This window comes from Mytilus edulis, chromosome 14 (genome assembly GCF_963676685.1).
Source record: "Mytilus edulis chromosome 14, xbMytEdul2.2, whole genome shotgun sequence".
NCBI lineage: Eukaryota > Metazoa > Mollusca > Bivalvia > Mytilida > Mytilidae > Mytilus > Mytilus edulis.
In genome coordinates, this window is record NC_092357.1 from 1,191,804 (window position 1) to 1,319,201 (window position 127,398).

Here is a 127,398-nt window from a genome sequence, read left to right on the forward strand (position 1 = left end):
AGTTATACATTTATTTCTCTCGCTAGAGTCTAATACGTTGTTACATACACGAGCGAATCGTACAAGTTGAGATATATAAACACCATAAGATAGTGACAAGGGAACGTCACCATCTTAAATTGGATAATTAACGATAGGAAATGAAAAATCATCTCTTTTATCATAAATTTTTGTATTAGGCTTCCCGTTAATGATATAGACATCAAGATCGAGGAAAGGGCAGTGGTCATTGTTAGTATAAGCTTTATTTAAAGTAAGTTCAACAGGATAAATTTCTTTAGTATACATACTGAAGTCGTTATTATTGAGAGCCAATATATCATCCAAATATCTAAAAGTATTGTTAAATTTTGTATCAAATGTTGTTTAGAAGGGTCTTTGCTAATTATAGTCATAAATTGTAACTCATTACAATACAAATAACAGGTCCGCAATAAGTGGTGCACAGTTAGTCCCCATTGGAATTCCAATAACTTGAAGATATACGGAATCTCCAAAGCGAACAAAGATGTTATCAAGTAAAAATTCAAGCGCTTATATAGTATCAAAGCATGTCCAATTGACATAGTTCTTTTGTTTATTGCTACTAAAAAATGACCTAAAAGAGTTTGAATATATGTACTCGCATTCTGACTTTTTAAATGCCTAGTTGATTATGGATGTGATTTTTTTCTTAATAAGAATATGAGGAAAAGTGGTATATTAGATAGAAAATTCAAGCGCATATAAACATGTAGTATTAAAGCATGTCCAATTGACATAGTTCTTTTGTTTATTGCTACTCGCATTCTGACTTTTTAAATGCCCAGTTAATAAGGGATGTGATTTTTTTCTAAATAAGAATATGAGGCAAAGTAGTAGAAAGGGTAGAAAAATCAAAACTTTGAAAAAATTCAAAATCACCAATATATGCATGCAAATTATCAAGTACTTCCAACGAGTTTTTGAAACTCCAAAAGTAATCAATTCCACTATTTTCAAAGGCCTTATTTGAACAATTTATTATCAGGTTTTTTTATTGTACCAAGTGTACTAGTAAGTAGAATAGACAATTTAGTAGTGGAACAATGGCTTGAAGATGAAATAAATCTATATTTGTAAGGTTTTTTTGTGTAGCTTTGGAAGCCAGTACATAGTTGGGACTTTCATTGTATTAGGTTCTGCTTGTAAAGAAGTAGCTAAAAGTTTGTATGTTACAGGTGTCGTTTTCTGAAAATGATGTCAGTTGGAATGTTGGTGAATCCGTGATTTCCTTTTGCAGAATCTCAATATAAAATTTCCATCATACAATAATGATATTATTAACAGCTTTATCAGCCGGGACAAAAACAAAGTCCTTGGCTAGTTTTTTAAGTTTATGTTTGATACGCGAAATAGGGTTTTTATGGATGTTGTTAAGAGTAAAATGTTCTTTAAAATGTTGTATTCGAATATCAACTAACTTCATTACTGCATTAAAAAAAAAGTTTAAAGATTTTTTGTCAGCTTTTTCCCGTTTTACCCATTTTAAACAGTAGGTACTGAGTGAGTCGTGGATTATATTACGACACTCATTCCAATTAATAATTGACGGGGGACTATATTTAGGTCCTTTACTGAGGAATGATTTTAACTCTCGGTCGCGAGCGATGTTAAGGTCTCCTGTTATGACATGGGAAATGGTGCCATACGTGTATTCGGAATTACTGCAATTACATGACATAGGTGTATTATCAATGGTATTTACATCTTTACATAATTGTCTATAATTAAACACATATTTCCGTGTAGATTTCTTGTAAATATAAAAATGTTTAATAAAAGTGAAAACAAACATTTGCATTCAGATATCGCAGATCAAATATATTCGTTCATAGTGTGTTAATTTGCGTTTTTTGATTGAGTTAAGCCTGCCAATTAATATTTTATCGTGTGTTTTTCTATGTTGTGATTTTATGCTATTGTTTCAGAAAAAGGGAGAAGGTTTGGTACCATTAAAACGTTCAATCCCGCTGCAAATGTTTGCACCTGTCCTAAGTCAGGAATCTGATGTACAGTAGTTGTCGTTTGTTTATGTAAAAGAGGGACGAAAGATACCAAAGGGACAGTCAAACTCATAAATCTAAAACAAACTGACAACGCCATGGCTAAAAATAAAAAGACAAACAGAAAAACAATAGTACACACGACACAACATAGAAAACTGAAGAATAAACAACACGAACCCCACCAAAAACTAGGGGTGATCTCAGGTGCTCCGGAAGGGTAAGCAGATCCTGCTCCACATGTGGCACCCGTCGTGTTGCTTAAGTGATTACAAATCCGGTAAATAGTCTAATTCGGTAGGTCATATTCATGAAAGGGAAGGGGATTGTAGTTACGACGTAAGGAACATATCCGATATCATTTGTGAAACGGTTATTCCATAACGGTCAACCAACTCGTGATGGCGTCCGTAAAATTTACGAAGGGATGATTTCAACTTCACCATTTGGAACTCTTGGTTTAATAGCTTCCTTGTGAGCAGCAAACCTCTATCAAGAAAATCATGATAGGAAATGCAAGCACGGGAATATCGTATCAATTGGGAGATATATACCCCGTATGCAGGTGCTGCTGGAATGTTGCTACTTAGAAATGGAAAGTTCACAATTGGAAAGCTGAAATCATCTCTTTTGTCGTAAAGTTTTGTTTTCAACCGACCCTCATTGTCAATTTCTAGATGTAAGTCAAGATATGAAGCCGACTTAACTGTATCTGTAGTATCCTTTATCTCTAGTTCGATTGGATAGATGCGTTCCACATAGTCACCAAATTTTGAATTGTTTAGTGAAAGAACATCATCTATATAGCGGAAAGTAGAGTTAAAGGATATTGCTAACTTCTTATCTTTCTTCCTAAGAAGTTCCTGCATGAAGTCAGCCTCATAATAATAAAGAAACAAGTCGGCGAGTAGAGGGGCACAGTTTGTTCCCATTGGAATGCCGACAGTCTGTTGAAAAACACGTCCTCCGAACGTAACAAATATGTTGTCAATCAAGAAATCAAGCATCTTGATAATATCAGTTTCAGAGAATTTTTTGTTTGAATCAGAGTGATTCTTTACAAAGTAGGATTTATCCCTCCCTAAGACAAGATACTTGTATCTACGTTGGCCATTCTTTTTTATTTATACGTGTTTCTCGTTTCTCGTTTTTTTTTATATAGTTTAGACCGTTGGTTTTCCCGTTTGAATGGTTTTACACTAGTGATTTTGGGGCCCTTCATAGCTTGTTGTTCGCTGTGAGCCAATGTTCCGTGTTGAAGGCCGTACATTGACCTATAATGCTTTACTTTTACTTTAATTGTTATTTGGATGGAGAGTTGTCTCATTGGCACTCACACCACATCTTCCTATATCTATTCATAAATATGGCACGAACTTTATCATGTTTATTTGCTTTCTTAAATATAATAGAACTTGTTTGTAACTTTATAACATGCATGTTATTATTCACTGATGCTATATATTTATATAATTCTTATATCATTTGCATATCTATAAATACTTGAATTGGATTGGTCAATAATAATTTTTCTCTTGGTTTACACTTCGTTAAACCATGTTTCCGAAACTATTTTCGTAATCTTTTCATGGGGATTTTCAGCAAATTGAGATTATACAACAATTGCATACCAGTTGTTTCTATTCTAATGTATATATAACAAAAAAAGAAATAAAATAAATGCACAAAGCTTCGAAAATATATAAAAATAAAATTTAGATAAAATTCCGCGAAATTTCATGAAGGATTTGGCGACTTTACGTCATGGCAAAATACGACGTCATACGAATGAAAATGTGCAAGGGAAAGACTATTTCGTTACGTGTACGCTTCAAATTCGGATAATATTTAATTAAAATGAAGTATTTTTTAGGTAGGTGCTATTTCATGTTAGTATCTGTTACATTTGTCGGACATTTATTGTTTTTAGAAAGTCAAGATGGCGGCGTACTCCTTAGTTATGACATGCCATTGTGCTTTTGATGGTAAATATAGCAGCCATCAAACCTGAGCATCAACCAAATAATGTAAATTAATAATCGCGTATGTTTGGCTGAAGAATTATAAGGATAAAACACATTTTTTCTAGAGGTTATTGATGTGTAAACCGGGTCTCCTACTCACAAACTTAACATAAAAGTTCTTCGGACTTTTATTCAGTTTGTGAGTTAATCGCCCCGGTTTACACATCAATAACCTCTAGAAAAAATGTGTTTAATCCTAATATAATAAAAGTTCTATAAGCTGTATTATTATTAGTCATAAATATTCTTATCATGTTGCGTCGACTACATGTTGCGGAATCATGTAATTAAACATGACAGTATATTGTTCAATAAAAAGAGAGCGTAGATATATAGCACATTCAAGAACATTATCTTTCTCGATTTACCTTCATCAGCAATATGGAACTCAACATATAAAAGCCTATTATAGATTTATATTACCAATGTTATTTCAACTGATCGGGCGGAGCTTACGATTTATTTTTTGGCATAAGGACAGTCTCTTTAATGATGTGTGTTTTAAGGATGATTACCGTTATGATTATTATTGATTTGTAATTACCTATCAATGTAATCAAAGGAATTTATAATGATGAGTTTATCCTAAAACACCGATCCATAAATGGACTGGTTTATTATAAGAGAACCGGTTCAACCCCGCCCAGTCAAGTGATATAAATCTAGTAATACACGAATACATGAGGACATGTAGCCAATATAAACATAAAGATACGACATCTCCTCTTAGTGTGAATTCAAGTTTAATATGCATGATACAATTTGTTAATTGTGTACAGCCCCAGTTCAGTACCTTCGAAAACCATATCTAGAGTACGTTAAGGAAAATCGAAATCACGAAATCAACGTAAGATAAAAATCGAAACCTTCAAATTGAAAAGTTTGTTTAACCCTTTGCACTCTATGTACATTAGTCAATCATCGCAGCTTTTTAACTATAAGGATGAACAAGACAGAATTAACATTATATGTTTAATCAACTGCATATACCATTTTACTATTACAGAGTCGTAATTCAATGAAATATTACATGCAATGAAATACAAGACTGACTGAATGACATTTCGATTAGTTTAGATTATATACAAGTAGCATTATCTTCTAAAAGACTGTCTTTGTATATTTACATTGATTGACAGAATAAGGAATCTCTCCAATCAATTCTTGAAAAGAAGTCAAACGAAATAAAGTCCTTGTAATATATTTTTCCGTATCTGACGGTCCGTGACTAACATTTATAGTCAAGTTCGTTAACAATCCCCGGGGTAGTTATTATTTTCAATACACACAGACTTCGATAGAGATTTGATTGTTTCACGAAAGGTTACTTGTATTTGATTGTTAATTCTGGGATTAATTAGATATACATAAAAAAAAAAGATGTGGTATGCTTGTTAATGAGACAACTATCCACGTGAGACCTACTGATACAGAAATTAACAACTAAAGGTCACCGTACGGCCTTCAACAACGAACAAAGCATGTTATATAAATCTTCAAATTAAAAATCCAACCACGTGATAAAAATCTGTACTCCTTGTTCTTGTTCGAGACATTATGACATAAAAGATTTCATGATTTCGTTATTCATAATGAAGTCATTCATCCTGTTCCACGGTTATTGGTGACATTCAAATACACTTTAATCTTGAAACTACCTCACAACACCAACGTAATTGAAAACATTCAGATACACTTTAAACTACCTTACGATGCCAATGTAGTCTTGGGGGAAACCATTGCTATCGGCCTAATGTTAAAAAGAAATTGTGAATAATGGACCAAAGTCCGTTTTCGGAGATAAAGAAGCCGTGAAATGTCTATCATCTCTTCGTGATAAATATGTTGTAGTTCCGGCAGACAAAGCTTCAAATATTATTGTAAATCGTACTACTACGAGTGTCTTGTAAAAGAATAAGCAATGAATGAGAACTCCGGTAATCCCTCATACAAACAAATTTTCATTTGACAGGGATGAAATGTTGGCGAATCATAAGTCCTTAATGACTTCAATGAATATTACATTGAACGACATATCGGAGGACTTACCTAGGTTGCGTTGGATATCTAAGCTGCACAAAATGCCGTATAAACAACGGTACATTGTCGGCTTATCTGCGTGGTCTACTAACGAATTGTCCAATAGATTGACAAAAATTATGTTTGCAGTAAAAGAGGGTCTACATCAATACTATGAAACAGTTTACTGGCGTAGTGGCATTAAACATGTGTGGATTCTAAAGAACTTCTAAATAATTTAAAATCTCGATCTTTTTCTGAAATTAGTTCTGTCAAAACTCTTGACTTTAATTTTCAACCTGTATAAAATATTCCCCGTGTGAAATTGAAAAATCGTCTAAAAGAAATAATCAATAACACATTTCAACATTAAAAAAAATGCATACGCTATGAATATCTTACTTTGGGATACCATAAGGCATCAGTATGCTGGGGTTTATTTTGACAAAATATTTGTTGAATTTGAAGGCAGACTTTTTCAATAAATAATTGGCATTCCTATAAGATGATATATGCGCTTCTCCATACCGACCTCTTCCTTTTTCTTATGAATCGGATTTACTTCAGACACAAATCAAAGAAGCCAAACTAATCTAAATTCACATTCAGATTTATTGATAATGTTCTTTCCATTATTGTATCATTTTTATGGTTACTTTCTGTGAATGTACTGTTTATAAGATATTGTAATCTTCAAATCACTAAAGATTTTCTTCCCCTTGTATACAATTTCCATAGCCGTGTTCGACAAGTCGTTCGGGTTTTGGGTTTATAAATTCTCTTCAATTCTTTGTTTGAATTAGAGTTGAATTATTTTTGTTTTAATTTACCGTTACTGAAGAGTCTAATATAGACGAAACGGGCGTCTTGTGTTAATCCTGTGTTTTCTTTTGAAGTTTGTTGTTATAACCCACATATAACTGTTTTTTTAAAGTTCCTCACACCAATCTTTAATTTCATTTCTGCCAATATCATTTGTTCAAGAATGATGTATTGGACGAAAATTTAATTATCTATAATAAGATCTGATTTACTTATAACAATGTTCATTCATAAGGTGTAAAGGAACTATGAATCGGTCAATCATTGTCTAAGGAAGAACTGTCTAACATACAATAGGAATTTATTGGTGCATCAATAAAATGTTTTTCATTTGTAATATAGTGTTATTGGTTAGCTGTTTGATCTTTTTGTATGACAAATAAATTATGGGCAATGTTGTATGATTGCCAATATGCCACATTTATCCACCAGTGTTTAAATGTAATACAATGACAAAAGCTAATGTTGTATAGTCGGTTTTTAAAGGCCACGACATCAAAAACATATGCAAAATATAAATTAAGAGACTATAATCAGCCTAGTTTATAACAAAACAATTCACGAAACACACATATAACGGACATGAGCAAAGAACAATTACAAAAACACAGGTGGTGTTAAACATATTTTGACCCATAACCTTGAAAAGTGGTGCATTTTAGACTCAACATGAATATGGTCTTGGCAATCTCTTACAACATACCTACAAAGAGATGGAAGCAAATGGAAATGTGCACCGCTTCTACTGTTTAAATAGAGGGAGTATTTCGATCTGTTGCAGATACGCGTTATAGAAGGTCTTGCCATGAAGGCTGGATTTAACCGAAGTAAAATATCTTACATTGCTAAAAACTTGATGTTTTGACGGAAAGAGTATGCTTTAAAAAACGTAGATTATAAGAAAAACAAAGTCAATGATGCCTTTATAGCTTTTGGGTTGTTTTTTATGCGAGGAAATAACTCAGAATTTGACTTGTTTTGAGATTTCTTTTTATTCTGGCACTCGTATTAATTTTTCAGTATACCATAACAGAAATTAAGTAATTCAAAAGCTGGATGAACCAAACGTTGACACTGAATCTGACTTGATAAAAAATATTCGTCCTTATGTTCAGAAACGCAATAAAAGCAAATACAAATACCGCTACATCATCCACGAAATATGAGATTAATGAGATTAATGTGGCAGAAGTCGACACTTTATATATAACATTGAGAGTCAACATCATAAATTTGTTGATTGTTGTTTCTATCGCGTGCACCATAATATAGTTTCAAGGTTAAGTGGGTTCCGGAGAAATATACTTTAAAGGTATCATTTGTTATGTGTTATTTATATAAAATGACATAACTGATGAATCTGTTTGTTTCAACTTTTTTTAACTAAAGTTTAAGTTTCCCAAATTCCTTATTATTCTATTTGCATATGAGGAATTACATCAGTTTTTGCGAAAATTTGTGGATACTGTGTGTATGGTGGTTGAAAGTAAAGAAACGAGTTAAATGCATAAATGTGGGGGGGTCAGTTTTGTTCAGTTTTGTTTTATATTTTTTTCATTCTTTCTTTTTTAGGGGGAGGGATTTTATTTGTTTTGCAGATTTTGGTACAAGAATTGGACTTTATTATGTATTACACATCAGTTTATTTCCATATAAGGATTAAAGCATCGATTCCCGGCCGGCTAATGTCTTTAACACTGCCAATTTAATTTCGTGTTTTTTTTTTATATAGATTAAACCGTTGGTTTTCCCGTTTGAATGGTTTTACACTAGTGATTTTGGGGCCCTTCATAGGTTGTTGTTCGCTATGAGCCAATGTTCCGTGTTGAAGGCCGTACGTTGACCTATAATGGTTGACTTTTATAAATTGTTAGTTGGATGGAGAGTTGTCTCATTGGCACTCTCACCACATCTTCCTATATCTATTCATAAATATGGCACGAACTTTATCATGTTTATTTGCTTTCTTAAATATGATATAACTTGTTTGTAACTTTATAACATGTATGTTATTATTCACTGATGCTATATATTTATATAATTCTTATATCATTTGCATATCTATAAATACTTGAATTGGATTGGTCAATAAGAATTTTTCTCTTGGTTTACACTTCGATAAACCATGTTTCCGAAACTACTTTTGTAATCTATTCATGCCCGATACACATTCAGGCTTGCAGGGATACTGGGATTTTCAGCAAATTAAGACTATACAACAATTGCATAACAGTTGTTTCTATTCTAATGTATATATAACAAAAAAAGAAATAAAATAAATGCACAAAAGCTTGAAAATATATAAAAATAAAATTTAAATAAAATTCCGCGAGATTTCATGAAAGATTTTGCGAATTTACGTCATGGCAAAACACGACGTCATACGAATGAAAATGTGCAAGGGAAAGACTATTTCGTTACGTGTACGCTTCAAATTCGGATAATATTTAATTAAAATGAAGTATTTTTTAGGTAGGTGCTATTTCATGTTAGATTCTGTTACATTTGTCGGATATTTATTGTTTTTAGAAAGTCAAGATGGCGGCGTGCTCCTTAGTTATGACATGCCATTGTGCTTTTGATGGTAAATATAGCAGCCATCAAACTTGAACATCAAACAAATAATGTAAATTAATAATCGCGTATGTTTGGCTGAAGAATTATAAGGATTAAACACATTTTTTTCTAGAGGTTATTGATGTGTAAACCGGGTCTCTTACTCACAAACTTAACATAAAAGTTCTTCGGACTTTTATTCTGTTTGTGAGTTAATCGCCCCGGTTTACACATCAATAACCTCTGGAAAAATGTGTTTAATCCTAATATAATAAAAGTTCTATAAGCTGTATTATTATTAGTCATAAATATTCTTATCATGTTGCGTCGACTACATGTTGCGGAATCATGTAATTAAACATGACAGTATATTGTTCAATAAAAAAAGAGCTTAGATATATAGCACATTCAGAACATTATCTTTCTCGATTTACCTTCATCAGTAATATGGAACTCATATAAAAGCCTATTATAGATTTATATTACCAATGTTATTTCAACTGATCGGGCGGAGCTTACGATTTATTCTTTGGCATAAGGACAGTCTCTTTAAGGATGTGTGTGATAAGGATGATTGCCGTTATGATTATTATTGATTTGTAATTACCTATCAATGTCATCAAAGGAATTTATAATGGACACTTCATGAGTTTATCCTAAAACACCGATCCATAAATGGACTGGTTTATTATAAGAGAACCGGTTAAACCCCGCCCAGTCAAGTGATATAAATCTAGTAATACACGAATACATGAGGACATGTAGCCAATATAAACATAAAGATACGACATCTCCTCTTAGAGTGAATTCAAGTTTAATATGCATGATACAATCTGTTAATTGTGTACAGCCCCAGTTCAGTACCTTCGAAAACCATATCTAGAGTACGTTAAGGAAAATCGAAATCACGAAATCAACGTAAGATAAAAATCGAAACCTTCAAATTGAAACGTTTGTTTAACCCTTTGCACTCTATGTACATTAGTCAATCACCTCAATCTTTTCAACTATAGGGATGAACAAGACAGAATTAACAATAAATGTTTAATCAACTGCATATACCATTTTACTATTACAGAGTCTTACTTTAATGAAACATTGCATGCAATAAAATACAAGACTGACTGAATGACATTTCGATTAGTTTAGATTATATACAAGTAGCATTATCTTCTAAAAGACTGTCTTTGTATATTTACATTGATTGACAGAATAAGGAATCTCTCCAATCAATTCTTGACATGAAGTCAAACGAAATAAAGTCCTTGTAATATATTTTTCCGTATCTGACGGTCTGTGACTAACATTTATAGTAAAGTTCGTTAACAATACCCGAGGTAGTAATTATTTTCCACACACACAGACTTCGATAGAGATTTAATTGTTTCACGAAAGGTTACTAGTATTTGATTGTTAATTCTGGGATTAATTAGATATATATATAAAAAAAAGATGTGGTATGCTTGCTATTGAGACAACTATCCACGTGAGACCTACTGATACAGAAATTAACAACTAAAGGTCAACGTACGGCCTTCAACAATGAACAAAGCATGTTATATAAATCTTTCAATTAAAAATCTAACCACGTGATAAACATAGGTACTCCTCCTTGTTCTTGTTCGAGACATTATGACATACAAAATTTCATAATTTCGTTATTCATAATGAAGTCATTCATCCTGTTCTACGTCATTGGTGACATTCAGATACACTTTAATCTTGAAACTACCTGACTTGTATTTGGCAAAACTTTTAGGAATTTTGGTCCTCAATGCTCTTCACGGTTCGTACTTTATTTGGCCTTTTTAACTTTTTTGGATTCGAGCGTCACTGATGAGTCTTTTGTAGACGAAACGCGCGTCTGGCGTATATACTAAATTTAGTCCTGGTATCTACGATGAGTTTATTTACAACACCAACGTAATTGAAAACATTAAGATACACTTTAAACTACCTTACGACGCCAATGTAGTCTTGGGGGAAAACATTGCTATCGGCCTAATGTTAAAAAGAAATTGTGAATAATGGACCAAATATAAAAAAAGAAGATGTGGTATGATTGCCAATGAGACAACTATCCACAAAAGACCAAAATGACACAGATATTAACAACTATAGGTCACCGTACGGCCTTCAATAATGAGCAACGCCCATACCGCATAGTCAGCTATAATAGGCCCCGATAAGACAATGTAAAACAATTCAAACGGCCTTATTTATGTAAAAAAAACGAACGAATAACAAATATGTATCACATAAACAAACGACAACCACTGAATTACAAAGTCCGTTTTCGGAGACAAAGAAGCCGTGATATGTCTATCATCTCTTCATGATAAATATGTTGTAGTTCCGGCAGACAAAGCTTCAAATACTATTGTAAATCGTACTATTACGAGTGTCTTGTGAAAGAGTAAGCAATGAATGAGAACTCCGGTAATCTCTCATACAAAAAAACATTTCATTTGACAGGGATGAAATTTTGGCGAATCATAAGTCCTTCATGACTTCAATGAATATTACATTGAACGACATATCGGAGGACTTACCTGGGTTGCGTTGGATATCTAAGCTGCACAAAATGCCGTATAAACAACGGTACATTGTCGGCTTATCTGCGTGGTCTACTAACGAATTGTCCAATAGATTGACAAAAATTATGTCTGCAGTAAAAGAGGGTCTACAACAATACTATGAAACAGTTTACTGGCGTAGTGGCATTAAACATGTGTGGATTCTAAAGAACTTCTAAATAATTTTAAATCTCGATCTTTTTCTGAAATTAGTTCTGTCTAAACTCTTGACTTTTCAACCTGTATAAAACATTCCCCGTGTGAAATTGAAAAATCGTCTAAAATTTTTTATCAATAACACATTTCAACATTAAAAAAAATGCATACGCTATGAATATCTTACTTTGGGGTACCATAAGGCATCAGTATGCTGGGGTTTATTATTGACAACATATGTGTTGAATTTGAAGGCAGACTTTTTCAATAAATAATTGGCAATCCTATAAGACGATCTGTGCGCCTCTCCATACCGACCCCTTCCATTTTCTTATGAATCGGATTTACTTCAGACACAAATCAAAGAAGCCAAACTCATCTAAATTCACATTCAGATTTATTGATGATGTTCTTTCCATAAACAATTTTTTTTTTCTAATTGGTTTTCTAAATTAAGAAAACAGCACACAAGCTTTCCCTTGCCCCATTTTAAGACTTATACCTTGAATTTGAAACAAAAACAGTCATCTCAATAATTTTGAACAATTTCTCCCACCTTAGTAGCAATATAACAACTTCACCTGCATATGGGATATACATGTCGCAACTTATTCGGTATTCAAGAGCTTGCAGCTCATATTCAGACTTTATAAAACGTCGAGAGTGTCTGAGCAGAGATTTGATGAAACAGGGGTATGTCAAAGAATGTCTCGTCATTTTCCAAAAAGAAAGTTCATGGGAAGGTACCACCACCTTGTTGCTAAATATTCCGTATCAACTTCACAAATGATATACGATGGTCATGACGTATAGATTCCGGGTCCTGAATTTATCATTTTATCATTTTAATAACCTTATATAGTATTCTTTTATTTTTCGTGGAAAGTGACCTACCCAAAAAGACTTATCACTGATTTTGAACTTCCATGGGCAATTCTTCCATGAAAAGGAGGACAAGGTTGTGGCTAACTTGGTTGGGACATATTCGTTGTCATCTGTAGAACAGATATTATAAAACGGTCAACAAACTCGTAATTTCGAGGTACGATTTCAACTTCACATTTGCAATTCTTGATTCAATAACTTCCGTGTCAGAAGCAACACTCTATCAAGCAAATCATGACAGGAAAAAAGTCAAAATATTAAACTCCATAGAAAATTCAGTGCAGAAAATCCCTTATCAAATGGATATGCATTAAAAATTTGTATTGATTTTTTTTTAGCTATTTGATTATTAGTATTTGTATATGTGTATACATATTTGTTTTTCGTTTATTTTTTTCCATTAATAAGTCCGTTATTTTTCTTCTTTGAATTATTTTACATTTATCATTTCGGGACCTTTTATAGCTGACTATGCGGTATGGGTTTTGCTCATTGTTGAAGCCCATACGGTGAACTATAGTTGTTAATTTCTGTGTCATTTGGTCTCTTGTTGAGAGTTGTCTCATTGGCATTCATACCACATATTCTTTTAAGGTAGAACTATTATATAATATCATGTATTTATTGAAGGAAGGACTGTAATATTTTTTCTATCTATGACGAAATAACATAAAAAAATGTGGAGCACGGGTTATTTCAATGTGTGCACCACATTTTTTATGTTATTTTGAATAGACAGAAAAAAGTATTACAGTTATTACTTATTATTTAATTATAAATTTCATTTTAAACCGTATTAAACCATGACGTTTATGACGTCACGGTCACATGACTAAATACAAATGTATGTATATGAGCTAATAAACAAAATAACGTCAGCCAATGAGAAGATGTGTTACATCCAAAATTAAATTATCAATATATCAATAGAAAATTGGTTTCATTCAAATGTATGTTGGTTGTTTTTAGAAATAAATGATTTCATTATCACATGCGTATCATATTATTCCAATTTTGCATGATCAATATAACATCAACAACCATATAACCAAGTATAAACAAAACACATGTCAAATTCTTTTCAATATCTCATCAGATTTATTTGGTGACATTCCTTTAATTTGTTATATTGAAAGTGTGTAACTTATTGATTAGTTTTTTCTTTGATCAAATCAATGACTTATTTGTAAAGTTTATTCAAGTAAACGTAGCGTGAGGTAAACGTCCGAACAAAAATGTGCTGAATAAATTATAGAACAATGTGTTGTTTTATAGAAGGACGAAAGACACCAGATGGACAGTCAAACTCATTAATTGAAAATAAACTGGCAACGCCATTGCCAAAAATGAAATAGACAGAAGGTGTTTTGCAAAAAATAAAATAAGATCAATTAAACAGTATGTTAATGCACGCTTTATATAGATATAAGAAGATGGTGTGAGTGCCAAAAAGACAATTCTCTCATTCAAGTCACAATTTGTAAAATGGTAAAGGATTGTAGGTCACAGTACAGACTTCATGTTTTCCATGGTCAGAACATTGTGACTGTAGACATATTTGCCTGATATTTTAGGTCAATGGGTGCCAGCATTTCTATTAACAGCTACCTGCTTCTGTCATAATTGCGCCGAATAGTTAACAAAAGCATTATGATTTGGTTTATTGTTCTAAAACCCATTGGTAGCCTTCGGCTGTTTTCTGCTCTTTGGTCGAGTTTGTGTCTCTTTGACACATTCCCAAATTCAATTCTCAATTTCATTCAACATATGTGTTCATAGATGAAAATAGATATGTTCAAATTTTGTAACCATAATCTCAGCCTCTGTCCTTGGATTGTTACACTACCGAATGAGACATATTACTATAACTGTACTTTTGTAGAGTATCACGAAAGGTGACACTAGTTGTGCAGCAAATGCTAAATTTGTAACACAGCTGCAAACGACAACCACTGAATAACAGACACATTTTCCACATTCTAAGAAAATTGGAAAAGTAATCCATAGTAATGTTGTATGCATAAGAAAGAGATATTGTTCAGATTTTAAATGCTTAAATAACAACATAAGATAAGTATGCATTGTCAATGTTGGGCTTCAAAACACTCAATCAACAGAGACAAGGGGAAAAAGGAATACTAAATGACTCAATCATCAGGGACAAGGGGGTAAGGGTATATTAAATGACTCAATCAACCGGGACAAGGGGGAAGGGTATATTAAATGACTCAATCAACAGGGACAAGGGGAAGGGAATACTAAAAGACTCAATCAACAGGGACAAGGGGGTAAGGGAATATTAAATGACTCAATCAACAGGGACAAGGGGGGAAGGGAATAATTAATGACTTAATCAACAGGGACAAGGGGGAAAGGAATACTAAATGACACAATCAACAGGGACAAGGGGGAAAGGGAATACTAAATGACTCAATCAACAAGGACAAGGGGGAAAGGGAATACTAAATGACTCAATCATCAGGGACATGGGGAAAAGGGTATACTAAATGACTCAATCATCAGGGACAAGGGGGTAAGGGTATATTAAATGACTCAATCAACAGGGACAAGGGGGAAGGGTATATTAAATGACTCAATCAACAGGGACAAGGGGAAGGGAATACTAAAAGACTCAATCAACAGGGACAAGGGGGTAAGGGAATATTAAATGACTCAATCAACAGGGACAAGGGGGAAGGGTATATTAAATGACTCAATCAACAGGGGCAAGGGGAAGGGAATACTAAAAGACTCAATCAACAGGGACAAGGGGGTAAGGGAATATTAAATAAATCAATCAACAGGGACAAGGGGGGAAGGGAATACTTAATGACTTAATCAACAGGGACAAGAGGGAAAGGAATACTAAATGACACAATCAACAGGGACAAGAGGGAAAGGAATACTAAATGACTCAATCAACAAGGACAAGGGGGAAAGGGAATACTAAATGACTCAATCGTCAGGGACAAGGGGGAAAGGGTATACTAAATGACTCAATAAACAGGGACAAGGGGGAAAGGGAATACTTAATGACTCAATCAACAGGGACACGGGGGAAAGGGAATAGTAAATGACTCAATCAACAGGGACAAGGCGGAGAGGAAATACTAAATGACTCAATCAACAGGGACAAGGGGGAAAGGGAATACTAAATGACTCAATCAACAGGAACAAGGGGGAAGGGAATACTAAATGACTCAATCAACAGGGACAAGGGGAAAAGGGTATACTAAATGACTCAATCAACAGGGACAAGGGGGAAGGGAATACTAAATGACTCAATCAACAGGGAAAATGGGGAAAGGAAATACTAAATGACTCAATCAACAGGGACAAGGGCGAAAGGGTATACTAAATGACTCAATCAACAGGGACAAGGGGGAAGGAAGACCTAAATGACTCAATCAACAGGGACAGGGGGGAAAGGGAATACTAAATGACAAGTTTACATTTCTAAATGAATTACCTGGAGCAAGTTTTATTTCTTTATTTTTTTCATTCTAATCGTGTTTGACATCATTTACCTCCATAACTTTAAAACTTATTCCTAATTCTATAATCTGATTATAGTTTATGTTCAGCGGTTCACTTATTTTTTCGAAACGATTACTAAACAATTTCTGCTTATGCAGGTGCACGTAGCAGCATGATAATGCATACATTATATTTATATAAGCAGATCAAATCCATGATGCAATCTGGTTATACCTATTCATCAATAAAAAGACGGCTTATTTATAAGTAAACGTGAATAGAACTTTTCAGTGACTTAGTGTACATGGCATAGTATGGAGCCACTATTATTAATTATTAATATTCTTTCTTATTACTAAGTTCCTGAATTCCTGAGTATAACCGGATTTTAAAGTTATTTATATCTGAAATAATTATTTTGTTTCAATAAGCACCTGCTGAAAACATTATCCCTTTGACGGATATTGTATAAAATTAGAGACTTAAGCTTCTGTTTTTATACGATTAAATGTTCTATTGTAGAACGAAGACATAAACACCTTCTATTGATTTCATTAAGTTGCACAATTCTGCACAACTGAGTTATTCTTTAACATCAAAACATGAGGGACTGGAAAGGAGGTCTTTTGGGTTTGTTTTTTTTTTTTTGTTTTTTTTTACTTTTCAGATATTTTTTTTGTTAAAGTTTTTCCCTCTTCTATATAATCTATAGTTGAGATATTTTGTCCAGTCTGTATTATTCTTGTTATGTTTTTGTTATTATTCTGTAAATCCCAATTAAGGCTCTCATACGTTCCAAAGTAATATTGACCGCTGAAAGGATAAACTGGATTGGAATCTAATTATCTGAACATCTGTTATTTGTGAAGTTATACTCTTTCATCAAGCTTTATTAGTTTAGAAGGAATGACAAACAAACATCTTAGTATCTTACTTTGTATAAATTGATATTGAAATGAATTAGTGTAGACATAGTTCGCCATCGTTAATACTCAATTCAATTGTATCCGTTATAAACTTGTCTTACCAGCGTCAGATGATTATTTCAGCTGTGTCTCGAGTGTTACACATTTGACCGGACATATAAATTTACGGTAAAGCTATAAAAAAAAATCAAGATGATAATATAACAGAGATAGAAAAGATTAAATATGTTTTTGACCAAAATCTAATAATAATAAGTTTAATATTTTGATGGTTTATATTGTTGATTGTATTACATTTTCAAATATTGAAACAAGAGGAGTCATCATAGACACAGTAACTGTTATAATTTTTTATAACTTACTTGAAAAAAGCCAAAACAAGGATGCGTTATTTTAAAAAATAACAGGAAAAAGTATTCAAATATAAGAATTAAGCATTTAGTAATTTACTTTCATTGGATCATTTTATTTTAGTTTTAATAGACTGTTTAACGATCATTTGTTACATTTAGCATAGAACGCTTTTTTTCATATAACAACTCTCATTCTTATATGATTTGCATATTAGGGAAAACGTTGATATGATTGGTTGAGAGAACTTCTGGTACCAATGTAACACAATGGCGGCCATAATGACACAGTCCGGATTAACGTTTTGGAGAAGACGTTACTAAGTTGAAAAACTTGTGTCTAATCCATTTGTCTCTTTTTGGAACAATAAAATATGTTTAAACTAACGTTAACTAAATTATTCATTTCCAATTTATAAGAATTATAAAAATTAAACACGGGTTATTCAGTGTGCACCACATTTTTTATGTAAGTTCGAATAGACAGGGAAAAAATACAGTTATTTCTTATAATCTAATTCTAAATTCAATTTTAAACGTGAGTAAACCATGAAAAAATTCTTAACGTTTTGCCAAATACAGCTAAGGTAATCTATTTCTGAGGTAGACAAGCCTTAGACAAAATTTAAAAGTTTTGTAAACAGTCAATTTATAAATATGACCATATCAATAATACTTCATGTCAGTACAGAAGTGACATAAAACCACAGTTGCAAATCTTGCGTCAATTAATATCTTATATTTAAATTCTTTTAGTGTAAGTTACAGTTATAATGTTGTATGGGTTTATTAAAGTATATCGGAATAGGGGTAAAATGCAGTTTACCCAATGGTATATTAAATATTTCCTGAATGTCGTGTGTCCCTAGGCTCTCGTTACCCTAAATGAAATGTAACTGTTTTGAATGTTTTTCGTCCTCTTGAGTATAATTCCCTCACTTTAACTGCTAACGTTTACATATTTGGAGTCGATCCATTTGTGTTTTATGTGTCGTATAAAACATTCAATTTACACAATTATAGACGCAGGTGCTTAAAGGCCATGTTATTGTAAAAATGCATCAATTTACAACTACGAAGCCAATAACTGAATAACCAAACATCAATCTAATCCCTCGTCTTAATGGATCAGTTAGGCTAACGGAATAATTGCTTTATTGTCTCATATAAAAACAAAAAGACATGTTTTACATGGGGAGCCCCAGAGAGGTTTTGCAATTAAAATCTTTAAGTAAAATGTAATAGCCAAATATCAAAATAACACTGTATTGTTCATATTTTTCTTCGCTTTTTGTGTGAAGTGAACAGATAGTATGTCGCAGGCAACATATACAACAGTGGTTTTTAAAATCAAAAAACGTGTTCTTAGTTTTAGGAATTACATTGATGCTATTCATTCAACGCGACGATATATGTTGTAGCTTCAGTTTTTATCAATATTCAAAGTGTTTCGCCAGAATTCCTAAACAATTTTCTCTACCGATCAGATGCATATATTAAATTTGTAAACATTTGTAAACGACACTACCAATGGTAAACATTATTTGTTATCATTGGTTTTATACCTGACAATAATAAAATGAATTATGACAGTTTTTAATAACAATACATAAAATTGATTCAACACTTTGTCAATCAGTAATCGGCGATTGTAAAAAGTCTTTAAGGTGATTATCACTAAACAGCCTGAGATCAATGAGTTTTCTGATTGTTCTTTCAAACAGACAAGATGAGTATTCTTTATGTAGAGACACCATGTTACATTTTAATGCAACACAAATGATTTCCTCCAGTTTGACGAGATGGTTGACGTGGTCCTGTGGTACTCCTTGTCTATCTGTCAAAACAACAATGAATTACATGTAATAGGTTAAATAATGAAGAACAAAGGATATGGGGTATCCTTAAGGATGTTTACTCCTCCATTTTTTGACTTTTAGCCAGTTTTTCGGAATCATCTGGTTTTATCCATGTTTTTTCATTAAAATATTTTGCCCACTAACCCCTACTTTTCTTTTTATAATTTATTACATAAAGTTTAAAAAGCCATATTTCAAAATTTTATAAAAATCTTGTTACTTTTACTAAGGTGCCAATGATAAATATATGAAAAATCTAGAGAGAATAATTTGCCGCCAAATTTTCAATGGCTTATATCTCTAAAACGAGCGCACGGACCCTCCATTTTTTTCTACATTTTTAGTTTCATTATTTATATACTATCAATTCATAATAGTCTTTTAAAAAGCTTGTTATTTTTTAACAGAGTAGCGAACATCCTTAACTGAAACAATAGTTGAACATCACATCATAGAAAGACAAACAGCAAAGAAATACGCCAAATTCAAAGAAAACGAGCATGTAATGCTGTACTTCATCTCAAAGTAACAGAGATGCCTTTAACACGGTGGGAAAAAATCTAAACCAACCTAACATTGCTGCACGTTGAATGCATGGAAGCAGTAGCCTGATATCATACCTTTACAACATTTAAATAGGGATGTCAACAACTCTTCTTTTAATTAAAAAACTTTAAAAACCTGTTTTAATTTTGGGACAACGATTTCGTGCAATGCTTTTACGTGAATGTATTAGTAGCTTTTGCTATATATTTCATTTATCTTATATTGTAATATTTGAAAAAAATATATTTCCATTTGTACGGATGTGGAACTTACCCTACCGGAGCACTATGAAATTATCCCCGTTTTGTTGAGGAATTTTGTTGCTCAGTCTATAGTTTTTATGCTGTGTCTCATTTAAGAATTGAATGCTGCTTTTTGTAAATTTTTTTGGGGTGTAAAAGCGTTGACCGAAGAACATTTTGTATGAAGCGCGGTCAACGCTTTTACACCCCAATAAATTTACAAAAAGCAGCATTCAATACTTATAATTACATTTTTGTAGCTAGAATCATGAAAACACGATTTTTATCAAGTTTTCATTTAATTCACCTGTGCACTTTATTGTGGGACCTCGTGTCATCATGAATGATAAATTCTATTGTCTAATGCAATTGTTTCAGGAATAGCACGTGATGAGCAGTTAGCCAATCAGAATAACGTATTATAATGAAACATACATCTAATGTAATTATATATTGTTGGTATTTTTTTGTATTTTTTAGTATTTTTCATTCGTTGTCAGTTAGTTTCTGACTTATGAGTTTAGATGTCGAATAAGAGTATTTGTTTAGATCTGTACATTTATGATATTTCTATAGTAACAAAAGATGATAATGATTTAAACATACCTGGGGATAACAAGACCATTGCTGCTAGAAGGCATATTTCTTGGTCAGTTAAATTCAGCAGTTTGAACGAAAGAGCAGACCTGAAAATACTAGAAATTAGATGTCCTATTTCTCCTCCATGTATAGAAAAATTCTTCATGGATGTATCAAGATTGTATATTTCAAAGAATATGTCGGATTTACGTACAGAGTACCAATATGTATAGTAAATAACGGCCATTTCTAACAAGCATTGTTTGATTTGAATTTTCCTAAAATCATCTGGCAGTAATGCAAAAGTACGTATGCAATTAGAAAAGTCTACAATGAAGACAACAAGATTGGTTGTGAATTCGGAGTATAAGTTCCGTAAGCTACCATCGGTTATTTGCTCTGGATTCTGTAATCATAAACATAAAATTGTTAGTTTCTTAAAAAACAGGACAGATCATAAAACAAAACATGTCGAATTCATCTATAAGTACGACCAATATCATCATTAAAACATATTTGTAATACTGTTATTATAACCATTACCTCATTACAGATATCGTGATTATAAGTTTGTACGCGAGACGTGTGATTTGTCAACAGAATTATCAGTGACGCTCGTTTGGATTCGAAAAAGCAGGAACGGCCAAATACAGAAAGACGCTGAAGAGCAGTGAAGATCGACCCAACATTCTGATAGAGTTCTACCAAATACGGCTAAATAATTAATTCCTGCTTCAGTAAATCGTTATTATTTTAAAAAAACAAAAACAAATCTTAGAATTTAGTTAAGTTATTACTATGGCCATATCGATAATAATTCATGCTAAAACAGAAGTGTTAACTAATATGTGTTTTATTGCTTCTGTCCCAAGTCAGGAGCCTTTGGCCTTTGTTAGTCTTGTATTATTTTTAATTTTAGTTTCTTGTGTACAATTTGGAGTTTAGTATTACATTCATTATCACTGAACTAGTATATATATATTTGTTTAAGGGCCAGCTGAAGGACGCCTCCGGGTGCTGGGATTTCTCGTTGCATTGAAGACATGTTGCTGACCTTTTGCTGTTGTCTGTTCTATGGTCGGGTTGTTGTCTCTTCGACACATTCCCCATTTCCATTCTCAATTTTATTTGTACAGAACAATTTATAAAATTGAAAATGAACTGGACTAACAGTACTCTCCAGTTATCAATTATATTGAGAGACGAATGCAGTAAGTGGTTTAAATCATATGAATGTGTACGCTGTTCGTATATTAGTCAATACATCATTTACACTGCAGAGTTCGTTATATCCTTTAAAGTTAAATTTTTACTACACCCTGCGGGTGGTCTTCTTTGTTAGAATAATTTGTATTTTTATTTAAATATTTGTTCAATTGTTCTGAATGTCTGTGATGTATGTTTACACATTTCTGAATGTTGGGTCCTAATTCATGTCGCAATATTTGACTGTATTGGTTGCTTATCAAACTGTGTCAATATAACGGAACTATATACAAATCTCAAACAAGTTTACTATCTTTAAAACCAGAACAAACCATTCTTTTCTGAAAAAGGCTGTACCAAGTCAGGAAATTGGCTGCTGCTACTACTATTTCTGTTGATAAATGTCGGTTGTTATATTTTAGGAAATTTTCGAGTGTAATTTCAAATCAAGCTAATCTTATCGCATTTTATGAACAATTGTTTGATATGTGTTGTAAGGGAGACAATTTAAACAAAACTTGCCATCATTTAATCTGTTATTTTCTACTTAATAAAATGGAGGTTCCCAGTCGGATATTAACAGTTGTTATCCAGTCGTTAAATGTTTTTAAGCTTTTGATTTTTGCCATTTGATAAATGACTTTCTCATTTGATTTTTTCTCAGATTTTTTTATTTTTATTTTACTTTTTATCAATATTAGTTTCTTACAATGACGAGTAATGGCAATTGTTATTTCAGCTAACATGATGAATTGTACAAATCCATTTTGCCTGGAAGACTTTAAATCTTCATTTATTGAATAATTTATATTTTAATCAAAAGGCTTTTCTATTCCATCAGTCAAACATGATTTATATGGATTTGGCTTTTATTTGACATTAGTAAATGCCTGTACCAAGTCAGGAATGTGACAGTTGTTATCCATTCGTTTGATGTGTTTGGACTTTGAATTTTGCCTTTTGAAATTTGGACTTTCCTTTTTGATTTTTCCTCGGAGTTCAGTATTTTTGTGTTTTTACTTTTCGATGTTTTTTACATGAAGCTCTTCATTTTTTTTCGGTTTTCTGAATCCATGGTACTCAAAATGCAGTTTTGAGCGTTCTAATGAAGAATAATCCATGAAAGTGCTTTTGGCGCATGAACTTTATAAAGTGTTGTTTGCAGTTTTAAGATAAACGTTATATAAAGTTTAATCATCTTTGTATTGCAATATAAATAAAAAAAATACCTCAATTTTGGTAATTGTTTCTGACCGCTCGACAAATTTCTTGTGAGCCTTCTGAAATCCCGCCAAAATAATGTGTGATATAATCTTTAACTCTTTGCTCACTGACTTTTGTTTACATGTAAATTTTCCACAAGTCAGTATTTTCATCGATAAGTCATATTTCCAAATCTTTACAAAGTAAATATCTGGAAAGATTCCGAAAATAGCAATTATGTAATAAGTATCCTAATACAAGCACATGAGTGATAATAATTATGAGTGAATTGTAAACTGCTTTAATTTATTATAAACTGGCATGCCATGTAATAAGCATCATAATACAATCACTTGAATGATAATCCATTATTTAGTGAATTGTAAACTGTTCTAAAATAGTTATAAATTACCATGACAGATGATGCATGCATAGCACAAAGTAGAAAGAAAATTACCTAACTTCGCGGACAATATTAAGTTCTTGACAGAAATACTCTAAGCAAATGGCAAAATCAACAGCTCAAACACATATAACGAATGTATGACAACTATCGTATTCCTGATTTGGTTTTTCCTTAAATAGTGGTTTGAACCTGGTTTTGTGCTAGCTAAACCTCTCACTTGTATGACAGTCGAATTCAATTTCATTATATTGACAATGATTTGTGAAAAAAAACAAACAGACATAATAAGTCACCATTTTCGCTAATGTTCATGCGATTAGTTTTTGTGTGTAACCCTAGTTTGTCTCTTCCTTATGATCAATATACGAAATTTCAACGTCGGTTGAATATTGTCGCTTTAATCTCATCGAGTAACATGTTTAACGAATAGCTAACATCACACCTCATGATTTAACAGTCAACATTATCAATTAGTTAACTGATATGGAAGTGTGTCAAATTATTTGCAACATTGTTGCGACCTTGGCTCGTTAGATACCAGTCGTCTGGTATAGCGATTGTGTTCTTATCCCGATTTTGACAAATAGACAAAATGTATACTCACATTAGCTACGATGGGAATTCACCCTCAGTCAAAATGACACAATCGGTAGAGGACACGAAAAAAAAGTTGTTTGAATCGAAAACTAAATGTAGAAAGTGATATTTTTTTGTAAATCCAGAATGCATCATTCCTAATTTACATAACTTTTACATCAATTATTGATCGAAAAATGTTCTTGATAGCACCGGATTGATTTTGTTTTTTATTTCTATTTTACACGACAGACGGATGACAGAGGATAAAATAAAAGTAGTAAAACGAATGCTTCTTTAGAATAGGATTTTAGACAACTTACCACAGTTTTCAAAGTAAACGCCCTCTTCTTTATTGATAGTTTTTCTTTTTTGCTTTTCTAGACTGCATGAATCTTTATTTGCTTTTTTAGGATTGACTCGATTTTCAAATGTTGTTGCCGATACATTGTCTGTATATTTTCGCTTTGTTGCATTGACCAGGCTTTGAGAGTTATAAATTTGATTTAACTTCACTCTGCTAACATTAGTGCCATTCTTTTCGTTAACCAAGTAATCTAACTTCAGCACATGTTTTGATTTAGCAGCACTTTCTGCTAAATGTTTTCCATCCTTTACATTATCAAGTTTAATAATAATAGAATTTCTTTTATGTTCACTTGTTTTAACTTGATCATTATCGGGATCATCGGCTACGAAACTATCGATAACACAACATGTCTCGACACAATCGTGACAACAACAGTTCTTGGCGCTATTCCTAACACAGACGTGTTCGATACTACAGTTTATACAATCTTTCTGAGAAGCATCCTTTACTCTATCGTGCAAACCACCCTTTTCTACATGACCATCGGAACAATTTTCATCGATAACAATGATACCGTCTCTCTTCGTAGCATTTTTTGTATCATCGAGTTTTCTCTTTGTATCGTTTATGGTAACATCACGTGAAGATTTCCGCTTAGTATCTTGATGTAACTTCTCTTCAGTTATGTTATTTAAACATCCGTCTTGGTATAAATCCAGGTCAATAACGGTTTCTGTTATATTCCGCAATTTCTGAATATCGTTTTGACGATGGCCGCTATTCTCATTTGCCCCGTCTGTAATTTGAACTTTGTCGATAGTTATTTTAGATGTCTCATTCTGGTGATCTCCCAATGACTCTCTAAATATTGCAATTGAATCTACGTTTTGATCACGATTAACATTTTGTTTACTACGCATTCCAAAATTTACTTCAGTGTTTGTTACTATTTCGTCCTTTAACGCAGAGTCACGATTTTCTTCATCCAGTTCGTCCTTAAACGCAGAATCAAGTAGTCCATGTATACCTTCTAAAACAGATCTGTTAAAGTTGACTCGATTTTTTCGATCAGATAAATTCTCCTTAAACTTGGGAAATTGCTCAGATCTTTGTTGATTATTTTTCAAACCCTCTGATAGACTTCGGTGTAATTCTAATTCATTCGTTTTTGTAACGTTGTTTTCTGTGATATCATTGCTAAAAGTCTGAGGTTGAATTGATATAGTCGACGAAACATCAGGTATAGTATCGTTAACTAATGATTGAAATGTGTGTTGTTCTTCTGAATGTTCAAAGCAATTTTTTAGTTCACTTACTGTAGAATTTTGATTAGATACTAATACTTTACATTTTGAATTATTTTCTGAAAAGTTATCTATTAGGGACGATTGATGTGTGTCCATTTCACCAACATTTTCGTCTGAGTTTGTAATTTTATTGTTTGTTGTCGTATGTTTGGGCACCAATTGATCAGATTTTGAATCACTGTTTGATAGTTCATCCGTTGAAGACATTTGATTGGTCAATAATAGAAAAGATTCTGACTCACTATTTGACAATTCGTCGATCAATGGCGTTTCATTGATGACTAACCCTTTCGATTCCGGGACATGTATTCCCATTTCGTCATAAAATGTAGTCGACACTAAATTAAGAATCATATCATGAACAGACTCGTCTTTTTTTGGCAAATATGACTTGTGTGATTTAGCTTTAGAAAAGCGATCGATACTTGTCGGAACATGTCGGGTGTTTTCCTCGGTACATTCTTTTAGATTAGATTGTTGATACAGGTTAAATTCGATATCATCAAAGACGTACTCATATTGGTCACTGATTTCCATAATTGATTGTCCTGTCAAAACAGAAAAAAGAATTATAAACCTTTAATACAATTCTATATATAGTAAAATTGAGAATAAAATAGAGAATGTGTCAAAGGGACAACAACCCGACCATAGAACAGACAACAGCAGAAGGTCACCAACATGCAGGTCTTCAATGCAGCGAAAAATTCCCGCACCCGGAGGCGTCCTTCAGCTGGCCCCTAAACAAATATATATACTAGTTCAGTGGTAATGAACGCCATACAAAACTTCAAATTGTACACAAGAAACTAAAATCAAAAATAATACAAGACTAACAAAGGCCAGATGCTCCTCATTGGGGACAATTCTATATATAGACATATAACATGTTTTATTGTCATCGATAAAAGTAAAACAATAAAAAAAATCACATAGAAAAGTCCCTCTTAAATGGCAAAATCAAAAGCACAAACACATCAAATGGATGGATTGAAAAACAACAGTCATATTCCTGACTTGGTAAAGTCATTTCCTTATGAGGAAAATGGTGGATTCAAACTGGTTTCATAGCTAGCTAAATATCTCACACTAGTATGACATTCGCATAAAATCTTATTATTTTGACATTAACTTGTGAACAAAACAAAAACAAAACAGGAATATGATCGTTGTTATCCATTCGTTTGATGAGATTGAGCTTTTGATTTACCATTTTTTAGGGATTTTCCATTTAGAATTTTCCTCGAAGTTCGGTATTTTTGTTGTCTTATTTTTGTTCTTTACCACAAATTCTACCCAAGATATGTTTAAGTATTTGTACCAAGTAACATGTCAGTATCGAAGTGTTTCTCGATTTTTAAATAGATTAGACCATTGGTTTTACTGTTGAACTTGTTTTACACTAGTCATTGTTGTGGCCCTTTACCTTTCGGTGTGAGCCTTGGGTCGCTGTTGAATGCTGTTTTTTTTATTACCTAAAATGGTCAATAAAAAAAATAGTTTATCTTAGAACAAAGAAAAAGATATAAACAAATATAGCAAACAACGCGACAAATTCAAAAAGAGTCCATGCTAAAACCTGTCTATATTTTCTTGGTAAATGGGTTATTTAATTAATGGATTTTATTGATTCCTGTGGATTTTTTTCTCTAGATTATTTACAAAAAAATAAGTCATTAAGAAAATTTGTCTAAGAGACATTCAATCTCATAAGTTGAAAATAAACAACACTGTAACAAAAAATGTTTAAATTGTATAAGTTAGGGAGCTACCATTTGATTTTTATGGGGGGGGGATAGGATGAAATTTGAAAAAAATAGGCAGGACAGGAGTTTTGAGTTAAAAAAAAAGGCAGGATGACACTTGCAAAAAAAAAAAAGTCAGGATGACAATTTATGTAAAAAAAAGTCAGGATAAACTAACTTCCCATTACAGTCAAGCTCAACACTAAGCTGGGGAAAAAAAAGTCGATAGCGATAAAATATCAACCATACCTTTTAATTACTCTTCGTTATATCCACGTCTTATTAGTCAAATTGATTTTGTATAATGCAGTGTAATTGATCTATAAAATGTTATTCACCTTGTACATCTGTTAAACATACAAAAAATATAAATCTTGTTTGCCTGAACGTGCATGTCTCGGAATGATTCATGTATTAATTACAAAGTTGAGAATATACACCTATGTTTAATAAAAGGTAAAAATAAAAGTGAATTTTGAAATAGTATGCTCAATTAAGCAATTCAGTCGTTTTAAATGAAATTTAAATAAAATGTGTTAGTGAAAAAATAACGTATTTTAATAGGATTATACTCATTGATATTTTTAGAATAATTTATTTCATTTTTTATCTACGAAATCGCCATGCATAACAACATTTCTTTAAACATCCATTCACACGAATCTGTTTACATGTACAATGACATGAATATATCATTAGAAAAAGTTCACTGTACTTTATCTTATAATAAATGATATAGTGTTAATTACTGCATGTGTGTTTGTTTTTTCTACATTTACTGGAGGTAAAGGGGGAGGGTTGCGTTCTCACAAAACTTCTTTAACCCTGCCACATTTTTGCGCCTGTCCCAATTCAGGAGCCTCTGGACATTGTCAGCCCTGTATGACTTTTAATTTTAGTTCATTTATATATTTCGGAGTTTAGCATGACGTCCATTATTACTAAACAAATACACATTTTTGTTAAAGGGCCTGGGGTTTTTTTCCCGCTATGTTGAAGACCCATTGGTGGCCCTCGGCTGTGTTCTGCTCTTTGGGCGGGTTGTTGTCTACTAGTATTTGTCATTTATCATTTGATTTTGCCATTTGATTATTGACTTTCTCCTCAGAGTTCAGAATTTTTGTTATTTCAATTTTCACATTCCCCATTTTCATTCTCAATTTTATTCAGAAGCTATACCATAATAGGTGATGGTTTTGAGATATTAACTTGAAAAATGTATGGTTCTCGTTTATATCTTTTAAGCTTTAGAATGATAAATGCATATACATATCTCCTGTCGTGAATCTATTATTGTCTGTAAATCAAAGACAACTGCATCCAAATAAACTCATCATAGATACCAGGATTGAAATTTTTGAATTTGCGCCAGACACTCTTTTCGTCTGAAAAAGTCTGATCAGTGACGCTCGAATAAAGACTGATAAATGAAGCTCGAATGAAGACTGATCAGTGACGCTCGAATAAAGACTGATCAGTGACGCTCGAATAAAGACTGATCAGTGACGCTCGAATAAAGACTGATCAGTGACGCTCGAATAAAGACTGATCAGTGACGCTCGAATGAAGACTGATCAGTGACACTCGAATAAAGACTGATCAGTGACGCTCGAATAAAGACTGATCAGTGACGCTCGAAAAAAGACAAAGGTTAAAAAGTAGAACCAACAATTCCTAAATGTTTTGCCAAATACAGCATAGGTGATATATACCTGATGTAGAAAAGCCTAAGTAACTCAAAAAAAGTTTTGCTAACAATTTATTTCTAATTATAACCATATTAATGATAATTCATGTCAACACAGAAGTGCTGACGACTGGGCTGATGATACCCTCGGGAAATTAAAACCCCATCAGCATTGGCATCGTCCCAGTAACTGTAAATAAACTTGAATGTAATAGATGCCGGTTTTGTTTCAACACCAGACACACGTTTCGTTTACAAAAGAGCGATACCGTCACATTTTAGACATTGGTTGTCATTCATGTTATTTAATGTGTTCCTAATTTGTATGTGGGGTCGTTATAGGTAACATACTTCTTACAAATAATTTTCAAAAAAATGAAATTTATGCATTTCAACTTCAGTAACAGCAAATATTGTGAACCACTGCATTGCATAATGCATTTTTACAACGTCACTTTTGTTGCTTTCAACAACATGTTCATGTGTTGTGTTTTTTCGTAGGACACATTTGTAATGTAATTTACCGTTTCAAATGCCTTGTATTGCAATTGGTCGTACCCCTTATTGAAGGTCATTGGTTGAATTTCACCTTATATTGTTGTACGCTTTAAAAGATACTAGAACACACCCGCGAAATCGCGAGCATTCAGAGCGTAGTTTAAAGAATGTAAAGTGTTGTTGGAAGAATTTTGTAAAATACAGAATGACTGGAGAATTTCAGCAAAAGTATCATAAGTTATAGGTTATTGGGGACGGGAAAATGTTTTTTTACCCTCCACCTTGATTTCCAAAGTTCCCAATTTTTGGTTTTCTATCAATTTCAATATGAACATACATTTAGTAAGTTATGAACATTTATTTAAGTAAGGAGCCTGTAATTCAGTGGTTGTCGTTTGTTTATGTTTTACATATTTGTTTTTCGTTCATTTTTTTGTACATAAATAAGGCCGCTAGTTTTCTCGTTTGCATTGTTTTACATTGTAATTTCGGGCCTTTTGAAGCTGAGTATGCGGTATGGGCTTTGCTCGTTGTTGAAGGCCGTACGGTGACCTATAGTTGTTAATATCTGTGTCATTTTGGTCTCTTGTGGATAGTTGTCTTAACATGGCAATCATACCACATCTTCTTTTTTTTATGTAATCAATGAATTTTGTAAAAGATTTAATGACTGGAGAATTTCAAAAAAAGTATCAAAAGTTCACATGAATAATTTTAGCGCTCATCTGTATATTATGAACATTCATTACTGTATAAATAAAGCGTATTTACTTTCAATTCTAAGATTACTAATCGATCCATGGTGATCATTGATATAGTATACAGAGATTCGTAGTATATGTATGTTCAAAGTATACAGAAAAACGCAAACCGGAAGTCTAATCTGACTTAAAATTTCGTACAATGACGGGACAATATCCGGATGCCTTTTTTCTCGTTTTTCTCCTAAAATAACTCAATCTGAATAATCATATGAATGGATGACAAATGCGACTATGCACTGTACCTATAAGACACAGAGGCGTGTTGATTAATTTATTCTGGAAAGAAGAGAAGCGACACCAAAAATGAGGTCTTCACGTTTAATAGTATAGATTACCCAGAATACATAAGTCACATACAACGATTTTTTTTTGTTTCCTTTCAATTAACATGATTGTACTTTGAAAGATTATTATAACGATTTTCGGATTATAGGAAAAAATTAACCACGACATATGTTTAAATATTTTTTTTTTTAAATTGTCTGTTCACCGACGTCAAGTGTTTAAAAGGGGAAACATATCAATTGTAAATACAAGGTCAAGTAAAGCACTTTAGATAAGTAGAAAACAGTTTCAAGCCACAAACGTTCCGAAACCTTGGCAAAAACACGAAAACGAAAAAAAATAAAGGCAACAGTAGTAAACCGCTGTTCAAACGTCATAAATCGATTGAGAGAAAACAAATCCGGATTAAGGATTTAGACCGCGGAAAACACATTAACTACAAGAGGAAAACAGCGGAACATCAGAAACACTGAGTGTAACAAAAACAAACGCCAACATACATAGAAATGAACTATTTGATTACAACTGTCATAATCCTGACTTGGTACAGGACATTTAAGATCATACAAAGGTGGGTTGAGTCTAATTTTATGGCAGACAAAACCCCTGTTATATGGCGATGTTTCATAATATCGCTAAAATGACAACACTATTTGACAGAAATACAGCACAAAAACACGTATGAATACATGTATATCACAATGAAACGTACAAACTAATACTATATTAGTCGTTATTAATAATATAAATATGATTAAAAAAAAATGATCAACACTAACCCCATCACAAATGGGCGTGGTCGCAGGTACTGCGGAAGGATCAACACTAACCCCATCACAATTGGGCGTGGTCGCGGGTACTCCAGAAGGATCAACACTAACCCCATCACAATTGGGCGTGGTCACAGGTACTGCGGAAGGGTCAACACGATTTTTAAGAAGACTGTTGGAGATAACACTATTAAAGAGTGGTCCGTGGGTGGTCCACTGATGTTTATTTTGCTGTAAATTCTCTGTAATATTTGTAAATTAACTGCACTGCGTTATTAGTTCAATGTTCGGTAATGTTTTAAATCATCTGTTTCATTTTGTGTTAGTGAAATAAAACCATATCACTGTTACAAAGTAATAAAGTACTTTTAAAACGACATATGTTATGTATAAAATCCATTCATAAAATGTTATTATTGATCAGGCTTTTCCCTTTTTACGCTAGTTCAAACATGACAACATGTAGTTTGATAAAAACAATACTCGGTTATTAAACATCTTGTATAAAATTGAGAATGGAAACGGGGAATGTGTCAAATAGACAGCAACCCGACCAAAGAGTAGAAAACAGCCGAAAACCACCAATGGGTCTTCAATGCAGCGAGAAAATCCCGCACCTGGGGGTGTGCTTCAGTTTGCCCTAAACAAAAATATGTACTAGTTCAGAGAAAATGGACGTCATACTAAACTCCGAATATATAAAGAAACCAAAAAATAAAATTAAGACTAACAAAGGCAAGAGGATATATATTGCAAAGATATCTTCATGTCAGACAACCTATAATATGATAATTCGAATAGCAAAATTCCATAAAATCATATAAGATATCTAAATGTACGCATATAGCTTTGATGAATGTACAACTTTTGCAGTCATATTAGGGCTTAAAACTGAACGACACGAAATAGACTTATATCACCTATGTTGTGATGTTCAGTCATTCCCAAAAAATGGGTACAGTTCGAATGTAGACACTGTTAAAAAATAAATTTCAACTGAGCAGAGAGAGAGTGTTGTTTTCTTCTGTGTCTATATCTAGTCTGTCATTTTTTAAATTTTTACTCACACCATTTTAGTTGTTTTCTAGTTTTAGCATTTTTTGTAAGACAAGGTAAGTATGAACGTATCGGAGGTTAGTGTTGTATAAAGTCATCTTAAAAATTGCATTAGAGAAAAACACAAGATTTAAATCCAGGCTCATGTGAAATGGATTACATTTACCACCATAGCAAACTGATTTATACGTATTATTCTGTATATATTGAAAGCAAATACCAATTTTAAGGTCTGAATTAATATAGTGTTTAAAAAATAATTCAAATAAGTAGTTTTCACAACTTATTTAGTAATAAATTTAAACTAATGAAATGTTATGCTGTATAATATTTTAGTTTCATAATACAGCTTTCCAGGAAAAACCCTATTATTTATGTTTTGAATCACTTGTATGTATTTTTTATGCTTGTATTAGTCCACACCCCCATCTTTGTTACGGAGGTTGATATCAAACCAGTATCTGAATGCTGATACATAGTAACACTTAACTCTTTAATGCTAGCTTTTCTAAACAAGTTATTGACATTACAAACTAAAAAACTGTTTTCTATCAAGTTATATGTTTCTTTTAGTCAAATGGACTTGTTCTTGTCAAAATCTCCGTAACGATTCATGAACTTTCACTCAAAAATATGTTTTACCTAAACCGAATACTGTTCAACTTAATTTTATTAGCTCTATACAGATAATGTCATCTTACTTCACACCATAATGTATGTATTATACTCAACTATGAAGTTTTGGAGTCAAAATAGTTTCATTTCGAAAATTTCTATCCTCCGTAACGACATTTAAAACCTCCATAACGGACAATTCCAGTTCTTACCAACAGCAAACATATAAATGAATGTAAATATTGTCTTTAGTGCCGTGTGGAGACAGTAGAGTGCCTCCCCGTGCTTAAGGTTTATGCTCTTATATTATACTAGATTATGGAGTGTGTGTCCGAGCGAGAACTTCTCTATGTTCATTACTTTAGGAATATCTATCAAAAAGTAGTATTTTAATATTCAGCCCCATTCATCTATTTAGTCAGACGTCAGTCGCTACCTTGATATACCCTATCTTTTGTTAAATTTGTCGGGTAACTTATGACAATAAGCATTTGACGTCTTGAGCCGAACAGTTTTATCATTTTTACACAATTTAATCTACTGTGTGATGGTTCATATTCTGGACGCCAGTCTTTGCTCCTTTGTAATAAATCTACATACCAAAAAACAAATATGAAGCTTAGAAATGGAAAAATATTAAATACTAAACTCGTTCAAAGGGTATCTACACGTCTCAATCTTCAGAATCGCTTATCTAAAAATACTACAATAGCTAACGTTTTTAACAATAAAAATCGTGGTTACCCTTCTATCGATAAGTGTCATGCCAAAAAATGACTTACGTGTCCCCGTCTTTCCACCAACAATACAGTAAGGTCCACATTTAATGGTCGCACATTTTCTCTAAATTTTGAAACTGATATTACTTGAAAAACTAACAGTATTATTTATTTACTCACATGAAACAAACCGGGATGCGGTATTCAGTACGTAGGTGAAACTGGGCGATATTTATCTAAACGCACGCAAGAACACCTGTATCGTTTTAAAAGACCCAATAAATTCAAAAGTATCATTTATCAACATCTTAAGAAGCACAGTCATCCTATTAAATATTTAACAGTTCAACCTTTAGAAGTAGTAAATAAGCAGCCTGGTGAATCTCATTCCAAGTTTGTACGATCACGAAAAATAAATGAATTAAATTGGATTAAAAAATTACAGACAGTCTACCCTCTCGGTCTTAATGATAATATCATGGGAATTGGCAATATATCAAGAACCGATTCTGTTAACATTTTGGATATAGTTTCTAAAACTGTTCGTAAAAATCGTTCTCATGGACGCAGAAAAAATCGCAATCAAAGAAAATTTCGGACCAACCATACAAATATTTCGGACCTAATTTCCATTTCAAAAAACAACGGCAGACATTATCTGTTAACCAAGCTTTGTTCTTTACCTATAAATAAATTAAATAAAATTTTAGAGGATTGCAACACAATTTCATATTACAGTCCTAAGTATGAAATTGTCCAAATTATAATGGCATATTGTTATTCTAAACTGTTTCCAAAAATTGATCGCCCTGAAGATCATAAAAAACATTTTATTAAAATAAAGTATGTCAATAAAGGTTTTGATTTTGTAAATATTGCCGGTATTTTTAACGACCATTCTGTTAAAGACCAAATTCCTGGATATTTTGATAATACTGAACTCCCTCTCATTTGTTATATTTACAAGAAATCTACCCGAAAATATGTGTTTAATTATAGCCAATTGTGTAAAGATGTAAATATCACTGAAAATACACCTATGTCGTGTAATTGCAGTAATTCAGAATACACCTATGGACCAATTTCCCATGTTATAACAGGAGACCTTAACATCGTTCGCGACCGAGAGTTAAAATCATTCCTCAGTAAAGGACCTAAATATCGTCCCCCGTCAACTGTTAACTGGAATGAGTGTCGTAATATCATCAACGACTCACTCCGCGCCTACTGTTTGAAATGGGTAAAACGGGAAAAAGCTGACAAAAAATCTTTGGACTCTTTTTTTAATTCAGTAATGAAGATAGTTGATATTCGAATACAACATTTTAAAGAACATTTTACCCTCAACAAAAACTATAAAAACCCTATTTCGCGTATCAAAAATAAACTAACAGAACTAACCAAGGAATTTGTTTTTGTCCCGGCTGATAAAGCTGCTAATAATATCATTATTGTTTGACGTAAATTTTATATAGAGGTTCTGCAAAAGGAAATCACCAATTCACCAACATTCCAACTGACTTCATTTTCAGAAAACGACATCTGTAACAAACATAAACTTTTAGCTACTTCTTTACAAGCAGAACCAAACACAATGAAAGTCCCAACTATGTACTGGCTTCCGAAGCTGCACAAAAAACCTTACAAATATAGATTTATTTCATCTTCCAGCCATTGTTCAACTACTAAATTGTCTGTTTTACTTACTAGTACACTTGGTACAATAAAAAACCTGATAATAAATTGTTCAAATAAGGCCTTTGAAAATAGTGGAATTAATTACTTTTGGAGTGTCAAAAACTCGTTGGAAGTACTTGATAAATTGCATGCATATATTGGTGATTTTGAATCTGTTCAAAGTTTTGATTTTTCTACCCTATATACCACTTTGCCTCATATTCTTATTAAGAAAAAATTCACATCCCTAATTAACTGGGCATTTAAAAAGTCGGAATGCGAGTACATATGTTCAAACTCTTTTAGATCATTTTTTAGTAGCAATAAACAAAAGAACTATGTCAATTGGACATGCTTTGATACTATTTATGCACTTGAATTTTTACTTGATAACATTTTTGTTCGCTTTGGAGATTCCGTATATCGTCAAGTTATTGGAATTCCAATGGGGACTAACTGTGCACCACTTATTGCGGACCTGTTTTTGTATTGTTATGAGTTACAATTTATGACCAAAATTAGCAAAGACCCATCAAAACAACATTTGATACAAAAATTTAACAATACTTTTAGATATTTGGATGATATATTGGCTCTAAATAATGACGACTTCAGTATGTATACTAAAGAAATTTATCCTGTAGAACTTACTTTAAATAAAGCTAATGATAACAATGACCACTGCCCTTTCCTCGATCTTGATATCTATATCATAAACGGGAAGCTTAATACAAAAATTTATGATAAAAGAGATGATTTTTCATTTCCTATTGTTAATTATCCATTTTTAGATGGTGACGTTCCCTTGTCACCATCTTATGGTGTTTATATATCTCAACTTGTACGATTCGCTCGTGTATGTAACAATGTATTAGATTTTAGCGAGAGAAATTTATGTATTACTGAAAAATTATTACACCAGGGTTTTCGATATCACAAACTGGTCAAAACATTTACTAAATTTTATCACCGGTATAAGGAAATAATTCGTAAATATAACTCAACATGCAGACATCTTATACGTTCAGGTATTTCACATCCAAAATTTTATGGAAATATTCTTTATAAAGCACAAAAATGTCAGTATTCTCCTCAGAAACTAACAAAACCTTTAAATAGACTTATTAAAAGGGGATATAGTTACGATACTGTTGTCAGGTCATTAAAGATTGCATATTTTGGCTTTAACATTGATTCACTGATAGGGTCTTTGCATCGGAACTAAACACATTTATTTCTAAAAAAACAGTTGTTGGCATGACACGGGTTATGTTCTTCTCATATATTTTATGATAGTATGATACTAAACCCCTAACGGGAGGGATTGTACCTGATATTCATATGATGAAGACATAATCTTTCAATCAGTTTAATTGAGGTCTGGAGCTGGCATGTCAGTTAACTGCTAGTAGTCTGTTGTTATTTATGTATTATTGTCATTTTATTTATTTTCTTTTGTTACATCTTTTGACATCAGACTCGGACTTCTCTTGAACTGAATTTTAATATGCGTATTGTTATTGTTTTACTTTTCTACATTGGCTAGAGGTATAGGGGGAGGGTTGAGATCTCATAAACATGTTTAACCCCGCCGCAATTTTGCGCCTGTCCCAAGTCAGGAGCCTCTGGCCTTTGTTAGTCTTGTATGATTTTAAATTTTAGTTTCTTGTGTATAATTCGGAGTTTAGTATGACGTCCATTATCACTGTACTATTATGCATATTTTAGGGGCCAGCTGAAGGACACCTACGGGTGCGGGAATTCTCGCTACATTGAAGACCCATTGGTTGCCTTCGGCTGTTGTTTGCTCTATGGTCGGGTGGTTGTCGCTTTGACATATTCACCATTTCCTTTCTCAATTTTATTGGAATTAAATGACAAACAAGACAACAGAATTAAACATTTTTCTTAGTAAATCGTTATCTAAAAAGAGTAAAGTCCTGTTAGAGTTTTTTCCTTAAATTTCTATCCTCCGTAACGTAAATCAATGATGTCGTCTATGATTGACATCACCTTTTGATTTTTATTAGTGGTAATTGATGAACTGATTTAGTATCTATAACAATGTACAAGAATTTCAATTGGTATGATCGTGTTTACATGCATCTTTAGATTTTTTTTATTTGCATAACCTCCGTTACATTGATGAGTCCTAAATAATCTTGAAAATGTTTGCCATAAACCGCTGTAAGTTATGATTGTCGTCGTAATTACACAATTTGTGTTGTAGACTATTTCAAATCTAAGAAAATGGCTGATATAACTATAATGTTGCTCACATAATAGGGAAAAAACAAGTTAACATACCTTTCTCAAAACAACATTTTTTTACTCAAAATCTGTATTTTATTTGTCTGTTTCCTTTATAATAAATGATGTCTGCTACAAAAATGACTTTCGGCAGTGTCGGCAGCCGTTGATACTGATAAAAAAGTCTCACAACTTAACTGTAAATAACTGCGTCACGGAGGTTATTTAAACGGAGGTTAGTTTTATTTACATTATACATGGAAATATGTAATAATATTGTTGAGTTGCTTTCTCAAAACTGATTATTGAGAAGCTTTATGGGTGCTTTCAATGAAATAATCATCATTTTGATTTGTTCTTGGTTAGTGCGTTCCAAAATACGCGTTACGTAGGTTGGATTCTTATATGCGACAATCGAAAAAAAGAGAAAGAGAAGATTTTTTTTTTTATTTTTCGTTTCATTGCAATAAAAGTTAAAGGCAGGATTTTAAAATTTGATGTATCAACTTTGCTTAAAGTCACATTGGGCATGATTTCCAATCATATAAATATGTTTTGACTGTACCTAAAGATACGTTACGGTAGGTTATACGTTTATCGGCGACATTGGTTTAATGGGTAAATCAAAGTGTATATTATAACTTGTGATTCTAAAATATTTTTGTGGATAAACATCAATATATAGTGTCAAATAAAAAAGCAAATATAATTTTCTTGGCGACATTCGGAATTCGTGTGATTTCCGTATATTGAATAGAAAATCACACAAATATATTTACGATATACATCACAAAAGAATATAATTTTATTTTAGTATACATATTAATCACTTAGAACACGAAAAAGATTATCTGTGACATATGTTAAGCTTGCATTTTGTGGTTATTTGCCGGCGACACTGAAATTTTGTAATTGTACCCATTTTTGGGGAATGACTGTGTTATGCTATTGTTTCAGAAAAAGAGAGAAGCTTTGGTACCATTAAAACGTTTAATCCCGCTGCAAATATTTGCACCTGTCCTAAGTCAGGAATCTGATGTACAGTAGCTGTCGTTTGTTTATGTTATACGTGTTTCTCGTTTCTCGTTTTTTATATAGATTTTCCCATTTGAATGGTTTTACACTATATAGCTTGTTATTCGGTGTGAGCCAAGGCTTAGTGTTGAAGGCCGTACATTGACGTATAATGGTTTACTTTTATGAATTGTTATTTGGATGGAGAGTTGTCTCATTGGCACTCACACCACATCTTTCTATATCTATTATAGTGCTGAAAGGGGAATCAATCAATCAATCAATCCTCCTATCGAAGGGTCTGTGTAAACCACGGGATGTTATTGTACAATCCATATAGAGATGTGAAGTCAGTATTAGTCAACAAAATGCATGAAATAATTAAAGGGACACAAGCTGTCAAGTACATGTTCATCGGACACAAGCTGTCAAGTACATGTTCATCGGACACAAGCTGTCAAGTACATGTTCATCGGACACAAGCTGTCAAGTACATGTTCATCGATTTGACTTAAATTCTCACACTTGATTTATAACCATGTAAAATATTTATCCAAACTATAACATGTATAATAAGTTTTTAAAAAATAGCAATTTACAGAGCATGGTCGAAAATATGTAGCTACTTGTCGCGTGTAATTTAGTCTAGACGCTATCTAATTAACTATCGATTTGACCGCTGAAGACCCCCGATCGTCATAATATGTATAAGCGATATACATATATAATGATATAAATAGGATTCGAACTCTTGCAATTAGATTTTTTGGGTCTGTTTAATTTCATATTATAGATTAAAGATATATGTTAATCATCGTTTTTAACTGAATAAGAATGTTTTTGTTGATCGAATCAGTCAATCAGATGATTAACCTTTGTTTCACTTTCAATGTTGACATTATTTCATGAGGGGGAGGGGGGGGCTTTATCGGGACACTGGGATCGAGACTCAGTGTTTATCCTTTCGGGATCCGGGAACTCTTTTTTTCCGGGATTCGGGATAAGGACCACACCGACCCCGCCCCTCCTTTTTTCCCTCTTGTTTCATTATTTCACTTTCATAAATGATTGAACAAAAATAAAAAAAATTTTAGATGTTTTATATATATATATATATCGAAGCTGGTGCCCCTTTAACATGTGCCCCTAAGGCCTTCAACAGTGGACGTTCAAGTAGCAATCAATAAAGAAATATGTATTTACAGAAATACCAAAATCACAGTTTAAAAATAAGTAAAATTTGACAAAATTTGACAAATTCCAACACTCGGCTTTATGAACCATAACAACGACTACAGTTAACTGTCATTTTCTAAAATCGGTACAGATTTTTTCCTCAGAGTATGATGGGGAAATCCTTGCTGGGTAGACCTCCCACTTTTAAGACAGTTACACTTAGTTTAGTTCAGACTATTGTTAAAAAAAAAGTAAAATCCCCAAAATACTAAACTCAAAACGGAAAGTCCCTTATCAAATGTTAAAACAAATCAAACGAATGGACAACAACTGTCATATTCCTGGCTTGGTACAGGTATTTTTTAAAATCAGAAATGGTGGAATGAACCTGGTTGTGTGTTTACGTTAACAATGTTAAGTTATCAAGCTTGACGTCTATTTTAAGATGTTGCTCCTATTTTTCTTCATCTTTTAAAATATTGTTATATAAATAGTATATCGGATTTAGAATGTTGAACCCTGGGCGCGCTAGACTGATTTTCTTAACATTGATATGTATAATACGTACATCAGAAAGAAACAAAAATTGGCCTCACTACTTAAAATTATCATGATATTGTACAAATTGTCAATGGGACATTTCGACGCATGACAAATGTTCTTACAAGTGCATCAAATAAATAAAAGTTGGTATGACCTTCACCTCGCGATAACATATTTGACAAAAACGTCCTTGGTTTTAGTTCATTAACCGTTTTACATTATTAGATTGTTTAAAAAAAATACTTGTCGTCTCAGATGTAAAACATAAATAAAGAATATGTATCAAAATAAGGAGCTGTAGTATGATTGCCAATGAGATAAATTAAGTGCCAATAAAAAAAATTATAGCCCATCGTGTATGGCCTTCAACAATGAGAAATCCCGATTCCGTACAATCGACTTTTCAATTCCCCTACATATAAACAATTCAAACAAGAACACTTTTGGCCTAATCAATAACGCAAAATAAATCTCACAGACACGAGCCCTGCACCGACAACTACTGAACTACAGGCTCTAGACTTGAGCTGATAACCACTGAACTACAGGCTCTAGACTTGAGACCGGCAACCACTGAACTACAGGCTCTAGACTTGAGACCGGAAACCACTGAACAAAAGGCTCTAGACTTGAGATCGGCTCACAGACACCAACCATGCACCGACAACAACTGAACTATAGGCTCTAGACTTGAGACCGGTTCAAAGACACGAACCATGCACCGACAACAACTGAACTAAAGGCTATAGACTTGAGACCGGCTCACAGACACGAACCATGCACCGCCAACAAATGAACTATAGGCTTTAAACTTGAGAATGGCTCACAGACACGACCCATGCACTGACAACAACTGAACTATAGGCTCTAGACTTAAGACCGGCTCACAGACACGAACCATGCACCGACAACAACTGAACTATAGGCTCTAGACTTAAGACCGGCTCACAGACACGAACCATGCACCGACAACAACTGAACTATAGGCTCTAGACTTGCGACCAGCTCACAGACACGAACCATGCATCGACAACCACTGAACTATAGGCTCTAGACTTGAGACCGACTCACAGACACGAACCATGCACCGACAACCACTGAACTACAGGCTCTAGACTTTAGACCGGAAACCACTGAACTAGAGGCTCTAGATTTGAGACCGGCTCACATACACGAACCATGCACCAACAACCACTAAACTACAGGCTCTAGACTTGAAACCGGCAGTGAACTACAGGCTCTAGACTTGAGCCGACAACCACTGAACCAAAGGCTCTAGACTTGAGCCGACAACCACTAAACTACAGGCTCTAAACTTGAGACCGGCACATCAAACCCTGCACCGACAACCACCGAACTACAGACTCTAAACTTGAGACCGGCTCTGAACTACAGGGTCTTGAATTGAGACCGGTACATCAAACATGTGGCAGGTTATATATATTTGAACGGTCTACCCTTCCATGACCTGAAACAATTGTGTAACATTACGATATAAAAAAAAAACTACAAGAGTCTGTTGAAAAGATTGAAAAAAGATTAATAAAGGCTACTTACAAAAAAACAAAAGACACAAAATACAGCAAGTTCAAATAACAACTAATAAAACATTTTGTTTCTAAGACAATAATATCAATCAGTACACATATAATGTCCACAGTCCATTGACATCAATGTCATACATGACCTTGTGCAATATGTTACAAGTTTACACAAGGAAAATCAGGTCAAAAAGTGCCTCATGTTAAAAGTAAACATTAAGTGAGCGGATCAGTGGCATATGAGTCACATCGACATTTACAAAATGAGAGAGTATGAGTCAAAAGTAAACATTAAGTGAGCGGATCAGTACCATATGAGTCACCTCAACATTTACAAAATGAGCGAGCACGAGTTAAGTGTGACACGTTAACATAACAAATAAATTGTTTATAAGTTCTATACGTTGTAACTAGACATCACAAACGTGTGCGTTTCACTGCCATGTGTGACAATAAGCGTCCATACAGCTCCCGGTTTAGCGTATTGTGATAATAATAGTCAATAAAGTTCCCGGTTTACTGTGTGACAATAATAGTCAATAAAGTTCCCGGTTTAGCGCATAGTGTGATAATAAGAGTCAATAAAGTTCCCGTTTTAGCCAATTGTGTGACAACAATAGTCAATAAAGTTCCCGGTTTAGCGCATTTTGTGATAATAATAGTCAATAAAGTTCCCGGTTTAAAGCATTGTGTGACAATAATAGTCAATAAAGTTCCCGGTTTAGTGCATAGTGTGATAATAAGAGTCAATAAAGTTCCCGTTTTAGCCAATTGTGTGACAATAAGAGTCAATAAAGTTCCCGGTTTAGCCCATTGTGTGATAATAAGAGTCCATAAAGTTCCGGGTTAAGCACATTGTGTGACAATAATAGTCAATAAAGTTCCCGGTTTAGCGCATTTTATGAGATAAGAGTCAATAAAGTTCCCGGTATAGCTCATTGTGTGACAATAAGAGTCCATAAAGTTACCGGTTTAGCGCATTGTGTGACAATAAGAGTCCATAAAGTTACCGGTTTAGCGCATTGTGTGTCAATGAGAGTAAATAAAGTTACCGGTTTAGCGCATTGTGTGACAAGAAGTGACCAGAAAGTTACCGGTTTAACTCGTTGAAGGCCGTACGGTGACCTTTAGTTACCGGTTTAACTCGTTGAAGGCCGTACGGTGACCTTTAGTTGCTTATTCAATGTCATTTGTCTATGGTAGAGAGTTGTCTCATTGGCAACCATTAATGAAATATTCACCATGCACTGGACGTAATGAGATCAACAATTATTTACTTGAAATCGATGGTCTTTTTTTTAATACGAAAGAGTTTAAATAGAAGTAATATTTAATTATATAACACATATTAGTCAAAACGAAATAATCACCATTACAAATTGCGAATAGCTGTTAAAGGCATTTCTAATTTAAAATGAGGTTAATATTGCAAATTTAAATTGTGTATCGACGAACATATTTAACTCAATTGTTTTTCTTATTATTATATTACAAACGGATGAATAGCTCTTACAGTGTTTTTTGACCGACTGAAGGTCGTCGTTGTTTTAGACCTTTTTAGTTATTCATTTCAATTCAAAAAGTAAAAAAAGAACTAAATTCTCAAATCTTGTTTCTCACACCTAAAAGATATTAATCAGTCTGCATTTTTGTTGGTATACACGTGGTGTTTCGTCAAAACAATAATTCCATCACCTGGGGGTATTTATTAGACACAAAACTTCCTATTTTACAACCCATGATTTGTGCCATCTGAGTACACGTGACATATTTTACCAGACATAACCAGAGGCGTTCGAACGTCTGTAGATATTTCAGGGACAAGTACCTGTAGGCATACCCATACACATGTATAATACCAGTTTCAAGGACACCAAATTGTAACGTTGAACGCTTTTATCTTTATTTACATAATTTGTACATGTATGTGTTTATGTTCAACAAATTTAAATGCGCCTGTTGAATAAGAAACACGAAGAATCATTGTAGTTATTCAACTAGGAGTCCGTAAATAATAATTGTATCCGCCCTTCTTTTCCATCTACTCATTTCTAGTCTTCCTGAATATGCATAAAATACTTGCCACTGGACGTGACGCAAACAACTATTAATTGATCATTTCTGTGCGCGTCCGTCCGTAATTCATGTTGGTTTTCGCATCACAAATTGTATGCTTGATGTTGAAATGCACGATCACGGTCGCCCTATTTCGACGTTAATGTAAAATCGACTTATTCCGACGTGGAATGTACGGTCGCTATATTTTAACACGGAATACGCGGTCGCTATATGCCGACGCATGGTCACGTATGAACCAAAGGTGACCAATAGTTTGAGGTCATGCATGTTGTTTCTATAGATAGAGCGAAATTTATACAGAAAAGGAGCTACACATCACTTTATTTGTTCAAATAATAATAACAATTGGGCCAGACAAAAGTTTTGCAACTTATAACGTATAAGGAATACAATAAAACGTCTGTATGTGTTGTCTTGAATCGTCAGCAGCGGATACAACCGAGGTGCTATTGAGTCTTTATCACCCCCCCCCCCCCCCCAAAAAAAAAAACCCCAAATAACCAAAAACAAAAAAAACTAACCACCACCCGGCCCCAAAATGTAAAATGTTTTCATTTTGTTTATATCATTATTATACTATAACTGTTCATTGATGTAGCTTTATTTCTGGCGAACTGCTTGAACTAACACTGGTCTAGACTCGGATAAAAAATGTTCAAAACTTTTTAAAACATCCACTATATGAAAATATGATTCACAGAAAGCCTCAAAAGAAGATACGCATTAACAACTCGACTAAATAGTTACATACCTTTTTAAGTTTTATGTCTATATATATACACGAAGTGCTATATTTATCAAAAACTGGATATTCCAATATTATATCCTGTCTTACTAAAACTAATTCATTCAGGACAAATAACTAAATATGTGTTTCCTATTTTTGTACTTACCCTATTAAAGCTTAGAAAAAGCCAACCTTAAAGTTATTTGTTCAGTTTTCAATAAGCACCCTTAAAGTCAGAACTTCTCTTCCAAAGACTGTAAAAAAAAATGTAAAATAAAAAAAAAAATCCCAGCCTACAGGTATTTGCCCCCTATTTTTTTTCAAAAATGTAATAGGAAACACACATGTTATTTTATTTGGCCTCATATATAATATCATACGATTTCTAAAAGCTGTGTTTTATTTCTTTTTCAAATTCTGCTTCATTAGATGTATTTAAATCTGTTAAATATTCAGATTTATGACACACTTTAGTATAACCTTTGCATGGACGATGTTTACGTATTTTCATCGATTATGAATCATTATTCTTTATTGTCACATATAGGTAAAACATGAGAGTTGAGACTAGTACATACATACAACAAACACTGAACTAATTTGAATGTACAAATAACAAAAAGTAATTTACCCTATCCTTAGCTTAAATCTCGAATGTACAAATAACAAAGAGACTGTACCTATCCTTAGCTTAAACGTTGAATGTACAAATAATAAAGAGTTCTGTACCCTATCCTTAGCTTAAACGTTGAATGTTCAAATAACAAAGAGTACTTTACCCTATCCTTAGCTTAAATCTCGAATGTACAAATAACAAAGAGACTGTACCTATCCTTAAGCTTAAACGTTGAATGTACAAATAACAAAGAGTACTGTACCCTATCCTTAGCTTAAACGTTGAATGTACAAATAACAAAGAGTACTGTACCCTATCCTTAGCTTAAACGTTGAATGTACAAATAACAAAGAGTACTGTACCCTATTCTTAGCTTTAATGTTGGATGTACAAATAACAAAGAGTACTGTACCCTATCCTTAGCTTCAACGTTGAATGTACAAATAACAAAGAGTACTGTACCCTATCCTTAAGCTTAAACGTTGAATGTACAAATAACAAAGAGTACTGTACCCTATTCTTAGCTTAAACGTTGAATGTACAAATAACAAAAAGTACTGTACCCTATTCTTAGCTTAAACGTTGAATGTACAAATAACAAAGAGTACTGTACCCTATTCTTAGCTTTAATGTTGGATGTACAAATAACAAAGAGTACTGTACCCTATCTTTAGCTTAAATGTTGAATGTACAAATAACAAAGAGTACTGTACCCTATCCTTAGCTTAAACGTTGAATGTACAAATAACAAAGAGTATTGTACCCTATGCTTAGCTTAAACGTTGAATGTACAAATAACAAAGAGTATTGTACCCTATCTTTAGCTTAAACGTTGAATGTACAAATAACAAAGAGTACTGTACCCTATCCTTTAGCTTAAACGTTGAATGTACAAATAACAAATAGTACTGTACCCTATCCTTAGCTTAAATGTTGAATGTACAAATAACAAAGAGTACTGTACCCTATCTTTAGCTTAAACGTTGAATGTACAAATAACAAAGAGTACTGTACCCTATCCTTAGCTTAAACGTTGAATGTACAAATAACAAAGAGTATTGTACCCTATGCTTAGCTTAAACGTTGAATGTACAAATAACAAAGAGTATTGTACCCTATCTTTAGCTTAAACGTTGAATGTACAAATAACAAAGAGTACTGTACCCTATCCTTTAGCTTAAACGTTGAATGTACAAATAACAAATAGTACTGTACCCTATCCTTAGCTTAAACGTTGAATGTACAAATAACAAAGAGTATTGTACCCTATGCTTAGCTTAAACGTTGAATGTACAAATAACAAAGAGTAGTGTACTCTATCCTTAGCTTAAACGTTGAATGTACAAATAACAAAGAGTACTGTACCCTATCCTTAGCTTAAACGTTGAATGTACAAATAACAAAGCGTACTGTACCCTATCCTTAGCTTAAACGTTGAATGTACAAATAACAAAGAGTACTGTACCCTATCCTTAGCTTGAACGTTGAATGTACAAATAACAAAGAGTACTGTAACCTATCCTTAAGCTTAAACGTTGAATGTACAAATAACAAAGAGTACTGTACCCTATCCTTAGCTTAAACGTTGAATGTACAAATAACAAAGAGTACTGTACCCTATTCTTAGCTTAAACGTTGAATGTACAAATAACAAAGAGTACTGTACCCTATTCTTAGCTTCAACGTTGAATGTACAAATAACAAAGAGTACTGTAACCTATCCTTAAGCTTAAACGTTGAATGTACAAATAACAAAGAGTACTGTACCCTATCCTTAGCTTAAACGTTGAATGTACAAATAACAAAGAGTACTGTACCCTATTCTTAGCTTAAACGTTGAATGTACAAATAACAAAGAGTATTGTACCCTATGCTTAGCTTAAACGTTGAATGTACAAATAACAAAGAGTATTGTACCCTATCTTTAGCTTAAACGTTGAATGTACAAATAACAAAGAGTACTGTACCCTATCCTTTAGCTTAAACGTTGAATGTACAAATAACAAAGAGTACTGTACCCTATCCTTAGCTTTAATGTTGACTGTACAAATAACAAAGAGTACTGTACCCTATCCTTAGCTTAAACGTTGAATGTACAAATAACAAAGAGTACTGTACCCTATCCTTTAGCTTAAACGTTGAATGTACAAATAACAAATAGTACTGTACCCTATCCTTAGCTTAAATGTTGAATGTACAAATAACAAAGAGTACTGTACCCTATCTTTAGCTTAAACGTTGAATGTACAAATAACAAAGAGTACTGTACCCTATCCTTAGCTTAAACGTTGAATGTACAAATAACAAAGAGTATTGTACCCTATGCTTAGCTTAAACGTTGAATGTACAAATAGCAAAGAGTATTGTACCCTATCTTTAGCTTAAACGTTGAATGTACAAATAACAAAGAGTACTGTACCCTATCCTTTAGCTTAAACGTTGAATGTACAAATAACAAATAGTACTGTACCCTATCCTTAGCTTAAACGTTGAATGTACAAATAACAAAGAGTATTGTACCCTATGCTTAGCTTAAACGTTGAATGTACAAATAACAAAGAGTAGTGTACTCTATCCTTAGCTTAAACGTTGAATGTACAAATAACAAAGAGTACTGTACCCTATCCTTAGCTTAAACGTTGAATGTACAAATAACAAAGCGTACTGTACCCTATCCTTAGCTTAAACGTTGAATGTACAAATAACAAAGAGTACTGTACCCTATCCTTAGCTTGAACGTTGAATGTACAAATAACAAAGAGTACTGTACCCTATCCTTAGCTTAAATGTTGAATGTACAATAACAAAGAGTATTGTACCCTATCCTTAGCTTAAACGTTGAATGTACAAATAACAAAGAGAACTGGTACCCTATCCTTAGCTTAAACGTTGAATGTACAAATAACAAAGAGTACTGTACCCTATCCTTAGCTTAAACGTTGAATGTACAAATAACAAAGAGTACTGTACCCTATCCTTAACTTAAACGTTGAATGTACAAATAACAAAGAGTACTGTACCCTATCCTTAGCTTAAACGTTGAATGTACAAATAACAAAGAGTATTGTACCCTATCCTTAGCTTAAATGTTGAATGTACAAATAACAAAGAGTACTGTACCCTATCCTTAACTTAAACGTTGAATGTACAAATAACAAAGAGTACTGTACCATATCCTTAGCTTAAACGTTGAATGTACAAATAACAAAGAGTACTGTACCCTATCCTTAACTTAAACGTTGAATGTACAAATAACAAAGATTACTGTACCCTATTCTTAGCTTAAACGTTGAATATACAAATAACAAAGAGAACTGGTACCCTATCCTTAGCTTAAACGTTGAATGTACAAATAACAAAGAGTACTGTACCATATCCTTAGCTTAAACGTTGAATGTACAAATAACAAAGAGTACTGTACCCTATCCTTAACTTAAACGTTGAATGTACAAATAACAAAGATTACTGTACCCTATTCTTAGCTTAAACGTTGAATATACAAATAACAAAGAGTACTGTACCCTATCCTTAGCTTCAACGTTTAATGTACAAATAACAAAGAGTACTGTACCCTATCCTTAGCTTAAACGTTGAATGTACAAATAACAAAGAGTACTTTACCCTATCCTTAACTTAAACGTTGAATGTACAAATAACAAAGAGTACTGTAACCTATCCTTAACTTTAATGTTGAATGTACAAATAACAAAGAGTACTGTACCCTATCCTTAGCTTGAACGTTGAATGTACAAATAACAAAGAGTACTATACCCTATCCTTAGCTTAAACGTTGAATGTACAAATAACAAAGAGTACTGGTACCCTATCCTTAGCTTAAACGTTGAATGTACAAATAACAAAGAGTACTGTAGCCTATCTTTAGCTTAAACGTTGAATGTACAAATAACAAAGAGTACTGTACCCTATCCTTAGCTTAAACGTTGAATGTACAAATAACAAAGAGTACTGGTACCATATCCTTAGCTTAAACGTTGAATGTACAAATAACAAAGAGTATTGTACCCTATCCTTAGCTTAAATGTTGAATGTACAAATAACAAAGAGTACTGTACCCTATCCTTAGCTTAAACGTCGAATGTACAAATAACAAAGAGTACTGTACCCTATCCTTAGCTTTAATGTTGAATGTACAAATAATAAAGAGTACTTTACCCTATCCTTAACTTTAATGTTGAATGTACAAGTAACAAAAAGTACTGTACCCTATTCTTAGCTTAAACGTTGAATGTACAAATAACAAAGAGTATTGTACCCTATCCTTAGCTTAAACGTTGAATGTACAAATAACAAAGAGTACTGTACCCTATCCTTAGCTTTAATGTTGAATGTACAAATAACAAAGAGTACTGTACCCTATCCTTAGCTTAAATGTTGAATGTACAAATAACAAAGAGTACTGTACCCTATTCTTAGCTTAAATGTTGAATGTACAAATAACAAAGAGTACTGTACCCTATCCTTAGCTTAAACGTCGAATGTACAAATAACAAAGAGTACTGTACCCTATCCTTAGCTTTAATGTTGAATGTACAAATAATAAAGAGTACTTTACCCTATCCTTAACTTTAATGTTGAATGTACAAGTAACAAAAAGTACTGTACCCTATTCTTAGCTTAAACGTTGAATGTACAAATAACAAAGAGTATTGTACCCTATCCTTAGCTTAAACGTTGAATGTACAAATAACAAAGAGTACTGTACCCTATCCTTAGCTTTAATGTTGAATGTACAAATAACAAAGAGTACTGTACCCTATCCTTAGCTTAAATGTTGAATGTACAAATAACAAAGAGTACTGTACCCTATCCTTAGCTTAAATGTTGAATGTACAAATAACAAAGAGTACTGTACCCTATCCTTAGCTTAAACGTTGAATGTACAAATAACAAAGAGTACTGTACCCTATCCTTAGCTTTAATGTTGAATGTACAAATAACAGAGAGTACTGGTACCCTATCCTTAGCTTAGACGTTGTATGTACAAATAACAGAGAGTACTGGTACCCTATCCTTAGCTTAAACGTTGAATGTACAAATAACAAAGAGTACTGGTACCCTATCCTTAGCTTAAATGTTGAATGTACAAATGACAAAGAGTACTGTACCCTATCCTTAGCTTAAACGTTGAATGTACAAATGACAAAGAGTATTGTACCCTATCCTTAGCTTAAACGTTAAATGTACAAATAACAAAGAGTATTGTACTCTATCCTTAGCTTAAACGTTGAATGTACAAATAACAAAGAGTATTGTACCCTATCCTTAGCTTAAACTTTGTATGTACAAATAACAAAGAGTACTGTACCCTATCCTTAGCTTAAACGTTGAATGTACAAATAACAAAGAGTACTGTTCCCTATCCTTAGCTTAAACGTTGAATGTACAAATAACAAAGAGTACTGTACCCTATCCTTAGCTTAAACGTTGAATATACAAATAACAAAGAGTACTGTACCCTATCCTTTAGCTTAAACGTTGAATGTACAAATAACAAAGAGTACTGTACCCTATCCTTAGCTTAAATGTTGAATGTACAAATAACAAAGAGTACTGTACCCTATCCTTAGCTTAAACGTTGAATATACAAATAACAAAGAGTACTGTACCCTATCCTTAGCTTAAACGTTGAATGTACAAATAACAAAGAGTACTGTACCCTATCCTTTAGCTTAAACGTTGAATGTACAAATAACAAAGAGTACTGTACCCTATCCTTAGCTTGAACGTTGAATGTACAAATAACAAAGAGTACTGTACCCTATCCTTAGCTTATACGTTAAATGTACAAATAACAAAGAGTACTGTAACCTATCCTTAGCTTCAACGTTGAATGTACAAATAACAAAGAGTACTGTACCCTATCCTTAGCTTAAACGTTGAATGTACAAATAACAAAGAGTACTGTTCCCTATCCTTAGCTTAAACGTTGAATGTACAAATAACAAAGAGTACTGTACCTATCCTTAGCTTAAACGTTGAATGTACAAATAACAAAGAGTACTGTTCCCTATCCTTAGCTTCAACGTTGAATGTACAAATAACAAAGAGTACTGTACCCTATCCTTAGCTTAAACGTTGAATGTACAAATAACAAAGAGTACTGTACCCTATCCTTAGCTTTAATGTTGAATGTACAAATAACAAAGAGTACTGTACCCTATCCTTAGCTTAAACGTTGAATGTACAAATAACAAAGAGTACTGGTACCCTATCCTTAGCTTAAACGTTGAATGTACAAATAACAAAGAGTACTGTACCCTATCCTTAGCTTAAACGTTGAATGTACAAATAACAAAGAGTACTGTATCCTATCCTTAGCTTAAACGTTGAATGTACAAATAACAAAGAGTACTGTATCCTATCCTTAGCTTAACGTTGAATGTACAAATAACAAAGAGTACTGTACCCTATCCTTAGCTTAAACGTTGAATGTACAAATAACAAAGAGTATTGTACCCTATCCTTAGCTTAAATGTTGAATGTACAAATAACAAAGAGTACTGTACCCTATCCTTAGCTTAAACGTTGAATGTACAAATAACAAAGAGTACTGTACCCTATCCTTAGCTTAAACGTTGAATGTACAAATAACAAAGAGTACTGTACCCTATCCTTAGCTTAAACGTTGAATGTACAAATAACAAAGAGTACTGGTACCCTATCCTTAGCTTAAACGTTGAATGTACAAATAACAAAGAATACTGTACCCTATCCTTAGCTTAAACGTTGAATGTACAAATAACACAGAGTACTGTACCCTATCCTTAGCTTAAACGTTGAATGTACAAATAACAAAGATTACTGGTACCCTATCCTTAGCTTAAACGTTGAATGTACAAATAACAAAGAGTACTGGTACCCTATCCTTAGCTTAAACGTTGAATGTACAAATAACACAGAGTACTGTACCCTATCCTTATCTTAAACGTTGAATGTACAAATAACAAAGAGTACTGGTACCCTATCCTTAGCTTAAACGTTGAATGTACAAATAACACAGAGTACTGTACCCTATCCTTAGCTTAAACGTTGAATGTACAAATAACAAAGAGTACTGTACCCTATCCTTAGCTTTAATGTTGAATGTACAAATAACAAAGAGTACTGTACCCTATCCTTAGCTTAAACGCTGAATGTACAAATAACAAAGAGTACTGGTACCCTATCCTTTAGCTTAAACGTTGAATGTACAAATAACAAATAGTACTGGTACCCTATCCTTAGCTTAAATGTTGAATGTACAAATAACACAGAGTACTGTACCCTATCCTTAGCTTAAACGTTGAATGTACAAATAACAAAGATTACTGTACCCTATTTTTAGCTTAAACGTTGAATGTACAAATAACAAAGAGTAATGTACCCTATCCTTAGCTTAAACGTTGAATGTACAAATAACACAGAGTACTGTACCCTATCCTTAGCTTAAACGTTGAATGTACAAATAACAAAGATTACTGTACCCTATTTTTAGCTTAAACGTTGAATGTACAAATAACAAAGAGTAATGTACCCTATCCTTAGCTTAAACGTTGAATGTACAAATAACACAGAGTACTGTACCCTATCCTTAGCTTAAACATTGAATGTACAAATAACAAAGAGTAATGTACCCTATCCTTAGCTTAAACGTTGAATGTACAAATAACACAGAGTACTGTACCCTATCCTTAGCTTAAACGTTGAATGTACAAATAACAAAGAGTACTGTACCCTATCCTTAGCTTTAACGTTGAATGTACAAATAACAAAGAGTACTGTAACCTATCCTTAGCTTAATTGTTGAATGTACAAATAACAAAGAGTATTGTACCCTATTCTTAGCTTAAACGTTGAATGTACAAATAACAAAGAGTACTGGTACCCTATCCTTAGCTTAAATGTTGAATGTACAAATAACAAAGAGTACTGTATCCTATCCTTAGCTTAAACGTTGAATGTACAAATAACAAAGATTACTGGTACCCTATCCTTAGCTTTAATGTTGAATGTACAAGTAACAAAAAGTACTGTACCCTATTCTTAGCTTAAACGTTGAATGTACAAATAACAAAGAGTACTGTACCCTATCCTTAGCTTAAACGTTGAATGTACAAATAACAAAGAATACTGTACCCTATTCTTAGCTTAAACGTTGAATGTACAAATAACAAAGAGTACTGTACCCTATCCTTAGCTTAAACGTTGAATGTACAAATAACAAAGAATACTGTACCCTATCCTTAGCTTAAATGTTGAATGTACAAATAACAAAGAGTACTGTACCCTATCCTTAGCTTAAACGTTGAATGTACAAATAACAAAGAGTACTGTACCCTATCCTTAGTTTTAACGTTGAATGTACAAATAACAAAGAGTACTGTACCCTATCCTTAGCTTAAATGTTGAATGTACAAATAACAAAGAGTACTGTACCCTATCCTTAGCTTAAACGTTGAATGTACAAATAACAAATAGTACTGTACCCTATCCTTAGCTTAAACGTTGAATGTACAAATAACAAAGAGTAATGTATCCTATCCTTAGCTTAATCGTTGAATGTACAAATAACACAGAGTACTGTACCCTATCCTTAGCTTAAACGTTGAATGTACAAATAACAAAGAGTACTGTTACCATGTCCTTAGCTTAAATGTTGAATGTACAAATAACAAAGAGTACTGTACCCTATCCTTAGCTTTAATGTTGACTGTACAAATAACAAAGAGTACTGTACCCTATCCTTAGCTTAAATGTTGAATGTACAAATAACAAAGAGTACTGTACCCTATCCTTAGCTTTAATGTTGACTGTACAAATAACAAAGAGTACTGTACCCTATCCTTAGCTTAAACGTTGAATGTACAAATAACAAAGAGTACTGTACCCTTTCCTTAGCTTTAACGTTGAATGTACAAATAACAAAGAGTACTGTACCCTATCCTTAGCTTAAATGTTGAATGTACAAATAACAAAGAGTAATGTACCCTATCCTTAGCTTAAACGTTGAATGTACAAATAACAAAGAGTACTGTACCCTATCCTTAGCTTAAACGTTGAATGTACAAATAACAAAGAGTACTGTACCCTATCCTTAGCTTAAACGTTGAATACACAAATAACAAAGAGTACTGTACCCTATTCTTAGCTTACACGTTGAATGTACAAATAACAAAGAGTACTGTACCCTATCCTTAGCTTAAACGTTGAATGTACAAATAACAAAGAGTATTGTACCCTATCCTTAGCTTAAACGTTGAATGTACAAATAACAGGGAGTACTGTACCCTATTCTTAGCTTAAACGTTGAATGTACAAATAACAAAGAGTACTGTACCCTATCCTTAGCTTAAACGTTGAATGTACAAATAACAAAGAGTACTGTACCCTATCCTTAGCTTAAACGTTGAATGTACAAATAACAAAGAGTATTGTACCCTATCCTTAGCTTAAACGTTGAATGTACAAATAACAGGGAGTACTGTACCCTATCCTTAGCTTAAACGTTGAATGTACAAATAACAAAGAGTACTGTACCCTATCCTTAGCTTAAACGTTGAATACACAAATAACAAAGAGTACTGTACCCTATTCTTAGCTTACACGTTGAATGTACAAATAACAAAGAGTACTGTACCCTATCCTTAGCTTTAATGTTGAATGTACAAATAACAAAGAGTACTGTACCCTATCCTTAGCTTGAACGTTGAATGTACAAATAACAAAGAGTACTGTACCCTAGCCTTAGCTTAAACGTTGAATATACAAATAACAAAGAGTACTGTACCCTATCCTTAGCTTTAATGTTGAATGTACAAATAACAAAGAGAACTGTACCCTATCCTTAGCTTAAACGTTGAATGTACAAATAACAAAGAGTACTGTACCCTATCCTTAGCTTAAACGTTGAATGTACAAATAACAAAGAGTACTGTACCCTATTCTTAGCTTACACGTTGAATGTACAAATAACAAAGAGTACTGTACCCTATCCTTAGCTTAAACGTTGAATGTACAAATAACAAAGAGTACTGTACCCTATCCTTAGCTTTAATGTTGAATGTACAAATAACAAAGAGTACTGTACCCTATCCTTAGCTTAAACGTTGAATGTACAAATAACAAAGAGTACTGTACCCTATCCTTAGCTTAAACGTTGAATACACAAATAACAAAGAGTACTGTACCCTATTCTTAGCTTACACGTTGAATGTACAAATAACAAAGAGTACTGTACCCTATCCTTAGCTTAAACGTTGAATGTACAAATAACAAAGAGTACTGTACCCTATCCTTAGCTTTAATGTTGAATGTACAAATAACAAAGAGTACTGTACCCTATCCTTAGCTTAAACGTTGAATGTACAAATAACAAAGAGTACTGTACCCTATCCTTAGCTTAAACGTTGAATGTACAAATAACAAAGAGTACTGTACCCTATCCTTAGCTTAAATGTTGAATGTACAAATAACAAAGAGTACTGTTACCATGTCCTTAGATCAAACTTTTAATGCACAAATAACAAAGAGTAATGAAACCCTGTCCTTAAGTCAAAAAACTGTTTGATAAATTAGGGACCTTGTTTGTTCCTCTTACTTGGTTTGAATTCACTCCTTATTTACAACCACTGGGTCGATATGTTTTGCCATTTGTCTGATTATGATTTGACATAAAGGCTGCAGCTTATTTGGTTAATTTAGTATGTACTAGAACACACCCGTGATATCGCGGGTCCGTGACTGATATATAACTATGCGTATGCCTTATTTTAGTATTGGTATTGTCATCTGATAAAGTCATGCCGATTATAACATGTATAAGGTGCACAGTTTTCTCTGCTTTCAAAATCTTTCTGTTTAAACCCGTCGACCTGGAACCTTCACTTATTGGTAATATTAATAATTTGGAAAACAAAAGGGCCTGGAGTGGAGTATTTTTTACTCAACAGTTTACAGCAAAATTCTAAATACACTGTTTGGTGGTGCGCCTGTCAGATGCGAAACATACAGATAAGGTAATAGGTAACAGGTGAATATACTATTGGTATCGGTGTCGGACTCGATCCGGAACTTCTTAATTGTTGGCAATATTAATTACGTGGAAAACAATTCTCATCAATACTCCTTAAGGAACACCTGTGGCAAATAATCGCTGCCATCCAAAACCAATTTCAGAGAGGATTCACATCTAAAATATCACCATTATTTTGCGCTCTTCTACTTAATGAAGTCATTATCGATGCAGTATACAGAAAAACCCCTTTATATGTAGCATTGCTCGATGCAAAATCTGCTTTTGACGTCGTAAACCATAGTAGTTTATATAGGAAGTTATATCTAGCCGGTATTTCCGGTTCATTATGGCTGCTCTTGCATGATCTAAGTGTTGGTGCTCAGACATCAGTTCGATGGGAAAATCTGGTCTCTGAACCATTCGATATTAAGCAGGGAGTTAGGCAGGGAGGAATACTAAGCACAGAATTATATAAACTTTATATAAATGATGTTCTAAACCAAGTAGAGGACAGTGCACTGGGATCCTATATTGGACACATTCATTGTCCTATCCCAACCTGTGCAGATGATGTTACACTGGTAGTGAATGACCCTTCCAATATGCAAACCCTTTTGTCGACTGTGGAGAATTACAGTCGACAGGAGAAGTATTCATTACAGCCTACAAAATGTAAAATTATTAAAACTGGGAAACCAAAAATAGAGGATAATTTTAACTTCATATTAAATGATACACCCATTCAAAATGTTGAAACAGCTGTACATTTAGGAATAACTCATAGTAATAACCCACGGCAAACCATTCCTATCCATATCCAGGAAAACATCAACAAAGCAAGGAGAACAATGTACAGCCTGATGGGAACTGGCATGCATGGCAAGAATGGTCTTAATCCCGTAGCATGCCTGCAATTATTCCAGGTTTACGTGTTGCCAGTTCTCATTTATGGCTTAGAAATACTACTGCCAAACTCTACTCAAATGGAACCAATTGAAGTCTTCTATCGAAAAAGCATCAAACAAATTTTATCAATCCCAATTAATACAACAGACATGGCCGTATATATACTGTCGGGTACCATTCCAGTAATCAGCAAGATGCATAAACTAGCTTTAGGAACCTTTGCAAATATTTCAAGACAGGAGAACTCTATAGAAAGACAAGTTGCAGAAAGACAAATTCTTATCTCAACTGATGTAAAGGACAGCTGGTTCACAAAAATTAGAGCTTTATTAATTAAATACAGCCTACCATCAATTTTTAACATTTTAGATGAACCACCCTCAAAATTAAAATGGAAAAACCTTATCAGGAAAGCGATTGACACCTACTGGGTTGATCATGTGGTGACCATGTCTGTCTATTACAAGAGTATTTCATATATTTCTACAGCTTATTATAATACTGGTCATCTTCACAATGCTCTGGCTAGTATCCAGACTTCTGCAAAAGACATCAAACGTCTCCCCATCAAACTACGACTCCTTACAGGAACATATATTCTCCAAAGTAACAGGGCAGCTTTTAACCAGATTGACATCAACCCAACATGTCTCTTGTGTGAGGAGGACTCTGAAACATTATTTCATTTTATTCATTCATGTCCTGCTTTAGCTTCTGCTAGAAATCATCACATGCTTGAACTTTCGCACATTCTTAAAAATAGCGAGCTATGCGTTAAATGTAGATCATTAGAAATGCTAGAGATTAGTACACAACTAATATTGGATGCTAGTGCCTTGCTCTGTAATTGTCAATGTAAATGTGGATGTACAGACTTTCTTCATCTTGTAGAGTACATTAGTAGAAAACTTTGCTTTGCGTTGCATATTAGACGTAATACACTATTATTAACATTACCGACGAATAAAAAGAAAGGGTTACTTGCAACCACTCAGTCAAAGGCGTGATTATTTAAAGTCTAACTTATTTTGTTTTAGATTTTAAAAAGTGTGAGAAACATTTGTGGGTGTTATATACACCAATTTATTCTACTCTGAAACCAGAGGTGTGCCTTTCAAAGGCAGGATATTCATACAAGACAAGACAAGACAATGGGCCTAGAGTGATGTAATTTTTAATCAACACCATTGTAGTATATTAGATATATATAAAGTTGAATTCTTTGATTCATCGGTTTTACGTGATGACGGCTGACAAATTGGACCTCGTAATTTTAGTATTATAGATGTGTTACTCATTCAAGTCTGTGCATTGAAATACTAATTTAATTTCTGATGTAACTATTGTAACACGTCTTCTCGTTGGTTGAATTTTTTTTTATTTATCCGCACTTAAACATGATTTTGTCGTGTGACCGTTACGTCATCGGTGTGTTTTCATGATTTAAGATTTACGAAATGGAATTTAGAATTAAATTATAAGGATTGACTGTTATATTCTTTCTGTCTATTTGAAATAGCTTCCAAAATGTGTGCTCTCATTTGAATAACCCGTTCAGCGAGTTATTAGCTGTGAAACACATTTTTAAAGTTATTTCTTCATAGACCGAAGAAATATTACAGACATTATTTAAATAATAAACCCTGACACAAATATATCGTATTCATAATAATATTATGTAATTGATAGGGCGAGTGTTGTGTTAATGCTATGGCGAGTACGAAAAGGTTTAATATGAGAAATAAATATTAATATGTAGTGCAGAAAGGTTGCATGTCTGATGATGGAACAAAACTAGAGGCTCTAAAGAGCCTGTGTCGGTCACCTTGGTTTATGTGCAGAGCAGATAGATCTTGACCAAACGAACAATTTTATCCTCATAAGATTTGCTCGAAATGCTTTGGTTTCAGAGATATGAGACAAAAACTGCATTTATCCCCTCTGTTCTGTTTTTAGCCATACCTGCCATCTTGCTTTGCCGGCAGGGTAATCGGACACAATTCTAATACTATTTACCCTAATGATAATTGTGGACAAGTTTGGTTAAATTTGTTCAAGTAGCTTCAAAGGTGAAGATTTATGGTTAAAAATTGACTATAAAGGACAATAACTCCTTAAGGGGTCAACTGGCTATTTTGGTCATGTTGACTTATTTGTAGATCTTACTTTACTGAACATTATTGCTTTTTACAGTTTATCTCTATCTATAATAATATTCAAGATAATAACCAAAAACAGCAAAATTTTCTTTAAATTACCAATGCAGGGGCAGAAACCTAACAACAGGTTATTCATCTGAAAATTTCAGGCCAGATAGATCTTGACCTGATAAACAAAATTCTACGTCAAGATTCATACAAGATAGCAGAAACTCTGAAGTATTTATAATGTGTGTTAATAATTATCTTGGTTTACTTTAAATAGTGCATCAGGGTCATTTTCATATGCTCAGAATGAACTGTATAAAAAGTCATTGAAGGCTTATTATAAATTGTGCGAGAATTTGTTATCACTTAATACATAGGTCTGAAATATGGGGAACTTTTAATCCATTATCAGAAAGATTCAGAAATGGAACTTTACCATTTGATAAAATCTATTCCAGTTTAAAATGTGAGCGACCACATATCAAATTTTGTAAACTTGTTTTAGGTGTTCATAAAAAATCCACGAATTTTGGAGTTTTATCTGAGCTAGGGCGATTCCCATTATATTATGATATGATTAACTCCATGTTAAATTACTGGTATCGCTTGGAAATCTTGATTCCAAATTTTCTCTTCTTACAGACACTTTTGTAACATATCATAGACTCTTTCTCATTCAAAAAAAATCTTGGTATGGCTCTATGATGTCAATTCTTGAAATGATCCCAGACATCAATCATATATCTTTACCATTACTAAAATTTAATAGCTTCAAAGCTAATATGAAAAAAAATTCCAATGTGTTAAATTTAATGATGACCGCAATCATCTATTTCAAGAGATAACTAAAAGTTGCCCTAACTTTTTAACTCTTAACGCAAGAGATAAACTGATATGGATTATGAACACAGAAGATAAGTCAATTCTCACTGCTGCATGTAAATCTATTTCGAATAATTTGTTAATTATGTGGCTTTCTTGTCTGCTTCAGACACGAGGAGGACGGTGTAAATAACACATCTCCTTGAGTACCACACTTGGTGGCTGTTGCAGTATAGGAAACCTACACTATTCTCAATACCGATTACTGCAGTATATTTTACTTGCTGTGAATACACATGAACTATTGTTTTCTGCATCAGATACGAGGAGGATTGTTAGAGCTTTTAAGCTCACAATCCTAGAGCATGGTTCCTTGGTGCCTGTTGCAGCTAAACAATCATTTATATTTATACACTTCCAGCAAAATATTATAAAATCAAGTGAGAGAAAAAAAATAAGTTTGCCACATTTCCAGAGTAGCAACTCTTAAATACGTGTTTACTTAACCTATAATTCCTGTATGACTTTATTTGAATAGTTAAAGTTTATTATATGTATGCCATGTAAAATACTGTATGAGATATCAATTATATAATTTGGAAAATAAAACTTATCTTTATAAGATATCTTGAGCATTTGAAAACGGTGAAAAAGGCTATATAATAAGAACTATAAAAATAATCTATACCATTGATAACAGTTCTGATTCATTAATTGCAATCATTAAATAGGTGTGTTTAAATTAGAATTTTGTATTTATAATAGCAAAGTTAAATTGCTGAATTGCAGTGGGCGACATACAAATCTTCCTTGCCACCCTCAGAAAATCAAAGGGTGGTCTTCCGTCATCAAAAATCCTCAATGCCACCCTTCGAAAATCAAAAGGTAGTCTTTCGTCGTCAAAAATCTTTCTTGCCACCCTAAGAAAGAGATTGTCTGACAGACTTCCGTCGTGAAAAATCTTCCTCGCCACCCTAAGGAAATTTATAGGTGGTCCTCCGTCATCAAAAATCTTCCTCGTCACCCTCAGAAAATCAAAAGGTTGTGAAAAATCCTCCATAATAAACTCAGAAAATGAAAAGATCGTTAAAAATCCTCTTTGCGAATCTCAGAAAATCAAAAAGAAAAATCCCCCCCCCCAAAAAAAAATACAAAATGTATATAAGATGATGATTTAAAGGTACTTACCGAGCTAGTCATAACACAGGTTAACGTACAATATACCTGTACATGTTTTACTCTCCTTCAAGCATGCGAAAACACCTGTTACCTGGTATACTGTAGAAACACGATTATTCAAAGTATAATATATTAATACCAGATTTAGCTATTTATATGTTGCAAGTAATAAATATGTAATCTTTTCATCAATAAGTTAGTATGTTATCACTGGACCATGTTGATGAAAAGAGACACGAAAATACCCCCGGATGTTATCACTGGACCATGTCGACGAAAAGAGACACGAAAATACCCCGGATGTTATCACTGGACCATGTCGATGAAAAGAGACACGAAAATACCCCGGATGTTATCACTGGACCATGTCGATGAAAAGAGACACGAAAATACCCCGGATGTTATCACTGGACCATGTCGATGAAAAGAGACACGAAAATACCCCGGATGTTATCACTGGACCATGTCGACGAAAAGAGACACGAAAATACTCCCGGATGTTATCACTGGACCATGTCGATGAAAAGAGACACGAAAATACCCCGGATGTTATCACTGGACCATGTCGATGAAAAGAGACACGAAAATACCCCCGGATGTTATCACTGGACCATGTCGACGAAAAGAAACACGAAAATACTCCCGGATGTTATCACTGGACCATGTCGATGAAAAGAGACACGAAAATACCCCGGATGTTATCACTGGACCATGTCGATGAAAAGAGACACGAAAATACCCCGGATGTTATCACTGGACCATGTCGATGAAAAGAGACACGAAAATACCCCGGATGTTATCACTGGACCATGTCGACGAAAAGAGACACGAAAATACCCCGGATGTTATCACTGGACCATGTCGATGAAAAGAGACACGAAAATACCCCGGATGTTATCACTGGACCATGTCGATGAAAAGAGACACGAAAATACCCCGGATGTTATCACTGGACCATGTCGACGAAAAGAGACACGAAAATACCCCGGATGTTATCACTGGACCATGTCGACGAAAAGACACACGAAAATACCCCGGATGTTATCACTGGACCATGTCGATGAAAAGAGACACGAAAATACCCCGGATGTTATTACTGGACCATGTCGATGAAAAGAGACACGAAAATACCCCGGATGTTATCACTGGACCATGTCGATGAAAAGAGACACGAAAATACCACCAAAAAAGTTCCAATCACCCCCATCAACTATGACTGTTTGGATTGGATTTACAGAATATATAATAGAGAATAATTATAGGCAAACTTTGCAGAATAAAGGGCAAAAAATAAACTTAAAAAATGGTAAAAAATAGTGAAAAAATTCAAGAATAGAGAAATATTTATCATCTAAAGGTGGTGATTTCTTTTTAAACTAACGAGTGCGCTTGTAGAACTAGAATTATATTTGACAAATAGACTGATAGTGATTTTGTGATTTTATTTATTCAGTTAGCGTATAATTATGCATGCACATTATCTTGTATCTATTAATTTATAATGCAGACGTGAATATATTATATTCATATATACTAATGATGTGTAACTGCTGGCTGGAGTGGGTACGAGAGGATTGTTAAGTGAAAAATTGATAAAGAAAAGTTACATTATAGTGTTGTAGCTCTCGCACAAATGTAACATCGTAGTGTAATACTAAATCCCGCCGAAAGAAAATCGAGCCCACAAATCAAAAAAACGAAAGTATAGGCAGATCATGTTCCACATGTGGCATCCATGCACCGCTCAATGGTTCGTTAACGCACAGATAGAATGATGCTTTCCCTGTATCTATATGATATGTCTTCTTGGTACACATGTGGCATCCAACACATAGTTGTTCGTTAACAGACAGATAGCGTGGTTCTCGTCCTGTATCTATATAATATGTCTCTTGGTACACATGTGGCACCCGACACACACTAGTTCGTTAACGAACAGATAGCGTGGTTATCGTCCTGTATCTATACAATATGTATCTCGGTACACATGTGGCATCCAACGCATAATGGTTCGTTAAAGAACAGATAGCATTATTCTCGCCCAGTATCTATATAAAATGTCTTTTGGTAGAGACGTGGCACCGAACGCTTAATGGTTCGTTAACGAACATATAGCGTGGTTCTCGGCCTGTATCTATATAAAAGGTCTCTTGGTACACATGTGTCATCCAACGCATAATGGTTCGTTAAAGAACAGACATCATGCTTCTCACCAAGTATCTATATATATAATGTCTCTTGGTACACACGTGGCACCAAACGCATAATGGTTCGATAACGAACAGATAGCATGATTCACGCCCTGTATCTATATAAAATGTCTCTTGGTACATATGTGGCATCCAACGCATAATGGTTCGTTAAAGAACAGATAGCATGATTCTCGCCGAGTATCTATATAAAATGTCTCTTGGTACACACGTGGCACCAAACGCATAGTTGTTCGTTAACGAACAAATAGCATGGTTCTCGCCCTGTATCTATATAAAATGTCTCTTGGTATACATGTGGCATCCAACGCAAAATGGTTCGTTAAAGAACAGGTAGCATGATACACGCCCTGTATCTATATAAAATGGCTCATGGTACACATGTGGCACCAAACGCATAATGGTTCGTTAACGTATAGACGCATAGACTCAAAATGAGTTTTGACGCACAAGGACACATTTTTTGGGCATACCGATTTCTCGTGTCCTTTCAATCGTAAGCGCATGTGTGATGATCAAGCAGTATACAAAATATGTTTCTGTTATCGGCTAAGGATTTATAACGAAACGGAAAAGTAATTTCAAAACTGAATAATTGTGACCGAAAAATTAAAAAGTGGTTTGAATACTGGCACCAACAATACACTGCAGGCAAAAGGATAAGGATTAAAGAAATGTATGCCCAGTATGAACTTCAACAATGAACCAAACTTCAAACAATCAGTAAATTATAAGTTATTGCAGGTCCCGGCATGACAAAATGTGAAATAATTCAATAGGGAAAATAAACTGGCATGCATGATTTATGCTTTAAAACAGTAATCGAAAAACGATAATGGTAAACAGCAAGCAACGAAATCCATAGAAGTACAGGATTCTCACTTGGGACAAGAATACAAAAGTATGACAGAGTTAACAGTTTTATGAGTGAAAATGACCATTTTAATAACTAAAACATGAAATTAATAATAAAAAAAAAAAAAAAAAAACTCTAGTTGACCTGTAACTTACAAAAATCGTTGCGTCGCGAAGCTGTTTTCTGCAATTACCATGATAAGGAACGCTCAAAACACCAGATTGTTTTTTTATTCTGTTTACCGTATCAATTAGTAAGAACATAAAGTGACGGTACAAATTTTACTGCAGCCGACAATAAATGTCCTAGGTGATGCTAGAGGCAATTTTTGTTTTAATTCAAAACTTGTTAAAAAAATCTGTCGTGCATATATACAATAAGAAGATGTGGTACCATAAGAATGACCAATAGACAACCCGTTACATGGACTTTTCTATGCTACAAAATTTTACTAGTAAAAAATTAAAGAGAACTGAAAATTTTAATTTAAAACTCATTTCTGTTGGAGAGGTGTGTTCTCAACTAAAACATCTTAATATTAATAAATCCGCAGGTTTAGATGGAATTGGTCCCAAATTTTTAAAGCTAAGTGTAGAAATAAAATCGCCATCATTATTTTTTTTAATAAACAAAAGTATAACTTCAAATTGTTTTCCGCAAAAATTAAAACTTGTGCAAGAAGAACTGCTATACATAAAGGAGGACCAAGAGATATTCTCCAATTTCTATTTTAAATACCATATATCTAAAATTTTCGAGAGACATGTATGTACACAGTTATATGAATTCCTAAACAATAAAAAAATGTTACATATCACCCAGTCAGGTTTCAGACAAGGTCATTTGTGCCAAACAGCGCTAACTAAACAATTGGCGAATGGTTAAAATATTTAGATAACGGAGAGATAGTTGGTACTGTTTTTTTTTTAGATTTCAGTAAGGCTTTTTGACCTTATTAACCATACCATACTTTTAGAAAAGTTAACATTTTATCATATCGGAAAACATATATATATATGATAGATTGGATAAAATCATATTAGTCTGAAAGACAACAAGAAGTCCAATATGCTAACATTAAATCTGATAAATCGTTTGTAAAGTATGGAGTGCCTCGAGGTTCTATTTTAGGTCCTCTGTTATTTTTAATACATATAAATGATTTACCACTTCATGTTTAACAATCCAACGTCATGGATTTATATGCTAATGATTCAACATTGCATTTTCATGATAAAAAACATTGAAAAAATAAACAGCATATTGCAAAATGATTTAAATGCTATACAATCTTGGTGTAACAATAACAGTATGAAAATCAATGCACAAAAAACGAAGTGTATAAAATTGAGTTCAAATCAAAAACTTACACAACTATCATAATTATGTATTACCGTCAACGAAACATGTATTGAGCATGTCCATTCTTTCAAATTACTTGGAATTGACATTGATGAAAATGTAAGCTGGGAAGATCATGTTGATCGTATATGTAAGATTATCTCATCTAAGATCATCTAAAACACCGCTTTTATATAAAGTTAAAGTATATTTGCCAATAGGCACAAGGCAACTATTGTATAATGCATATATTCTACCATATATAGACTATTGTAGTTCAGTTTGGGGAAATTTATTACAAAAAGATTCAGGTAGAATCATAAAACTTCGAAAAAGAGTAGCAAGAGTTTTACTGGAATGCGATATTTCTATTCCATTTAATTTCATGTTTTCATCTTTAAAATGGCCATCTTTTACCAAAAGAATAAAATACCAAATATCAGTTCTAATGTATAAAATTGTAAATGGACTAAGTTAACACCTGATTACTTAGCAATGGCAAATATTGATGGTGTGCAACACCACAACTTAAGATCTGTCTCTAATAATGATCTTTTTGTTTCAAGACCAAATACAAATTTTTATAAAAAAATCTTTTCACTATTCTGCAAGTATGGAATAATTTACCAGTCGAATAAAAAAATGTCGTAATGTGGAATCATTCAAGAAACATTGTTATAATCATTTTCTTGAAAGTTATATGCAAGTCAAATAATTTGTTTTCCTGTTACAAAACTTTATCAAATATTGCCATTTATTCCATATTGATGAAACTTTAGTAGGTTTTTCTATATGAATGGGATTTTGAATAAATAAGCATATAAGCCCTTTCACGATAAATCCCGAGCATGCGCATAAACGCTTCCGGACGGCAACTTGTTTACACTAGATACCAACATGGCGACCCGGGAAAGTTTAAATAAGTTAAATCTCAGTTCTTTAAAGATCCTTGCCGCGGAGCATAATATTGAAGTGGAAAAGAAGAAAAAAGAAAGGATAATTTCGGATATACTGACAGAACAAGTTCCTTCATCTACTTTAACACCGATTATCAAGCAGGCAGTCCTAGTGGGTGATGTGACGATTCCCAGTGAACAAAATGAAAACCTCCCACCCTTCAATAGAGTGACTTACACCATCTGTGACCAAACCAAATTTCCAATAATCAAATTTGCACATATTTATGATTTTATGGTAACAAGACCTACGTATTCAGGGACAACAACTCAAAATTTCAAGGGGCTAGACAAGGCAGTCAAACATTATGATGCTGGTGATATCCAAGAAGTAGGAATGGCACAGGTAATGAAACCCAGAATATTTAAGATAACAGACTTGAATTTGACAGGCACACTAAATTAAAATGATATATAGAGGTAGCACTAGTTAATTAAATGAAAATAAAGACACCAAAAACATTATAATTTATATGTATGCCCATGATCATTAAAAATCATAATTCAATAAGAAACTTAATTATAAAAACTAATTATTTTGATATGTAATATTTTTCGGTAAAGAATACATTGACTAGATTTTCAATTTGCACAGCTCAATATCATATATAGGATTTATATGTAATTTTTTTTGTATTTCTGGTCAGGAAAACTTGCATCATTTTTAAATGTGGTAGTTAATAATAAGAACATCAGTCTGCAAAAAAAATATCAAATGAAATATTAACAGCAACTCCTTTAATTTAGACTATAAGATTTATACTTAGAAATTTTTGTGGTTGCCATTAAAAGCATCCAGATGAGTATTCTGGCAGAAAGTAACAGTTTAACACAAAACAATTATACTTTGTATATATTTTCAATTGTATAGACAAACATCACTTTTTAAAAGAAAATAAATTCTATTTATGAAGAAAGAAAATACTGTTAATAAGCAAATAATTTATACAAAACTTAAATCTTTCTTTGTGATTTCAGATCAATGAACAGACAATTTATATCAGAGCAATGTGCCAAGCATCCATGAAGAAACAAAGATACCAGGTGTATATATGCACTTTGAAAACAGATAGTGGGGATTTTATGGTGCAATATGGATACTGTCAGTGTCCTATAGGGTAACTATTAGTAAAAAGTATTATAATATTTTAAAATAAAAAGATTTTTCTTAAACAAATTCCACAATTGATTATGTTGTGCTTATGAACAATTCAAAGTTAACCCTTGTTCCACTAACAATTTCTTTTAAAAGTGAGCTGCCTTATATTTAAGATCTAGGTGTAAACGTTTACAAACTTAATGCTTAGGTGGGGGGAAAAAATTCATTTTGGTTCTGATTTTCATTGAATTTTGCCCTACCCCATATTTTCTTTATTAGGGCTGTAGAGAAAACTAATTTTAAATCAGATACCACATTTTACCTTAAACACTGTCATTGTAATTTTCTTCTTAAATCTTATATCATTTAGACATCAGGATTTAACCCCTACATTTATAATTAAAAAATAATAAACTAATGAAAATTAGTACAGTAGAAATCTATGCTCCATTTATTTGTTATATAATTTGTAACTAAAATGTTTATTTTTATCAACAATATGTCTTCTAATATATTATTTTTTAATTTTTAGGTTAGCACAGTCATGTAGCCATATTGGCAGTCTCTTGTTTGCATTGAGCCGAGCTAAAGTCGGAATAACAGAGGCAGAGAGCTGTACCTCTAAATCCTGTACATGGAATGTTCCGAGGAAAGATGTTCAACCAAGACCATTATGTTACATGGCATCAAAGAAACCAAAGTTGGCTTCTTCATCTGAGGAAGGAATTGCAGGTACATCTGAGGCTGGTAATACCACATTCCAGTCTTTTGACCCACGCCATACAGCTGACCGTACAGTAAATCTGGACTTAACATTACAACATTTAATGGAACTAAAGAATGTTTTTCCTAATACAGGTATAGTATAGTAATCAGCATTATATTAAAAAAAAAACAGTTTTAAAAAAAATAATATAATAAAGTAATTGGATATAAAAGTATTGAAACACAATCAGTGTCAATGCTTTAACTCATTTTTATAAAGGTGACAAATCATACCACAATATATTGCTTCTTCTGTTATGTTTGATACATATATGCATGCGCCTAATTCTCACTGAATTGCTCAATTTCCACATTACCCAAAATATTCCCATAAGTAAGCTTTCTTTCCTTTCTTAAATTTAGCACATTTTTTTATTAAATAAAAATCAATAGTATTATGAATCAGTTTACTTTGTAAATTATGGGTTTTTCTATTGAAGTAAAGGGGAGATAATTAGAATTAATGGAAATATACATCTCATTATGTTGAACCCTCAACATTTTAGATTTCTCTGCAATCAAATAATTTTTAATGACACTAAGATATTATTTTATTTTGAATAACCATCTATTTATCTTATAGGTAAATATGAAAAAAACATTGAACTACATTGAAGTGTATAATTTCAAAGGGCTTATTATTGCAAAGCAAATATTAGGTGTACAAATTTTTGCAAAATTTGTTTTGTCTTTATTAAACAAATAATTAATTTTTGAAATTTTATTTAAAAAGGCATGTCTCATTTATGGAATATTCCTGAATCTACTCCTGATGTACACCAAGAAGTGGAGATGGATACTTGGGTTGACCCAATGGAAAGAAAGATGAAAGAAATGCTATACACAGAAAACAACTGTAATTATATTAACACATTTTATTTAAATGGCTATTAGCATGATTCTAAAAATATTTATCCAAGATAAACTCAAATTAGTGAGGAAAATTATTTGATTGCAAGGAATTCATGCCAATATGTTTTATAAATACAATATTATATAATCACAAATACATGTAAATATTAATCACTGGTAGATGCAGAAAGGGATGGGTGTCCAAACAACACATTTGAATTATTGTACATATTGTAAGAACCCCACATTTATCCTGGGTTTGGACCCCTTTCATAATGGTTAGATCCCCCACTATGCATGCTGGACTCACTGCAATGATACTTTTGCTTCAAAAATATATAAGTGTGTGCACTTTTTTTACAATATAAAATATAAATCTCCTTTCAGTATGCTCACAAGCTAAATAACCTTCATGTGAAAAAAAAATTCTTCTACTTTATGATTAAATGTTTGAGCAAACACCCTATCTTATACTTTATATAATACTTTTAAAACAGTACCACCACCATCAATAGAAACAGAGCTGGTTGATTATATAGAGAGAAATACAAGGTTGCAGAGAGGGAGCACAGTATGGAGAGATCTTCATAAAGGAAGGATAACAAGTTCCATGTTTGGTGATGTTATTGCTGCAGGAAGAAGTCCAAATTCTCTTATAAGACAAATAACTGAGGGATCCTCCCTTGATAGGTATTCAAATTTAAATTGCAGAAATTTCTACATAAAAAATGTACAATTATCAATGAGACAACTCTCTATCAGGAAATAATTAACAACAGATTTTTTTTTTTAATTTGATGTAAACAACAGTACTACTTAAAGTGATGAATGTAATTTAAATACTTATAAGCAGATAAGTACAGAACATTTGAATTTTTAACAGAATGTCTTGGTAAACTATATGACAATATAGACTAGTTGATAAAATGAATGCAAAATAATACAGGATTTTGATTTTAATTTAGTGTGACATTCAAACATTCATATTTCTGTAATAGTTATTCATGTATAAATATCACAATAACCACATAATTGACAGAAAATCAATACTATCAGTCAATTCATATGGATTACTAATTTGGACAAAGGGTTATTGACCAGTCAATAAAGAAACTATTATTGTTTTGTCCAATGAAAGTCCATGATTATCTTTGCAAAGTTGTAGTGATAAAAATCTTTATGTACATTTCTGTTTTGCAGGTATTCATCACTTCCTGTTGCTATTCAGTGGGGAGTAGACAATGAGGACAGGGCAAGGGCCCAGTATACAGAACTGAAGCAATGCATTCATGATGAGTTCAAAGTAGAGACAGCAGGGTTAACTTTAAACAATATCTACTCATTTCTAGGAGCAACTAGTGATGGCAGAGTGATTGAAGGAGACAGTGTTGGTCTCCTAGAGATTAAATGTCCATTTTCTCTGAAGGGAGTGAAAGTCAACACATTGGAAATTGACATGATTCTGGGGATGAATGACCCTAGTTTTTGTTTGGTTTCTACACCTGATGGCCCAACATTGAACCCACTTCACAAGTATTATGCACAGGTCCAAGGTGAAATGGCAATTAAAGAACTTCCTTGGTGTGACTTTGTTCTGTGGACAGCAGCAAAAGAAAACAACATTTGCATTGACAGGGTGTACTTTAATGCTGAATTTGTACAAAACATGCTACAGAAACTTGTTAAATTCTATATGGATAACATTTTTCCATGCTTTTATCAGTAAACACATAATTACAATTTTAAGAATAAATATAATAGTTAAGGCAACTTGAGGGTATAATTGCATAACATCAACAAATTGATTTTTTTTAAAAATGTCATCAAGATAATGATTGTTGCATTTGTGTAACCATTTTTTCTAATTTTTAAAATGCTGAAATCCTTTAAAATAAAATGTTTATGTGGAAATTTAGTATTTTTTTGAGATTATATCTAAGGGAGATAATATATGATTTGTATATTCAGCATGAACAAGCAAATTTTAATGAGCTATATGACCATTAATTTATTTTCTTTTTAATTCTAAGTTTTCGTTCTAATAATGATAAAATAAATGAAATATGTATAATTTCTTTCATTCAAAAATTATCCATCATGAAACCAAGGATTTGATGTTTGCGTTTACCCTAAATGTACTACTTAAAATTATTTTGAAGTGGAAATTGCACTGCAATAAAAAGACCATTGAACAAGAATTATTTTTTATAATTTACAATATTATTGAGCTTAGCATGAAAATATTATGAGTTAAATCAGAAGCACATATAACTTTGACAGACACAATGCAATTTAAACATATCTTCAATAGTCCATTTGCCAATTTGTCATCAGTTTAAAAAAATAAAGAAACAAGTATTAACATCAAACTTTTTAGCTTATTAAAAGATTAACTTGATTAACAATATTTTTAAAACTGTATTATTTATAAGATCTCAAACATAACATGAAGATAAATATTTCTGCTATCTCATGGTAAATAAAATAATATGTCCTAAGGGAAGTAACTCAAGGAAATGAATATTTTATTACAGAATTGGCAAACAGGCTGAGAAGAGTAAACAAGGGTAATAATTATTGAAAAACAGAATCAGGATTGCAATCAGGAAATAACTGACCATCATCATTGATTCTTTTTATTTGCTGAAAACTTTTGAAAATGCAAATTTAGACCTTTAAATTCTTATATTAAGTAAACTTTGTGTAACATTTTAGTTATCAAAGAGTAAGACTTATAGCCTATTACTTGACTAGGGGTTCATCAAAATTTGTTAACCAACAACACACTTTAAAAATTTGTGTAGATTGTGGTGCAATAGATAAAGGCATAACACCATCAAAAATGTGAAAATTTTTCACTCTTCCAATACTTCTTTCTACATGAATTCTTAACTTTGCAATTTCTTGTGTTTCAAAAACCTGTTCAGTTGTAAACTGAGCAGAAATACCTTTAAAGGGTGGCATATTTAGTGTACAATTCTTTTTGTCTAATAAATCTTTTATAGTAAAGCCTTTGTCAGCCATTACAGAGTCATTCTCATCCAACAAATCCAGTATACCAGATTCAAGAGTTATCTGCCTGTCAGAAACTCTACCACCCCAACCTTCTGAAACAAAAGATATAACACCAGATGGAGTAATTCCAACTAAAAATTTCACAGTATTATGATTTTTATAGTTAGAATATGTAAGGCTTTGGTTAACAAGACTAGCAGAACGTTGTAAAAAAATTTCTGTACAGTCTATAATAACCCTTGTTTTGGGATATCTGGTCTTAAAAGCATCTGGCATGGTACGGTCAACTATTTCTCTGCTTGGAAATGGGTTAATGACTTTAAGCTCCTCATACAATAATGATAGCCATGAAGAAAAATATTTTGAAAATGTTGATTCTGAAATTTTGAACCTTTCGGCTATATCTCTAACGAAAAGTCCTAATCTAAGTCTCATTAAGACTGCAAAAAACTGATCAATTAAATCAATGCAGTTGGTTGATGTGCGTTGTCTATCTTGCTTCTGATAGGTGTCTGAACCAGTCCAGTACTGCATTCTCTCTGCCTTTGGTTTCAGATAACTGAAATAGTAATTGACCATATCTTACTGCATTTAAGGAAAATTCTGTTCGAAAGATAGTATCTTACAATTTTCACATGTAGGAGTACTACTACAAATTCAGTAAAAAGATTTACACGAGTGACGAACAGTGACTTATAAACATTTAATTTTTTTTGGATGATTAAAACTGAACTTATTTATAAATTTTGCTAAATATATGTTGATTTATATGTATTTATAAAAATGGCACCTCAGTTTGTGATCATTTGTCCTGTGGTAATTTATACTGGTACATTGTAACAAGTATGATTTTTCTCCAACTGGTAATTAACTACATGTATATACAATTTATTGGATTCATGTGAACTGATTGAAACTTAGTGTGGGAGAATATGATTAAAGAAATGTTACTGTATTTTATAAAATGTATTAGTTCTCTTGTTTCAGTGTGTTTCATCTTTTTTCGTAAACCCAATTGCAATTTTTCATGGTAAGAAAACATTTACTCTATGTAAACTTCATGCAATACTTGTATTAATTAAAAGTTAATATTACAGATTTTAAAAAAAACACATTTCAGAGAGTGTAATTTTGTGTTTAGACTATTGTGAAAAAAAAAATTAAGATCTTACTTGAAGAGCCACATGAACACTACAAATTTAGGTAGTCCTGTATAAAACCTGGTCTTCTGGTCATTGTCTCCTATTTTTTTTATAGTCCATTTATGGTGTTGCAGTGCGGCTCTCAATTCTTCATTTTCTTTCCTCAGCACCATGTTTTCCTGTAATAATGGATCTGTATCACACTGGGACCCTGAATTTCAAAATTGGCATTTCAGCAACTTTTAAAAAATAATAAAGATTCGTTTACAATTTATAAAAATATATACTGAAAGATGGAAAGGTAATTATTTTTTTAATGTAAGTCACCACTCAATATCAGGTTCTATAGAGAGTTTTTTAAAGAGAAAATATAGAACAATAAAGGCTTGGTATTTTTTTGGGTGTATATAAATTAACTTGAATTTGCCGCATAGTTGAATTTCTTCAACAAATTTACCTAGTTCCTTGAAAATTGGACAATAGTGTTTGTACTTTATAAATATTTGTGTTATAATATGTTGGTTTATAATGTTATTAAACGTTACTAAGTAGAAAAGTTACTGAGAGCAACCAAACCTATACCTAGAGTTTTGTTTTAATTATTATACCAAGGATCTTACATGTAGTAAAGAAATGTTTGAAATTTGGATGAGCATTGAGAGGGAGAATTCAATTGGACCTTACAGTGGGTAAAAGCATAGAGATCTGTTTTTTTTTCTTTTTAAAAAGGTGCTTTCTTTTATTTCAATGAGGGTCATGCAATTGCTTACCAACACTAGATGTAAGCAACATGCTTGTGTCTGACAAACTTTTGTCCAGCTGATTATACACAGGAGGTTCCTGTAACTCCTCCATTTCCACATCTTGTCCAGCTGTAGCATAAGAGGAATGCATCATTACTGAGCTGCTAAGGCATGCCTTCTCTGTTTGCTGGACTTTTAATTTCTGTTCTTTAACATTCTAGATTTGTCATGAGAAAAAAATATATGTACATATCATCTCTCTGGTATAGGTCATTTGTCTTAAAACAAAAATTACCAAAAAAAATTATGAAATATGGTCTTGAAGAATAACCAATTAGGTCTTATAATATTTCTACACACAATTGGCCTTGTTAAAATATGCTCTGAGGATATAGAATATAGAGGATAAAGTATTATGGAAAGCAGTTATTGGAAATAGACTGTTCCAAGCATTGATTATTGGCAAAGTGAAAAAGCTAAACTAACTGAAAACTGGGTCAATAATTTTATTATAAATTTAATGTTTCTAAACTTTTAGAAACTTTTGTGTGAAAATACTCAAAATCAGAAAAAGAAAATTTTCTATATTTGTCTTTGTTTAAAATGATGTGGGTGTGTTTAATTAAAAAAATCACTAAATTGTTTTTACATATGCATATGGAATAGAATAGACAGTGCAAGATTTTTTAGGACAACTTTAAATTTATAAATATCCTTTAATCAATGTTAATGAAACTGTTTCGTCCTTGCCAGAGGAACTCTTCAGGTGGCTTATGGCTACCACGACAGTTTTTCTTTGAAGTTATAATTCATAAAAATTGAGGTATAACATATATAACAGTGATATTGTTTGCCTTAAATTACTGGAGAATAGAGGATTTTTACCCTGGAGAAGAATCTCAATATGAAAAAATGGCTTAAAATTATTAACAAAAAGACATTTTTTTTTCCAAACAGAGCAGTCTCAGTAGTAATTATGCATGAATACAAACTGAAAAACACTCATTTACACATTTTTCATATTAAAAGTACTATATGTGCAAATTTTAGGGTCTTTGTGAATCATCACTGACAATAAGGGGTCTTATTTCAACTGAGGGTTTATCTCTGGAAAGGGGGTCTGTAAATTGAAGTTCCAGTCAAATTCATAGTTTATTCTGAATTTCCCAATTTGATTAAAATGACCCTAATTTCCCAATACAAATGGGAAGGAATAGTTTTGAAAAAAGCCAACAGTATCACTGAAATATGTTTTGGAAATTTATTACTATAACACTGACAATTAAGGAGGTATTTGACAACATTTAATCACCTGCAACAAATTTCTACTGGCAAGTCTGACATTTCGATCTAGCTCAGACACAGAGGGGTCTTTTTCTTTATATGAAAATATTGTTGGCCTGTAATTCATATCACTTGGGTCGTCACTGTGCCATCCGTCGACGAAATGTGCAGAACAAATCCTACTGTACTCGTTTGGAGCCCAGTCTGCCCTGTTTACTGCTATTACCCATGCTTTCCTCTTCCTTATGTCCTTAGGGAAACGGAAAAAACTACAACGATTCTCTTTATCTGACGTACTTTGCCGGTTTGAACACTGAAACACGACACAATTGAAGACCATAACGAACGTAACTAATGTAAACAGAAATAACAAATGGTTGCCGTCCGGAAGCGTTTCTGCGCATGTACGTATAGTAGGACCGCAGTTAACGTGAAAGACTTTATTCACCTGCGGAAAAAGGATATTCACCGCGCATAACGTCGCGTGCTTTTACCTGCACTATTTTGGTAAAAAAACGATTGATGTACAATTGGTATGGACGTCAAGTTGGTTACCTATTCCCTATTCCCTATTCGTTACCTATTCCCTATTCCCTATTCGTCACCTATTCGTTACCTATTCCCTATTCCCTATTCGTTACCTATTCGTTACCTATTCCCTATTCCCTATTCGTTACCTATTCGTTACCTATTCCCTATTCCCTATTCGTTACCTATTCGTTACCTATTCCCTATTCCCTATTCGTTACCTATTCGTTACCTACTGTAAACCAACTTAATTTCGCGAGCGATTTATTTTCGCGACTTTCGCGATTAGAAAAATGACGCGAATTTAAATCGTCGCGAATATGTATAACTTGGATCTTTCCTTATTTAAACAACTCTAGTAAATAAGAATATCGCGAAATTAAATAGTCGCGAAGTTGACTAGATAAGGCAAAACGCGAAATAAAGTATCCGCGAAAATAAGTTGGTTTACAGTATTCCCTATTCCCTATTCGTTACCTATTCGTTACTTATTCCCTATTCCCTATTCGTTACCTATTCGTTACCTATTCCATATTCCCTATTCGTTACATATTCCCTATTCCCTATTCGTTACCTATTCGTTACCTATTCCCTATTCCCTATTCGTTACCTATTCGAACAAAGTTTGGGACTTATTGTTTTTGCTCAGTTCTTATTATTTTTATTATTCTTCTTCTTCCTCTTCTTCCTCTTCTTCCTTTTCTTCTTCCGCCACTTTAAAATGAACTTGTCCGCAGCATTTCTCCAAAACTACTTGTCAGATTTACTTAGGGTTTCATAAAATGTTAGACTAATATGTCTAGGTGAGCCATCAATCGTTCATTTGTGCATTGGGGTCTATTAAGGGGTATTTTGGGGGGCAGAAAAAAGGGAGGGGTTTACTATAGAACCCTATGGGATTTTATTTTCTAAAATTTTCAAATGAATATAACTTGAAAACTGTAAGTGATAGATACATGCAGTCTTCAGAAATGATTAAAGGACAATAAAACAAATCACATGAAATATAGTGGAGTCCCTGGGGGTCATCCCTACCCCCTTCAATTCGAGAATATGCTTTTAACTTGTAAACGGTCCAGATCCCCACCCCTAAACCATATATATTCTTGTATGGGACAATAAAACTAATCAAATGAAATTATATAAAAGTTCCTGGGGGTCACTCCCACCCCGTTCAATTTGAGAATGTACTATTATCTTGTAAACGGTTCAGATCCCCAACCCTAAACCATATATATTCTTGAAAAGGACGATAAAACAAATCAAATTAAATTAAATGGAAGTCCCTGGGGGTCATCCCCATCCCGTTCAATTTTAGAATGTGCTATTATCTTGTAAACGGTCCAGATCCCCACCCCTAAACCATATATATTCTTGTAGGGGACAATAAAAATAATCAAATGAAATTAAATGGAAGTTCCTGGGGGTCACCCCCACCCCGTTCAATTTGAGAATGTACTATTATCTTGTAAATGGTCCAGATCCCCACCCCTAAACCATATATTGTCTTGTAGGGGACAATAAAACAAATGAAATGAAATAAAAGGAAAGTCCCTAGGGGGTCACCCCACCCCCTCTTGTTTGAAAACTTATAAACGGTCAACATCCCCACCCCTAAACTATATATATTCTTGTAAGGGACAATACAACTAATCAAATGAAATTAAATGGAAGTTCCTGGGGGTCACCCGCACCCCGTTCAATTTGAGAATGAACTATTATCTTGTAAATGGTCCAGATCCCCACCCCTAAACCATATATATTCTTGTAGGGGACAATAAAACAAATGAAATGAAATAAAAGGAAAGTCCTTAGGGGTCAGCCCACCCCCTCTTGTTTGAAAACTTGTAAACGGTCAACATCCCCACCCCTAAACTATATATATTCTTGTAAGGGACAATAAAACTAATCAAATGAAATTCAATGGAAGTTCCTTGGGGTCAACCCCACCCCGTTCAATTTGAGAATGTACTATTATCTTGTAAATGGTCCAGATCCCCACCCCTAAACCATATATGTTCTTGTAGGGGACAATAAAACAAATAAAATGAGATAAAAAGGAAGTCCTGAGGGGGTCATCCCACCCCCTCTTGTTTGAAAACTTGTAAACGGTCCAGATCCCCACCCCTAAACCATATATATTCTTGTAGGGGACAATAAAACAAATAAAATGAAATGTAAGTAAAGTCCCTGGGGGTCACCACCACCCCCTCCTGTTTGAATACTTGTAAATGGTGGAGATCCCCACAAGTAAGCCATATATATTCTTGTATGGGACAAAAAATCAAATCAAATGAACATGGGACCATATGAATAGCGAGTTATGGGAGCTTTATTTGGGAGACTTCGTAACAGCATCCTGTTACAATTACTTCTTGTTGTTTATACTCTTATATCTGGTAATTGTTCTAAATTTGTTGAGGTAAAATGATCTTTTTATGACCTTTTTATATGTGTTTGTGCTCAACCGATCCTTTTACTTTATGTTCGATACTCATTTGTTCCTTATTTGATTTTTATACGTTCTACCTTTTAACTGCTTTATGTCCGTATGTTTGAAGATGGATCTTGGTTCGAAGGGATGAAATCACCGTGTTAGCGCTTGCATCAAAAAAAGATGTGGAATGATTGCCAATGAGACAACAACCCACAATAGACCAAAATGACACAGAAAATATCAACTATAGGTCAATGTACGGCCTTCAACAATGAGCATAGCCCAAACCGTGTAGTCACCTATAAAAGGCCCAGAAATGACAATTTCAAACAATTCAAACAACAAAACTAACGGCCGTATTTCATATACAAAAAAATAAACGGAACAAATATGTAACACAAAAACAAACGATAACTACTTAATTTCAGGCTCTTGTCTAGGGACAGGCACATACTAACATAATGTGGTGGGGTTAAACATGTTAGCAGGGTGTACATCGTTTCGGAGCATGCTATTACCTTGTTTAATTCGTTCCATCACTCGCTTATAATTCGCTTATAATACGTGTATCATACGTTGCACCTTTTAAAACATGATTTTCAATTGTTTTGTTGTCTCTGGTGGTAGATTTGGGTTCTTAGAGGTGATATAACTCTATAAGCGCATATGTACCCGTTCCAGCGCTCGGATAATACCCTGTTGAATATTCGTTACTTATTCGCTTTTAATACGTTTGTTGTACGTTGAACCTTTTAGAAAAGGATTTTCAATTGTGTTCATATCTCTGGTGGTAATAATGTGTTCTTATAGATGAAATATACCTATTAGCGCGTATGTACCCGTTCCAGCGCTCGGATAATACCCTGTTACTTATTCGTTACTTATTCGCTTTTAATGCGAGGGGTAAGTATACGTTGCACCTTGAAATAAATCGTTTTTTAATTGTGTTCATGTCTCTTGGGGTAACAATGTGTTCTTAGAGAAGAAATGACCCTATTAGAGCGCATGTACTCGTTCGTTCCAGAGCTCGGTTAATACCCTGCTACCTATTCGTTACCTATTCGTTACCTATTCACTTATAATACGTTTGTTGTACTTTGCACATTTTAGAAAAGGATTTTCACTTGTGTTCATGTCTCGGGTGGTAACAATGTGTAATTAGAGATGAAATGACCCTATTAGCGTGCATGTACCCGTTCCAGCGCTCGGTTAATACCCTGTTACCTATTCGTTACTTATTCGCTTTTAATACGTTTGTTATACGTTGCACCTTTAAGAAACGGATTTTCAATTGTGTTCATATCTCTTGTGGTAATAATGTGTTCTTACAGATGGAATACCCCTATTAGCGCATATTACCCGTTCCAGCGCTCGGATAATACCCGGTTACTTATTTGTTCCTTATTCGCTTTTAATGCGCAGGGTATACGTTGCACCTTGAAATAAATCGTTTTTTTTAATTGTGTTCGTGTCTCTGGTGGTAACAATGTCTTCTTAGAGATGAAATGACCCTATTAGCGTGCGTGTACCCGTTCCAGCGCTCGGTTAATACCCTGTTACCTATTCGTTACATAATTCGTTACCTATTCACTTATAATACGTTTGTTGTACGTTGCACCTTTAAGAAAAAGATTTTCAATTGTGTTCATGTCTCTGGTGGTAACAATGTGTAATTAGAGATGACATGATCCTATTAGCGTGCATGTACCCGTTCCAGCGCTCGGTTAAAACCCTGTTACCTATTCGTTACCTATTCGTTACCTATTCGTTACCTATTCACGTATAATACGTTTGTTGTACGTTGCACCTTTTAGAAAAGGATTTTCAATTGTGTCTATGTCTCTGGTGGTAACAATGTGTTCTTAGAGATGAAATGACCTTATTAGCGCTCATGTACCCGTTCCAGCGCTCGGTTAATACCCTGTTACCTATTCGTTACCTAGTCACTTATAATACGTTTGTTGTACGTTGCACCTTTTAGAAAAGGATTTTCACTTGTGTTTATGTCTCTGGTGGTAACAATGTGGTCTTAGAGATGAAATGACCATATTAGCGCATATGTACCCGTTCTAGCGCTCGGTTAATACCCTGTTGCCTATTCATTACCTATTCGTTACTTATTCGCTTTAAATACGTTTGTTGTACGTTGCACCTTTAAGAAAAGGAAATTCACTTGTGTTCATGTCTCTGGCAGTAACAATGTGTAATTTGAGATGAAATGACCCTATTAGCGCGCATGTACTCGTTCCAGCGCTCGGTTAATACCCTGTTACCTATTCGTTACCTATTCACTTATAATACGTTTGTTGCACGTTGCACCTTTTAGAAAAGGATTTTCAATTGTGTTCATGTCTCTGGTAGTAACAATGTGTAATTAGAGATAAATTGACCCTATGAGCGTGCATGTATCCGTTCCAGCGCTCGGTTAATACCCTGTTACCTATTCGTTACCTATTCACTTATAATACGTTTGTTGTATGTTGCACCTTTTAGAAAAGGATTTTCAATTGTGTCCATGTCTTTGGTGGTAACAATGTGTTCTTAGAGAAGAAATGACCCTATTAGAGCGCATGTACCCGTTCCAGAGCTCGGTTAATACCCTGTTACCTATTCGTTACCTATTCGTTACCTATTCACTTATAATACGTTTGTTGTACGTTGCACCTTTTAGAAAAGGATTTTCACTTGTGTTCATGTCTCTGGTGGTAACAATGTGTAATTAGAGATGACATGACCCTATTAGAGTGCATGTACCCGTTCCAGCGCTCGGTTAATACCCAGTTACCTATTCGTTACCTATTCGTTACCTATTCACTTATAATACGTTTGTTGCACGTTGCACCTTTAAGAAAAGGATTTTCAATTGTGTTCATGTCTCTTGTAGTAACAATGTGTAATTAGAGATAAATTGACCCTATGAGCGTGCATGTACCCGTTCCAGCGCTCGGTTAATACCCTGTTACCTATTCGTTACCTATTCACTTATAATACGTTTGTTGCACCTTTTAGAAAAGGATTTTCAATTGTGTCCATGTCTCTCGTGGTAACAATGTGTTCTTAGAGAAGAAATGACCCTATTAGAGCGCATGTACCCGTTCCAGAGCTCGGTTAATACCCTGTTACCTATTCGTTACCTATTCGTTACCTATTCGTTACCTATTCACTTATAATACGTTTGTTGTACCTTGCACCTTTTAGAAAAGGATTTTCAATTGTGTCCATGTCTCTGGTGGTAACAATGTGTTCTTAGAGAAGAAATGACCCTATTAGAGCGCATGTACCCGTTACAGAGCTCGGTTAATACCCTGTTACCTATTCGTTACCTATTCGTTACCTATTCACTTATAATACGTTTGTTGTACCTTGCACCTTTTAGAAAAGGATTTTCAATTGTGTCCATGTCTCTGGTGGTAACAATGTGTTCTTAGAGAAGAAATGACCCTATTAGAGCGCATGTACCCGTTACAGAGCTCGGTTAATACCCTGTTACCTATTCGTTACCTATTCGTTACTTATTCACTTATAATACGTTTGTTGTACGTTGCACCTTTTAGAAAAGGATTTTCACTTGTGTTCATGTCTCTGGTGGTAACAATGTGTAATAAGAGATGAAATGACCCTATTAGCGTGCATGTACCCGTTCCAGCGCTCGGTTAATACCCTGTTACCTATTCGTTACTTATTCGCTTTTAATACGTTTGTTGTACGTTGCACCTTTAAGAAACGGATTTTCAATTGTGTTCATATCTCTTGTGGTAATAATGTGTTCTTATAGATTAAATACTCGTATTAGCGCATATTACCCTTTCAGCGCTCGGATAATAACCGGTTACTTATTCGTTCCTTATTCGCTTTTAATGCGCAGGGTATACGTTGCACCTTGAAATAAATCGTTTTTTTATTTGTGTTCGTGTCTCTGGTGGTAACAATGTCTTCTTAGAGATGAAATGACCCTATTAGCGCGCGTGTACCCGTTCCAGCGCTCGGTTAATACCCTGGCACCTATTTGTTACCTATTCGTTACCTATTCGTTATCTATTCGTTACCTATTCACTTATAATACGTTTGTTGTACGTTGCACCTTTTAGAAATGATTTTCAATTGTGTTAATGTCTCTGGTGGGAACATGTCTTCTTAGAGATGAAATGACCCTATTAGCGCATATGTACCCGTTCCAGCGCTCGGTTTATACCCTGTTACATATTCATTACTTATTCGTTACTTATTCGCTTTAAATACGTTTGTTGTACGTTGCACCTTTAAGAAAAGGATTTTCACTTGTGTTTATGTCTCTGGTGGTAACAATGTGTAATTAGAGATGAAATAACCCTATTAGCACGCATGTACTCGTTCCAGCGCTCGGTTAATACCCTGTTACCTATTCGTTACCTATTCACTTATAATACGTTTGTTGTACGTTGCACCTTTTAGAAAAGGATTTTCAATTGTGTTCATGTCTCTGGTAGTAACAATGTGTAATTAGAGATGAAATGACCCTATTAGCGTGCATGTACCCGTTCCAGCGCTCGGTTAATACCCTGTTACCTATTCGTTACCTATTCACTTATAATACATTTCTGGTATGTTTGACCTTTTAGAAAAGGATTTTCACTTGTGTTCATGTCTCTGGTGGTAACAATGTGTTTTAGAGATTAAATGACCTTATTGGCGCGCATGTACCCGTTCCAGCGCTCGGTTAATACCCTGTTACCTATTCGTTACCTATTCGTTGCTTATTCGCTTTGAATACGTTTGTTGTACGTTGCACCTTTAAGAAAAGGATTTTCACTTGTGTTCATGTCTTTGGTGGTAACAATGTGTAATTAGAGATGAAATGACCCTATTAGCGCGCATGTACTCGTTCCAGTGCTCGGTTAATACCCTGTTACCTATTCGTTACCTATTCGTTACCTATTCACTTATAATACGTTTGTTGTACGTTGCATCTTTTAGAAAAGGATTTTCAATTGTGTTCATGTCTCTGGTAGTAACAATGTGTAATTAGAGATGAAATTACTCTATTAGCGTGCATGTACCCGTTCCAGCGCTCGGTTAATACCCTGTTACCTATTCGTTATCTATTCACTTATAATACGTTTGTTGTACGTTGCACCTTTTAGAAAAGGATTTTCAATTGTGTCCATGTCTCTGGTGGTAACAATGTGTTCTTAGAGATGAAATGACCTTATTAGCGCGCATGTACCCGTTCCAGCGCTCGGTTAATACCCTGTTACCTATTCGTTACCTATTCGTTACCTATTCACTTATAATACGTTTGTTGTACGTTGCACCTTTTAGAAAAGCATTTTCAATTGTGTCCATGTCTCTAGTGGTAACAATGTCTTCTCAGAGATGAAATGACTCTATTAGCGTGCATGTACCAGTTCCAGAGCTCAGTTAATACCCTGTTACCTATTCGTTACCTATTCGTTACCTATTCACTTATTATACGTTTGTTGAACGTTGCACCTTTTAGAAAAGGATTTTCAATTGTGTCCATGTCTCTAGTGGTAACAATGTCTTCTCAGAGATAAAATGACTCTATTAGCGTCCATGTACCCGTTCCAGCGCGCGGATAATACCCTGTTACTTATTCGTTCCTTATTCGCTTTTAATGCGCGGGGTAAGTATACGTTGCACCTTGAAATAAATCGTTTTTTAATTGTGTTCATGTTTCTGGTGGTAACAATATGTTCTTAAAGACGAAATGACCCTATTAGAGCGCATGTACCCGTTCCAGCTCTCGGTTAATACCCTGTTACCTATTCGTTACCTATTCACTTATAATACGTTTGTTGTACGTTGCACCTTTTAGAAAAGGATTTTCAATTGTGTTCATGTCTCTGGTGGTAACAAAGTGCAATTAGAGATGAAATGACCCTATTAGCGTGCATGTACCCGTTCCAGCGCTCGGTTAATACCCTGTTATTATTCGTTCCTTATTCGCTTTTAATGCGCGGGGTAAGTATACGTTGCACCTTGAAATAAATCGTTTTTCAATTGTGTTCATGTCTCTGGTGGTAACAAAATGTTATTAAAGACGAAATGACCCTATTAGAGCGCATGTACCCGTTCCAGCGCTCGATTAATACCCTGTTACCTATTCGTTACCTATTCGTTACCTATTCACTTATAATACGTTTGTTGTACGTTACACCTTTTAGAAAAGGATTTTCAATTGTGTCCATGTCTCTGGTGGTAGCATTGTGTTTAGAGATAAAATGACCCTATTAGCCTGCATCTACCCGTTCCAGCGCTCGGTTAATACCCTGTTACTTATTTTTTACCTATTCGTTACTTATTCCCTATTCCCTATGCGTTACCTATTCGTAACTTATTCCCTATTCCCTATTTGTTACCTATTCGTTACTTATTCCCTATTCCCTATGCGTTACCTATTCGTTATTTATTCTCTATTCCCTATTCGTTACCTATTCGTTACTTATTTAATTTTTGATATCCTCACCCTTTTTAATTTTTGTCGAGCCTGCAGCTTTTGTTGCAGAAAGCTCGACATAGGGATAGTGATTCGGCGGCGGCGGTGTTAGCTAACTTTTTAAAAACTTTATATTTTAGAAGGTGGAAGAACTGGATGCTTCATACTTTGTATATGGATGCCTCATGTTAAGAAGTTTCTGTCAGTCACATGTCAAATGTCCTTGACCTCATTTTCATGGTTCAGTGACCACTTGAAAATAAAGTTAAGATTTTTTGTAATGTTGAATTCTGTCTTATTTTAAGTAATAGGATAATTATATTTGGTATGTGCGTACCTTGTTAGGTCCCCATGCCCGTCAGACAGTTTTCACTTAACCTCGACCTCATTTCATGGATCAGTGAACAAGGTTAGGTTTTGGTGGTCAAGTCCATATCTCATATACTATAAGCAATAGGGCAAGTATATTTGGTGTATGGAAGGACTGTAAGGTGTCCATGTCCAACTGGCAGGTGTCATCTGACCTTGACCTTATTTTCACGGTTCAGTGGTTATAGTTATGTTTTTGTGTTTTGGTCTCTTTTTCTCATACTTTACATAATAGATCTACTATATTTGTTGTATGGAATGATTGTAAGGTGTACAAGTCTAGCGTGCAGATGTCATCTGACCTTGACCTCATTTTCATGGTTGAGTGGTCAAAGTTAAGTTTTTGAGTTTTGGTCTTTTTATCTTATTCTATATGCTATAAGTCAACTATATTTGGTGTATGGAAATATCATATGATCTGTATGTCAGTCGCGCAGGTTTTATTTGACCTCGACCTCATTTTCACGGTTCATTGCTCAGTGTTAAGTTTTTGTGTTTGGTCTTTTTTTCTTAAACTATAAGTAAGAGGTCAACTATATTTGTTGTATGAAAGCATTGTTAGCTCTACATGTCTGTCTGGCATGTTTCATCTGACCTTGACCTCATTTTCATGGTTCATTCAATTTGGTTTATGTTATCTTGGTTAATGTTAAGCTATGTGACAGTTGTTATAAAGCTTTATACTTAAGACTATCAACATAATATCAATGATTAGTAAAGAAGGCGAGATATTTCAGCGTGTGCACTCTTGTTTATATTCTTATCTCTTGTTATAGATCTAAATTTGTTGAGGTAAAATGACCTTCTTATGACCTATTTATATGTGTTTGTGCTCAACCGATCCTGTTGCTTTATGTTAGATACTTATTTGTTTATTATTTGATTTTTATACGTTCTACCTTTTAAATGTTTTATATTCGTATGTCTGAAGATCTGGTTCTTGGTTCGAAGAGGTGAGCGCTTGTATAAAAATGAACATTTTAGAAAATGATTTTCAGTTGTGTTCTTGTCTCTGGCGGTAACTATGTGTTCTTGGAGATGAAATAACCCTATTAGCGTGTATGTTCCCGTTCCAGCGCTCGGTTTATACCCTGTAACTCATTCGTTCCTTAACCGCTTTCAATACGCGTGGTATACGTTGCACCTTGAAATAAAACGATTATCGATTGCTTTCATGTCTCTGGTGGTAATTATGTGTTCTCTGAGTTGAAAAAACCTATTAGCGCATATGTACCCATTTCACCGCTACACTGATACCCTGTTACTTATTCGTTCCTTATTCGCTTTTAAAACGTGTGTTATGCGTTGCACTTTAAAAAGAAATATGTTTGTGTCTCTGGTGGTAACTGTCGGTTCTTAGAGGTGAAATAACCCTAATAGAACATATGTACCCGTTTCAGCGCTCGACTGATACCCTGTTACTTATTCGTTCCTTATTCGCTTTTAATACGCGTGGTATACGTTGAACCTTGGAATAAATCGATTATCTATTGCTTTTATGTCTCTGGCGGTAATTGTGTGTTCTCTGAAGTGAAAAAACCCTATTAGCGCATATGTACCCGTTTCAGCGCAACACTGATACCCTGTTACTTATTCGTTTCTTATTCGCTTATAAAACGTGTTGTAGCGGTTAGTGCATCGGACTACTAACACAATGGTTCCTGGTTCGATTCCCGTTCGGGATGAAAATTTCAGAAACTCAATTTTCGGCTCTCCCTTGACACCATTTGCGACTATGGTCTTCAGGAAACGATGATAGCCCGTCGGAAGGGGACGATAAATGGCTGACCCGTGTTAAGAGAGAGCCATATCTCCTGCACGTTGAAGACACCCTTGTAGATTTCGAAAAAGAGTAGGCTGATGCCGCTACAAGGCAGCACTCGCACCCGAAAAGTGGAAAGGGGTACATATAAGTTGCAAATCTTGTTTCCCAATCCACTATACATAAATATGTTTAAATTAAAAAATAAAACGTGTGTTATGCGTTGCACTTTAAAAAAAGAAATATGTTTGTGTCTTTGGTGGAATAACCCTAATAGAACATATGTACCCGTTTCAGCGCTCGACTGATACCCTGTTACTTATTCGTTCCTTATTCGCTTTTAAAACGTGTGTAATGCGTTGCACTTTAAAAAGAAATATTTGTGTGTCTCTGGTGGTAACTGTCGGTTCTTAGAGGTGAAATAACCTTAATCGAACATATGTACCCGTTTCAGCGCTCGACTGATACCCTGTTACTTATTCGTTCCTTATTCGCTTTTAAAACGTGTGTAATGCGTTGCACTTTAAAAAGAAATATGTGTGTGTCTCTGGTGGTAACTGTCGGTTCTTAGAGGTGAAATAACCTTAATCGAACATATGTACCCGTTTCAGCGCTCGACTGATACCCTGTTACTTATTCGTTCCTTATTCGCTTTAAATACGCGTGCTATGCGTTGCACCTTGAAATAAGAAGTAACGAATAAATAACAAGGTAATATCCGAGCGAGGGAACGGGTACATACGCGCTAAAAGGGTTATTTCATCTCTAAGAACACATTGTTACCACCGGAGACATGAACACAAATGAAAATCCTTTTTCTAAAAGGTGCAACGTACAACAAACGTATTATAAGCGAATAAGTAACGAAAAGGTAACGAATAGGTAACAGGGTATTAACCGAGCGCTGGAACGGGTACATGCGCGCTAAAAGGGTCATTTCATCTCTTAGAACACATTGTTACCACCAGAGACATGGACACAATTGAAAATCCTTTTTCTAAAAGGTGCAACGTACAACAAACGTATTATAAGTGAATAGGTAACGAATAGGTAACGAATAGGTAACAGGGTATTAACCGAGCGCTGGAACGGGTACATGCGCTCTAATAGGGTCATTTCGTCTCTAAGAACATATTGTTACCACCAGAGACATGAACACAATTAAAAAACGATTTATTTCAAGGTGCAACGTGTACTTACCCCGCGTATTAAAAGCAAATAAAGAACGAATAAGTAACAGGGTATTATCCGCGCAATGGAACGGGTACATGCACGCTAATAGAGTCATTTTATCTCTGAGAAGACATTGTTACCACCAGAGACATGAACACAATTGAAAATCCTTTTCTAAAAGGTGCAACGTACAACAAACGTATTATAAGTGAATAGGTAACAAATAGGTAACAGGGTATTAACCGAGCGCTGGAACGGGTACATGCACGCTAATAGGGTCATGTCATCTCTAATTACACATTGTTACCACCAGAGACATGAACACAAGTGTAGTTCTGTATCCTTTTCTAAAAGGTGCAACGTACAACAAACGTATTATAAGTGAATAGGTAACGAATAGGTAACAGGGTATTAACCGAGCGATGAAACGGGTACATGCGCGCTAATAGGGTCATTTCATCTCTTAGAACACATTGTTACCACCAGAGAAATGGACACAATTGAAAATCCTTTTCTAAAAGGTGCAACGTACAACAAACGTATGATAAGTGAATAGGTAACGAATAGGTAACGATTAGGTAACAGGGTATTAACCGAGCGCTGGAACGGGTACATGCGCTCTAATAGGGTCATTTCGTCTCTAACAACATATTGTTACCACCAGAGACATGAACACAATTAAAAAACGATTTATTTCAAGGTGCAACGTATACTTTTCCCGCGCATTAAAAGCGAATAAGGAACGAATAAGTAACAGGGTATTATCCGCGCGCTGGAACGGGTACATGCACCCTAATGGAGTCATTTTATCTCTGAGAAGTCATTGTTACCACCAGAGACATGAACATAATTGAAAATCCTTTTCTAAAAGGTGCAACGTACAACAAACGTATTATAAGTGAATAGGTAACGAATAGGTAACAGGGTATTAACCGAGCGCTGGAACGAGTACATGCGCGCTAGTAGGGTAATTTCATCTCTAATTACACATTGTTACCACCAGAGACATGAACACAAGTGAAAATCCTTTTCTTAAAGGTGCAACGTACAACAAACGTATTTAAAGCGAATAAGTAACGAATAGGTAACGAATAGGTAACAGGGTATTAACCGAGCGCTGGAACGGGTACATATGTGCTAATAGGGTCATTTTATCTCTAAGAACACACTGTTACCACCAGTGACATGAACACAATTGAAAATCCTTTTCTAAAAGGTGCAACGTACAACAAACGTATTATAAGTGAATAGGTAACGAATAGGTAACAGGGTATTAACCGAGCGCTGGAACGGGTACATGCGCGGTAATAGGATAATTTCATCTCTAAGAACACATTGTTACCACTAGAGACATGGACACAATTGAAAATCCTTTTCTAAAAGGTGCAACGTACAACAAACGTATTATAAGTGAATAGGTAACGAATAGGTAACTAATAGGTAACAGGGTATTAACCGAGCGCTGGAACGGGTACACGCGCGCTAAAAGGGTCATTTCATCTCTAAGAAGACATTGTTACCACCAGAGACAAACACACAATTAAAAAACGATTTATTTCAAGGTGCAACGTATACCCTGCGCATTAAAAGCGAATAAGGAACGAATAAGTAACCGTGTATTATCCGAGCGCTGGAACGGGTAATATGCGCTTATAGGGGTATTTCATCTATAAGAACACATTATTACCACAAGAGATATGAACACAATTGAAAATTCTTTTCTAAAAGGTGCAACGTACAACAAACGTATTAAAAGCGAATAAGTAACGAATATTTAACAGGCTATTATCCGAGCGCTGGAACGGGTACATATGCGCTAATAGGGTCATTTCATCTCTAAAAACACATTGTTACCACCAGAGACATGAACACAATTGAAAATCCTTTTCTAAAAGGTGCAACGTACAACAAATGTATTATAAGTGTATATAGGTAACGAATAGGTAACAGGGTATTTACCGAGCGCTGGAACGGGTACATGCACGCTAATAGGGTCATTTTATCTCTAAGAACACATTGTTACCACCAGAGACACGAACACAATTAAAAAACGATTTATTTCAAGGTGCAACGTATACCCTGCGCGTTAAAATCGAATAAGGAACGAATAAGTAACCGGGTATTATCCGAGCGCTGGTACGGGTAATATGCGCTAATAGGGGTATTTTTTCTATAAGAACACATTATTACCATAAGAGATATGAACACAATTGAAAATCCGTTTCTTAAAGGTGCAACGTACAACAAACGTATTATAAGTGAATAGGTAACGAATAGGTAACGAATAGGTAACAGGGTATTAACCGAGCGCTGGAACGGGTACATGCGCGGTAATAGGATAATTTCATCTCTAAGAACACATTGTTACCACTAGAGACATGGACACAATTGAAAATCCTTTTCTAAAAGGTGCAACGTACAACAAACGTATTATAAGTGAATAGGTAACGAATAGGTAACGAATAGGTAACAGGGTATTAACCGAGCGCTGGAACGGGTACACGCGCGCTAAAAGGGTCATTTCATCTCTAAGAAGACATTGTTACCACCAGAGACAAAAACACAATTAAAAAACGATTTATTTCAAGGTGCAACGTATACCCTGCGCATTAAAAGCGAATAAGGAACGAATAAGTAACCGGGTATTATCCGAGCGCTGGAACGGGTAATATGCGCTTATAGGGGTATTTCATCTATAAGAACATATTATTACCACAAGAGATATGAACACAATTGAAAATTCTTTTCCAAAAGGTGCAAAGTACAACAAACGTATTAAAAGCGAATAAGTAACGAATATTTAACAGGCTATTATCCGAGCGCTGGAACGGGTACATATGCGCTAATAGGGTCATTTCATCTCTAAAAACACATTGTTACCACCAGAGACATGAACACAATTGAAAATCCTTTTCTAAAAGGTGCAACGTACAACAAATGTATTATAAGTGAATAGGTAACAGGGTATTTACCGAGCGCTGGAACGGGTACATGCACGCTAATAGGGTCATTTTATCTCTAAGAACACATTGTTACCACCAGAGACACAAACACAATTAAAAAACGATTTATTTCAAGGTGCAACGTATACCCTGCGCGTTAAAATCGAATAAGGAACGAATAAGTAACCGGGTATTATCCGAGCGCTGGAACGGGTAATATGCGCTAATAGGGGTATTTTTTCTATAAGAACACATTATTACCATAAGAGATATGAACACAATTGAAAATCCGTTTCTTAAAGGTGCAACGTACAACAAACGTATTAAAAGCGAATAAGTAACGAATAGGTAACAGGGTATTAACTGAGCGCTGGAACGGGTGCATGCACGCTAATAGGGTCATTTCATCTCTAATTACACATTGTTACCACCAAAGACATGAACACAAGTGAAAATTGTTTTCTAAAAGGTGCAACGTACAACAAACGTATTAACAGTGAATAGGTAACGAATAGGTAACGAATAGGTAACAGGGTATTAACCGAGCGCTCGAACGAGTACATGCGCGCTAGTAGGGTAATTTCATCTCTAATTACACATTGTTACCACCAGAGACATGAACACAAGTGAAAATCCTTTTCTTAAAGGTGCAACGTACAACAAACGTATTTAAAGCGAATAAGTAACGAATAGGTAACGAATAGGTAACAGGGTATTAACCGAGCGCTGGAACGGGTACATATGTGCTAATAGGGTCATTTTATCTCTAAGAACACATTGTTACCACCACTGACATGAACACAATTGAAAATCCTTTTCTAAAAGGTGCAACGTACAACAAACGTATTATAAGTGAAAAGGTAACGAATAGGTAACGAATATTTTACAGGCTATTATCCGAGTGCTGGAACGGGTACATATGCGCTAATAGGGTCATTTCATCTCTAAAAACACATTGTTACCACCAGAGACATGAACACAATTGAAAATCCTTTTCTAAAAGGTGCAACGTACAACAAATATATTATAAGTGAATAGGTAACGAATAGGTAACAGGGTATTTACCGAGCGCTGGAACGGGAACATGCACGCTAATAGGGTATTTTATCTCTAAGAACACATTGTTACCACCAGAGACACGAACACAATTAAAAAACGATTTATTTCAAGGTGCAACGTATAAACCTGAGCGTTAAAATCGAATAAGGAACGAATAAGTAACCGGGTATTATCCGAGCGCTGGAACGGGTAATATGCGCTTATAGGGGTATTTCATCTATAAGAACACATTATTACCACAAGAGATATGAACACAATTGAAAATTCTTTTCTAAAAGGTGCAACGTACAACAAACGTATTAAAAGCGAATAAGTAACGAATATTTAACAGGCTATTATCCGAGCGCTGGAACGGGTACATATGCGCTAATAGGGTCATTTCATCTCTAAAAACACATTGTTACCACCAGAGACATGAACACAATTGAAAATCCTTTTCTAAAAGGTGCAACGTACAACAAATGTATTATAAGTGTATATAGGTAACGAATAGGTAACAGGGTATTTACCGAGCGCTGGAACGGGTACATGCACGCTAATAGGGTCATTTTATCTCTAAGAACACATTGTTACCACCAGAGACACGAACACAATTAAAAAACGATTTATTTCAAGGTGCAACGTATACCCTGCGCGTTAAAATCGAATAAGGAACGAATAAGTAACCGGGTATTATCCGAGCGCTGGTACGGGTAATATGCGCTAATAGGGGTATTTTTTCTATAAGAACACATTATTACCATAAGAGATATGAACACAATTGAAAATCCGTTTCTTAAAGGTGCAACGTACAACAAACGTATTATAAGTGAATAGGTAACGAATAGGTAACGAATAGGTAACAGGGTATTAACCGAGCGCTGGAACGGGTACATGCGCGGTAATAGGATAATTTCATCTCTAAGAACACATTGTTACCACTAGAGACATGGACACAATTGAAAATCCTTTTCTAAAAGGTGCAACGTACAACAAACGTATTATAAGTGAATAGGTAACGAATAGGTAACAGGGTATTAACCGAGCGCTGGAACGGGTACACGCGCGCTAAAAGGGTCATTTCATCTCTAAGAAGACATTGTTACCACCAGAGACAAAAACACAATTAAAAAACGATTTATTTCAAGGTGCAACGTATACCCTGCGCATTAAAAGCGAATAAGGAACGAATAAGTAACCGGGTATTATCCGAGCGCTGGAACGGGTAATATGCGCTTATAGGGGTATTTCATCTATAAGAACATATTATTACCACAAGAGATATGAACACAATTGAAAATTCTTTTCCAAAAGGTGCAAAGTACAACAAACGTATTAAAAGCGAATAAGTAACGAATATTTAACAGGCTATTATCCGAGCGCTGGAACGGGTACATATGCGCTAATAGGGTCATTTCATCTCTAAAAACACATTGTTACCACCAGAGACATGAACACAATTGAAAATCCTTTTCTAAAAGGTGCAACGTACAACAAATGTATTATAAGTGAATAGGTAACGAATAGGTAACAGGGTATTTACCGAGCGCTGGAACGGGTACATGCACGCTAATAGGGTCATTTTATCTCTAAGAACACATTGTTACCACCAGAGACACAAACACAATTAAAAAACGATTTATTTCAAGGTGCAACGTATACCCTGCGCGTTAAAATCGAATAAGGAACGAATAAGTAACCGGGTATTATCCGAGCGCTGGAACGGGTAATATGCGCTAATAGGGGTATTTTTTCTATAAGAACACATTATTACCATAAGAGATATGAACACAATTGAAAATCCGTTTCTTAAAGGTGCAACGTACAACAAACGTATTAAAAGCGAATAAGTAACGAATAGGTAACAGGGTATTAACTGAGCGCTGGAACGGGTGCATGCACGCTAATAGGGTCATTTCATCTCTAATTACACATTGTTACCACCAAAGACATGAACACAAGTGAAAATTCTTTTCTAAAAGGTGCAACGTACAACAAACGTATTAACAGTGAATAGGTAACGAATAGGTAACGAATAGGTAACAGGGTATTAACCGAGCGCTCGAACGAGTACATGCGCGCTAGTAGGGTAATTTCATCTCTAATTACACATTGTTACCACCAGAGACATGAACACAAGTGAAAATCCTTTTCTTAAAGGTGCAACGTACAACAAACGTATTTAAAGCGAATAAGTAACGAATAGGTAACGAATAGGTAACAGGGTATTAACCGAGCGCTGGAACGGGTACATATGTGCTAATAGGGTCATTTTATCTCTAAGAACACATTGTTACCACCACTGACATGAACACAATTATAAATCCTTTTCTAAAAGGTGCAACGTACAACAAACGTATTATAAGTGAAAAGGTAACGAATAGGTAACGAATATTTTACAGGCTATTATCCGAGTGCTGGAACGGGTACGTATGCGCTAATATGGTCATTTCATCTCTAAAAACACATTGTTACCACCAGAGACATGAACACAATTGAAAATCCTTTTCTAAAAGGTGCAACGTACAACAAATATATTATAAGTGAATAGGTAACGAATAGGTAACAGGGTATTTACCGAGCGCTGGAACGGGAACATGCACGCTAATAGGGTATTTTATCTCTAAGAACACATTGTTACCACCAGAGACACGAACACAATTAAAAAACGATTTATTTCAAGGTGCAACGTATAAACCTGAGCGTTAAAATCGAATAAGGAACGAATAAGTAACCGGGTATTATCCGAGCGCTGGAACGGGTAATATGCGCTAATAGGGGTATTTTATCTATAAGAACACATTATTACCATAAGAGATATGAACACAATTGAAAATCCGTTTCTTAAAGGTGCAACGTACAACAAACGTATTAAAAGCTAATAAGTAACGAATAGGTAACGAATAGGGAACAGGGTATTAACCGAGTGCTGGAACGGGTACATGCACGCTAATAGGGTCATTTCATCTCTAATTACACATTGTTACCACCAGAAACATGAACACAAGTGAAAATTCTTTTCTAAAAGGTGCAACGTACAACAAACGTATTAACAGTGAATAGGTAACGAATAGGTAACAGGGTATTAACCGAGCGCTGGAACGAGTACATGCGCGCTAGTAGGGTAATTTCATCTCTTATTACACATTGTTACCACCAGAGACATGAACACAAGTGAAAATCCTTTTCTTAAAGGTGCAACGTACAACTAACGTATTTAAAGCGAAGAAGTAACGAATAGGTAACGAATAGGTAACAGGGTATTAACCGAGCGCTGGAACGGGTACATATGTGCTAATAGGGTCATTTTATCTCTAAGAACACATTGTTACCACCAGTGACATGAACACAATTGAAAATCCTTTTCTAAAAGGTGCAACGTACAACAAACGTATTATAAGTGAATAGGTAACGAATAGGTAACGAATAGGTAACAGGGTATTAACCGAGCGCTGGAACGGGTACATGCGCGGTAATAGGGTCATTTCATCTCTAAGAACACATTGTTACCACTAGAGACATGGACACAATTGAAAATCCTTTTCTAAAAGGTGCAACGTACAACAAACGTATTATAAGTGAATAGGTAACGAATAGGTAACAGGGTATTAACCGAGCGCTGGAACGGGTACACGCGCGCTAATAGGGTCATTTCATCTCTAAGAACACATTGTTACCACCAGAGACAAAAACACAATTAAAAAACGATTTATTTCAAGGTGCAACGTATACCCTGCGCATTAAAAGCGAATAAGGAACGAATAAGTAACCGGGTATTATCCAAGCGCTGGAACGGGTAATATGCGCTTATAGGGGTATTTCATCTATAAGAACACATTATTACCACAAGAGATATGAACACAATTTAAAATTCTTTTTATTTAACAGGCTATTATCCGAGCGCTGGAACGGGTACATATGCGCTAATAGAGTCATTTCATCTCTAAAAACACATTGTTACCACCAGAGACATGAACACAATTGAAAATCCTTTTCTAAAAGGTGCAACGTACAACAAATGTATTATAAGTGAATAGGTAACGAATAGGTAACAGGGTATTTACCGAGCGCTGGAACGGGTACATGCACGCTAATAGGGTCATTTTATCTCTAAGAACACATTGTTACCACCAGAGACACGAACACAATTAAAAAACGATTTATTTCAAGGTGCAACGTATACCCTGCGTGTTAAAATCGAATAAGGAACGAATAAGTAACCGGGTATTATCCGAGCGCTGGAACGGGTAATATGCGCTAATAGGGGTATTTTATCTATAAGAACACATTATTACCATAAGAGATATGAACACAATTGAAAATTCGTTTCTTAAAGGTGCAACGTACAACAAACGTATTAAAAGCGAATAAGTAACGAATAGGTAACGAATAGGTAACAGGGTATTAACCGAGCGCTGGAACGGGTACATGCACGCTAATAGGGTCATTTCATCTCTAATTACACATTGTTACAACCAGAGACATGAACACAAGTGAAAATTCTTTTCTAAAAGGTGCAACGTACAACAAACGTTTTAACAGTGAATAGGTAACGAATAGGTAACGAATAGGTAACAGGGTATTAACCGAGCGCTGGAACGGGTACACGCGCGCTAATAGGGTCATTTCATCTCTAAGAACACATTGTTACCACTAGAGACACGAACACAATTAAAAAACGATTTATTTCAAGGTGCAGCGTATACCCTGCGCATTAAAAGCGAATAAGGAACGAATAAGTAACCGGGTATTATGCGCTAATAGGGGTATTTCATCTCTAAAAACACATTATTACCACAAGAGATATGAACACTATTGAAAATCCGTTTCTTAAAGGTGCAACGTACAACAAACGTATGTATTAAAAGCGAATAAGTAACGAAAAGGTAACAAATAGGTAACAGGGTATTAACCGAGCGCTGGAACGGGTACATGCACGCTAATAGGGTCATTTCATCTCTAATTACACATTGTTACCACCAGAGACATGAACACAAGTGAAAATCGTTTTCTAAAAGGTACAACGTACAACAAACGTATGATAAGTGAATAGGTAACGAATAGGTAACGAATAGGTAACAGGGTATTAACCGAGCTCTGGAACGGGTACATGCGCTCTAATAGGGTCATTTCTTCTCTAAGAACACATTGTTACCCCAAGAGACATGAACACAATTAAAAAACGATTTATTTCAAGGTGCAACGTATACTTAGGGAGCTACCATTTGATTTTTATGGGAGGGCTAGGATAAAATTTGAAAAAAAAAGGCAGGACAGGATTTTGAGTAAAAAAAAAAGGCAGGATGAGTAACTTGGCAAAACAAAAGGCAGGATGACAATTGTCAGGATAAGCTCAGGAAAAAAAAGGCAGGACCGAATAGCCTGAAAAATAAAAAGGGCAGGACAGAGATTACAACTAAAAAAAAAGGCAGGACACAATTTTTCATCCTAGCCCCCCCCCCCCCCCCCCCCCCCCATAAAAATCAAATGGTAGCTCCCTTACCCCGCGCATTAAAAGCGAATAAGGAACGAAAAAGTAACAAGGTATTATCCGAGCGCTGGAACGAGTACATACGCGCTAATAGGGATATTTCATCTATAAGAACACATTATTACCACCAGAGATATGAACACAATTGAAAATCCTTTTCTAAAAGGTGCAACGTACAACAAACGTATTAAAAGCGAATAAGTAACGAATATTTAACAGGGTATTATCCGAGCGCTGGAACGGGTACATATGCGCTTATAGAGTTATATCACCTCTAAGAACCCAAATCTACCACCAGAGACAACAAAACAATTGAAAATCATGTTTTAAAAGATGCAACGTATGATACACGTATTATAAGCGAATTATAAGCGAGTGTTGACTGATGGAACGAATTAAACAAGGTAATAGCATGCTCCGAAACGATGTACACCCTGCTAACATGTTTAACCCCACCACATTATGTTAGTATGTGCCTGTCACTAGACAAGAGCCTGAAATTAAGTAGTTATCGTTTGTTTTTGTGTTACATATTTGTTTTCCGTTTATTTTTTTGTATATGACATACGGCCGTTAGTTTTGTTGTTTGAATTGTTTAAAATTGTCATATCTGGGCCTTTTATAGGTGACTACACGGTTTGGGCTATGCTCATTGTTGAAGGCCGTACATTGACCTATAGTTGATAGTTTCTGTGTCATTTTGGTCTATTGTGGGTTGTTGTCTCATTGGCAATCATACCACTTCTTTTTTTTATGCAAGCGCTAACACGGTGATTTCATCCCTTCGAACCAAGATTCATCTTCAAACATACGGACATAAAGCAGTTAAAAGGTAGAACGTATAAAAATCAAATAAGGAACAAATGAGTATCGAACATAAAGTAAAAGGATCGGTTGAGCACAAACACATATAAATAGGTCATAAAAAGATCATTTTACCTCAACAAATTTAGAACTATTACCAGATATAAAAGTATAAACAACTAGAAGTAATTGTAACAGGATGCTGTTACGAAGTCTCCCAAATAAAGCTCCCATAACTCGCTATTCATATGGTCCCATGTTCATTTGATTTGATTTTTTGTCCCATACAAGAATATATATCGCTTACTGGTGGGGATCTCCACCATTTACAAGTATTCAAACAGGAGGGGGTGGTGGTGACCCCAGGGACTTTACCTACATTTCATTTTATATGTTTTATTGTCCCCTACAAGAATATATATGGTTTAGGGTGGGGATGTTGACCGTTTACAAGTTTTCAAACAAGAGGGGGTGGGATGACCCCCTCAGGACTTCCCTTTTATCTCATTTTGTTTGTTTTAATGTCCCCTACAAGAACATATATGGTTGAGGGGTGAGGATCTGGACCATTTACAAGATAATAGTACATTCTCAAATTGAACGGGGTGGGGTTGACCCCAAGGAACTTCCATTTAATTTCATTTGATTAGTTTTATTGTCCCTTACAAGAATATATATAGTTTAGGGGTGGGGATGTTGACCGTTTACAAGTTTTCAAACAAGAGGGGGTGGGGTGACCCCCTAGGGACTTTCCTTTTATTTTATTTCATTTGTTTTATTGTCCACTACAAGACAATATATGGTTTAGGGGTGGGGATCTGGACCATTTACAAGATAATAGTACATTCTCAAATTAAACGGGGTAGGGGTGACCCCAAGGAACTTCCATTTAATTTCATTTGATTAGTTTTATTGTCCCTTACAAGAATATATATAGTTTAGGGGTGGGGATGTTGACCGTTTATAAGTTTTCAAACAAGAGGGGGTGTTGACCCCTAGGGACTTTCCTTTTATTTCATTTTATTTGTTTTATTGTCCCCTACAAGACAATATATGGTTTAGGGTGGGGATCTGGACCATTTACAAGATAATAGTACATTCTCAAATTGAACGGGGTGGGGTGACCCCCAGGAACTTCCATTTAATTTCATTTGATTATTTTTATTGTCCCCTACAAGAATATATATGGTTTAGGGGTGGGGATCTGGACCGTTTACAAGATAATAGCACATTCTAAAATTGAACGGGGTGGGGATGACCCCCAGGAACTTCCATTTAATTTCATTTGATTTGTTTTATCGTCCTTTTCAAGAATATATATGGTTTAGGGGTGGGGATCTGAACCGTTTACAAGATAATAGTACATTCTCAAATTGAACGGTGTGGGGGTGACCCCCAGGAACTTTTATTTAATTTCATTTGATTAGTTTTATTGTCCCATACAAGAATATATATGGTTTAGGGGTGGGGATCTGGACCGTTTACAAGTTAAAAGCATATTCTCGAATTGAAGGGGGTAGGGATGACCCCAAGGGACTCTCCTATATTTCATGTGATTTGTTTTATTGTCCTTTAATCATTTCTGAAGACTGCATGTATCTATCACTTACAGTTTTCAAGTTATATTCATTTGAAAATTTTAGAAAATAAAATCCCATAGGGCTCTATTATAGTAAACCCCTCCCTTCTTTATGCCCCTCAAAATACCCCTTAATAGACCCCAATGCACAAATGAACGATTGATGGCTCACCTAGACATATTAGTCTAACATTTTATGAAACCCTAAGTAAATCTGACAAGTAGTTTTGGAGAAATGCTGCGGACAAGTTCATTTTTAAAGTGGCGAAAGAAGAAGGGGAAGAAGAGGAAGAAGAAGAAGAATAATAATAAAAATAATAACTGAGCAAAAACAATAAGTCTCCAAACATTTTTCGAATAGGTAACGAATAGGGAATAGGGAATAGGTAACGAATAGGTAACGAATAGGGAATAGGGAATAGGTAACGAATAGGTAACGAATAGGGAATAGGGAATAGGTAACGAATAGGGAATAGGGAATAGGTAACGAATAGGGAATAGGGAATAGGTAACCAACTTGACGTCCATACAATTGGTTTTGGTCAATAATTGCCATTACATACATTTCTCTCGGAATATGGAATAAACAATAACTGTCTTTTGTTTCGGTAAATATGTGGTTTAATTGACTTTTGAAAAACTGATATTCACTTCGGGCGTTGGCCTCAGTGAATATCAGTTTTTCAAAAGTCAATAAAACTACACATTTACCTCACCAAAAGACAGTAATTGTATATTATTACCATTTGTATATTTGAATAATTGAATTGTGTATATACTAGTAAAACATATTGTATTATATATTGTATTTTAATGAATGAATGTATGAATGTTAACTGTATGCATGTATTTTGTTTGAGAAAATTAGTTCTAATTGAGTTACCCTCTTTAAATAAAGAATTTATTATTATTATTATTATTATTATTATAAATGCCGCCATAGTAGTTTAAAACAATGAGTCAGCGTACAGTCTTCAACAATGAACAAAACCTATCCCGACTTCAAAAGAGAAAATTGACGGCCTGATTAATGTGCAAAATATCGAACAAAAACAAATATGAGATACACCAACAAATGACCACCACTGAATTATATGCACCTTATATTATTAATTCGTATTTTTTAACAAATTTGATTCGTTTAGGGACAGTCACATGTTAAACTATATTTTCGAAGGTAGAGAGAAAACGGCGGATAGCAAAAAGCATATTGACCGACAAAAAGCATATTGCACGGTTATTTTTAGAATATCTAAAAACCGATATACTTTGTGACGTCATGTAATGAAATTCAGGATATTGTTTAACGTTTTGAAACAAATGATATCCGTGATCGATTATTTGACGAAAAAAAATCTTCAAATACATAAGATGTCAAAAAAAAAGTAAATGAAATTATTGTCAAGGAAACTATGTTATATCTATAAAGTTCCAACAAACCTAAATGACGATTTTGATACAAACATGGTCGGAAATTAATAATATAACAAATATAGCCTTTGTATGAGACTGTCAATACAGATGGGTTGAGTTCAATATCGTAGCAGCTACGTAGCCGCTACGTATCTATTTTACAACTAGTCTATAGCTACACGTTCAATAGTCAAAATTTACGTAGCACTACGTAGCTGCTACGATATTGAACGCAACCCTGCTGTGGCGAGGTTTAAATCAATACTCGGACAGACATACAACTACTACAACTACTGTGGCGGAGTTCAAAACAATACTGGGACAGACACACACCTAATGTGGCGGGGTTTAACACAATACTGGGACAGACACACAACGAATGTAGCGGGGTTTAACACAATACTTGGACAGACACACACCGACTGTAGCGGGGTTTAAAACAATACTGGGACAGACACACACCTACTGTGGCGGGCTTTAAAACAATACTTGGACAAACACACACCCACTGTTGCGGGTTTAACACAATACTAGGAGAGACACACACCTACTGTGACGGGGTTTAAAACAATACTGGGACAGACGTACACTGACTGTGGCGGGGTTTAAAACAATACTGGGACAGACACACACCTACTGTGGCGGGGTTTAAAACAACACTAGGACAGACACGCACCTACTGTGGCGGGGTTTAACACAATACTGGGACAGACACACACCTCCTGTGATGGGGTTTACAACAATACTGGGACAAACACACAACTACTGTGGCGGGGTTGAAAACAATACTGGAACGGACACACACCTTCTGTGGCAAGGTTTAACACAATACTGGGACAGACGCACAACGATGTTGGCGGGGTTTAACACAATACTGCGACAGACACACACCGCATGAGACGGGGTTTAAAACAATACTGGGACAGACGCACACCTACTGTGGCAGGGTTTTAAACATTACTGAGACAGACACACACCAACTGTGGCGGGGTTTTACACAATACTGGGACAGACACACATCGACTGTGGCGGGGTTCAGCACCATTCTAGGACAGACACATACTGACTGTGGAAGAGAACACAATACTAGGACAGACACACACCTACTGTGGCGGGGTTAAAACCAATACTGGGACAGACATACACCTCATGTGGCGGGGTTTACAACAATACTGGGACAGACACACAACTACTTTGGCGGGGTTTTACACAATACTGGGACAGACACACATCGACTCTTCCGGGGTTTAAAACAATACTGGGACAGACACACACCTAATGTGGCGGGGTTTAACACAATACTGGGACAGACACACAACGAATGTGGCGGAGTTTAACACAATACTCGGACAGACACACACCGACTGTAGCGGGGTTTAAAACAATACTGGGACAGACACACACCTACTGTGGCGGGGTTTAAAACAATACTTGGACAGACACACACGCACTGTTGCGGGTTTAACACAATACTAGGAGAGACACACACCTACTGTGACGGGGTTTAAAACAATACTGGGACAGACGTACACCGACTGTGGCGGGGTTTAAAACAATACTGGGACAGACACACACCTACTGTGGCGGGGTTTAAAACAACACTGGGACAGACACGCACCTACTGTGGCGGGGTTTAACACAATACTGGGACAGACACACACCTCCTGTGACGGGGTTTACAACAATACTGGGACAGACACACAACTACTGTGGCGGGGTTGAAAACAATACTGGAACGGACACACACCTTCTGTGGCGGGGTTTAACACAATACTGGGACAGACACACAACGATGGTGGCGGGGTTTAACACAATACTGCGACAAACACACCTCCTTTGGCGGGGTTTAAAACAATACTGGGACAGACGCACACCTACTGAGGCAGGGTTTTAAACATTACTGAGACAGACACACACCGACTGTGGCGGGGTTTTACACAATACTGGGACTGACACACATCGACTCTTCCGGAATTTAACACAATACTTGGACAGACACACACCGACTATGGCGGGGTTCAGCACCATTCTAGGACAGACACATACTGACTGTGGAAGAGAACACAATACTAGGACAGACACACACCTACTGTGGTGGGGTTAAAACCAATACTGGGACAGACATACACCTCATGTGGCGGGGTTTACAACAATACTGGGACAGACACACAACTACTGTGGCGGGGTTTTACACAATACTGGGACAGACACACATCGACTCTTCTGGGGTTTAACACAATACTGGGACAGACACACACTGACTGTGGCGGGGTTCAGCACCATTCTAGGACAGACACATACCGACTGTGGAAGGGAACACAATACTGGGACAGACACACACCTACTGTGGCGGGGTTAAAACCAATACTGGGACAGACATACACCTACTGAGGCGTGGTTTAACACAGAACTGGGCCAGACAAACATCGAATGCGGCGAGGATACAACAATACTGGGACAGGCACACATCGGCTCTGGTGGGGTTCAAAACAATGCTAGGACAGACACACACCGACTGTGGCGGAGTTTTATACAATACTAAGACAGACACACACACCGACTGTAGCGGGGTTTAAAACAATAATGGGACAGACACACACCTACTGTGGCGGAGTTTAACACAATACTGGGACAGACACACAACGAATGTGGCGGGGTTTAAAACAATACTGGGACAGACAAACAACTACTGTGACGGGGTTTAAAACAACACTGGGACAGACACACACCTACTGTGGCGGGGTTTAAAATTAATACTGGGACAGACGTACACCGACTGTGGCGGGGTTTAAACAATACTGGGACAGACGTACACCGACTGTGGCGGGGTTTAAAACAGTACTGGGACAGACACACACCTACTGTGGCGGGGTTTAAAACAATACTGGGACAGACACGCACCTACTGTGGCGGGGTTTAACACAATACTGGGACAGACACACACCTCCTTTGGCGGGGTTTACAACAATAATGGGACAGACACACACTACTGTGGCGGGGTTGAAAACAATACTGGAACGGACACACACCTTCTGTGGCGGGGTTAAACACAATACTGGGACAGACACACACCGCATGAGGCGGGTTTTAAAACAATACTCGGACAGACGCACACCTACTGTGGCAGGGTTTTAAACATTACTGAGACAGACACACACCGACTGTGGCGGGGTTTTACACAATACTGCGACTGACACACATCGACTCTTCCGGGGTTTAACACAATACTGGGACAGACACACACCGACTGTGGCGGGGTTCAGCACCATTCTAGGACAGACACATACCGACTGTGGAAGGGAACACAATACTGGGACAGACACACACCTACTGTGGCGGGGTTAAAACCAATACTGGTTTAACACAGTACTGGGCCAGACACACATCGAATGCGGCGAGGATACAACAATACTGGGACAGGCACACATCGGCTCTGGTGGGGTTCAAAACAATGCTAGGACAGACACACACCGACTGTGGCGGGGTTTTATACAATACTAAGACAGACACACACACCGACTGTAGCGGGATTTAAAACAATAATGGGACAGACACACACCTACTGTGGCGGAGTTTAACACAATACTGGGACAGACACACAACGAATGTGGCGGGGTTTAAAACAATACTGGGACAGACACACAACTACTGTGGCGGGGTTTAAAACAACACTGGGAGAGACGTACACCGACTGTGGCGGGGTTTAAAACAATAAAAGGACAGACACACACCGACTGTGGCGGGGTTTATTACAATACTAGGACAGACACACACACCGACTATAGCGGGGTTCAAAACAATACTGGGACAGACACACACCTACTGTGGAAGGGTTTAACACAATACTGGGACAGACACACACCTACTGTGACGGGGTTTAAAACAGTACTGGGACAGACGTACACCGACTGCGGCGGGGTTTAAAACAATACTGGGACAGACACACACCTAATAAATAAATAAATAAATAAATAAATAAATAATCTTTATTTCAAGAGGATGATCCCATTAGTTAAAACTAATCTTCCTGAGAGTCCTCAAAATAATAATAATATATTTATAAGTACATAGAGTATTATAAAGTTATATTATACACAATATACAATTGTATTTAAATAATAATGAAAAAGCATATTAATTTGCACAATTGATGAAAAATTTGTAACATTTTGTTTTAAAAGATACAAGTGTATTACTCATTTTTATTTCATTTGGTAAACTGTTCCATATTTGAGAACCTGAATATGTAAATGTTTTCTTTAAAAAATTTGTTTTTGGTTTTGGAAGATTTAATACTTTTTCATCAGCTGAACGTAAGTTATAATTTTGATTATCAGTAAAATGAAAATTTTCTTGTAAATAGTTAGGAACCATACCATTTAATGATTTAAATACAAGTATTGCCTTTTGGTATTGAATGCGTTTTTCCACATTTAACCAGCGTAAACTATTAAACAATAAACTGGATGATGTCATTATGTCAGCTTCTACTATAACCCTAGCAGATTTCTTTAATAACTTATTAAGTTTATTTATTCCACTTTCACAACAGCTTCCCCATATATTGCAACAATAATCAAATAGTGGCAGAATATAAGCATTAAAATAGATAATACGTATATGCATAGGTAAATATTTTCTTATCTTTTGTAATAAATTGATTCTGTTTGATATAGTACATGACATTTTATCTATCTGCTGATTCCAATTTAGGTTTTTGTCAATATATAAACCAAGAAGTTTTTCACAATCTACATTTTCTATTTGTTCATTTGAAATATTGATATCTAATCTGTTTCTAGTTGAACAAAGTCTTTGTTTTGAACCAACAATCATTGATTTACACTTTTTGGCATTTAATTTCATACAATTTTGCGCACACCAGTTTTCAATTACATGAATATCATTTTGAAGGTTAGAAGTTAACTGAAGTAAATTATTACCTTTACAATGTAATGTAGAATCATCTGCATATAAATCTATTAATGAATGTTCTATATTAAGTGGTAAATCATTGGTATATAAAATAAATAACAAAGGGCCCAGGATAGAACCTTGTGGTACCCCAGTTTTTATGCATTTAGTATTAGACATGACGTTATTGACCTTAACTTGTTGGCTTCGTTCAAACAAGTATGACTTAAACCATATGTGGTGGGGTTTAAAAAATACTGGGACAGACACGCAACTTCTGTGGAGGGGTTTAACACAATATTGGGACAGAAACACATCTAATGTGGCAGGGTTTTAAACAATACTTTGACAGACTTACACCCACCGACTGTGGCGGGGTTTGAAACAATACTAGGACAGACACACACCTAATTTGGCAGGGTTTAAAAAAATACTGGGACAGACTTATACCGACTGTGGCGGGGTTTAAAAAAATACAAGGACAGACACACATCGACTCTTCCGGGGTTTAACACAATACTGGGACAGACACACACCTACTGTTGCGGGGATACAACAATACTGGGACAGGCACACACCTCCTGTGGCGGGGTTTACAACAATACTAGGACAGACACACATCGACTCTTCCGGGGTTTAACACAATACTGAGACAGACACACACCGACTGTTGCGGGGACAGACACACATTTACTGAGGGGTGGTTTAACACAGTACTGGGCAAGACACACACCGACTGCGGCAAGAATACACCAATTCTAGGACAGGCATAAATCGGCTCTGGCGGTGTTTAAAACAATGCTAGGACAGACACACACACACCGACTGTAGCGGGGTTTAACACAATACTGGGATAGACACATACAGGTTGTAGCGGGGTTTAAAACAATACTGGGACAGACACACACTGATTGGGGTGGGGTTTAAAACAATACTGGGACAGACGTTCACCGACTGTTGCGAGGTTTTAATCAATACTGGGACAGGCACCCACCGAGTGTGGCTGGGTTCAAAGCAATACTGGTACAACCACCGACTGTGGTGGGGTTTAAACCAATACTGGGATAGACACACACCTACTGTGGCCGGATTGAAAACAATACTGGGACAGCAAACACCGATTTGGGTGGGGTTTAAAACAATATAGGAACAAAACTAGTGAATTAATCCGTTCTGCAAAAGCAAAATATTTTATGGATGCTATAGATCACGATAAAAACTGTAAAATTCTTTGGGGGCATTTGAAGGATATGAATTCAACAACAAAACAGGAAATTGACATGATCGCACTTTCAAATGGATGGATTATACTAAATCGATCCTAGACAATGCCGGACTAAGCTATGTTTGGACTCAGCAATCACCATTAGATATAAATCAACTTAAAACCGTACTGACAGAAAAACTAAAAGATTCATTCATTCAACAATGACTTTTTAAAACAATCTTTGGCTTAGAAAACTATCTTTTGAAATTAACACCATTCGAACGTAAATACATTTCAAAATTAAGACGCTGCAATGTAAAAATTCCAGTAGAGCTGGGAAGATGGTATAACATTCCAAAAGAAGAGAGTACATGTAATTTGTGTTTAACTGCAATTGACAATGAATACCATTATTTATTTGAATGCAATTCTTTATTAGTAAAAAATATCAGAAATCAGCATATTTCAGAGTACTATGTGAAATATCCGAGTGAAGCAAAAATGAAAGGACTTCTGTCATTCACTAATATTAACGTACTTAAAAATGTGTCTTTATTCATTTCAAAGTTAACTAAAATATTATAATATTATAATGTAAAGTAAAGTAATTTTCTATATATTTCATTTCTAAGTTGTTTTATTTATTTCTTTAATTGTATGTGATTGTATTTTGTAATTTACCTCTTGTTTCACATGTCAATGTGACAGGAGTGTTTTTGAAATAAAAGCATTGTATTGTATTGTAAAAACACACGAAGGAAAAGTACTTATAAACAAAAATGATATTGCTAATTGCTTAAATGATCATTTTAGCACAGTAGGTGAGAAGCTTATATCAAATCCTCACAAAATGTTAAATCTGAGAAAATTTATAACTATATCAATTCAAAAATAATTGATGATACTAAATTCTCATTATATACTGTCACAAATGACGAGGTTCTACAAGGTCTAAAAAATCTAGACATAACTAAATCAACTTTACAAAATTCTGGTTGAAATAGTTTTGCATATTTTATCAATTTGAATTGACCATGATAGGTTTTTATCAATATGAATTCCGAGAAGTTTTTCAACTTCAACATTATCTAAAGCAATATTATCTTGTGATAAAACACATAAACATTCATTACAGTTTACCAGTTTTCTGTCTGATCCAACAAGCATACATTTTGATTTCTTGTTATTTATCGTCATATCATTTTCTTTACACCATTTAATAACATTGTCTAAGTCTTTATTCAAACATATATTTAAATTTACAATAGATTTACATGATAAATGTAAAGTTGTATCATCAGCATATAGATCAGATTCTCAGTGATGGTATATTCTAAGGTTAATGGTAAGTCATTTATATAAATTATGAACAATAACGGTCCAAGTATAGAACCTTGATGAGGAACTCCAAAAGTTACAGTTTTATATTCTGATTCAGTGGTTCCTAACTTAACTTTTTGCATTCTCTGAGAGAGGTACGATGAAAACCATTTTACAGAGTGGTCATCGCATTTGTATAATTTGAGTTTTGATAAAAGTATATTATTAGTTATCTTGGTGTAATCAGGGGTGTACAGAATATAAAACTGTAACTTTTGGAGTTCCTCAAGGTTCTATACTTTATAATATTAACCGTTCTCATGTAAAATCAAGCATTGAATTTAATTTTATTTGAATAACAAATATAAGGTTTTTAGTAAAATTGTTTTATTTTAACATAATAACGCCTCTTACATTGTACAATTGATGTTCTGTAAGTGTGACATGTTAGAGTGCAGCTAGTGAAGACATGTGTGCCCGATTGTAACTTTCAGCGTTGTTTTCTTTTAGATGCAATAAATTGGAGATAACAGTATCGTATTATAGATTTTCAACAAGGTACACACATTCAAATATAGTTATCTTATTACATGTCCGAATGAAGAGAGAAATTAAGAATACTAAAAAGCTTTCCTCTTTTTCACTTGTCCAACCTTTTTTTCCTCTGGTAATGGACAATCGAAACACATTATTATTGAGCCCTGATAATGAGTTAATCTGACATCTTGCTTTTATCTTGTTTATCGCAATATATTTTCCCTGTTTTAACTACATTTTTGTTTGATAAACTTATCACAGAGATATGTTTCTCTTTTTTATAATTTGGATTGTGCAAATGTTGAAATTAAAAAAACACCACTTTTAAAAACATGTAAGTTTTGCAAATATTCAGTCAATGAACCATAACTAAAAAATCTCCATGGAAATGAGATGTGCCAATGCATACTAAATACCATTGACTTATCATACATGTAAATGATTCCCTTTAAATAAACCTAAACACAAACTAATAAATGTAAACTAAGCAAAATTTCAAAGTTAATAAACCATAACTAAGGGGGCAGGGTCAAATAATCTCCATGGAAATGACATGTGCCAATATTGCTAATACAACTAAAATTGAGAATGGAAGTGTGGAATGTGTCAAAGAGACAACAACCAGACCATAGAACAGACAACAGCAGAAGGTCGCCAACAGGTCTGCAGCGAGAAAAATCCGCACCTGGAGGCGTCCTTCAGCTGGCCACTTAACAAATATACTAGTTCAGTGATAATGAAGCCATACTAAACTCCAAATTGTACACAAGAAACTTAAACTGCATATCAAATATCATTGACCTACCACTAGTGGTTACCCATAAATAGACCTAATCACGAACTAATACATGAAAACTAAGCAAAAATTTCAAAGTCAATAGACCATGACTGATGGGTCGGGGCCAAATAATCTCCATGGTAATGAGATGTGCCAATACTAATACAACGGCATACCAAATATATTTGACCTACCACTAGTGGTTCACGATAAACTAGACCTAATCACAAACTAATACATTGTTGACGACGCTGCCGCCTGAAACAGCATACCTTTGTCTCGCTTATTGACTCTGTCAAGCAAGACAAAACATCATGTTTACAAAAATGCTTGATGTCAGATTAATGAATAAAATCAACAAAAAGGCTCAGTTTTTTTCAAATTTATATTAAGATTTTCTTGAGGATATAAAATTTTGCAAATCCAAGTCTGTTTGGTAGATTAACACGATTAAGAAGTTTTCTGTCAATTCTAGATTTGAGTTGCTTGAGCCAATCTGGTCTGTATGTTGTATTAAGAAGTTTTTCTGTCATGTGTCATTTCTACGTCCAGTTGCTTGAGCCAATCGAGGTCAGTTTGTTGTAGACCAAATTCATCTTCTATCTCCTGACATTTGTCATCATATTTCTCTCCCACCGTCCATAAACTCTCTAAATCATACAGTTCTCTCGTCTCTGGGGTAAACAGATGCAGAATTATGTTACCTATAAAACAATTATATTTGTGAATAAACTCATCATAGATACAAGGACAAACATTTTGTACACAAAACATGTGAGTTATCTTGAAAAGACTTATCAGTGACACATCAGTTGCGGATCCAGAGGGGGGGGGGGTTCCAGGGGTTGGACTCCCCTTCTTTTTTTTTTTAGATCAATGCATTTGAATGGGGACATATAAATGGAACTCCCTATTTATCCTGGGTGTGGAACCCCCCTTTTAAAAATGGTTTGATGCCCCTGCATATGAAAAAATTAAGAAAAAGGCTAAATAAAGTATGAAGATGAAGAACATTGAGGATCAAAATTCTGAAATATTTTTCCAAATACAGCTAACTCTGTATTCTATTCCTGAATAAGTAAATACTAAAAGTCAATTCATAAAAGTTAACTCTGAATATGAATACAATGAGATTAACAGTTTGCCCTCACAGAATATAAAAGACCATAAGTAAGTTTACAGTTTGTACACCAAAGTGAAAACAATCTCATGTCATTGTTGGAATTTCTAAATGTCTGGAAAGTTGTAAGCCAGTCTCCATGTTGTTCTAGTATCCTTTTTAAAATATTACCAAGAATGCATCTCATTCTGAAGGCAAATTGAGTGGGAACAGTGATAATCTTTATTTCAATACCACTCAATGATAATGTTAACCTTTAATAGCCATAACTCTTTCTAGGCAAATTGTACAAAAAAATTAATTGAAAGGGAGATAATTCAAATTTTTTCCCACTAACTGAAACAACAGTTTAAAGTTTGAAGAAAACTTTTCCAAGAATAATTAAAATAGTAATGTGGATTCCTTTGTATTTGTTGGATACCAATTTTCGTAGATTTTGTAGGTACAGGTGAACCATGAAATTAAATGTTCAAGTTTTCTATAAGCTTGTATGCAGACTTCGGCTAAACCACGAAAATAAATATCCGCGACCATGTAAGTTTTCCTTAATCCACAAAAATTGGAACCCTCGGAAATAAATGAATCCACAGTATGAAACAGGTGTCAACAATTCGTGAGATCTGATGGTTTTTAGTTTGATACATAAATAGTGTACCTCAAAAATATATTTATTTCCCGAGGGTATCACAAGCCCAGTAGTCAGCACTTTTTGTGCTGACATGAATTGTCATTGATATGGTTATATTTATAAATTTACTGTTTACAAATTTTAGATTTTTTTGAAAAACTAAGGCTTTTCTACCTAAGGCATAGATTACATTAGCTGTATTTGGCAAAACTTTTAGCAATTTTGCAAGTATTAATTTTGAAGTCTTATTTTTTTTCTTCACCAAATTACATCTTAAAGGTATATAAATATTGGGTCAAATATGACTGTTAAATGTCCCATAACTCTGGCACAACAAAAGTGAGTCTGCATCCACCAATCATAATAAATGTTTAAATTTTGTAGTAAATAGATCCAAGCATACTAGCCTTGCGGGTGGTATTACCATAATTTTTTAATTTCATACATGTGTGTATTGTATGTAAGAACATTAAACTGACAGACAAGAAAATGGAATATCAGCCTAATCAGTCTAATACATACCTAAATCAAAAGCCAGCCAGTTTTCTGAATCAAGACCTTCAACTTTCAACATAGAATCTTTATTAGATTTTTTCCTCTTGTGCTAAAAAATAGAAAAACAAAGGATTAAGTTAGATGTATTTGAAAAAAATCCAGATATCAAATAAATTTCAGTTCTATAATTAATTGGACTACTGTAAATTCAGAAATTATTGGGTGCATTCATTATTGTGATTTTATCATTTTATCATTATGTTTAAGAATTGCTGTGTTATTTTGTTCTCTAGTGGAGAGTTGTCTCATTGGCAATCATACCGTATCTTCTTTTTTTAATATTAAATGTGATTTTAATTCTTACAATTTTGAGAAAATTCTGTTTAATTCATATAAAATATTTCAAAATGCTTAATTAAATTATTGCGTTTAAAACTCTGTCACATTTTTGGCAATAATAAAAACCTCCCAATAGTTTCTGAATTAACACTAGTTGTTTTCCTTAGTAATGCTTGAGATAATGGTGATGGTTGAATATGGTGTATGGTGGTTTATTCATTTTTTGGTCACGGCTTCGTCAGTTTGTAATATTGAGTTTAAATATCCCATCATTATCTTTTGAAGTCTCTTAACAAATAATTGACAAGGCCAACATTAAAAATATCTTTGTTTCCCCTCACCCGACTGAGGTTGTTAGGGTATGGGTAGGTAGGTAGGCAAATTATTTTATTTTATTCCTTGATATGGTTTTCTATATTGAATTTGTATAAAATTCAACAGGTAAGGCTCAAGTCAAGAAAAATGGGGTATTCCCTGTATTCTAATTCAGTGTACACTCCAGTTTGCTGGTGTTATTAAAACAAAACAGTATACAGGGACCTCCTTTTTTCCTATTCATTTAATGTAATGAAATCTACAAAAGCGCATTTTCTACTTGTGATAACAATGCTTAATGATAGCAAGCGGTTTTTTAGTTAAAAAATCAATAAAATTGAGAAAGGAAATGGTGAATATGTCAAAGCGACAACCACCCGACCATAGAGCAAACAACAGCCGAAGGCAACCAATGGGTCTTCAATGTAGCGAGAATTCCCGCACCCGTAGGTGTCCTTCAGCTGGCCCCTAAAATATGCATAATAGTACAGTGATAATGGACGTCATACTGAACACCGAATTATACACAAGAAACTAAAATTTAAAATCATACAAGACTAACAAAGGCCAGAGGCTCCTGACTTGGGACAGGCGCAAAATTGCGGCGGGGTTAAACATGTTTATGAGATCTCAACCCTCCCCCTATACCTCTAGCCAATGTAGAAAAGTAAAAGAATAACAATACGCACATTAAAATTCAGTTCAAGAGAAGTCCGAGTCTGATGTCAAAAGATGTAACAAAAGAAAATAAATAAAATGACAATAATACATAAATAACAACAGACTACTAGCAGTTAACTGACATGCCAGCTCCAGACCTCAATTAAACTGATTGAAAGATTATGTCTTCATCATATGAAGTTTATTTCAAGTCAACTTTGATGCATAACTCACAACAAAACAATTCCTTTGTTCACCAATTCATACCTTGATCAGACAAAAAGATACATGTATGTTAATCACTTGGGAATTAAAATTCAATGAATAAAAATTTTCAATAGAAGTGAACATATTAATTTAGTTATGTTCAGTTACACCTGGATCATGCAGCTTGGTCAATTGATTCCTAAACAAAGATTTGTATGTTTTTTTCGAGTTCTAGAAGAAACATGGCTTCACTTTATATTCATATTTTGTATTTCCTAAAATACTTTTAATAAGTATTTACGAATTCTACGGATGCAGTTATAACGTTAAAACGTGCCCTTTTGTAATGTTCATGCCATAAATTGAAAAAGGAAATCCCATTTAAACTGGTTGTTTTTTTACACCAGAAAACAGGGACGTTCCCTGAAAGCAGGGAATACATGTATCCCACATTTCCTGACTTGTGCCCAACCTGTTCAAAGACAAAGTAAGTAGATGGATTTTAAAGCACGATTCAGGAACAGAGGTTAGATACAAAACAAATTAAGATGCACTCAGCAGGTTGAAAGATGCTTCAGGTTTTTTTTATTTTCAAAAAAGATCACCCTTGCACACAAATCGTGTGGGTGCTATAAACAGTTTCGTATAAAAAAAAACTAGGGGTTATTCTCCGACTAAAAATAACCATGGAGGAAAACTGTTTATTTACTCAATTAAGGAAAAAGTATCATGTTTTTTTTATTTGATTGTAAAAATAAGTTAATTAGCTTTCAATTAAAACAGGTTGAATGATTGAAATAATTTTAAAAATTATATTAACTTTACATGTTTTGAGGGGAGACAACACTGTAAACATCCTGTTTTTTTTTGGCAGTGAAAATTTAAAACTTATTTGCAGCCATTGTAGCACTTTTCGGAGCAGGAAACCATACCCTGAAACAAGATTTTTTTGAAAGGCCAGGTAAAAACCTACAAATTTCATACAGTTTTGATTATGTAAAATGTGCATGGATCATATCTTCATGGGTGTGCACATGACCTGGTTTCAAGTTTTTTATGTTCAAATTAGACCCTTTTCCCCCCATGTTCATTGGATGGAATATTTTTAATATATTTTTTAAAGTACACAATTTTTTTATTTCATTATAAACTAGAGAACATTCTGATTCCAGTGATATCTAGTTTTATACAAGTATCTTTATTAATCAGTCCACAACTAAGGGTCACTTATGCATGGTCCCTCAAAATGTGACGTCATAGAAAAAAACTGTTGATTGCACCCTGTGGCTTTGTTTCCTTGATTCCGAATCACGTAGACGCTTCCTTGCAAAAATGCCTTGATTTAAAACGCTCGTTGACTACAGCATCATAAAGGTATCACCAAAAACCAACCCTCGTTGACTACAGCATCGGAAAGATAACACCAATAACCAACATAACAAAAAAATAAATAGTGGACAAGAATGGCCGATAAAATTTTTCGGGTCGCGGTGATTTTACCGGGTAGGTCGTGTGAGGGGAAACAAACAATATTTTATTTTTGGCCCAATACAATTTAAGCTTTGTTTATTGTTGAAGGCTAAACAGTGACCTGTAGTTTTACACATTTAGCAATTATTGCCACTGTAAAGACAATCTGCTAAAAGTGTCTTTGACACGATGATAAGAAGTCCATCATTAGATTAGTAGAAAGATACATTTTAATCCAAAAGTTAACTACTAGTATATTGGAAAGTGACAACTTACAATGAATTGGATATCTTTTGTCATTGACTGACAATGTCTGAAGGATATCCCCATGGCAACAACTTACAATGAATTGGATATCTTATGTCATTGACCTACAATGTCTAAATGATATCACTATGGTAACAACTTACAATAAATTGGATATCTTTTGACATTGACCTACAAAGTCTAAATGATATCACTACAGCAACAACTTACAATGAATTGGATATCTTTTGTCATTGACCTACAATGTCTGAAGGATATCCCCATGGCAACAACTTACAATGAATTGGATATCTTATGTCATTGACCTACAATGTCTAAATGATATCACTATGGTAACAACTTACAATAAATTGGATATCTTTTGACATTGACCTACAAAGTCTAAATGATATCACTACGGCAACAACTTACAATGAATTGGATATCATTTGACATTGACCTACAATGTCTTAATGATATCCCTATGGCAACAACTTACAATGAATTGGATATCTTATGTCATTGACCTACAATGTCTAAATGATATCACTATGGTAACAACTTACAATGAATTGGATATCTTTTGTCATTGACCTACAATGTCTGAAGGATATCCCTATGGCAACAACTTACAATGAATTGGATATCTTATGTCATTGACCTACAATGTCTAAATGATATTCCTATGGCAACAACTTACAATGAATTGGATATCTTTTGTCATTGACCTACAATGTCTGAAGGATATCCCTATGACAACAACTTACAATGAATTGGATATCTTTTGTCATTGACCTACAATGTCTAAATGATATTCCTATGGCAACAACTTACAATGAATTGGATATCATTTGTCATTGACCTACAATGTCTGAAGGATATCTCAATGGTAACAACTTACAATGAATTGGATATCTTTTGTCATTGACCTACAATGTCTAAATGATATCCCTATGGCAACAACTTACAATGAATTGGATATCTTATGTCATTGACCTACAATGTCTAAATGATATCACTATGGTAACAACTTACAATGAATTGGATATCTTTTGTCATTGACCTACAATGTCTGAAGGATATCCCTATGGCAACAACTTACAATGAATTGGATATCTTATGTCATTGACCTACAATGTCTAAATGATATTCCTATGGCAACAACTTACAATGAATTGGATATCTTTTGTCATTGACCTACAATGTCTGAAGGATATCCCTATGGCAACAACTTACAATGAATTGGATATCTTTTATCATTGACCTACAATGTCTAAATGATATTCCTATGGCAACAACTTACAATGAATTGGATATCATTTGTCATTGACCTACAATGTCTGAAGGATATCTCTATGGTAACAACTTACAATGAATTGGATATCTTTTGTCATTGACCTACAATGTCTAAATGATATTTCTATGGCAACAACTTACAATGAATTGGATATCTTTTGACATTGACCTACAAAGTCTAAATGATATCACTACGGCAACAACTTACAATGAATTGGATATCTTTTGTCATTGACCTACAATGTCTGAAGGATATCCCTATGGCAACAACTTACAATGAATTGGATATCTTTTGTCATTGACCTACAATGTCTAAATGATATCACTACGGTAACAACTTACAATGAATTGGATATCTTTTGTCATTGACCTACAATGTCTAAATGATATCCCTGTAGCTATCACCATATAATCAGACATCTGTAACGTGTCAGGCATCTTAATCACACAAATGTCTCTGGCATTCCCTGCCCTTAGCACTGTTACAATCTCCTCTAAATCAAACACTCCTTGTCTTCCTCCTGTAATGAAGAAAACATCATCTTTAATTTTAGTTTGGAATTTAGTATGGCCTCCATTATCACTGAACTAGTACACATTTTTTTTAGGGGCCAGCTGAAGCACACTTTCAGGTGAGGGATTTTCTCACTCTGTTGAAGACCCATTGGTGGCCTACGGTTGCTTTTTACTATTTGGTCGGGTTGTTGTCTCTTTGACACATTCCACATTTCCATTCTCAATTTAACGTATTTTATGCAAGATATTGAACTTTGAAGCTATCAAAAATCAAAGAAAAAGGATCTCTGAGTGCTGATGTTTGATATGAAAAGTATTCACTGGACAATTGTGGCTTTTTGTATAAGCTTCAGAACGAAATAAATTTTGCAAAAAGTTAAACAGATGCTCAATTGTTACTGACTATTACCTTTCGTTACCTTATCTTACCTGTCTTAATGTCAGATTAAAATCAGGATATGAAGAAAATATCTAGCAGGCTCCATTAAATTTTACACTGAGCATTAGCAAGGAATATTTCCTTCATGTCATGCTCTATATACATGTATCAGCATTAGGGAGATGTAAAATATGGACAAATTTAATGCCTACCCATGTTAAAATGAGCATAGAGTATGACATAAAGGAAATATCTTGATTCTCATAGGATAAATACAGTATTTTTATTGTTCAAACGTATGAAAATACCTTTACAATGTTTGGCTGTTCTCGTTTCCTCCTGGTGGAGTCTGTAAATTTTCATATGTAATAAGTTTAATAAGCTTGCTGGTGAGTGTGAGCCAAGGCTCCGTGTTGAAGACTAAAGTTGTGCATGTTGTCAGCATGTCTCAAACATAATTTGTACTAATAAGAATACAACTTTGTGTTTACATTATAAATTAAAATAAATGAATTGACTAATTAACACAACTAAGTCCTGAAATAATTAATAATTTGACAAGATTCCAGGCATGCCAGATATACCCTTTTTACAGTACATACTTTTCAATTGAACAGGAGGAACCCACTCTGGCTGGACATCGTCCACTTCCTCTAGAGATAAATCTTCCACTTCTACAGCCGCTATACTGGTCTGATTGAAGGACTTGGTCAATTCTGCTATCCTCTCGTCTGTCAGAGTTACTAGAAAATAAAGAATATCATACATGTCATATGATACGATTTCTTTCAACAGTACAAGAGTTTTGCTCGAGTGATGTACAAAAATGTATATAAGTTAACTATGTGGTATTGCTCATTGTTGAAGGCCCTATGGTGACCTATAGTTGTTAAATTTTGGGTCATTTGGTCTCTTGTTGTCACATTGACAATCATTCCACATCTTCTTATTTCATAGTGAATCAGTTGATGGTTGATTATATGTAGTGTGTCTTATTGAAAAGGCAGAATTCTGCTGCTCAACAAGCAAACCAGTGCTAGGGGCCACTTAAACTTGAAAGTGAGTGAGTTTTTTTTTCTTTGCTCCATGTTGAAGACCACACTATGACTTTGGGATGACAAGCAGCAATTAAAGTGCTTTAAGTTGTTTTTTGCTGTGAATAAACTAATTTAATTCATTGACAAAAACCCCGGCATATACTTTGTTTTTCTATTATATACATCATGTACATGTTTACATATAAATGATAAATTTTTCACCTGAAATATTGTTATCTTTTTTTTGTGACTCCTTCTTCTCAGTTTTACCATCAATAGTTGACAATTCTTTTTTCATTTCATCATATAAAGTCCCAAGACCAGGATCAGAGTTAATGTTCCAATTCCAATTTTCAAGAACTCGTTCATCTTCATTTAAAGATGTTTTATTCATTTTCCTTCTTGAACTGTAGTTATTGCTCCCATGAAAATTGCACATTTGAACACAAAATGAATTGTTTCTTCCACGACAATTTAAAAGTTTTGAAGTCCATTCTCCAGTTAGCGAACTATTTTTACAAGACTGGGAAGACGTGTAAATATTTTTCTGACAAGTCAAGGAAGACAGGAAGTATTTATTCTGTCTCAAAGGCTTCAACAGTTTCCTGAAATGCATGTATCTACAGTAGCTGTTACAAGATGAAATCAACACTTTATCCATTGTTCTTTACATGAAAAGTTTCCTACAAAGATGAAAAAAATATTCAATCAGATAATACATGTACATGTTATATCACAACTTTTAACATAAAATTATTGTTTTCATTGTTTAAAATAAAAATCATTTTTCATATATATATATAGAACTATGTATTTCTCAAAATATTATTTTATGGTTGGAGTTTCAAAGGCAATGAAGGGGCACTAGCTAAGACATTTGTAAGATACATACATGTATTAAAAAGATAAAAAGATAATAAAACTCAATTCTTATATAATTGATAGTAAATACCGATAAATTGCATGTGTAATACAGTCAATGGCAATCGTGCTGTATCAGCTATCTGTGATGATATTGATATCAGTCAATGTTATAAAGGCTGTATCATACATTTAGTAGAAAATACAGTAGTTTTGAATATTTGATAAATAGCCTGCTGTTTAATCCATATCGCGCAACTTTGATGTGCACCCTTTCTCATACCCTTTATCACACCTCTACCCTTTATCGCACCCTTTATCACACCCCTTCTAATTTTTTTTTAATTATTTTTTTTTTCACATTAACTTCGTTTCAGTTTATGCAAGCTTCTTCAGAATTTTTTCCCCTCAAAATAGGTTCTTAATGAACGTTTATTCGGGCGTGGCGCAATTTATTGAATGACGTCATTGTTTTTTGGATGTGACGTCACAAAAATCGAATTTTCATATTTACATGATTTATGACAAATAAAATGCAACTTTAAAAAGAACTCAATGAAATATCATACAAACACACACAAAAATGCAATTAACAATATATTTTTAAAACAACATCAGAAAGCATTTTTGTGTTGTTGTCCATATTGTTTTCAATAAGTAATTTGCATATGATTTACCATGCTTACAAGTCATGCTTATTGATTTCCTGAAGTTAAATTGCACTATAAAGGAGTAAACACGACTAATATCTTAAAATTATATACTTTAATATCATTGTAAGTAGTATAACATCTATGATTTTGGGACAAATCAATTTTTCCTTTGGATATTAATTAGTTCTTGTAATGTTCGGGAAATTGTGGTATTGTTGATAAAGGGGTACATGTAATTACCAGAACTTTGTGGATCCAGATTTTTTCATATGTGGGGGCCTACTGACTGTCTAAGAGGGAAGGACTTGCTCCAGTCATGATTCAGTGATTCCCTATATTTACATGATATATATATAATCAATTTTTCTCAGAAAAGGGGGAACCGCCAACTTTGGGCCCCCCTAAAGCCGCCTCTATGTATGTACTGGTAGATTCCTTCGTTATTCGGAGCACCCCTCAAGAGCTGCAAAGGTACAGTGGAACCGTGTACACTCCCTTTTGGGATTAATGGAGATGTTTAACTAACGTATTTACAACAATATTTACAAGGACAATCACAAAAGTTTAACATTTTATGATTTAAAAACAAAAATTGATTATAACATTTTTACATATTGTTAGTGCATGTTTTTATTTTATTTATCTATATATTAAAATAAAACTATTTACACATGATGAATTTACTGACTGTAGGTGTAGGTTGATATGGCAGGGGTCGACTTAAGAAAAAAGAAGTACCTGGCCCAAAGGGCCAAAGTATGTTTTGATCAACTGGCCCACTCAAAATCTTACTGGCCCGAGAAATGTCGGTCCACGAAGTGGGCCAACGCGGTAGGGGGGGTTTGCCCTCTCCAAGAAAATTTTATTATTATTGGCACAAAATCCTGCAATCTGAGAGCTTTTGATGCATTATTTAACTCCCTTTTTCTTTTGATTTTTCATATTCTTTTCCTTTTTGGTTGCTATCGGTTTCAGCTTTTCTTTCTTGGGGGTACATGTAGTTCTTTACTAGGAAACGTTCCATATCATCAATTTATTTTAATTTAACTGGGGGCTGCCATTTTTAACTCGACAAATCCCGAATAACGAATCTCGCGCATTTCTGGGGAACCTCGGAATTGTCGATTTATACCGAGTAATTTGATTGGCCGGCTATTATTACCAGTCGATTTCAATAACACGGAAGTAAGTGCAATCTTCCGCATGGTAGAAAATGAAAGTTGTTGGCCCAAGTGACCCGAGAATATTGACTGGCCCGACAGTAAATTTACTAGCCACGGGCCAGCGGGGCTAGCAGTTACGTCGACCCCTGTATGGCTGTTTTGAACGACTCTATAGAGTCGCTCATAACAACTCAGAGGAAGGCTGTTCCAGTTTTTAATTGTTCTTGGAATGAAAGATTGTTGGGGTATTTGTGTTCTGTAGGATGGAATCTGATATGAGAGTGCATGCATGTTCCGGGACTTTCTGAGCGGTTGTATAAGTCTGTCTGTTTTTGTGATGGCGATGAGGTGGTATGAAATTTTATAGAACATGACAAGGCGTGCATCAGTTCTTCTGTATGCTAGGTCTCTCCATTTTAGGTGATCAATCATGTCACTAACACTTGATGTGTTTCTATGTGGGTTAGTGACAAACCTAGCAGCCCTTTGTTGTACCTTTTCTAGTTTGTTTATATCCTCAGTAAAGTAAGGATCCCATATACTGAACAGGCATATTCTAGTGATGGTCTGACTAAAGATTTGTGTGCCTGTTCCTTTACTGAGGTGTAACTGATGTTAAGTTTCAATCTTAGAAAACCTAGTGTACTGTTAGCCTTATTACAGATGGTGTTTATGTGACTGTGCCATTTTAGGTCTGATTGTATTGTCATGCCTAGGTGTTTTGCTTTGTCCACATGTTCAAGATCATGGCCATGTAGAGTGTAATTATAAGTAATTGGATTTTTATTTCGACTGATGGACATAACATTACACTTGTCAAGATGAAAAGCCATTTCCAAGTATGTTCCCAGATGACTAGTGTGTTTAGATCTTTTTGTAGGGTCTCGCAGTTGCTGTTAGATTTTATAACCAGGTAAGCAATAGTGTCGTCTGCGAATAGGCGTATGGTGGAATTTAGCCCGACTGGTATATCATTAATATAAAATAGAGATAGACTTGGGTCCAGAACAGATCCTTGAGGCACAGGGAAGGCCAAAACTGGCAAAAGATTTTTAAGATAATTTTTGGGAGGACACAAATAGTAAGCTACAAAATGTACATCAATAAGAAGATGGTTATTTTCAGTAATAACACAATTTCAAGAAGACATACTTAAAATCTTGAAAATCCAGAAGTCTTGAAATTAGAAACCTCGTGAAGAAGGTTTATGTAGGATATGTTATTGTCTAGGGGAGCGTAATCAGTTAAATGTGTTCACAGAATCAATGACAACTCGCCCCAATGCCGAATCGCCCCACACTAACGAGTCATACTTTTTTACAAATCGCACCAATTTCTAAAAAAAATCGTCTACTCTTGTTAAAGCATAAGGCATAAATAAGCATAAACGATTATTTAAAGTCGTTTATACGTATAACAATACAACATACGCTCTGTAGAGCCTTTATCCGACATACATCTATATATATCTTATAAATATACAACTCGTCTAAACATCAACCCAACAATGTTAGGTCTGTAAATTTGCTTTCGCAAATTTTTGGTTCTTCCCTCGCCGGGATTCGAACTCATGCTACTGTGATTATCGTGACACTAAATCGCCTGCACTGCAGCCGTCCCGCTAGACCACACGACCACCTGTGCTCTCTAAAAAAAGAGCTTTCGCTGGCCGTGTGTTACCTTTCCACGTCAGTTTTAAAAATCTTATGGTCTTATATATGATAGGCACAAGACATAAAACATGATGAAACACACCATCGACATGGCATGCAAAGAATAAATAATGGTACCAAGCTGAGAACAGCAATTAATAAGCAAAAAAAAAAGTATATCAAGCAAACATAAAATGCAAATAAACTAACATTCATGCAATGGCTATTGTATAAAGCACTAAAATAATTCTAGCATTTCTTCTTCTTCTTATGGTATCCAGTTATCCATCAGATTTTTGATGATTACTAACTGCTGCGCATTTAAAACACAAATAAACAAGAATGCGTCCATAGTACACGGATGCCCCACTCGCACTATCATTTTCCATGTTCAGTGGACCGTGAAATTCGGGTCAAAACTTTAATTTGAATTTCAATTAGAAAGATCATAATTAACATAAGGAATATGTTAGTTTTCTCGTTTGAATTGTTTTACATTGTCATTTCGTGGCCATTTATAGCTGACTATGCGGTATGTGTTTTGCTCATTGTTGAAGGCCGTACGGTGACCTTTAACTGGTAATTTCTGTGTCATTTTGGTCTCTTGTGGACGGTTGTCTCATTGGCGATCATACCACATCTTCTTTGTTATATGTGTACTAAGTTCCAAGTTGATTGGACTTCAACTTCATCAAAAACTACCTTCAGGCCGGACCAAAAACTTTAACCTGAACTTCGCAGTATCATTTTCTATGTTCAGTGGACCTTGAAATTGGGGTCAAAACTTTAATTTGGTATTAAAATTTGAAAGGTCATATCATGGGGAACATGCATGTGTACTAAGTTTAAAGTTGATTGGACTTCAACTTGACCAAAAACTACCTTGACCAAAATGGTCAACCTGAAGCGAGACGGACGGGCGACCGAACGGACGTACAAACCAGAAAACATAATGACCCTCTACTACCGTAGGTGAGGCATAAAAAGCTATGCATCAAAATATAAAAGCTAGAGTATACAAAATAAATAAATGAACTATTGCTCACTGATATCTGCAGGAGAAACACTGACACAAACTGTCCTCCCAATAACCAACCAAATCTTTGAACTGATCCAAAGACATTTCTTCCCTCATCTTATTCGGCAGTTCGTTCTGGACGGTTTGGCTCCTGCATACCTGAATGAGTGTAGCTTATGGATAGCTGTCCTTCTCCTTCTACATCTACATCTACATCTACATCTTCATCTACATATACTTCTACTTCTACATCTACATCTACATCTACTTCTACATATACATCTACATTCTACGTTGAACTGTCAAACTTAACCAATACTCAACGCTTCCGGTGGGCGCAAGAAAAAGAGTAATTTTGTAAGATAACCAAAAAATATTCAAGCGATAATAAAGTAATAATGACAGAAAGAAAAAAAATACTAATAATAAAGCAATGTATAAAAAAGGAGGGCATTTGCTTTTCGTTCATCTGGCTGAATCAATCCGGCATCCGTGGCGGTACCGGGGAAATAATCCTCACTGGCACAGCTTCTTTCCATCATTTGACTTACTTGGCAAATGGGGCTGCACAGATAAGAAAGAAAATGTTGAAAGCTCCCTTTTGAATGATACCAAGGAGAGAGCCTAATCTATAGTTGCTGGTATAGTGAGTTCCAAACGGTCACTGCCATTAGTCTTGGTTGAATATTGCCGGAACCTCTTGGTATGTGATGTACTTGTCTATGACATTGGTGTTAAGTAAGTGTCGCATGGTATATCAACAAGATCATTACTGAACCACTTTGTAGAGTAATGTTAGCTGTAATTTAACCCTTCTGTTTTCCAATGATTCCCAGTCTAGTTCTTCTAACATGCTGCCCACACTACTGGTGATCCTAAAGCGGTTGGTGGCATAACGGGCTGTACGACGCTTGACCATTTCAACATTTTTCACTTACTCTTTTTGGTATGGAATCCATACTGTTGCGCAGTAGTCTAGGTTGGATCTGACCATTGCAACATATGCGTTTGTCTTGGTTTCGCTGTTTGATGTTCTTTGTTGTGTTTTAGGAATCCTAGCATGCTGTTCGCTTTCTTTCTTTTTTCTGGTTACTCTATTGATGTGTTTTATCCGGACAGGTCTTATTCAATGTCAACTCCAAGGTATTTGGAACTTTTTTTTTCTTCTAGCACTTGTCCCTTTAGCGTATATATGAGTGTATTAGTGTTGAACGTGATCTGGTGGTAGATTGGATTGTACACCAGTGACGTAGCCAGGGTTGAAATGATGTGGATGCCTTCGCCGAGCGGAGCGAGGCGAACACATTTTTGGACTATTTTATGCAGAAAATTATATTTTTTCAGACATTGTTCCTGTAAGCACATGTACTCCCCTAGAATCCAACACTAGTTAGATTTTTGTTTAATTTCAAAATACCCACCAATTCATATAATTATATTTCAAACAAAATTTTAATGTTTTCTCGAAATTCTTAATTTATTCATTTGATGTAAAAGTTTCCCACCAATCTTATATTTTGACATCTCTCATAAACGGCCCAATCACAGCGGCACTTCTGTATAAAGGAACTGACGTGATCCCCTTTCCTAGCATTTCTAAAAAATAAACCGGCCTTATCACAGCGGCACTTCGGAATATAAGAACTGAAGTGACCCCATTAACGCGTCGTAGGGGACATCATCGAAATACCTGGTGTCCGTCCATCCGGTCTTGTTTGCACTCTCATGTGTACAATTCTTGCCATATTTTTATATCATCAGCAATGACAATTTCGAAAATAAGTCATAAGCTTTGAACTTTTGAAATATAAATTACTAGTATACGGAACTCCCATTGCATTTTCTCTGAAGCTTTTATTTCTCCATTAAAAATAAAAGGAAAAGGAAAAACATTATTGTTTATTAGTTATTTGCCCTTGTTCCTTGGTTACATAAAATATGTGCAATGCAGGGGACATAGGAACTTTGTTCTTTTATTGAAAATAAAATTAATATGTGGACTTAGATAGAAACTTGAATTTACTGATAAGCCTAGGAATGATCACACTCTATTACAGATTAGTTTTTTTTTCACGTCGTCTTTCATGTCACAGGAAACGATATCAGGATATGGTGGTTTAGTTGTCAGTTATGTTGTTAGTCAGTTGTAGAAGCCATCGCTCCGCTAGGCTCAATTTCAGATGAAACATGTCCGAGGATCTGTTCATCATCCTCTGCACTGGCCGTATCCGACGACGTAGTCTTTTTACGAACAAAAATAGAGAACACTTTTCTGCGATTTATCCATCTTGTTTTATTACATACACTAAATTATCCTTAATAAAAGACCACGAATACTTCATCGGAAATAATTGGATGTTATCCTCATATCCTAACCCTTGTTACATACGGATACCTCCGAGTTTAACTTCTGCGAACATATCTTTATTTATATTTTTTTACCTGTCAAAATGATGTGGATGCTTGAGCATCT

The 127,398-nt window shown here is 34.5% G+C and overlaps 4 protein-coding genes across 7 annotated transcripts; 1 reads left to right on the top strand and 3 right to left on the bottom strand.

Annotated features, from left to right (window-relative positions):
• Nucleotides 1–19,395: 19,395 nt before the first annotated feature.
• On the bottom strand, nt 19,396–62,005 carry LOC139503802 (uncharacterized). 3 transcript variants are annotated; one of them, XM_071293732.1, is made up of 5 exons: nt 61,889–62,005; nt 24,756–26,597; nt 23,477–23,661; nt 21,069–21,447; nt 19,396–19,652 (listed from the first exon to the last, which is right to left on the bottom strand). In XM_071293732.1, the coding sequence occupies exons 2-5, from the start codon at nt 26,584–26,586 to the stop codon at nt 19,447–19,449; spliced, it is 2,601 nt and encodes an 866-aa protein (XP_071149833.1). In that variant the 5' UTR covers nt 26,587–26,597; nt 61,889–62,005; the 3' UTR covers nt 19,396–19,446. The 3 variants fall into 3 exon arrangements, with proteins under 3 accessions (XP_071149833.1, XP_071149831.1, XP_071149832.1); XM_071293730.1 differs by lacking the exon at nt 61,889–62,005 and adding an exon at nt 28,133–28,239; XM_071293731.1 differs by lacking the exon at nt 61,889–62,005 and adding an exon at nt 28,044–28,232.
• A 5,105-nt stretch (nt 62,006–67,110) lies between these two features.
• On the top strand, nt 67,111–74,083 carry LOC139502838 (uncharacterized). Its single transcript, XM_071292467.1, has 6 exons — nt 67,111–67,588; nt 68,221–68,360; nt 68,874–69,199; nt 69,840–69,962; nt 70,456–70,648; nt 71,159–74,083. The coding sequence occupies exons 1-6, from the start codon at nt 67,184–67,186 to the stop codon at nt 71,682–71,684; spliced, it is 1,713 nt and encodes a 570-aa protein (XP_071148568.1). The 5' UTR covers nt 67,111–67,183; the 3' UTR covers nt 71,685–74,083.
• Nucleotides 71,587–76,553, bottom strand: LOC139502839 (uncharacterized). The gene is made up of 4 exons (XM_071292468.1): nt 76,171–76,553; nt 74,886–75,075; nt 74,146–74,326; nt 71,587–73,532 (listed from the first exon to the last, which is right to left on the bottom strand). The coding sequence occupies exons 1-4, from the start codon at nt 76,480–76,482 to the stop codon at nt 72,701–72,703; spliced, it is 1,515 nt and encodes a 504-aa protein (XP_071148569.1). The 5' UTR covers nt 76,483–76,553; the 3' UTR covers nt 71,587–72,700.
• A 33,372-nt stretch (nt 76,554–109,925) lies between these two features.
• LOC139503940 (uncharacterized) lies at nt 109,926–123,522 on the bottom strand. 2 transcript variants are annotated; one of them, XR_011659229.1, is made up of 8 exons: nt 123,408–123,522; nt 119,801–120,261; nt 119,144–119,284; nt 117,989–118,167; nt 113,141–113,222; nt 111,182–111,574; nt 110,256–110,343; nt 109,926–110,013 (listed from the first exon to the last, which is right to left on the bottom strand). XR_011659229.1 is itself a non-coding variant. In XM_071293963.1 (6 exons), exons 2-6 carry the CDS (start codon nt 120,237–120,239, stop codon nt 111,384–111,386), a joined length of 1,032 nt encoding a protein of 343 aa, XP_071150064.1. In that variant the 5' UTR covers nt 120,240–120,261; nt 123,355–123,373; the 3' UTR covers nt 111,224–111,383. The 2 variants fall into 2 exon arrangements, 1 of the variants encoding a protein (XP_071150064.1); XM_071293963.1 differs by lacking the exons at nt 109,926–110,013; nt 110,256–110,343; nt 123,408–123,522 and adding an exon at nt 123,355–123,373 and having other exon boundaries at nt 111,224–111,574.
• Between the last annotated feature and the right edge of the window lie 3,876 nt (nt 123,523–127,398).

Excerpts from the sequence above, each read along its gene's own strand:
- LOC139503802 (XM_071293730.1), bottom strand. The coding sequence starts at position 28,205 with ATGAATCATTCCGAGACATGCACGTTCAGGCAAACAAGATTTATATTT. Across the intron at positions 21,448-23,476 it reads AAACAATTACCAAAATTGAG|AATCCAGAGCAAATAACCGA; the intron begins GTATTTTTTTTA and ends TTATGATTACAG. Across the intron at positions 19,653-21,068 it reads AATGGTCTTGTTATCCCCAG|ATAGACAAGGAGTACCACAG; the intron begins GTATGTTTAAAT and ends TTGTTTTGACAG.
- LOC139502838 (XM_071292467.1), top strand. The coding sequence starts at position 67,184 with ATGGCGACCCGGGAAAGTTTAAATAAGTTAAATCTCAGTTCTTTAAAG. Across the intron at positions 69,200-69,839 it reads GAATGTTTTTCCTAATACAG|GCATGTCTCATTTATGGAAT; the intron begins GTATAGTATAGT and ends TTATTTAAAAAG. Across the intron at positions 70,649-71,158 it reads GAGGGATCCTCCCTTGATAG|GTATTCATCACTTCCTGTTG; the intron begins GTATTCAAATTT and ends TCTGTTTTGCAG.
- LOC139502839 (XM_071292468.1), bottom strand. The coding sequence starts at position 76,482 with ATGGTCTTCAATTGTGTCGTGTTTCAGTGTTCAAACCGGCAAAGTACG. Across the intron at positions 75,076-76,170 it reads CCAGTAGAAATTTGTTGCAG|AATGTTAAAGAACAGAAATT; the intron begins GTGATTAAATGT and ends TGACAAATCTAG. Across the intron at positions 73,533-74,145 it reads GTGTTCATGTGGCTCTTCAA|TTATCTGAAACCAAAGGCAG; the intron begins GTAAGATCTTAA and ends TTACTATTTCAG.
- LOC139503940 (XM_071293963.1), bottom strand. The coding sequence starts at position 120,239 with ATGGATAAAGTGTTGATTTCATCTTGTAACAGCTACTGTAGATACATG. Across the intron at positions 119,285-119,800 it reads AAAAGATAACAATATTTCAG|TAACTCTGACAGACGAGAGG; the intron begins GTGAAAAATTTA and ends TTTATTTTCTAG. Across the intron at positions 118,168-119,143 it reads TCCTCCTGTTCAATTGAAAA|GAGGAAGACAAGGAGTGTTT; the intron begins GTATGTACTGTA and ends TCTTCATTACAG.